Source organism: Amblyomma maculatum, chromosome 1 (assembly GCF_055883805.1).
Source record: "Amblyomma maculatum isolate TAMU_Amacu chromosome 1, ASM5588380v1, whole genome shotgun sequence".
In the NCBI taxonomy this organism is placed as follows: domain Eukaryota; kingdom Metazoa; phylum Arthropoda; class Arachnida; order Ixodida; family Ixodidae; genus Amblyomma; species Amblyomma maculatum.
The window spans coordinates 463,781,291-463,924,903 of record NC_139344.1 but is presented as its reverse complement, the minus strand read 5'-3'; the positions used below and the strand labels follow the sequence as shown (position 1 = coordinate 463,924,903).

General features: G+C 47.4%; 1 protein-coding gene, 13 non-coding genes and 5 pseudogenes across 14 annotated transcripts; all 19 read left to right on the top strand.

Annotated features, from left to right (window-relative positions):
* The first annotated feature begins 47,767 nt into the window (after positions 1-47,767).
* LOC146209845 (uncharacterized) lies at positions 47,768-48,982 on the top strand (annotated as a pseudogene).
* A 2,431-nt stretch (positions 48,983-51,413) lies between these two features.
* On the top strand, positions 51,414-52,631 carry LOC146209844 (uncharacterized; annotated as a pseudogene).
* Positions 52,632-57,519: 4,888 nt separating this feature from the next.
* On the top strand, positions 57,520-61,626 carry LOC146209843 (uncharacterized; annotated as a pseudogene).
* A 3,674-nt stretch (positions 61,627-65,300) lies between these two features.
* On the top strand, positions 65,301-65,372 carry TRNAM-CAU (transfer RNA methionine (anticodon CAU)). The gene has a single exon. It is a non-coding gene; the product is annotated as a tRNA-Met (tRNA).
* A 325-nt stretch (positions 65,373-65,697) lies between these two features.
* Positions 65,698-102,491, top strand: LOC146209835 (uncharacterized; annotated as a pseudogene).
* Positions 81,507-81,578, top strand: TRNAM-CAU (transfer RNA methionine (anticodon CAU)). The gene has a single exon. It is a non-coding gene; the product is annotated as a tRNA-Met (tRNA).
* On the top strand, positions 86,574-86,645 carry TRNAM-CAU (transfer RNA methionine (anticodon CAU)). The gene has a single exon. It is a non-coding gene; the product is annotated as a tRNA-Met (tRNA).
* Positions 94,725-94,796, top strand: TRNAM-CAU (transfer RNA methionine (anticodon CAU)). Its single transcript has one exon. It is a non-coding gene; the product is annotated as a tRNA-Met (tRNA).
* On the top strand, positions 100,235-100,306 carry TRNAM-CAU (transfer RNA methionine (anticodon CAU)). Its single transcript has one exon. It is a non-coding gene; the product is annotated as a tRNA-Met (tRNA).
* Positions 100,412-100,483, top strand: TRNAM-CAU (transfer RNA methionine (anticodon CAU)). The gene has a single exon. It is a non-coding gene; the product is annotated as a tRNA-Met (tRNA).
* Positions 100,590-100,661, top strand: TRNAM-CAU (transfer RNA methionine (anticodon CAU)). Its single transcript has one exon. It is a non-coding gene; the product is annotated as a tRNA-Met (tRNA).
* An 8,777-nt stretch (positions 102,492-111,268) lies between the features above and the next one.
* TRNAM-CAU (transfer RNA methionine (anticodon CAU)) lies at positions 111,269-111,340 on the top strand. The gene has a single exon. It is a non-coding gene; the product is annotated as a tRNA-Met (tRNA).
* Positions 111,341-111,470: 130 nt separating this feature from the next.
* On the top strand, positions 111,471-112,553 carry LOC146209833 (uncharacterized). Its single transcript, XM_084587460.1, has one exon. The coding sequence runs from the start codon at positions 111,520-111,522 to the stop codon at positions 112,465-112,467; it is 948 nt and encodes a 315-aa protein (XP_084443586.1). The 5' UTR covers positions 111,471-111,519; the 3' UTR covers positions 112,468-112,553.
* A 6-nt stretch (positions 112,554-112,559) lies between these two features.
* On the top strand, positions 112,560-112,631 carry TRNAM-CAU (transfer RNA methionine (anticodon CAU)). Its single transcript has one exon. It is a non-coding gene; the product is annotated as a tRNA-Met (tRNA).
* A 454-nt stretch (positions 112,632-113,085) lies between these two features.
* On the top strand, positions 113,086-113,157 carry TRNAM-CAU (transfer RNA methionine (anticodon CAU)). Its single transcript has one exon. It is a non-coding gene; the product is annotated as a tRNA-Met (tRNA).
* A 4,135-nt stretch (positions 113,158-117,292) lies between these two features.
* Positions 117,293-118,533, top strand: LOC146209830 (uncharacterized; annotated as a pseudogene).
* A 257-nt stretch (positions 118,534-118,790) lies between these two features.
* On the top strand, positions 118,791-118,862 carry TRNAM-CAU (transfer RNA methionine (anticodon CAU)). The gene has a single exon. It is a non-coding gene; the product is annotated as a tRNA-Met (tRNA).
* A 107-nt stretch (positions 118,863-118,969) lies between these two features.
* TRNAM-CAU (transfer RNA methionine (anticodon CAU)) lies at positions 118,970-119,041 on the top strand. Its single transcript has one exon. It is a non-coding gene; the product is annotated as a tRNA-Met (tRNA).
* A 20,695-nt stretch (positions 119,042-139,736) lies between these two features.
* On the top strand, positions 139,737-139,808 carry TRNAM-CAU (transfer RNA methionine (anticodon CAU)). Its single transcript has one exon. It is a non-coding gene; the product is annotated as a tRNA-Met (tRNA).
* Positions 139,809-143,613: the final 3,805 nt, after the last annotated feature.

Genomic DNA, 143,613 nt, shown 5'->3' with positions numbered 1-143,613 from the left:
TGTTGATGGTCAGATAGCCATGATGCAATTAAATTTGGTGAAAGCATTTGACCGTGTTTCTCACGAAATTCTTTCTTTTCCATTTTGGAGCATTCTAACCTTGGTGAAGTCATAGTGGAGGGTGTTAAAATGGTTATGCGAACTGCACAACCCGTATTATAGTGAATGGTGAACTGACTGACAGCATCGCAGTACCTTCATCGGTAATGCAGGGCTGCCCGCTCTCACCCCTGCTTTTTGCACTGTATTTAGAGCCACCTTTTTTGGCTATCATAGATAGCGATCGCATTTTAGGGTTCAAGCTACAATCAGCATACGTGAAAATACAGCATACGCAAAACTGGTCACTTTTGCGGTAAGCATCAGGCGGCCCAAAGCACACATAGCAGGGCCCGAGGCAGTAGACATCGTATGCGCGCTTTCTGATAAGCTGGCGGAGGGAGTGGATTGTTTGCTCTCCAGGTAGGATTGGGAACTGCTTTCGGAGATACAGTCGTTACGAGGCACTTGTTATGAATAAGGCCTGCCCTCTGTCTGAAGCAGTTAACGCGTCTATCACCATGGCGGAGCACAGCGCAAAGCTGAGCTCTACATCACACGAGGAGCAAGCGGCGGGGCCTGAGGCAGACAAACTAATGAGTGGTGAGCAGGGTGTGGCGACGGAACAGCCCTGTGAAGTAGATCTGGAAGAAAGCGAGAAGGAATATGTAATCTAGATCTAGGATGACGCGGACGCAGCCCTAAAACAGCGCCAGGTATTCAGATCCGACCAAGTATCAGACGAAACCTTAAAGAAAGCGTGGGCTGACGCAAAGGCAGGGAAGGCAGGCATGTTTGTTTCAGACGGCTTGTTGTATCACTGGGACTCGATCTCCGGTAGCAAAGTGAAGCAGCTTGTGCTCCCCCTTAGCAGGCGTGAAGAGGTACTCTGCCTTGCGCATGAGTCCCTTTGGGGAGGCCATTTGGGGCCACGGAAGGCAAAGACCACAATTAAGTACAGCTTTTTCTGGCCAGGCTTAGAAGGGGACGTAACGCGACACTGCAGGACATGTCACGGCTGTCAAGTCCGCTCAAACAGGCGAATTAAAGATAGGGTTCCCATCACACCTCTCACCAGACCCGGCCATCCGTTTCAGGTCGTAAATGTCGATATAATCGGGCCGCTCGATGTTCCGTCGAGCAGGGGTCATAGGTACGCTCTCTGCCTCGTTGACTTGTGCACGCGGTGGCCGGAGGTAGTCTGTTTGCGATCCCTAACCGCTAGGGCAACATGCGACGCCTTGCTTACGATTTTCAGCAGCACAGGCATACCTGAGGTAGTCTGTTCAGATCAGGGAACGAACTTCACGGCGCAGCTGACGCGTGAGATGTTAGCAAGACTGGGATGCCCACCGCGTTTTTCGACTCCTGAGCATCCGGAGAGCAACGGGACAGTGGAAAGGTGGAACCGCGTTTTGAAGAACATGTTGTTCCATGTTATTGAGAAAGAGCCCAAGAACTGGGATAGACTGGTCCCGTTCGTTCTCTGGGCGTACAGGGAAGCCCCCCATGACACTACAGGTGTGGCGCCGTTCCGGCTCTTATTCGGTAGAAACCCTATCGGACCGCTAGTAATTCTGCAGCGAACATGGACAGGCCAGCAACCCCTCCCGAACAGACTCAGGGAGGAACCCGCGAAGTATTTGCGACAGCTACGCGAGCAGCTAGAAGTCGCAGCAGAAGTAGCGGGTTTGACGGCAAGCGCACGTCAGGGAAGTTACGCGCAGGCGTATAACAGGCGCGCACGGAGCAAGACGTTTGTCGTCGGAGACCAGGTATTGCTCTTTGACACAGACCCTGGCAGTAAAATGGCCCCCAAATGGCTCGGTCCATTCGTCGTAACCGCGCAAGAGAGGCAGAACTCGTACAGAATCGACAAGGGAAAAAAGGCTACAGCGACATGCGAACAGGCTGCGACCCTACTACGCACGTGTCAGCCATGTCGGAGTAGTTTTCGGGGAAGACGAGGAGTTTGGTAAAATCGAGTACACCCCTCGGTCTGTGCCTGAGAGATGTGGTGGTTGTCTGATAGATGCGGAGAAACTCGCACACCTACCTACTCAGGACCGCCTCGAAATCTCGGAGGTGTTTGCCGCTTACGCTGATTTGTTCAGCCAAACGCCGGGAGTCGCACGAGTTGGGGCACATAAGATAGAGCTGCACGAAGGCCACCAGCTCGAACGCACTTTCCCATATCGCGTGCCGGGGTTATTAAGGAGTGAGGTGAGCCGCCAGGTAAACGAGTTGCTAGACCTCGGGCTGGTGTATCCGGTGGAAAGCGAGTGCGCCCATCCCGTTGTATGCGTGGGTAAGAAGGATGGATCGGTGCGCATGTGTGTTGACTATAGCGCTTTAAACGCAGCGACGCGCACGGATGCCTTTCCAATGTCACCCCCTAAAGAGCTCATCATGAGGGTTAGCCGCGCTAGGTATATCACTCTTATCGACTTGCGACGCGGATACTGGCAGGTGCCGGTAGCTCCGGAGAGCCAACATCTGACCGCCTTCGTAACTCACGAGGGACAATATGCTTGGCGCGTCATGCCGTTCGGGCTATAGAACGCCGCGGCCATTTTTCAGCGGATAATGAACACCCTCCTCTCGAAACATCAGGCTTATGCGGCAGCATACCTCGATGACATCGCCATTTTTACTTCCTCGTGGACTGAACACTTGCGGCACTTAGAAATAATTTTTGATTGGTCGCGCGACGCCAAGCTTAAAGTGAGCCGGGAAAAGTGTCAGGTCGCGCAGGCCCACATTAAGTACCTAGGACACATAGTGGGAGGCGGAACCCATGGGCCCGACCCAGAAAAGATATCGGCCATTCATGGGCTCGTGCCCTCCGCAACAAAGAGACAGCTACGGAGTCTGCTAGGCTTATGTGGTTACTACCGCGATTACGTTGAAGGATACGCAGAGGTGGCCGCACCACTCAAGTCTTTGACGAGGCGAGGTGTACCTAACACGATTCCGTGGAGCCAGGAAGCGCAAAACGCGCTCGACAGGCTCAAGTCAGTTCTGTGCGAAGCTGCATCGCTGAACACCCCCGACATTAAAAGGCCATATTGGCTGTTCACCGACGCGTCCGACGTTGCAGCGGGGGCTTGTTTGGCGCAGATGGGAGACGAGGGACGGGAAAGGCCGATAGCGTTTGCCAGCCACCGATTCACGCCAACGCAGACCCGCTGGTCTACGATCGAGAGGGAAGCATTCGCCATTATCTGGGCACTAAAGAAATTTGATCATTGGGTGTACGGGGCAGAAATTAACGTGGTGTCTGACCACAACTCCCTCTCCTATCTCACTACTAGTACGCCTCATGGGGCAAAACTCGCACGATGGGCGCTGGCCCTACAGCGCTACAATGTGACGGTGACCCACAGGAAAGGGTCAAGCAATGGTAACGCCGACGCGTTAACCTGTGTCCCCAATGTGACTTGGGGCGTAGAGCAAGCACACGCTTGAGCCATGGCCTTTCGGCGACGCGTGATTGTTCCCGCGTACCCTGTGCAATGTGTGATGTGAACGGTGGAGTGCGCGTGAACTTGGCGTGAGGACATCCAATTGCTCGCGCGCGGGGCTTTCACGAACACTGTCCGGTCCGCCGATGCGAATGTGTGATTTGTTTTGTGTTATACCCATCTTGTGTCGCGAGATTCATTTGGTGTTCCATTCACGTGCGAAGTGTCTTACATGTTTTGTTTTCTTCGCGGGTTATTGCGGCCTTTGTTGTATTAGGCTTAAATGACCGGATTCCAAGCTCATATACCCTCTTAGGAGGGACGTGTAAGGCCGCAGTGAAAAGGAACTCGCACGTGGAGTCGAGCTGGCGGTCGAACCTCCCACACGCCGAGGCCAAGGAGCGAGCGCTGTTGTTTTTTTTTCTCCTTTTCTCCCCTTTTCTTGGGCGCGGGCGCGCGGGCGCGCGGGAGGCTTGGTTTGTTTCGCCCCTTCGCCCCGAGGCGTCGCCAAGAAGCGAACGGCAGACGCATCCAATTATCGGCCGGGAACAACAGCAGCACGCTTCTGCGAACCACTTTACGACCAGCTCGTCCAGCGATGTCCCGCCGTGGCGCCAAGCATGAGTGCAGGGAGACGCCGTTAATGAAGCTTTTTGCACTGCCACAAGCGCTCACTAAATGTCCTGCAGAAGGCGACAATAGGCGCGACCCTTGACCCTCCCAAGTAGGCAATCAGCCCAGCGGCCTCCCGCTGTGTCGCGAGACATTGGGTCCGAGCGATGGCGACTGTACACTGCTCTGGGACAGTGCCCCCCCCCCCCCTTTCCTCGAACGGGACGGCGGGGTGGCCTAGTCTTCAGATCCCCCGCGGCGTTTCTTTCACAAAGGCGCCAGCTGCAAGGTCGCGCCGCAAACACGCTGAGGAGGAGAGGCAAAGGCAGGCGCCGTGTGAGAGGGTTTGGAGACCAGCGAGTGGAAAGAGTGTGTGTTTTGAATGTTGTATTTTTATTTGACGTAATTAAGGACCTGGGTCCGAGATTATTCCCAACCCACTGGGGTTGTGGCATTTTTTTTTAAATAATTTGATTGGCTGCTTCATTTTCGGGGCGGATCACCTAAGGTGACCGCCCTTGGGTCTTTGTTGATGCCTAGTATCAAAAAGCGGTCCTCGGAGCATGTTCGACAGTCAAGATTGAGGCTCCGTGCTTAGCACGTATTTACACCCCCTAGGCTTTAACCGAACGCTCGGTAGGAAAGTAAGGGCCTGTAAAGTGACTTCTCTGTGTGAGAGTCTTCATTTTCTTTTAATTTACAGTTGTCTGTGTGACTTGTTTCTGTAACTTTGCCTATGTATACTATTTTGCTTCTGTAAATACATATCTCCTCCTGACCATCATCAGATCATCGTCATCTGCTTCTCTACCTGCCGAAGACAGCTAAACATCACTGTAGCCCTGAGAAGGAATGTGTAATATGTTGCATTTCGCGCAGCGGGAAACGTGATGGTGTTGGTCACACATTACAAGGTTCTGTTTTAGGTCCGGTGTTATTTTTAATATACATAACGACATTGCTGAAGATATAGACTGTCATGTGGAAGTGCGGTTGTTCACAGATGATTGTCTCTTGTTTTGCCACGTAAGAACTGATGAGATCAAATGTTGCTGAATTATTCCTTCAAAAAAGTCTGATTGGTGTATGAAATAGGATATGCAAATCAACCGAATGAAATTTGTTGCGATGACCATACCCAGCAAGAAATGTCCCCTACTTTTTTACCTGTAATATTACAAAACATTCCAATCCAAAGGTGTAATAAATTAACGTACTTAGGCATCACAATTGCTGAAACTTTAAATTGGGGCGTACACATTGCTCAGATATGTGGTTCAGCTCAATGAAAACTTGGCTTCTTAAAATGTAAACTGAAACACTCAACACCTGATGTTAAACTTCAAGCATTTAAAAGTATGGTCCTACCTAAGTTAGAGTATGCAAGTATTATATGGGACCCACATTGCCAGTATCAGTTCATTAAACTCGAGAGGGTGCAAAGATTAGCCTTAAACTCTATATTTTCCGCTTCGCGGAAAACAGTCAGTCCCTGCTCTACACATCCAAGCTTAACTACCTGAACCAGTCAAATGTAGAAAAAATAGCGCGCCTCAAGTTTCTTTATATGCTCCATGAAAATAAGTTCAACTTAGACTTCACTCTGTATATCCGAACCTCAGGAAGATTATCAGCTCGTACTAATCACTCATTTGCCATCATGCCGTACAAATCTAGAATTGACCTGTTTAAGCACTCGTTCCTTCCGAAAACCATTGTTGAATTTAATAACCTGAACCCCCACATTTTTTATAACACCAGCTAAGCTGAGGCTTTCGAGTAAAAACTAGAATTGTATTTCTTGTAGTAATATTCGTGCCTTTCTTCTGTATTTTCTCTTTGTTTCCTACCCTGTGACAGCCTGTAAGGGCTTATAGTGTTGTAAATAAAAAATAAAATAAAAATAAATGTCAGTGTTGGCCAAGCAAGTGTAGCAAAATGAGGGGCTCGTAATTGCACACACAAGATTGGTTTGCTTCCTGGGGTTCTTGTGTCCCAAAGTGACTCAAGCTATGAGAGACATCGTAATGAAGGCCTACAGAAATTTCGACCATCTGGGGTTCTTTAGCATGCACTGACGTCGCACAACACACAGGCAGTAGGCAACAGTCAAATAACGAATCACCAAAAGCTTTGAGAGTATTCTGACATTTTGAAAGTATATATGCATAAAAATTGTATTCATCACTGCCATATGGACAACGAAATCATATGATGGCTGAAATGTAAATTATTACAAAGTAAAGCGTACTATGTGGGCATCCTCAACTATGACCTATATATGTAGCATACAGAACAATATCAGCTGAGCTGCTGTGTAATCTTATACTTTCGTGGGTACCATTACCGTTGAGCAGAGCATTACAGAAATGGAAAAAATATACTTACTTTATCAGAAGCGTAATTGATTAGAGTGGTGATTTCTAAATATTTCATCTATGCAATTAATAATCTGAAATTGTTTACCAAATTCATCTCCCTGTTAATGACTTGTTTTCAATGCATTTTTAGGTCACAATTTTTCTAGCTTTATTATATTACAAACACTAATTCATTATTAGTAATGATTTGCTTGAAGTTTATGTACAATTGAACTGTTTCTGTTTGTGTAAGCACCTTTAATTTGACACTATTTGCAAGTGGTACTCTCCCTCATAGGGGCAGACACAAGACAATTACCTAAAGGAATGTGAATGCAGTCTGAGAGGGAGCCATGCAAGAACGCCTTCATGCATAAAGACAACCAGTATAACAGGGTAGCAAATCGCTCTTACAATTCCATAATAATTAACAAATGATTGCTATACAGGTTGGACATAAACGTTGCCAATTTTTACGTGGGTATTCATTCTGATGAAGGAATTGATGATCAAAAGTATGACTTATACTCACACCACAGAAGTGAAGAAAAGCTCTTTAATCACAATACGCAAGGCAACATATTTCATTTCCATTAACATCGTCCTCACAAAAATGGTGCTTCATCAGGTGCTACCGTACATTGTATTGGGGCTTTGCTTTTTGGTTGCATTTTCGGGTATTAAATCAATTGTTTTTATGCAAGATGATGATACTACCCATGACTTCGTGTACTCTCGCTCTGCCTGTGCCATTACAGAAGACTGAAAACCGTCTCATCTTAATTTGTCGTTGGCTCAGGCTTTTTCAGATAGTAGGATCACAATATTTCACATGATAAATTACAATCCTTCAACATTCAACCCTTTAAAGGCTCATAATCTTTTTAAATTGCTGTAGTTCTTTTTTAGGTTATTGAGCAGGCTGAGGGCATGGAAATAGTGTGCACAACAGGCTATTTTGCTAAGATTCTGTATCGTGGTATATTGTTTGTGCACAATTCCTTGCGGTTGTGCTATGCCGCACTTCACTTCCAAATGGTCATCATTGAAATATTTGTGTAAAACACAAAAGGTTACAATTGAATGTAATTATTGCAATATGCCAAGTTCGAAAGTATTTTTTACAACACATGTGACTTTCCTGCTTACAGAAATTTAAATATTTCGGAAGAAAAATAACTCGATTGTTCTACAGGAGAACAAAATTGCATATGGTTCCTCAGGTCAGCTCTATATGTGCAGTGTCCTCACTTCTCTTGCATCAATCTTTGCTTTTGCTGTCAAGTGGAAGCCTCCAAAAAAGCCTCCAGGCATGAGGTTTCAAGTGCTGTCAATACCTTAATGATTACAGCAGGCAAAGGAGGTCATGGTCACAATACCCAGCAGCAATAAAGGGTTGTTGACATATTTATGCACTCTCCTTCGTATCTGATTTCATTAGGGACATTAAATATTTTTGCTGAAAGTATGCTCTTTGTCCTTGCTAATATCCGAACACTGATTCTTTAGCTGCATGTGCACTAACAGCTTGTATTGACAATGAATAACCTATTACTTGGAAGTAAAAAAAAAAAGGGGGGGGGGGGGCACATACTTACTAAATATTGTATGCAGAGAAATTGCTGTTTTGTATTTCACAATATGATGCATAGTGCATTGAATCTTTCAAATAGTACCTGTTTAACGTTTAGAGTATTTCAATACAATTTGTAATAAGTACACTAGTACAAAATTATATAAACATGCAACATTCCTAATTAGTAGTCGTAGTTTCGAAATGCTGACTGTTATTATTAAGACTCTTTGTGTTCTTTGAGTTCAGTCCAATGCATGTTTCTTTTTTCAGCCATTCTATGAACATGTTTGCCTATATCATTGGGCAAGTGCATGCAAAATGTTTTCAGCCAACTCACGAGAGGCACAGTGTGGTGGCGGGTTGCATTCTGTTGTTATGCTAGTTCATTCCTGTCTTATAAGGGCAGTGCCCAGAAAGCATTTGCATGCCTGTTGTTTATGTAGAGTTTTTTTTCGTGAATAATTTTTCTTCACTAATTTTATTTTGCAAAATGAAGTGTTTGCTTTATTAATTGCCTGGTTACCAGCCCCCATCATTTCTCATAACCAAGCCCTTGTGCTGTTGCTATGCTCAAAATTACATCATTCCCATCACAGCTTGCAGCCCAGCATCCTGTTGGTACTCATGTTGTCTGAGCACAGCACAGTGGCCCAGTTTACGGAACTTGGCTGTTAGATCCCGAGAACCCTACTTCGATTCTGGCCTTGGTGTCTGCGTTTAGATGGTGGCTAAACACAAAGCTGGCCGTGCACTGTGCAATCTCAGTGCATGTTATACCCCTGTCAAATGGACGGTGTCGATCCTCATTGAACTCTATCTGCATTCAACTCAATGCAGATCGAGGTTGTCACATGGCAACTTTCAAGTGCAATCGAACTCGATATTGCTTGACTTCAAGCTGCTTCCTTAAGCGCTCTTGAGACTTCAAGCACACTCGAAAGCGGTCATCGACACCCTGGTCATCAGTGAGCTCTAAAGCGCACACGATGAAAATTTCTCAATGCTCATTGAAAACGCCCGTGTAGCACTAGACGCTTCAATTCTTCTTGAAAACCTCAATGAAAATCGAAAGTGATTGTATGACAGAGGTATTAAAAAAAAATCCGCAGTAAGCTTGTGCACATCCCAACTATGGCATGCTTAAAACTTGACATGCTAAATCCTGTAGACAAAAACAATCATGCTCAAAACATATGGGCAGAGGATGTAGAGACAGCACTAAATGGGCGCTTGAATGAGGACATAGTCAGTTTGTTAATTTTAAGTAGATGACCGGCGGACCCGTCATCGGGAACTGTCGGCCATACGAGGACAGATGGAAGAAAAAATGATAGTGATATTGATTATTAGAGGTTATGACTTGTAATGACCCATATGTCTATAGACAACCTGTAATTGCAATTGATTATAAATGACTAAAATCACTTGTAATGACCAAATGTCTAACAGTGACTTGTTACGACTACGATTGAGTGCTTGGTATTTCTGCCAAGGGGCAACAATTCCTGTCATTGCCACCGCTCACTAAGAGTCGCTCAAGCACTTCATGTTTTATGTGTATTCGCTGTTATGTGAAAGCATGTGTATGCCCTGTTCACAAATGTGGAGCATCATTAAATCGCCTGACTGCTATTCCTATTTTTGAGGATATGTGCCACACAAAAAGTCCTGACCGTCAATCTTATTATTTTAATCTACATCAAGCAACACAGGTAATTAATAAACCCCTTGTTAGCTATCAAACTAGACTGTTTTCTGCAGTGCCACACGCCATACCGCAAATACTATTATGTCAAACGGTAAAAATACGGCCAGCAAAAGCGAAGATAATAGCAAGGTTGAGTCTTTACTGAATCTTCATACAGATAACATATCTGTACTAAAACGGGGTAAAAATGGTAGCACATCTGTGGCGCACATTGTAAAAATAAAGGAATTAAATAAAATGCTGCAATATCAGCCACTAGTAAAAACATGGTCTATGCGTGTCTCTTCCTGCCTTTTCCTCACATCAACCTCATAAAACTTTTCTTGCCAATTGTGCGTTAATTGCACTGTGAATGTTACTGCAATTCACGCCAATAGCAGACCAAATGCTTTGTGAACACAAACACGATCCAAGGACAAAAGTTTCCGCTCATCACTGGTCTTTTTTTTTTCTTTATTGCCTAATTTATTATCAGATTTTACACATATAGAGCATCATACACACAGAGAGAAGATTACGCGACAAATACACTACATTGGTTTAGACCACGCGATTTGGGCTGCGTGATCCATTACAAATCAGTCATTTGCAGCAACACTTCCATTCTCGGAAGCCACGCAGGCGCTTCGTCTTCGTGTACAGTACGGAGACAGTAAAATAGAGGCATGCTGAGAGCACAGCATTGCGTTAAAGCCACCGACGACCACAGACGTGACATAGGCGTGATCACGCGCACAACCTATCACTTCGCCACGAGACGTATGCACACGGCGCACAAGATGCTAGCGCGCACATATACGTCGAATGAAATTATACATCGCACCACGCGCGTTGGACGCGGAAGCTTTTCGGCCATCACCGGAGACGCACTTGGTCACAAGGACAATTTTATCGCACGTTATAGATTTTTTTTCTTTTCACTGAACGCTCACTGACTCACGATGTGCTTGGCTGCCTTACTGCGCCGCGAAAGGGGCCCAAATGCTTCGTGCGCTGGCAGCCGGGTGCCGGAAACCAAAACCAGTGATTTCAACAGTTGCAGAGAAATAGACTGCTGGGGAACGAATGCTGACAGAGGAAAAAACGAACTAGTGAGCGCACAGGCCAAACAGCAAAACACCCGACTGCAACCTTCGTTGCTCACTTCGGCTCGGCCCGTGTTCACCAGAGTGGCTTCCATGAACAGCCTCAGCAACCACGTTAGTCATTTTACCTCATGACACAATCTTAAGCCGCAAAAAAACAATGGCACGGATCTAGCACAACGCAAGAATGACAATGTTCTCAAAGCGGGGACGGGGCCAGCACGTCCCTGCTTTCCCCTATTTCGCTACTTAGGTACCTGTTGTCCTTGTGTCTTAACTAAGACGGCACTAGAGTCGTAATCTTGCAAGCGACTTATTCAAGTCAAGACGGAAGCCCAGTATTGGCTCTAGTCTTAGGCAGCCATGCTAGCGGCCTGTCCTTAAGACTCCAGGTAAGTCTGGACTTAGCTAAGACAGTCTTAAGATCGTTTGTGCAAGCGGGCCAGTTTTGAGGCGGTCTACCCTGCAGACGCGGCCGAAAATTTCAGTCGATACAAGGCAGGCGGGAAAACCGCCTCCATAGTTTCTTGTGCAAAGCGTCATTTTGGGCTAAAGGTATTGGGGTGTAGCGCGAGGGCAGACACCATTTTATAAGGCGTTTTTTTTTTCTTCTTTTCGATATGACGATCACAATAAGTGAAGCACTGCATGTAGCAACTATTGATGTGAGAGGCCTGGAAGGAAGAAGGCGACAGTGTCAGCTTAGTCGCCTTCTTCTAGATAACAATCTACATGTAGTCGCCGTGCAAGAATCGAAAATTGAGTCAAGTTGCTACCGACCGAATGACGTCCGCTTTCCGTACGCATTTTGATGCATGTGTCTGTCATTCTGTAGGTGCATCTGGTGTTTGTGTACTTTTTCTTCGCAGCAATCTTGGTATTATGGTACAGTCGATTTTCTCGTGTCAAAGCGGTCGTCTCCTTGTCGTTGATTTTTTGCACTGTGGACTGGATTTACGAGTTATTTGTGTGTATGCACCAAACGCAGAGACTGAGCGAAAATTATTTTTTGTAGGATTGGAGTCATACTTAAACAGTGAGAGGGTGTTAATCCTACTGGGCGATTTCAATTGCATCTGCCAAGCTGCCGATCGCGCCAAAAAGTCATTTGTTTGTGATAAAAGTGCTGATGTTTTGAATGTGATCGTCCATGGCCATGACTTAGAAGATATTGGAAGTTTATTTAATAATTGCACATATAAAGCAGTATACCCATTTTGAGGGCAACAGCCATGCTCGATTAGACAGATTGCATGTCGCAGCTGAACTTGTACCACTTTGCACCTTGTACGAAGTTAGACCTGTGGCTTTCAGTGATCATGCCGTAGTAATTGCAACCTGTGGTAGAAAACAAAGCAAAAATCGGTTTAAATGGCATTTATGGAAACTTAATAACAAGTTGTTGGAGGACGAGAGCTTTTTTACCGAAGCAGAGAAAGAATTAAATATATTACTTACAGCGAAATCATTGAGCTTCGCTGCAAAATGGGAGGATTTTAAGCAGGTGGTAAAAATTCGAGCGAGTGAAAAAAAGCACGAAACTAAGATACGCAGAGAAGCAAAAAAAAGCAGAGCTTCGTAAACAGCTCGAATTTATTACGTGTATAGAAAACGCCCAACCAGGCGCATGTTTTAATGAGATCAGGGGTGTCAAAGCCCAGCTTGAAAAATAGACGCAGATAAGTATAGTGCGGCAGTTATTCGGGCGCTGACGGAACAGCTGTGGCCGGAGGAAACACCATGCGTTATCAGACGAAAAACTATACGCGTGCCGAAAGGAAATACGAGAAATAAGAACTAGCACAGGTATTTCGGCGGACAATAATGTAATCAAGAACGCAATCTGTGATCATTTCGCAGATATGCTAGCTGGGTCAGTCGCGAAAAACTGCAAGGGGCTTTTACAGTCAATTCCTTCCGCTTATGACGAGACTTGAGGAAGTTAAACACAGCTTGAGTGGCCAATTTCCGTGAAATAAATTGAGGATGCAATAGATGCCCTGCCAGCAGGTAAAACCCCTGGTGCTGATGGACTGGGTGCAGCTGTCTACAAAGTGTTCAACCATGCAATAGCCCAGGCTCTGCTGAAGGTAGTTGTCGAAAGCTACGAGAAAAAACGTGTTCCGATGTCTTTCACAACATCCCACATAGTGCTTATTTCTAAAACCGATGTCCCTGATAAGCGCCTGTTGGTGGGGTCTTCTCGCCCGATAAGCCTCACCAACGTCGACTACAAAATTTTCATGAAGGCGCTAGCGAAAAGATTTCAGGATGTTATAACAACGCTCTTAGGCACGCGTCAAACATGCGGCATAAAAGGGCGAAATATCGCCACTAACATACACGTGGCACGACCCATACTAGAATGCTGCGACTGATTTGATGACCGAGTGGCGATGATACAACTAGACCTGGCGAAAGCCTTTTACCGCGTTTCTGAGGATATTCTGTTTGCCGTATTAGATCATGCAAATTTTGGCCGAATAATAATAGAGGACGTTAGAATGGCATACGAAAACTGTACCACACGGATTGTTGTGAATGCTGAAAGCCTCCAATTGCGATCTTCTGTCAGGCAGGGTTGTCCACTGTCGCCATTGTTATTCGCAGGCTACCTTGAACCGCTTTGCTTGGCCATCCGGAATAATGAATGCATAACGGTCTTCACGCTACAATCAGTGCATGTGAAAATCCTGGCTTATGCCGACGACATCGCCGTCTTTTGTGCAAATAGAGAAAGTATTTGTGAGCTGACGAATGTAGTACAGAAATTTTTGCAGCTGCACAGGTGCCCAGATAAACTGGGCAAAAAGCTGCGGTTTCTAGCATGGTAGCTTGGAGGTCACACCCGAACACTATTCTTAGATGCGCTGGTCAACCACTCCAGAATTATATCTTGGAGTGCCCCTTGATTCTTACCGGTACCCAGATCCGTACTGGCATGACCAAGCATCGAGGGCCAAGGAAGGCAGTTATCCATGTTCTCGCGTCCCATTATATGTAATCTGTTCCTTACTGCTAAAGTATGGCACGTGATGAATGTGCTGAGTGCTTCGAGGACAAACATACAAAAACTTCACCGTGTTTTTGCCGTTTTAATTTGGACGTCGACCTGGGACAGGACGAGCCGAACAAATTTGTTTCTCTCCGTACAAAAAGCAGGGCTCTGTCTGGTGCATTTATTTTTGTGACAAGTTGTCTCGCATTTCATGTACCTTCGTGACCAAAATGATGTCTTCCTCAGAACAGTAATCCAAGTTCGGCTTTTTCGACTCCTTCCTAATTTTCTTGTCAGTTCGTGTCTAAACGTAGGTGGTATAGTAAGAGGGTACTTGCGAGAAGTGGTGCTCGCGTACAGATTGCTGCATGTGCGGTTTTCCATGGAGTATTTGCGCAATGTTAAGCGAAAAAAATCGTATGCGGACATAGTGGACACAATGCTTCCTGTACCGATATACCGTTTGTCGCACTGTCCAGGCCCAGGAGATGATGTACTCAAGAGAGTTAAGAAGATGCCAATATCACCACCAGTAAAATCAGTTTTATTTAAACTGCACACTTGCATATTAACAGTGAAAACATGGATGCACGCTAAAAGCCTTTTCGTTCCTTGGTCAACAAACTGTTTCTTGTGTAACAGATCTGAGGCGATAGAACAAGTGTTTTTCGACTGTTGGGATGCATTTTTTTCTGGAATTTGCTTCAGAGAACTTTAAAAAAAGGGCTATCTCTAGATGCATATGGCATACAATATTTACCTTTTCGTAATACAGAGGAGTTTACCTTTGACACAAGAATGCTCCTGGGCCTCCATAGCTTGTGGAAAACCAGAATGCATTTTAATAATGCAGATAAAGTCAATCCTGTATGAGAACATTTCATACACAGTGTTGTGCGGTTCAGGGAAGTGCATATGACACTCCTCGAGCAGCCACAAAGGAATCATGTGCTTGACAGTTTGGTGAAACCGAAGAAGTTTAAACCTGCCGTGTCACGCGAAAGTGTGCTGGCGCGTTTTATATTTCATCGTCTTGTTTTGAATGTCTTTTACTCTGGTATTTGTACCAATTCATGCAATAAAGAAAAAAAAAGAAAAAAAACAGCAGAGTGGCGCAGTGGAAGCGTGCTGGCCCATAACCCAGAGGTCCGTAGATCGAAACCACGCTCTGCTATGTTTTATATTTTTTGTTACGAGCAGTTACGAGCACGTCAACCTGTAGCAGCTGTAATCGCTTTATTTTATGCACTGAAATACCTTTCACGTTTAACGAGGTGCTTGCCCAGCAGAGTGACGCAGTGGAAGCGTGCTGGGCCCATAAACCAGAGGTCCGTAACTCGAAAGCACGCTCTGCTATGTTTTATTTTTTCTTGTTGCGAGCAGTTACGAGCACGTCAACCTGTAGCAACTGTAATCGCTTTGTTTTCTGCATTCAAATACCTTTCACTTTTAACGAGAAGCTTGTCCAGCAGAGTGGCGCAGATTCTGCTTCCGGCCACGCCAGTGAACGGACGCAGGATGAAGGGCTCCTCAGGAGTGGCTTCAGCGGCCATGTCAGGCCGTGGTAACAGGACTGCTGAACAGGACAATACTTACCAAGTTGTTTTGCCGGCACTGCCAAGAGGTCGGTTTGTTTTGAATACCGTTTTTTTGCACGCTGATATCAGGGCCCGCCCGTACCGGGTGGAAGATTCCCGGGATTCGTTAGCACAGCACTCGCTAATCCCCGATGTTATCGCAATGGGGGCGTATCGGATGAGTCATGTCTGGGCCGTTACTTTTAAGGATACTGAAGCGATGACCAAGATTGTTAGTGTAGGTGAGCTGTGTGTGAAAAATGGTCGCCGCTTGGTGATTGACCCGGCCAACCAGGACGTGCAGCTGAAACTTCACTGGTTGCTACACAACGTGCCAGACGAGGATGTTCGTGCTGGCTTTTCGCCGTACGGAAAGTTAGTACGTGTCGGAAGGTACCCGGGAGCGCTGGCGTGCTAAAGGTACGTTAGAAAAGGGCTCTATACTAGACTCGTCACGCTGAAGTTGAAAGCTGGTGTGAAGGTGGACGACCTGCCGCATCAGTTGAACGTTAGCGGTGAGCTGGCGCTCGTTATTGTGCCAGGCAGACCCCCGTTGTGCCTACGCTGTCGGTCACATCCGCAGAGAGTGCCGGGTTCCTCGCTGCGGAACCTGTCGACGGTTCGGGCATGAAGACAGGCAGTGTGCAGGTAGCTACCGTTTTTGCCAAAAGTAACCAGGCTGCTCTGAAGGCTGGAGGAGTAAGCGCGCGGCCGTGTAGAGGCGTTGCGCTTGCTGTGGCTTATTGGTGCTCTTCAGCTCCGGGGGTACAACAGCTGACGTAACTTTGCACCCTCAGTCTCGCCCGTTGGATGATTAAAAACTAGGCGCGTTTGATGCGTGGGCTGCGATTTCACGTGTGCGAAGCTTGGCTGCGCCTAGCGAGGGCGCTCAGTATAGCGACGGGGCTATTCGCTCTTCTCGGCAATTGCCCTGAAGCAGATATTACGTCCCGTTACTCGCTACGTGCATATGTTCTGTAATTCGCTGCTGAAACGCATCAGCAGAATTGCGCTTTCCTGCGTGTTTAAGGCGCCTGTACATTAAAGAATGATAACGCACCTCGAAATTTCAATACGCTTTCTCCGAGGGGCCTTGCGTACAGCCACTATACGGGTCGTAACTTCAGTACAAAAATATGGGAAAGCGAGTGAACCCTTTCAAGCCACCTTATCTTTCTTTTAGGCTTGCAAAATTGTGTTAGCCCCTTGGGGTGGCTGCCTATAAATAAGTGCAATGATTGATTCTAACAAATTCTTGCATTTGCTTGGAGGTATGTTTTGGTTTAAGTAATGAACTATAATGAAACCTTCCTCACACTTAGCCATTATATGCACAGAATTGCTTTCTCGTTCGCGCAACCCTTATTTCAGAGCAACACTGTCTGGCAAACCTAGCACATATTCGTCCTAAAAACGAACAAGAGCTCACAGTGTCTGCTATCACCTGCTTTTCTCTTTTCCGCAGTAGCTGAGAAGAGCGAATAGCCCCGTCGCTATCCTGAGGGCCCTCGCTGGGCACAACCAGGCTTCGCAGGCGTTAAATCGCAGCCCGCACATCATACGTACGCGCCTAGTTTTTATCATCCAACGGAAGCGACTTAGGGTGCGATGTTACGTCAGCTGTTTTACCCTCGGAGCTGACGAGCGCCGATAAGTCACAGAGAGTGTAACGCCGCCACACGGCCGCGCGCTTGCTCCGCCAGCCTTCGGAGCAGCCTGGTTACTTTTGGCAAAGGCGGTACCTACGCTAGCATTGCCGGACCAGGGGCCAGCGAAGACTCGTCCGAGTTAACTATGGACGAGATAGATGCGGAGGAGACGGCTGACATTAGCGGTCAATGAGCGAAACAGGACGTGCATTCCATGACTGTTTTAACAAAGCATAAGGTGACGGTCCCCAGTCAAGAGAATGAAACTCTCGAAGCCTTGCACATTCCGTCACAGGATCATGAAGGTGCGTCAAAGGAAGCGTCAGAAGATTTAATCGATTTTTCTGACACTGAGGAGCATCTCAGTACTGAGCCTCCCTATACTGATGCCATGGAGGTTGGGTCGGAGACAGCGGCCTTATTTGCCGCAAAACGTCCGCCCGAGGACAGCGTCGAAGAGACGCAGCTGCCAGGTGGTGTTTGTGGTGAGCCGCCGCCAAAAAATGCGGGTATCCGAAGATCAACATTGAGACCGAAGCCGACCTTTTCGGCCGACACGCGGCAGGCGGCGAAACCGCCTCCGTAGTTTTTGTGGTGTCCTGAACGATTTGTGGGTCGGCTGCCTACCGACCAGCGTCAGGAACCTTCTGCAACCAAGCGGTGCATGTGTGAGAAAAAATGAAACACTGTGCTTGGACTTCGTTTGAATGCATCCCGACGTTCCGCAGGGAGGACATTACGTGCATACATACGCCGCTGTTCGTCAGAAGCGGAGGCCACGCAACCATGAAGGTAGGCACCATGCAGGTATGGGCGTCTCTTTCTAATACACGACTCTCAAGCTTAATTCGCCGTTACACGTAGCTACTTTGAATGTCAGAGGGCTGGGAGCGAGAAGGCGACAATGCCAGCTCAGTCACCTTCTTTTGGATAATGATTTAGATATAGCAGCTGTGCAAGAGTCAAAGATTGAGAGCCAAGAAAGCACTGACCGTATGGTGGCTTCTTTTCAAACAAACCTTTATGTGTGTGTATGCCATTCTGTTGGTGTAACAAGTGGATGCCTTTTATTTATGGCTGTGGCTAAAGGTACGTCGGACGGACCCGATCAATGGTCTTAAAGGTACTTCCGACGGACCCGGTGTTTTTCTTCGGGATACGACGGACGGATCTGGGAAATATTTTTCAGAGGTACGGCGGACGGACCCGATCGGTAGGGTTCTTCCGACGGACCCAACGCATTTTTCTCCGATATGGGCCTTGGGATCCGTCGGGAAAGCCGGACGGATCTGAGATCCCCAGATGTGGTTGTAGCAACAACATGGTTGCCATATGTAGCCAAATCGAAGTTTTTATGAGGTGTACGTGCGAGGTGCAAGAAATATGTACTACATACTGCATGCGTGAAATGTGAAATTACAAAGAGTAGTACAGTGGCAAGAATAGTGCCTAGAATGGGTGATATACTACGTGATGGCATGATGATAGGTTTACGTGAGTTGGACCGCGGCAGGGTGCGCAAGCGCATGTAATCGCAGTGTTGACGGCCAGCCCGCGGCCCGCTCATTTGTTCCTCGTTATCATGTGGATTAACGTCTACGACGGTCGTTATGTAGTTATGTAGTTTTGATTCTTCAAAGTTTGCTCACTTTCATCTGTGATGAGATGCGTCACGTAACGCATCGCTTTCTGCTCGCATTGAAGGTTGGTGCAAGTTCCACGTAGTACATATACAAGCGGCGCTGTAGAAGCTAGGTGCCGCCGGCGTGTCTCTATCCCAAGCATCGCGTCATTCGTGTTTGTTGGAGGTGTGGTTTGCGCTTTCCGTGAGATGCTGTGAGGTACGGATTACGTCCTACTAGAGTGGCTGTGTGAGACTACGAAGAGTGCTGTGATGAGTCCGCCGATGTCCGGACGGACATCAGTGAGTCCGTTTATGATCGGCGATGTTGCACGTGCATGTCAGTGTTTATTAGGTGCAGTGGTAATTTATTTACACGCGCTGTGCAAGAATCAGACGAAAATAAGTCATCGGCAATTTGTCAGCCTGCACTACAATGCTCAAAACTCGGAAAAGGGGAATGCACATGATGCAGTTTTCGCATGTTGGAGTGGACCGAAAAATAAGTGCCCAGCCCGCACCGCCGGGATGCGCATTACTACAGGTGAAATGGTTGGTTGGTTGGTGGGGTTTAACGTCCCAAAGCAACTCAGGCTATGAGAGACGCCGTAGTGGAGGACTCCGGAAATTTCGACCACCTGGGGTTCTTTAACGTGCACTGACGGTTCAGGTTTCTGTAAAATAGCTGCCTGGCACAGCACCTTCCTAAATGTTCAGGCTTTGTACTATTGTTGAAGGCCACTTTATCATCAATAAAGGAACGAATATGCTTTATGTGTTAATGACTAGTGCTTTTTCAACATATGTTCATTTTTTTTTCGTTTTGCCTTAGTTTCCTTTGTTTTTCATGCTAGACAAAAACAAATAGTACACTTTTAAACTTGTCAGTCCAAAGCTGAACATGAATATCTGCCTGCATGTGACAGCTTTAATGCTAGAAAGGTTGACGTGTATAGCATGTACGTAGACGCTGCGACATCTTAGTGGCACGTTCGGCTACTTGCCCCAAGGTCGTGATGTTTAATGCCAGTGATGGCAGTTGCACTTTGGTGCAGGTGAAATGCAAATGCTTCTGTTTCCTGCAAGATGTCAACGCAAAGTACAAAGCCCGGGCAGTCAAATTTGTCTGGAGCTCTCCACTACGGTATTTTTCATAGCTACATATGTCACTTTAGGATGTGAAACTCTACATGCCACAGGTAGGCTGCATTGTTTTTTAGATTTTGTTACCTCTCATCTATGTTTTGCAACATTTGGCTAATTTTAGTTCTCAAACAGTTGTTAAAGATGAAACCAAAGCAGTTCTTGGCATGGTTTCCTGCTTGGATTAATTTGCTAATTGCAGTTCTTTGAAACTTGCATCAATGCTGGACAGTTCAAATAGCAGGCAGTTGAATTACAGAAATGATGTGGATCGTGCATTTCAGTTCTGACAAATGGAAAGTAACGGTCCCCTCCTTGCATGCATAGGTGCCTTTAGACAAATACATACTCGGGTGTGTGATTGTGACGCATATCAAGAGTCAACAGAAGGCCATGTGGAGCCAGTGTGATATTCTTCATGAAGGCTAAAGTAAAATTGTACAACAGCTGTTGTACCATGCAGATTTCAAATATAACTTTGTAAGCTTGACTTAACAGCTCCTGCCATGTCGTGTGGCCTCGTGAGATTTGGCTCGTGGCACTTTTGGCTTGTGCACAGGGGTCATCTGTTAAATACTGGTTAACATGCATGAAAAATACATTTTCACACAAACTGGTGGCAAATGGTCAAGTGGTGCACTGCAGATTCTGAAATGTATACCCATATGCATGCAAGGATCGCATCATCACATAACATGATCAAGAGTTTTATCAGTACCTGTAGTTACATAGCATTTCAATGCCCATTAAAGGACCACCTCAGACAATGGTTGTTGTTACCACAAGACCTGTTCTAACAGCGTACTGACACCATTCCACTGAGCGATGGACATATGCATACCCTAGAGAGCTCATGATTGTGGACCTCATTTATTTCTATGACTTCCAAGTATTAAAAGGTGATGAAAAGAAATAACCAGGTTACCTTGACACAATGCTAAATTACAGAGGGTGAATATGCTGCATGAAGATACCAAGAAGCTTGTACAAAGAAAGGTGAGAGTGAAATGGCAGGATTTTTGAAACATTGAAATAAACTACAAACTATACTTGTCAAACCTGTCATTAAGGAATGGAAATCATGCAGTAATCAAAAACACAACATGGAGGCCATTTTAGGTCATCTTCACAAAACACATACCCACACCTCACACACAGCTTCATACTTATGAAAGAGGACAAACCAATATGCAAGGAGAGTGGAGATGAACTAACAATAAACCATATCTTACACGTGCGCCAGAGTCGAGAAAATAAGAGGAAACATTTTGTACAATTTTGCAAAAGATCCCTTTCCATCCCAGCATGATCCTAGGAGAGACGTGCAAATTTCCTGCATTTTTGGTTTCCTAAAATGTTCCTAAACAAGCTACATCCTAAAAAAACATTTTAGTCATTACACACAAAATAAATACATTAAACCTTGTTCTTGGTGCATGGCAGCATTAGTCGCTTATGCACCATAAAAATCAACACAATGCTGTAAGGTATACCTTAGTTAGCTATGTTGTATGAGACAAGCTTTCGGTCTGGTGTGGTCCTTATTCATGCGAAAGCGCTGTCATGAGGGTCTATGTCCCAGCGATCGGAAAGTGACCTATTCCAATACTTTTACAAACTGAAGGCGATTCTACAGATTTCTAAAGACTGGAGTGCTCAACTGTTTTATCAACGTCCGCCTGCTTTGACAGCCTGGAGGGAAACTGTTGAAGATAATACATTTTTGAGCATTTAACGCATTTCTGAAGGCGTTGCTTTCAATTACGGGGCCCACAAAAAGCAGCTGAATGTCAAACGCCGCCTAGGTAGGCTTTCTAGCAAGACAGCAGTGTAGCGTGGAAACTCGCTCCGCCGGTCCATCGCTGGCGCCGCTGACTTGACAGGCGAACTGTTCAAACTTATAGCTACTGACCACACCTGAAACACTGAATTGCGCATGATCAAGGCAGAATTTCTCTAACACTGAGCACTGGTAGCTATCGATTTCGCGCCCAATATTGTGAAAATCTGTCCTCTCTTCGATCATTGATACGTCCACGGTTGAACATTTATGCGCCTCGGGGTAGGCTAGCCTTTGGAACATGGATGCGTGGTTGTAGCAACGATCACTTGCATGGCGCACTCTGCAAAATTCCAAGAGTCAGCTTCGGCAACGAAATGTGCAGCGCACATTTCCTACCGCGTACCTAAGTCCGGCGATGCATGCATATCGATCCCGATCGTTTCAAAGCTGCGCGGCCGTTCAGTCGGGTCAGGCTAACTTCGAGCATGCGGGGATTTAAACTACATGTACGCAAAATTCAACGACAAGAAAAAGATCCAGGCTAAGCACTTTAGTCTAGTCTTCCCCTAAATACCAAATAACATTGCTGTTCACAGGGAATTCGGATCATTCGCGCTTCCGGCTTTCCGGTTGTGCACTCTTGCGGGGCGGTGCAGTAGGTCTTCGCCTCGACGAGTCGATGTGCAGCTCGCCGCAGTAGCAGCGCAGGCCTCTAGTAGATTCGGCAGGTCTTCTGCCACGGCTCTGAGGTAGAATTTAAACAAAGAATTTAGCTAGAAACATCCTGTTTCCACGGTCTGCATGTGAGGAACGAGCATAATGCCATTTCACATACATACTTTGGACTGCCGAATGTTCTGCACGGCGAGGTGTGTGTGTGTTGTGCCGACGCTAGATCTTCGGAGGTCTATGCAGGACCTAAGACAGCGTAAATGCAAGGAATAGCTCGCTCGCATTACGGGCAGATCGAGGTGATAGTTTAGTGCTAAGCGAAAGCTGTTCGTGAATGTGCGTATCTCGATGCCAGCTGGTAGAGCTGGTGCAGTGCGTAGCATCGCCTGCAGGTATGTGCGTGACAGCGATGCTTGCCGTACACAATCCTGAGTGAAGACCGTGATCTATTTTAGAACGGATGCACTCTTCGTAACACCTCATCGAGAGTCGCGGATAGCTGATATCCATTCACGCGTAGCAAGCGGAATGTGGCCGCGCTCGACGTGCATACAGCCATGAGCCTGTATATCGACGTCCGCCGTATCTTTACGAGAATCGAATGGATACGTCGGACGTACCTTTAGACACTTCGTTTATTTATACGTAAGACGCTGGGAGTAAGCGTAGAGTCTGTTTTTGTCTGTCCAAGTGGTCGACTTTTGGTTACTGATTTTACCTACTCTAACTTATGCTGGCGTGTTGTGCATGTGTATGCTCCCAATTCAGAATGCGAACGGGAATTGTTTTTTGAGTCTATTGAGTTGTGGTTGAAGGTCGACAAAATCTTGCTTGTACTCGGTGACTACAACTGTGTGTGCGCAGCTATGAACCGAGCGACGAAGTTTAAACCTCGAAGAGACAGAAGCTCCTAGTTGTTGAAAGCACTTGTGCATGAGTATGGCCTTGAGGATGTTGGCAATGTGTTCGCCACTGGAAACCAGCCAGAGTTCACGCACTTTCAGCGAGATAGCCATGCTAGATTGGACAGAGAGTATGCCTCGGTTGATCTTGTTTCCCTATGTACTTCATATGAGGTCAAACCTGTGTCTTTCAGCGATCATTGTCTCGTGAGTGCAGTGTTTGGTAGGAAAGGAAAGAAATCGCGCTTTAACTGATACCTATGAAAACTGAATGCCAAACTTCTTGCCGATGAAGAGTTCCTTACGGAAGTTAATACCGAGTTTGAAAATCGTCTTGCTATGCGACCAATATGTTTTGCAGCGGAATGGGACAGCTTCAAAGAGTGGGTCAAAGTGAAAGCCATAGAAAAGAGTAGTAAGGTGCGGAATAAAGAGAAAGAAAAAGAAAAACAACTGAATGAACAACTAATGTCTTTTTTTCAGCATGGAGAGTACTGTGCCAGGGAATTTCGCCAGTAAAATACGAGAGCCTAAAAGTGAGCTGGAAACACTCGACAGCGAAAGATAGACAGCGGCTATCATACGTGCAAGGGATGAAAAACTTTGGGCTGGAGAAGTGCCGACAAAACAAGCGCTAGCAGACGAGAAAAGATACGCCTGCCAGAAAAAAATTAGGAGTATAAGGTATGCCGGCCATATCACTGAAGATGCTAAAAATATTCAGCGTGCGGTAGCAGAGCACTTCGAAGAACTGTTTAGCGCCAAGCTTGAGACTGTAGGCGGCTTTTAAACAGATTTTCTAAGACTGATGTCTGCACTGGATGACGAAAGTAAAGAGCGCCTAGAAACACCGATAACGTTGCAGGAGATAGAATCTGCAATAGATGACCTGACACCTGGGAAATCCCCTGGGCTGGATGGTCTAAGCGCTGTCTTCTTTAAAACGTTTACCCGCACGCGACTCAGTTTATGTTTGATGTAATCAATGAAGCTTACGAACGTAATACGGTACCATTGACTTTCTCTACATTGCACATTGTTCTAATACCCAAGACAGAGAATCCGGAAAAACGACAGTTGTTGGGGTCATATCGACCGATTAGCCTCACCAATGCTGACTACAAGGTGTACATGAAGGTTTTAGCAAAAAGACTGCAAAGCGTAATAAAATAATTGGTTGGGTCTCATCAAACGTGCGGCATCAAGGGTCGATCCATTGCCACGAATGTGCATGTCACAAGAACCGTATTAGAATGTGTTGATGAACTCAGTGGTCAGATAGCCATGATGCAATTAAATTTGGTGAAAGCATTTGACCGTGTTTCTCACGAAATTCTTTCTTTTCCATTTTGGAGCATTCTAACCTTGGTGAAGTCATAGTGGAGGGTGTTAAAATGGTTATGCGAACTGCACAACCCGTATTATAGTGAATGGTGAACTGACTGACAGCATCGCAGTACCTTCATCGGTAAGGCAGGGCTGCCCGCTCTCACCCCTGCTTTTTGCACTGTATTTAGAGCCACCTTTTTTGGCTATCATAGATAGCGATCGCATTTTAGGGTTCAAGCTACAATCAGCATACGTGAAAATACTAGCATACACTGATGATATAGCAGTTTTTTGTGCAACCAGAAAGAGCATCTGTGAAGTCACGGGTGTCGTTCAAACATTTTGTGATCTAACCGCATGTAAGATCAATTGGGAGAAAAGCTCTGGGTTTTTGGTACGGTGATTGGGACGTGGCACCTGATTTCTTCTGTAAGCTGCGATGGACTGCTCTCCCAACGAGATATCTAGGCGTGCCTTTCGATTTAGATTGAGATCCCGACGTGCACTGGATGGAAGAAACTTCCAGAGTGAAAGAAAAAGCGGATGCTTGGCAAGGAAGGCAACCCTCAATGTTTTCGCGCGCTTCTATTTGCAATGTTTTTCTTATTTCGAGGCTGTGGTACCTCATCAATGTGTTGTGTGTCTCACGAACCTCCATCAAGAAAATGCACCGCGTTGTTGCTGTTTTTATTTGAGGATCCACATGGGAAAAAACCGCCCGGACAAAATTGTTTATTTCTGTTAAAAGTTGCGGGCTTGGCCTTGCACATTTGTTCTTGCGTCAAGTGGTTTCGCGATTTATATTCTTCCGTGATCAAAACGATATCTTTCTAAGAGCTGTGATGCAAGTGCGATTGCAGAGGCTGCTCCCTAATTGGATTGTGTCATGTGAAAACATGCCTGGTACTGTGACTGGCTACCTGCGCGAGATTGTTTCTTCGTGCAAGTTGCTGGAAGTACGGTTTTCTTTTATCTATACAATGTTCTCAGAAAAACGCTATGTAAAGATCTCATTGACGTGATGCTGCCGGTGCCTTTTTAGCGGGCATTAAACTGTGGAGGCCTAGGGCAGGACGTTTTGGAAAGAGGTAAGAAGATGCCCGTGAGGCCATCTGCTAAAACATTCTTTTCAAACTTCACTCTAATACGCTATCTGTTAAAACCTGGTTGAATGATAAAGGTATCTTTGTCCCATGGACAACAAATTGCCTGTTGTGCACAAAAAACGGAATCAATTGAGCATGTTTTCTTACAGTGTTGGGATGCTGTCTTTCTATGGGACGTCCTCCAAAGGACAATTAAAAAGGAATTTCCTTTAACTCCTTACGGTATCTGATTTCTACCAGTGCAGAACGATGATGCCCCACCTTATTATTTAATTACGCTGCTTGGCCTCCATAGTTTGTGGAAAACACGAATGCAGGAGCGTCACGCAGTTATAGATACACGATCTGCGCGTGAAAACTTTATTGAAAGTGCGGTGTATATACGCGAAACTTTCAGGATGCAGCAGGGGCCGGATTACGCACCGCTCTCAAAATCGCTCTCAAGTTTGAGAGCGTGACGTCAAAATGACGAGACTCAGACATGTGAAGTGCGACGACAACACCGCTTTAGCCAATTACAAGGAGGCTAGGGTGCTTAATAGCAAAGCCCCGCCCCGGTAACTTTTATTTGCACAATAAAAGGGCCGTGTGCAAACATTTTCCGTGAAAACGCTGTGAGTTCTATTTATCGTTCTATTTACCGAAGAAGCATTGTTTGAGGCTAAAAAACGGCTACTAAAAATAGAAGCATTTTTAGTATTACAAATAAATGTGCTCCTAGGTAACAATTTTCGCCGCGAGGGTCTGCTGACGACAGCGAGGCGTGAACATTGCAGCCCGCAAAGAAGCAGCTGATTTGCCGTCTAGTTGCTGCTTTTTACGCGTAGTTTAAAATCGAGGCCCTGTGCGGATGTCGTTAGTAGCCCGAAAAATCTGGCTAAAAACAGTGAAGGCTAAAAACCTGCAGTGAACAGCTTGGTGAAAGTGTTTGTCACGAAAATCGACTAAGTCGACTTGCTGAAGAGTGTTTTCCGTCAGTGCTTACCAGCGATGACAAGAGCGACGAGCGGGAGCCATGTGATCTAGTGTTTTGTTTCTTTGGAAAATACAAGAGGAAAATGAAGGCTACACTATTACTTCTGCCAACAGATGGAAGCTGGCAGTATCAGTAAAGTAGGTGGTAGCCGCTATGCAAGAGCTCGCGACTGCGGTGCGGGAAACGAGATCCGACGCACGACCCTCACCCACTGACTTCTCGTGCAAGAAACAGTGACTCGCTGCTGTGCTTCGCAACCAGTTGACTTCGGACACATTGGGCTCGGTTCATGATATTGCGATTGATGCTGCTGCTCCATTCTGTTCATGTTGAGTTGCTGATGTTGTTCAAACTGTGTAAGGTACAGAAACTGACGTTTATGCTCCGTTTTGGTTTGTTGAAGAGAAAGAAAACATTTTTTTTTCTTTTTACCGTCCCCGAGGCGAGAACGAGTTTTTTCTACCAGACCTCAGTTTAGAGGCGATAAAGGTAGCCCTGTGCAGGAATGTGTAATATGTTGCATTTCGCGCAGCGGGAAAAGTGATGGTGTTGGTCATACATTGTTGCAAGGCCTCTCTGACGGTGTCATAGTGCCTGTTCATTCTAGATGGTGTCCGCTCTGTCGGCAGGAAATGCAAGCGTATCATGCATGTGATGCCGCAGGCGAGCTGGAAATCGGCTCAATTTCCGCGATCGCACTATGAAAACTAGCTTTCAAGTGCCTTTATATCCATCAAGGAGTCTGTAGTGTTTCAAAATATGTTAATTTTATACACATTATGCATTCTCTTTCAATATTGTGTGAATTACGCACAAGCCTTTTCTATTAAAATATCAGTTTGAACAGAAGATGAATTTCATTGGTTATTGTTGAAAAGACTTCGAAAATGACAAGTAGCTGTTCAGAAGGTGTACCTATCACGCATTTATGACGCAGTTATTTTTTGGATGATTATAGTTCAGCTTCCTCTACTGTCTTCAAGCTGTTTAGCATTCTTCTTGACAGTGTTGCACCTTTTATTAGTGTAAAATAACCTTTCTTCACACATCGCCCCAGCAATGCATTTTTTATGCTTACAGTTATCCTACTGTCACTACGATTTTTGTCATTCAGCAGTCGTTCTGGACACTGGAGCCTAGTAAAGTACACTATTCTCCTAGCAGCTGCTACAGCACAGAGCAAGACGTCTAATAGTCTACCATCCAGCTGGCTTTGTTATATCTGATATATAAGCATTTTGTATACTGCACCATGAATGCAGTAACTATTTGTATAGGTATCTTCAATATCAAAAGGAATGGCTTCTTTGAGCCTAATAATTTATTCTCCAGTGTACATATTAATGTTGTATGGTCAACTTATATCAAGGTGCATGTTGCAGTAAAAGCACTCAAGTGAAATGTTGCTGCCAAGAAATAAGAGTTTCTACTGAATATAAGTGGCAGCAAAAAGATCTTTGTTGGTAGTATTTTCTGATTACTATCAGCATCATGAACATTTACTGCCTTGTCGTAATACTGCACGTTTCAGTTTAAGCATGTTTCCACCACAGTGGCCACAGCCAATTGTACCAGGCTGCAAGATGGTAGCAGAGAAGGGACCGCGAGCTGGGACTAGGATGGCTTGGCACTGGTGTAATCAGTCATGACTTCAGTGAGTAGTTGCCATCTCCTGCACAACAAAAATATGACATCTACTTAGTCCCACCTTTTGCTAATCTCAACAGCTTTTGAGCATGCTTTATCACTCAAATGAAGATCCATACTAAGTAGCCCACAGCCAAAATCGTAAACATTCGCAGGAATGCTGACAACGTGTGTCAATGCTGTTTAGGCAAGCATCATTGTAAGGACAGCCTTGTAACTTGGTAGTGATATAAATAATGTGCTATGATTACCTGCATAACAGAAGCACCCCGGTTTCCTAGGCAGTAAAGAAATTTAAACACTATAAATATTTGTCTCCTATTGCTTTGGCCATGATAACAACAAAATTTCACTGCAACGTGCATTCTTTGGCATACAGCCAGTCTCAGCATATTCAGGAAATGGATCTCTTGCCGAGGCCGAAATCTAAGTCAGTCTCTCCCTGCAAAGCTTGTTTTCCAAAAAAAGTAGAAAGAAAGGTCTTGTCATCAGAAAACACTCTCGGTCTTTGCTGAAATGAAAAGAAGGAGGAGTTTTTACGGCGCATTCACTTTCAAGTCGCGAATGTGCCGCAGGCAGAGAGCGTGACAAATGGCCCGAAACCTGTCATCGAGGAGCAAGGTGCGCTGGACAATCAATAGTCTCTTCATCCTGTACTTTACATATAAAGGGCAGGTATACAGAACCCTTTCGACAACTCTCGCTAGGTCATCTTGAAGACAACTGTTGAAAAGCAATGCACGAGTGGCAACGACACCTTTTGTTTGGAAAAAAAGCCTTGCAGAGAAGCCGACTTACAACAAGTGGTATAGCACACATAATGCATATAATCAAGATCGTTCGATGACCAACTCGAGTTTTTAGAGCTTAACCAGGAAAAAGGCGCAGGTGTTCAGCAGACCTTCGATCACCTTACGGTGCACCGGAGTACAGCTAGACGAACGCGTCATGGAGAAGGCGTTGGCCCCGCGGGGCAGCCAGGGTCACGAAATGCGCCTGGTCGCGTCGCAGATCTGAGATAAAGCAGGCACAATAAAAGATTACTATGACCTTCAGAACTCTTAGCCAAACACACGCAGTCAAAAACAAAATCTACTCACTATTGTGATGTTCACAACGTGCGTAGAACCCCTTGCATAGCGACTTGTTTCCGTATCTCCCCGCGGCGCCTTGACGGCAATTAGCGTTCCGCCCGATGGCTTCCGCTAGCGGCGCACTGTGTGATGCAAACGATGTAACATTCCCTACGTACGTTGGAAGCACAGTGTAATCGTGTTGGAAGCCTCCGGTAGCAAAAAAAAATGCGGTGCGCTTGCCGCCGCGGTGACGACGCACTCGCCCGCAAGCCGCCGTTAATCGATGTTCGTCGGCAATCGTCGCACAGTCACTACACTTTCTGATTGTTCCCGAGTTGAACAGAGTCGGAACAACTCGTCCGGCAAGTCAAACGCGTCTTCGTGCTTCCTTCTTCGCCGAGGATCGCCGATACAATGCCTCACAGCGGCGCATCGCAATGTACACGGCCGCCATTTTCACTCTCAAACGTTTGAGACTGCTTCTATCGTTCTCAAAAAAACGCTCTCAATTGGCGGCCGTATTTAGGTGCTCAACGTCATCGTTTCTTTTGTGTTCATGACGTCCCATGACGTCTACTGGTGACGCAAAAAAAGCAATATGGCCGCGGGTCAGAACTGACCACTAGGACATAGGCCTTTGAGAGCGATTTTGAGAGCGATCCGTTTGAGAGCGGTGCGTAATCCGGCCCCAGGATCCACCACTATGGCATTCTCTATTTGATGAGTTGGTGCACATGAAACGATTTTAGCTGCGTACGCGTTAGCTCAAGTGTAGTTGACGTGTTTTATCATGTGCATTTTTGTTTTCTGTTTCACGGCAGTAAAAAAAGAAAAAACCAGCAGAGTGGGGCAGTGGAAGCATGCCGGGCCCATAACCTAGAGGTCCGTGTATCGAAACCATGCTCTGCCATGTTTTATTTTTTTTTTGTTACGAGCAGTTACGAACACGTCAACCTGCAGCAGCTGTAATCGCTTTATTTTCTGCATTCAAATACTTTTCACTTCTAACGAGATGCTTGTCCAGCAGATTCTGCTTCCGGCCATGCCAGTGAACGGACGCAGGATGCACGGCTCCTCAGGAGCGGCTTCAGCGGCCATGTCAGGCCGCGGTGACAGGTGTTTTGCACCGGAGAATGAGTATGAAGTCATCCTGTCCAGCCTGCCAATAGGTGGCATTGTTATTTTTTAATGTTTTTCTTCACGCTGACGTCCGTACCCGACTATATCGTGTCGAGGGTTTTCGCGACGCATTGGCCGATCTTAAGCTACTCCCCAATGTAACCGCCTTGGGGGCGTATCAGATGAGCCACATTTGGGCTGTGACCTTCGACAATGCGGAAGCTGTCAAGAAGATTGTCACCGTTGGTGAACTGAAAGTGAAGGAGGGTCGTTGTTTGATTATTTACCCTGCAAACCAATACGTCAGAATGAAGCTGCACTGGTTGCTTCCAGGTGTGCCTGATTAAGATGTGCGAAAGGCTTTTTCCCCGTATGGGAAAGTGACTGACATTAAGGCCGAGCGCTGGCGTGTTTATGGAATGACCGGCTTTGTGGCTAAGCCCGTAGGCTGAGAGGAAGTCATTTTATCTGGTTGGAGGGATCATGCTGTCCGTCTAGAGTGCCACCCCCTCCGTTCCCGTTGTACCATCGGTCCTGCTGCCCTGGTGCCTGGCCTGCTGCCTGGTGTCCGGGGTCCCTGTTGCTGGCGGCCCGGTGTCCTGCCTCCTGGTTCTGCGAGGTCCTGCTGCTCGACGTCGTGCCCCGGCGCATGGCCTGCTGCCTGGTGTCCTGGGCCCCTGCACCTGGCGGAACCTCCCCCCTTCCTGAGGTCCAGCTGCCCGGATTCCTGCTGCCTGTGACCTGCGGTCCTTGGCCGGGTTTCCTGCCTGGCGCCGCGGTCCTGCGTTGATGGATCACCCACCTCCGAGCACTCGGCCTTCCAAGACCCAGTGCTTCACCTTCCAGTAGCTGGAGCCTGCTCCGGCAGACGACATCATTGATGCGCTCGAGGGTGTCGTCGGTGTCGGGGGGCTTCAGTACTTGCAGCACCTCGGCGGAGCTAAGTTCCTGGCTGCTGTTTCTTTGATCGCGCAAGCCCCCAAAGTTGTTGCCGCGGGTGCTGTGCTCGTCGGCAGTCATCATGTGCCGCTGGTGCAGCTTGCTGCTCCAGTGGTTTTTGTTACTGTTTTCAGGCTGCCGCCATGTGTCAGTGACGATGCCCTGACTGCAGCATTAACGCCATACGGAAAGGTGCGGGCCATCACTGAGCACGGCTTCAAAGGGAAGAGTCACGTACGCAACGGGTGCCGTCTAGTGAAACACGACATGGTGCGAGCCCCAGAAAACTTTCTCTCCGTCGCGGGCTATCGAGTTATGCTCGAATACCGCGGCATGAAGCGGGTATGCTCGGGATGCGGAGGAGAAGGCCACATGGGCGCCGCCTGCCAAGCGACCAAGTGCGGACGCTGCTCCGCGTACGGACACAGCACTGAGACCTGCAGTACTGGTTGCAAGCGGTGTTGTGGAGCGCATTCCACGTCGAATTGCGTCCTGCCACGCACATACGCTACGGCTGTAGCAGCGGCTTCTGCCGCGCTCCACAAAGGGCCAAGCGGTGCCGCTGCGTCTCCGCAAGAACAGTCTGATGGTGGCCACGAGTCTCGAGACTCCGAGCCTGATGACGATAAAGCTTCAGCGGTCACCATTGCTGCGGATGAGCATGGAGCCGCCGCCAACCTAGATTCCGAAGACGAAGAAGAGTCCCGCATACCGGAACTTCCATCCCTGGGGGAAGCTTTGTTCGAGTCGGATCTCACTGCTGCGCAACGGACACCATCCAAGACCTCCGAGGAGGTGTCCGAGTCCCTGACAGAAGACTCTCCGCTCCACACACCCATTAAATCGCAGGTGGGATCAGGCAGAGCCACGAGCGAAGAACGGCTTTTTCCTGGCTCGTTAGCGGCTGCGATGCCCCAGCGACCAACTAGGGGACTCCTTGCTGCGGCCAACACGGAAGATGCGCGGTGCAGAAGAGGACTTTTCAAAGCGGACTCTTTCTTCGGATAGCGGATCGGTCCCGTGCGGCTCGGCGCCGAAGAAAAAGCCCAAGAAGGTGAGCGGCAGCGAGGCAACCGAAATGGACGCTAGGCCCCCTGAGAATTAAGCACCATGGCGCCAAAAGGAGAGCGACAGGGCCGTAACGGTCCACATCCCTCCTTTCCAATCTTTAGTGGTCCCGGCGTCCACCCCAAGGCGCCATCAAGGGATCACCACCCCGGCCCGTCGACTCGGGCGGTACGGGGGACGAACGATGACGGTGTACCGGTTGGGACTGTGCCGGTGCGCGAGTGACTGTGTTTTTTCCGCAGCCGAGTGCACCGACCGGACACCCTTGCAGCCCAGCCGTTGGCACCGGTTGGCATCGTCGTCCTGCTGCCGCGGGGCCGCCAGCCGGGGCGTCCCATGGACCAGGGAGCCCTCCCGTCTGAGTGCCACTACTGCAATGCTGCGCCTTCATGGACGCTACCCGCCGCACCGTGCTGTGAGTCTGTCCGCATCGTTTGTCTTATAGTTTCTCGGTTTGGTTTCTTATTTGAGTTCATTCTATTTATTTGCCATGGCTTCCTTTAAGTTTCTTACTTTTAACGTGAGAGGGTTTCGCAACCCGGACAATCAGCGTGAAATTATTCATTTTGCGCGATTACACGGAATTCATGTTTTATTTTCACAGGAGTGCAATATACGTACTCCATCTGATGTATTATCCTTTCGTTCCCGTTTTCACATTGATGCATTCTTTTCGCTGATAGACTCATGGTGTTGTGGTGTAGGTGTTATTTTCGTATCTCGCGCGTTTCGCAATGGAGCGCATTAGACATACGGTCCTGACGGGTGTGTTATCGCAGTAGACATGTTCATAGAGGGGCGGACGACGCGATTCGTGAACGTGTATGCTCCGGTGATAAACGCACTGACCAACGAGTTCTTTAAATCCATCGCACCCCTTTTCCTGGATCGCACCCCTCACGTGTTGTTGGGAGATTACAACTGCGTCCTTGATTTCGGAGCGGGACATTAGAGGACCAGGTCAGGGCGCATCCTGTTGCCACGCAAAAGAGCTAAGGAAACTCGTGCGCCAGGTCCACCTCTCGGATGCGTGGGTGGAACTGCACGGAGAAGAATTTGTTGCCACTCGCACGAGCAGACGCGGCTCTAGCCGTATAGACAGAATCTACGTTTCTCCCTTGTCTGACGCCACTCCTGGTTTCCTGCGAAGTGTTGACTCTCCCGAAAGATATTTCCGGCCTGAGTGATCACGCACCTGTCATGGCCACATTGAGGTGTTCGGAAGGCCGCTCGGCATCCCAAATCTATGGCGTATGGACGCGTCGTTAATGTTGGACACCAAGAGCGCCAGCGACACCCAGGCGGAAGTATCCAGCTCCATTGCAAACATCAACCAGTTGTCACCTGAGGGATGGGATAGCCTGAAAACGGAATGGCGGGCAATCCTCGTTCGGGCAGGCAAGGCGAAAAGTGCGCGGCGCACCGCCGCACTGAACGATGTGCTAAGAAGAATGAGGATAATTCAAAGAGCCGACGAGATAACGTTCGCCATGCGAGAATACCTTGACATCTTGAGAACTAGATAGCATCGCATCCTGCAAGATGGGTATCAAGATACGCAAAGCAGGGATGTGTCGCTCACAGCCGAGTGCATGGCTGATGTGATGCACAGCCGAATAACGCACAGGCACGATGACCGAACGGCGCGGGTGGAGAGCGTAGACTTGTGCGATGGCACAGTGTCCGAGGATCCGGCCGTAATCGAGCAAGTCTTCCGCTAACACTTTGCCTCGCAATTTAAGTCGGACCTCCGAAGCGAAGCCGACGCGCAGACAGAAATCAAAACCTTCTGTGGAACTTTACCGGCACTGCCCGAGGCCGAGGGCGCGGTACTTTACGCACCAGCACCGTGTACGGAAGTGTTTGATGTCCTATGAGACATGACGCATTCATCCGTGTCTGGTCCGGACGGCATTATGGCGGCCTTCTACTGGAAGTTCTTTGACGTTCTCGGCGGCCTAATAACCAGTTTAGGGAATATGGTCATACGGGATGGAAGGAAACCTGCCTCCTTTACAGCAGGACGTATCATCTTGATCCCCAAAGAAGGAGCGTCGCTGTCATCTCCGGATGCTTGGAGGCCGATAACGTTACTGAACAGCGACTATACGTTGATTACCTCCCTGCTTGCCAGCGCCTCCGGCCACTTCTGGTAGACTTAATCTGCCCATACCAATCGTCGGCGTTACCGGGACGCTCCGTATTTGCAGTCCTCACGCTCACCCGTGACGTGTTTGCATACGCACAATAAAAAAGGGTGAGCGGAGTGTTAGTACCTTTTGATCAGGCTAATCAATTAAGGGGAAATGAGGGTGCTTATTATAATACATGAAGGAAAGAAGCCAACAGTCGGCGAGGCCAAGGAAAGCGTTGGGGATGGTACTTTGTCTTTTTTTTTGTTTACTTGGATAATCACAGAAATTCGTAATGTAATTTGTTTAGGGTAAAGATAATAAAACACAAAGTAGAAGAAAAAACAACGTGCCGATGGTGGGAACCGAACCCACGACCTCCGAATATCGCGTCCGGTGCTCTTCCAACTGAGCTACATCGGCCGCTGTCCCCGCTGCTACTTGCTTGGGTATTTATGTTGTCTGTAACCGAACCTTGAGAGTGTTCACCAGCGCCACCCTCAGCCATAGCGGCGGACGTGGAACGTCATTTGTTACCGCTATAGTGCTCTAGAAGATTGGGCAGTGTGTCGACCGCGCCACGAAATGCATGGGAGCGAGGGGCCGCTTTTGCGATGACGGAGGCGCCGCAGCGCAGAGGGCGCCACCAGCAACTGGTGTGTCAGCCGTCCGAGTGCCCGCGTATGCGCGCTGTGCGGCGGGGCGGATACCGCGCGGACTGTACGTTCTTGTTTGCTTGTGCGTCGTCTCGAGCTGTTCTCGACAAGATTTTACAAATATGTCGGTTAACGGTGCTCAGTACTGTTAGCAATCGCCTAATTTATTTTCCATTTTGGCCGTCGGCAACACCTCGGAGAAGTAACATGACAGGAGTTGGCTCCGAAAAAAACAGCTTGGAGAGGGCCGGCGTACGACTCGCACAGCACGCTCCACTCGCCGCACAGCTTGCTTTAGCATTCCTAAAGCACCTAATTCTCGTCCAGAAATGTAGTCGTTTTGAAAAGAGGGCAGTTTGGAGGCAGGATGTATGAAGAAGTGAAACATACAACACGTGCGTTCGAGCGCTGACTAAAACTGGTCACAGTAACCCCATTATCAAAACAGTCCAAAATGGTATATTCCGTTCTTTCCCTATGCCGACTATGCCGACTACAGTACGTCGCTGAAGCCACAAGAGAAGTCGGCATTCAGTTGGAATGAATTAAATGTGGACTACCCCGCATGGAGGTAGAGATGACCTAATTGTTCAAGAAAATGTTTCCATTCTAGGGTACGCAAGCCACCGGTAATATGCAAGTCATTGCCTCCAGAAAATCGCTCTAGTCCTGTTTTATGTACATACAAAAAAAAATGAATAGCTTTGAAAAAGAAATAACGATGGAAAATAGAGGACGCATAGGCTATCGGATGTACGCTTATTCGCTCCCGCTAGATCATCCTTCTGCGAAAGAGAGGTTGTGAGGCCGACATGGTTTCTCACCACGAACAAAAATAGCGCCATAGGTTCGAAGCTGGTCGCAATTTACTCAAAAATTTGGCTCGATGCACGGTCCTTTTCGACTGCTTTGCACTTCAGATTTTGCAAACTTCCTGTAAAATGTGAAGGTTCAAAAAGTTTACCTACTTGGAGCACCAGAAAAGCTCCCACTTGAAGCAATGAAATTTATAGTGCTTTTGCGGCTTCGCTCTTTGCGAAGTAAGCGAATCACGACAAGAGTTGCCAAAGGGAAAATAATTAAATTCCCTTGGAAGTATTTCACGTGTGATATCAACCTTGTTAACAATTATAGTCTGGTTAGTACTGCAAAAGAGCACCCGCGGCAAGTAGCCCGATTATATATAGTTCGGTAAGCAGTAGTTGCAAGTATATCCAGTCGATTACTCTTATTTCATACCAGACACTCAAAGAATAAACATGTATTATGTCCGCATTTTATTTCGGCATTATTTTATTTGCTTGCGTATTAGGTGTTCGTCATCTTTTTCGCATTTTTCCGCTTTCTCTCGGTGCGCGCCAAGAACTGCATCATACCTGCCAATTTGACGCGTAATTATCAGTGTTTTTATTTTTGTTTGTTTGCTTTGTACCATTTGATGCCAGTAAAGTGTCCGCACTCAAGTGCCCACTATGAAGGTATTACGTATGTGACAGGTTTAATTTTTGACATTTTATTTGAAGTAATGCCGTAGCTGTACTTGACGTTTTTTTTTTTCATCTAAACAGCTGGTTCACCCTTTGGTTAGTGGCACGCAAACAAATGTCCGCGATATATATGTAATTGTTAATCACGAACAAAGAATAAATGCTTGAGTCGCGTATACCTTGTTTATTTTTTTTTTTGCCGGTAAATACCACAGTGCTTTAAATTAGTACGGTAGTGAATAAATGTGTTTTGCTCGCACACTGTATTTGTAATTTATATAAGCGGTGATTAGGGCACATAAAGAACACCGATTAAAGAGATATATTACAGATTACTGACGATTTAAAATAAACGTTGTTATGTATTAATAAGCGCAAGCTGCAAAATGTAAGCAGGTGTTCGTAAATAAGGTTTGTAAAAAATAGGTGTAAAAATAAGTTTGTAAAAATAAGGAGGCCTTACGAAGCACAAGCTTTGATTTGCATGTACACAGTTTTTCTCCGCGTGTTAATAGCGCTCCTGGGCAGTAGCCTTTATTCCCTTACGGGAAAAACGAATGCAAAACACCACGCTTCGTTGCAAACATTAAGTACAAATTGCTCATCTGGACGATTTGTAACTGTCCGCAGGAAGAAATGTTGAGAGTTTCAGATAGTGATTCAAACATACCGCGCTGCTCCGAAGGACTACCCAAGCGTGCACAATGTCTCCAGATAGACGTAAAAGAACGGCAGGGATCAGTTTAAGCACTTGGAATAAGTCGCCTCTTTGTTAATTATCACACTAATTGCGTAGCGTCTGAAAATCGCTTCAAAGAGAACCGCACCCCTCCTCTGTACCCCCGCTATCCCGCGGCCGCTACGCGCCGAGCGGCGAACGTGGCACCCCTGTTGCACGTCGCGCCCTCTCGCGGGAGTAGGTTCTTGTCATCGCAAAAGCGGCCCGCTCTCCGGCGCCGGTCGTCACACTGCCCAATATTCTAGAGCACTATATTACCGCCAGCGTCACATAGAACGTGATCAAGAGCGAGGGCGAAAGCGGTGCTAGAACCCTCTTACGCTACCTATGGCTTCAAGACTGCCAGAACCGAGACCCCCGTAAGCTACAAGCAGATCAATTAAGGGGAAATGAGGGTGCTCATTATAATACATGAAGGAAAGAAGCCAACAGTCGGCGAGGCCAAGGAAAGCGTTGGGGATGGTACTTTGTATTTTTTTTTTGTTTACTTGGAGAATCACAGAAATTCGTAATGTAATCTGTTTAGGGGAAAGATAATTAAACACAAAGTAGAATAAAAAACAACGTGCCGATGGTGGGAACCGGACCCACGACCTCCGAATATCGCGTCCGGTGCTCTTCCAACTGAGCTACATCGGCCGCTGTCCCCGCTGCTACTTGCTTAGGTATTTATGTTGTCTGTAACCGAACCTTGAGAGTGTTCACCAGCGCCACCCTCAGCCATAGCGGCGGACGTGGAACGTCCTTTGTTACCGCCGGCGTCACATAGAACGTGATCAAGAGCGAGGGCGTAAGCGGTGCTAGAACCCTCTTACGCTACCTATGGTTTCAAGACTGCCAGAACCGAGACCCCCGTGAGCTACAAGCAGATCAATTAAGGGGAAATGAGGGTGCTCATTATAATACAAGAAGGAAAGAAGCCAACAGTCGGCGAGGCCAAGGAAAGCGTTGGGGATGGTACTTTGTCTTTTTTTTTTTGTTTACTTGGATAATCACAGAAATTCGTAATGTAATCTGTTTAGGGGAAAGATAATTAAACACAAAGTAGAAGACAAAACAACGTGCCGATGGTGGGAACCGAACCCACGACCTCCGAATATCGCGTCCGGTGCTCTTCCAACTGAGCTACATCGGCCGCTGTCCCCGCTGCTACTTGCTTAGGTATTTATGTTGTCTGTAACCGAACCTTGAGAGTGTTCACCAGCGCCACCCTCAGCCATTGCGGCGGACGTGGAACGTCCTTTGTTACCGCCAGCGTCACATAGAACGTGATCAAGAGCGAGGGCGAAAGCGGTGCTAGAACCCTCTTACGCTACCTATGCCTTCAAGACTGCCAGAACCGAGACCCCCGTAAGCTACAAGCAGATCAATTAAGGGGAAATGAGGGTGCTCATTATAATACATGAAAGAAAGAAGCCAACAGTCGGCGAGGCCAAGGAAAGCGTTGGGGATGGTACTTTGTCTTTTTTTTGTTTACTTGGATCATCACAGAAATTCGTAATGTAATCTGTTTAGGGGAAAGATAATTAAACACAAAGTAGAAGAAATACAACGTGCCGATGGGGGGAACCGAACCCACGACCTCCGAATATGTAACCGAACCTTGAGAGTGTTCGGTTACAGAGGTTCTCAAGGTTCGGTTTCAGACAACATAAATACCCAAGCAAGTAGCAGCGGGGACAGTGGCCGATGTAGCTCAGTTGGAAGAGCACCGGACGCGATATTCGGAGGTCGTGGGTTCGGTTCCCACCATCGGCACGTTGTTTTTTCTTCTACTTTGTGTTTAATTATCTTTACCCTAAACAGATTACATTACGAATTTCTGTGATTGTCCAAGTAAACAAAAAAAAAGACAAAGTACCATCCCCAACGCTTTCCTTGGCCTCGCCGACTGTTGGCTTCTTTCCTTCATTGATCAGGCTAAGGCATTCGATAGGGTCGACCACCCGTATTTATATGACGTCTTAAGGTGCTATGGTTTTCCGAAGAATTCATTGGGACCATGAAGCTCCTGTACGAAGATGTGTCAAGTGATATGATATTGAACAGAGAAGCGCTCCCCAAATTCGCTGTCACCCGAGGTGTGCGACAGGGTTGCCCATTGTCACCGGCACTGTTTGTCCTGTCGCTGGACCCACTGCTGCGGCGCGTCGTCAGCGAGCGTCGCATCAGCGGCTTTCCGGAGATAGGACAGGACGAGGTTAAGATAATGGCATACGCAGACGATATCTCCTTGTTTGTGCGTGACGGGCAAAGCCTACAGAGTTTCCTAGCAGTTTTCAGGGACTATGCATCGCTCTCAGGAGCGAAACTGAACGTGGGAAAAAGTCACGCCCTCCGCTTTGGCGGTTTCCAAGAGGCGCTCCTAGAACCGATCCCCTTGGAAGAGGCCGTTAGAGTACTAGGAGTCCTCTTTCAAGAAGGAAGTGTATCTCCAACTACTTGGAGCCTGGCGATTGATAAAACCAACAGAGTACTCTCAAACGCAGCGCGTTTTGACTTGTCTACGGCCGCCAAAATAGCAGTTATCAAGAACAGCGCGCTTGCCTTCGCGCTTTACGAAGCAAGGGTGGCAGTGATGCCAAGACGCACGCCAGGGAGACTCGCCTTCCTAGTAGGCACCTTCCTCTGTGTAGGACAGACGGCCCTTTTGCTTAAAAGTGCTTTACAATGAAAACATAAGAGGTTTCCGGCTAATGACATCCGAAGTGAAAGTGCTTGCATATGCTGATGATATTGCTATCATTTGTGAAGATAAAGTGTCAAGGAGGATCTTGATGATGCCACTTCATACTGTCGATACACCGGCATTGTTATAAACTGGAACAAGTGCTCAGGCTTCTGGCATGACATATGGGAAAGCTCGCCGTCCTTATTTTACAATGTTCAATGGTAAGATATGCCTACAAAGTACCTTGGCATGCCACTTCAGCACTACAGGGAGACGACGCAGTATTGGCAAGCTGAAATCGAGCAAGTACGCTCGAAAACAAAAAATGGGGCAGCAGAGACTTTTCTATTTTTGCTCGCTCAACAGTGTGCAATATTTTCCTTGTCGCAAAAATATGGTATGTGCTCCAGGCGCTGTTCATGATTAGAATGTGTGTTCAAAAGCTGCACAGAGTGTTAGCTTAGTTTGTGTGGGGTTCAACGTGGGAACACACGAGCCGCACGAACTTGTTTCGCTCAGTGTGCAGTGGGGGTTTGGGCCTTCTACATTTGTTCTTAAGGCAAATTGTGTCGAGGTTTACCTTTTTGCGCGACCAAAAGGATTGCTTTCTTCGTACTATGATCCAAGTTCGGCTTCAAAATGTTCTACCCGAATTCGTGGTTTGTTCCTATATGACACATGAAAGTAGTGTGCAGGGATATCTGCGCGAGGTCTTTGGAGCATTTCAGATATTGAAAGTACGATTCTCTATACCTCAGTAAAGTAAAACGGAGGAAGTTGTATGCGGACCTTATCTATATCATGTTACCAGTGCCCATTTACCGATCACTCTACGGTGAGGACCAGCGTGGTGACATCCTTAAGAGGGTGCAAATGATGGCCGTGCGGCATTCGGTATAAGCTTTCTTTTTCACTTACACTGTGGCACACTGCCAGTTAAACCCTCGTTAGTGGAAAAGGGGCGTTTTGTCCCGCGGACCACGGACTGCTTATTATGCCATAAGCCTGAAACTGTAGATCACATATTCTTTGATTGTTGGGATGCGGTATTCTTGTGGGATATCCTGCAGAGAACATTAAAGAAAAATCTTCCTGTAACGGTACGGTATACGTTTTTACCGATCCACAGCGAAGATGGTGTGCCATATGACTTGTTCATGAAAATGTTCGCCGGCTAGATAGTACTTTGTTGAGAGTGTTGTATACCTCAGAGAAATCTACAAGGAGAACGCTGAGAAGCCAGAATGGTACGCTCTGTTATATGAACTTGTTGACCTCAAGCGCTTTTAATGTACGAGTGCTGTCTTCCTTAAGATAGCGCCTTTTATTATCTGTACTTGTTTTCCTGCCGAGTCGGCAATAAAAAAAAACAGCAGAGTTCCGCAGTGGAAGCGCGCTGGGGCCCATAACCCAGAGGGCCGTCGATAGAAAGCACGCTCTGCTATGTTTTATTCGTTTTTTTTTTGTTACGAGCAGTTACGAGCACGTCAACCGGTAGGAGCTGTAATCGCTTTATTTTCTGCAATCAAATACCTCTCACTTCTAACGAGATGCTTGTCCAGCAGAGTGGCGCAGTGGAAGCGTCCTGGGACCATAACCCACAGGGCCGTGGATCGAAACCACGCTCCGCTATGTTTTATTTTTTTTTGTTACGAGCAGTTACGAGCACGTCAACCGGTAGCAGCTGTAATCGCTTTATTTTCTGCAATCAAATACCTCTCACTTCTAACGAGATGCTTGTCCAGCATAGTGGCGCAGTGGAAGCGTGCTGGGCCCATAAACCAGAGGTCCGTGGATCGAAACCACGCTCTGCTATGTTTTATTTATTTTTTTTTTGTTACGAGCAGTTTCGAGCACGTCAACCGGTAGCAGCTGTAATCGCTTTATTTTCTGCAATCAATTACCTCTCACTTCTAACGAGATGCTTGTCCAGCAGAGTGGCGCAGTGGAAGCATTCTACTTCCGGCCACCGGCGTGTACGGACGCAGAATCATGAGCTCCGGCGGAGCGGCGATTGCGGCACAGGCTGGCCGCGGTAACAGGCTTAACGCAAACGATGATAAGGAATATCAGCTCATTTTGCCGCATCTGCCCACCGGACTGTGTTGTTTTCAACAGTTTTTTTGCACGGCGACGTACGAGTGCGACCCTCCAGGGTTGAAGATTTCCGCGACGCCCTGGCCAAGACTGATACGCTCCCAGACGTGGTGGCCTTGGGGGCTTACCAAATAAACCATGCCTGGGCGGTGACTTTGAGCAGCACTGAAGCAACCAAGCGGATGGTAGCCTTCAAGGAGCTTCAAATGAAGGGTCGACGGTGCATCATCATTGACCCGGAGGATCAACAGGTGAAGCTACGGCTCCACTGGATGTTGCATGGCGTGGCGGATGAGGATATCCGAACTGCTTTAGCGGCTTTCGGTGAGGTGACCGAAGTGACCCGTGAGCGGTGGCGAGTCCAGGGCGTGCACGAAAAGAGCTCTACAACGCGAACCGTGCTCCTGAAGTTGAAGCGAGCGCGGGATTAAGATAGATGACCTGCCTCACCAGATAAGAGTAGCAGGGGAGTTGGCCCTTGTTGTGGTGCCTGGGCGGCCAATGCAGTGCCTGCGCTGCCGCGGGACCGGTCATGTGCGCCGGGAATGTAAGATTCCGCGTTGCTCGATATGTAAGCGTTTTGGCCACGCCGAGGAAGATTGCGTGCGAACGTATGCAGTGGCTACTGCACCAACAGCGAGGGCGGACATGACTGAGCACCAAATGGATGTAGCAGAAACAGAAGAGGCCGCAAAAGGGCTCGGAGAAGCTGAAAAGCTAGCAGCAACGACAGGCATGTTAGTGCCCCCGTGGGGCGGTGACGAGACACTCAGTAGGCCAGACAAGGAAGTCACGCTACCGAACAACGGACCGTCAGAAGAAGAAAGGGTGAGCGATGTCGAGAGCTCAAAAACTGAACTTCCGGAGTCTGCGGGCCGACAGGAAACCCTTGAAAAGAGCAGCGGCCGAGCGACCAACGTCCAAGGCCCTGCGAAGTGTGCCCACGACGAGAGCACAAGTGAGACAAGCAAGGCAGAGGCAGCTAGCAACGACGAGCCGCCGATAAAAACGCCAATAGGGAGGAGGGCGACCTTCAAACCAAGACCGAATGTCTCGGCGGACAGGAGAGCTGCCGAAAAGCCGCCCCTGTCACAAGGTCTGGCAGTCCAACCTCATGGCTCTGGCGTCAACGAAAGCGTCTAGCGCCATGCTAGACGTGAAAGGTAAGCACCATGCTCTTGGCGTCTTTTCACTCTAAGAAAATGGCTTATGAACTGTCACTAAAGATTGCGACCCTTAACGTGAGAAGTCTAGCAGCAAAAAGGAAGCAGAGCCAAGTCCTGCGCCTTTTAAATGAAAATGACATCGATATACTTGGAGTTCAAGAGACAAAAGTCGAGGGTGAACAAGAGACCGAGAGCATGGTGCAACGTTTCACGTCGCGGTTTTACGCAGTTGTCAGCCATGCAGTCGGTACTTCTGCTGGATGCGTCCTGTTTGTGAAGAAGTTGCCTGGTCTTGTAGTGCAGTCGCATGCTTCTTTTCCGTCGGGTCGGGGTGTGGTCCTCGATTTTAGTTTTTGCTCGGCTGAGTGGCGTGCTGTTTGTATATATGCACCTACGGTAGTTGATGAGAGGGCTGCTTTGTTTGATTTTGTTGAAAGGTATTTAAACACGGATAAGCAACTTGTCTTTCTGGAAGATTTCAATTGTGTACTGAGCTTCGGGGACAAAACTAGCCATCGTACATTTAGGGATCGTAGCACAGAGGTACTTTCGCGCTTGATTGACGAGTTTGCACTGGAAGACGTTGCAGAGTGTCTCACGAGCGAGCGACGGGTTCATTATACTCATTTTCAGGATGCTAGCCACGCCCGCCTTGACAGGATTTATGTGTCCGCAAAACTGGCCCCAAAATGCCAGGATTATTGTTTTGGCGGTAACGTACTCAGATCACTGCATATTTCAGTGTACAATTGGAACAAGAAAGGGAGGTAGCGGTTTTAATTCGGAATTGTGGAAGTTAAATAATAAACTGCTGAATGAGGAGCAATTCACCAGACTAGTAGAAGAAGAAATTGGTAAGATTTGTCAGGAGGACACCCACGAACTGGGTCAAGAATGGAAACTGTGTAAGCAACAAATTAAAATCAAAGCTATAGAAAAAGCCAGCTGCATACGGTTTCAAGAAAAACAAAATGAAATGCATTTAAGATCTTTGCTAGGTAAATTGTTAGCCATGGAGTGTAACACGCCAGGGTTATACGGACGACGTTAGAAAAAGAAAACAAAGACTTCAACTGAATTACGAAGACCGTTATCGCGGAGCACTGGTGCGTGCGAGAGCGGAAAAATTGGCCATGGATGAGACACCGACAAAAAGATGGTTGGGAATAGAAAAAGCAATTTCAAGGCAAAATCACGTGGCAGAGGTAGATTGGGCAGGACGCACAGAAACCAATAACGAAGGAATCGCGAAAGCTTTCCGGAAGTATTATGTAGAGCTATTTTCGTCCCGAGAGGTTAATTTGGACCGTTTTAAAGAATCCTTTCTTGACGCGATGCCAAAAATTGATCACGAACAAGAAGAAAGACTGCAGCGGCCAATAAGCGAAAAAGAAGTGCAGCAGGCAATAGAAAATTTAAACCCAGGGAAATCACCCGGGCCTGATGGCCCGAGTGCGGCTTTTTATAAGCGTTCAAGGAACAGCTATCTCCTTTGTTGTGTCCCTTATTTAATGAAGCGTATGAACTGAAGGCACTGCCTGCGTCTTTCGGATCGTCGCACACAGTACTTATTCCGAAAACTGACCAACCAGATAAGCTTAGGCAGTTGTCGTCTTACAGGCCCATTGCTCTGACAAACGTTGATTACAAGATTTATATAAAGGTGCTTGCTGGCAGACTACAAACGGTTATATGCGAGCTAGTGGGCCCTTACCAAACGTGCGGTATCAAAGGGCGATCCATCTTTCAGAACATTCACAAAGCGAGAAGTGTGCTCGAAAGCTGCGATGCAACTCATGCATGTGTTGCGTTACTGCAGTTGGACTTGGAGAAAGCTTTTAATTCTGTGGCACATACTATTCTGTTCAGTATATTAGACTATGTTAATGTCGGCTCTGTTATTCGAGAGGGAGTGGTCTGACGTACCGTAACTGCACTACGAGATTAATTGTCAATAAGTCACTGGGGGCCCCCATCAACGTACGACGTTCGGTGCGCCAAGGTTGTGCCCTCAGCCCTCTTTTGTTCGGCATTTATATTGAAACATTGTTTAAGCATCCTACAAAACAATGACATTGATGGTTTTCGACTGCAGGCGTCAGAAGTCAAACTGCTGGCTTACGCAGACGACGTTGCGGTTTTTTGTGTGAATAAGGAGAGTATAAAGAGGACAGTGGATGTGGTAAAACATTTTAGCAAAGTCACAGGGAGTAAAGTTAACTGGTGTAAGTGCCTGGGATTTTGGCACGGAGAATGGCAGCTGACCCCCGACACTTTCGCTAATGTGTCGTGGGTTACAACGCCTGCAAAGTACTAGGGTGTGCCCTTGGAATTTTACAAGGAAAGCGAGCCATACTGGCTAGATCAGGTCAGAGAAACCCGTGAAAAAGCGGAGAAACGGAAAAGCGCTCAATTATCAATATTTGCAAGAGCCGCAGTTTGCAACCTGTATTAATTATTTATTTATGGTACGTAATGCAAGTGTTGCATCGCTCCCGTGTAAATGTGCAAAAATTGCATCGAGTTTTTGCGGTGTTTGTTTGGGCCTCGAGTTGGGAGAGGTGCAGTCGGACAAATTTGTTCCGGCAGGTGAAGCATGGGGGGCCCTGTCTGGCTCATTTGTTTGTGCGACAGACTGTCAACCGGTTTATGTTTTTTAGGGATGCCAGTGATCCATTCCTGCGCACAGTGTGTCAACAAAGACTTGGTCGAGCGTTGCCTGATTTCGTAGTTTATACTCAATGTATGCCGGGCTCTCTTTTTGGATTCTTTAGGGAAATTGTTGTGAGCGTGAATTTCTTAAGCGCACGTTTTTCGAAAGAGTATTTAAGTAATGTTAACAGGAGAACATTATACAAGGATGTTTGTGAAGTGGTGTTCCCGGTGCCCTTGTACCGAGCTTTATACTATGGAGGCACAGGAAGTAATGTATTAAAACGCGTAAAGAAAATGCAAGTTGCTACGGGAGCTAAAACGTTTTTCTTTATGCTACATACCGGTACTTTGAGTGTAAAATCATTTATGGAGGAAAAGGGTATTTTCCTACCGTGGGGGGCCCAATCTCTCATCTGCAAACAGCCAGAGACAATAGATCACGTGTTTTTGCATTGCTGGGAGGGGGTATATTTGTGGGATGTTCTGCAAAGGACAATAAAAAAGCAGTTGCCACTTGATTCCCATGGCATTAGGTATTTGCCATTGGATAACCACGATGATATGCCGTTAGACCAGGTTATGTTAATGTGCCTCCACAGTATATGGCGCGCACGAATGGCTGGTTATCACTGCGATCCAGATGCACGGCCAGCCCGCATGTATTTCCGTGAAAGTGTGCAGCGATGGCTCGACGCGCCTAAATTGCAACCATGTGCTCCTGAGTGGCTGTCAAAGCTGGAACCTTTGACGGTGCTCAAGGAATTTTACCATGACAATGCCTGCCCCTCAGTGGGAAATAGGCAACGCGAACTAGCTTTGTGTACATATATTATTCCTTTGTTCCTGTTGTTTTGAGTTCCAGTGCGGTGTACTTGTGTCAAAGTCGGGCAATAAAGAAAAAAAAAGTGGCGCAGTGGAAGCGTGCTGGGCCCATAACCCACAGGGCCGTGGATCAAAACCACGCTCTGCTATGTTTTACTTATTTTTTTTTGTTACGAGCAGTTACGAGCACGTCAACCGGTAGCAGCTGTAATCGCTTTATTTTCTCCAATCAAATACCTCTCAGTTCTTACGAGATGCTTGTCCAGCACAGTGGCGCAGTGGATGAAGCGGAAACTCTTTTTTAATGGTTCCTTGTAAAACATCCCAACGGCATCAGATTTTTGGCCATTCAAAATGAGGATGGTTTCCCGTTGGACCAAGTAATGCTCTGGGGCCTCCATAGTATATGGCGCTCCAGGATGGCGGGTTATTGCTGCGACCCAGACGCGCGACCGGCCCGCATGTACTTTAAGGAGAATGTACACAGATTCGTGCAAGTGGTGAGATCACAGTCATGTCCCGATTGGCTACCCAGGATGGAAAATTTGAGCCTGCTCAATGAATTTTAAACAAGACAAGGCCTGTCAAGCAGCTCTGGCAGGTTGCTGGTGTCAAGATTGAATGAAGTTTTTTTTTGTTGTTGTTGTGTGTGCAGTGTTTGTCAAAGTATGGCGATAAAGAAAAAAAAAAGAGTGGCGCAGTGGAAGCGTGCTGGGCCCATAACCCAGAGGTCCGTGGTTCGAAACCACGCTCTGCTATGTTTTACTTATTTTTTTTTTCGTTACGAGCACGTCAACCGGTAGCAGCTGCAATCGCTTTATTTTCTGCAATCGAATACCTCTCACTTCTAACGAGATGCTTGTCCAGCAGAGTGGCGCAGTGGAGATTCCACTTCCGGACGCGCTAGCGAACGGACGTGTTCAGCATGAGCTCCGTAGGAGCGGCTTCAGCGGCCCACCAGGGCCGCGGTAACAGGATGTTTGACTCTGATGAATCGGAATACCAAGTTCTCCTGCCTCAGCTACCAACAGGGCGAGTTGTTTTGAATACCATTTTTTTTGCATGCCGATGTGCGGGCAAGGCCATACCGAGTAGAAAACTTCCTTGATGCATTGGCGAGCCTGGGCTTGCTGTCTGAAGTTATCGCCCTGGGGGCGTACCAGATGAGTCATGTAGGGGCAGTGACCTTCAGAAATGAAGACGGTGTGAAAAGACTCTTGTCTAGGAAGGAGGTGATGGTGAAAGAACGACGCTGCCTTGTGGTAGATCCTGCCAATCAAGCACTGCACATAAAATTACATTGGATGCTTCCCAACGTGCCGGACGATGACATACGAGCGGCGTTTTTGCCGTATGGCAAAGTGACGGAAGTGTCCCGGGAACGGTGGCGTGTTCAAGGCGTGCACGACAAAGCATCCTCGACCCGCCTGGTGACTATTATTTTGAAGACAGGTGTGACGGAGGACGACCTACCACATCAGCTCTGTATTGCAGGTGAACTTTCTCTGGTTGTGGTGCCGGGCAGGGCCCCGTTATGCCTGCGCTGTCGCAATACGGGCCACATCCGACGCGAGTGTCGTGTTCCGCGCTGCGCTCTTTGTCATCGTTATGGACACGAAGAGGAACAGTGCGTGAAGACGTACGCTTCTGTAACACATAAAGTGGCAAAGGATGATGTCACCGACCTGCTCATGGACGAAGCAGACGTCGAGGAAACCTCTAAAGGAGCAGGACCGAATAATGAAGATGCGAAGCCTCAAGAGCAAAAGTCTGGAGTACAGCACGAAGCTAAGCCCAGTAATTCTCCAGCTGCCCCGACTTCTAAACTGGAGCCGCCTTCAACACACACTGAGAGCGATGAAGGATCTTCAGCTTCAAAAGGCAATGAAATTGAGGCAAGCGATGATGGCGCAATGGATTCAAACGAGCAAGGCACAACTGGTACTGTCACGAAAAGGACTCATGAAGAGGCGGATATCCAGGATGGACAGCAAGGCCAACCGGCTAATGATGAACCCCCGGCAAAAGCAACGGGGGGACGTCGGGCGTCATTACGCCCAAAACCGAACATCCCGCCGGACCGAAGGCCGGCGGCGACGCCCACTTAGTGTACAGAATCGGTGCCGTCGAAGGCGCCTAACCGCTCCCGAGTCAAAATGGAAGGATTCAAGGGAACTTCGAGATGCACCTTCAAGGTACAGTTGAGGACTTTGCCGGATGTTCTTTGTTCGTACCATTTCTTGAGTTTTTACTACACGCACGATGTGGTTGTGGCAGTCATGTGTGTAATGACATCACACAATTCTATAAGCATGCTTTAAAATGGCGAACAACTGCAATTACTCGATAAATGTAGCAAAAAATAATGTCAGGGGCCTGTCAACGAGGCGAAGGCAATATCAGCTTAGCCGCCTATGCATGGAAAAAGCGCTTGACTTAATTGCGGTACAAGAGACAAAGGTGGAAAAGCAAGAGCAGACCGATCGTATGGTGTTGCCTTTTAAAACAAATTACAACATCTGTGTATGTCATGCCGTCGGAAAATCTGCTGGCTGTGTTGTGTCGATACGTAAAAGTGTTGGAATTATAGAGGAAATGATTACTGTCTCTGAAACGGGACGCCTTATCGTCTTGGATTTTTCGCTAGCTGAAAAAGGGTGGCGCTTGATTTGTGTCTATGCTCCCAACAGTGTATGTGAGCGATGTCATTTTTTTGAAGACCTTAAGCAATATATGCAATGTGACAGGTACGTTATTTTGCTTGGATATTTTAACTGTGTTTGTTGTGCCGAAGATCGGTCTAAACTGGTATATACAAGTGACCGAAGCGCTGACTTGCTCCTATCCTTAGTGGCTGACTATAATATGGAAGATCTAGGTCGCACTATAACGATCGGTGGGCGGCCACAATTCACGCACACCCAGCGAAATAGTCAAGCAAGGCTTGACAGAGTTTACGTATAGCTTCCGTTGGTGCCACACTGCAATAGTTATACGGTTATACCTTTTTCATTCTCCGATCATTGCCTTGCGAGTTTCACCATTGGCAATAAGCCAAAGCAGCAGCGATTCAACTGGAACCTGTGGAAGTTCAACGCTAAACTACTCGATGATGAAGTTTTTGTTAACGGAGTCAAGGAAAAACTGGGGTGGCTAATGAATAATGAGCCAGAAAATTACGGATTTGCCTGGGAAGAATTTAAAACTGAACTCAAAATGGCTGCGATTGAAAGAGGGAGCATCAAGCGTCGAAATTAAATGAAGAAAGAAAAAGAACTTCAATGCAAGCTGGAATTTTTGGTAAGCACAGTGAGTTCCGAACCGGAAAAAGTGGCAGCCGAAATAAGAAGAACGAAAAGTGAACTGGAGGTTATAGACAACGAAAAATACAGGGCAGCTCTGATTCGAGCGCGGAGCGAACGCTTATGGCTTGGGGAAGCACCAAATAAACGATCTCTAAGCGACGAGAAAAGGCATGCATCAAAAAACGAAATCAGACAGATCCGCTATCAAAACGAGGTGACGGGTGAACAATAATTGATAGAGCAAGCTTTCGTGGATTATTATAGCGAGTTATTTAGCAACGTTACCCGAGTCAGTGACGATTTCATGACGGAGTTTATGTCCGATATGCCAAAGATGGAAGATGACGACAAAGAACGCCTGGAGGAAGCGATAAGCATGCGCGAAATTGAGACTGCTATCGAGGAAATGCCTGCAGGCAAGTCACCGGGACCAGACGGACTTGGAGCCGCATTTTACAAGGCTTTCGCCAATGAGCTGGCATATATACTGCACCGCGTGTTCAATGAGGCCTATAATAAAAGTCAGGTGCCACCGTCCTTTAGAGCAGCCCATATCGTTCTGATCCCAAAAACGAATGACCGTGACAAGCTACTGTCAGTAACATCGTACAGGCCTATCAGCCTTACAAATACTGATTACAAAGTATTCATAAAGGTACTGGCGAAGAGGGTGCAAAGCGTGATTAAACAGCTTGTCGGGCCGCATCAGACGTGCTGTATCAAAGGGCGAACAATCCTTACCAATACGCACATTGCCAGAAATGTGTTAGAGTGCTGCGATGACATGGAAGGTCAAGTTGCTATGCTGCAATTCGACTTGGCGAAAGCATTTGATAGGGTTCCACATGAGCTTCTGTTCAGCATATTAAGGCATGTGAATGTTGGTTGCACTATTTTAGATGGCGTAATTATGGCCTACAAAGATTGTGCAGCACAGCTCATAATAAATAAATCTCTTACAGAGAGAGTGCCTATACGATCTTCTGTAAGACAAGGATGCCCACTGTCACCCCTATTGTTTGCTATTTATGTTGAACCTTTTTGTTTAGCAGTGATTCGTCAAACAGCCATAACAGGTTTTAAGATACACTCTACAGAGGTAAAATGACTGGCGTACGCTGACGACATAGCCGTATTCTGTCAAGATCGCCAGAGTGTGTTAGAGGCCGTCAATCTTGCTAAGAAGTTCTGTAAGCTCACTGGTTCAGAGTTAAACTGGGAAAAAAGTGTTGGTATATGGCATGGCAACTGGGGCATTAAGCTAGATAGGTTTGCATGTATGAATTGGATAACCACACCAACGACGTATCTTGGTGTACCACTCGAGCACTATCAGAATCCCGCAGAGTACTGGAGTGAGGCAACGGATAGAATGAGGGAGAAGATGGGAAATTGGCAGGGTCGTGACCTTTCAATGTTTGCGCGTGCTACTGTGTGCAATTTGTTTTTGATAGCTAAAGTATGGTACGTGCTGCAGGTGCTGTGTATGAGCCGTGCCAATGTACAGAAAATGCACCGAGTTTTTGCTGTATTTATATGGGGCTCAGCTTGGGAGAGAGTCAGCCGCACTAATCTTTTCCGCTCAGTCCGCGATGGAGGTTGGGCCTATCTCATTTGTTTATTAGGCAGATTGAGTCACGTTTCTTTTTTCTACGGGAACAAAGGAACAGCTTTTTGCGCACAGTTATGCAAGTTCGACTCGCGAGAGCGCTGCCTGAATTCATTGTTACAACCAGTGATATAAGGTGCCGTCGCGTGACTGGCTACTTTCATGAAGTTGTGGTTTCTTTCCGTATGCTGCATGCTCGGTTCTCATTGAATTACCTGTGTTCTGTTACAAAAAAGAAATTGTATGCTGACTTGCTGGAAAGCCTACTACCAGCTCCATTGTACAGAGTAATTTACTGTGAATGCCCAGGAAGGGATGTGTTGAAGAGGGTCAAAAGAATGCCAGTTAGACCTCAGATTAAATCCTTCTTTTTTAAGTTACACACGAACACCCTCCCCGTAAAAGCATGGCTACACCAGAAGGGCATATCCGTTCCGTGGACAATTAATTGTCTATTGTACAAAAAAGCGGAAACAATTGAACGCGTTTTCATCGAGTGCTGGGACCCTATCTTCCATTGGGACATATTGCAACGAACTCTAAAGAAACAGCTGCCCATTACACCCTACGGCATCCGGTTTCTCCCTATGACATGCTTATGCTCCTAGGCCTACACAGTCTGTGGCAAACAAGAATGGCAGTGCGTCACGCAGATCCAAATGTTCTCTCTGTACGCGAAAATTTCATTCAGAGTATGGTATACACGAGAGAAGTGTATCAGGCATTACCCGAACCTCCTGAGTGGATCGATGTATTTGATGAGTTAGTGTGCCTGAAGAAATTTTAATTTTTCTCGCCAGCTGAAGAGAGGTTGGCGTGTTTTATCTCTTGTAAACTGTGCACTGTCCGGCAATAAAGAAAAAAAAAGTGGCGCAGTGGAAGCGTGCTGGGCCCATAACCCAGAGGTCCGTGGATCGAAACCACGCTCTGCTATGTTTTACTTATATTTTATTTGTTACGAGCAGTTACGAGCACGTCAAACGGTAGCAGCTGTAATCGCTTTATTTTCTGCAATCAAATACCTCTCACTTCTAACGAGATGCTTGTCCAGCAGAGTGGCTCAGTGGTCTCCCTCCCAAGCTTTCCAGGATTTTCTCTCGCCGGTACTGGAAAAAGTGTATAATGAAGCATATAAGCTTAATGTGCTGCCGCCGTCCTTTGCATCTTCTCATACTGTGCTAATTCCCAAAACGGAGGACCGAGGTCAATTACGCAGTGTTACCTCTTACCGGCCGATTAGTTTAACAAATGTCGACTATAAAATTTTTATGAAAATACTAGCTAAAAGACTGCAAACAGTTATTAAAGATATTGTTGGAGGCCACCAAACATGCGGTAAGAAAGACAGGTTGTAGTGGTTATTTATTGTATGTACAAAAGGAAAGAAAAGATGTTTGCCAGCCCCGGTATCTGCTATCTTATATCTGAAGCACCTGAACTGGGGCGGCGGAAATAAAGGGATAGCGAGGAGAAGGTAGAGGAAATCAAAGAGGTGAGTGATAGGGAGAAAGAAAAGAGTAGGTAAAAATAAAAGAAATATATACACTATGGTACAGTATAGAGTAGTTTGCATGAGGCCCACCCGCAAATGTCTTAGGTCACTGAGTACTCGGCACGTCGGGCGGGCCTCCGCAATAGCTCCACGTTCAGGCAACTGTTCACTACGCACGCACTTGCACACTGTACAAAACACTGACGGCTGTCGTGGGCGATCAGCCGTTATTGTGGGAAATAGCACACGTGGAGCGTTCAGTCCCAGCGCGCACTATCTGGCGAGGTGAAATAGGCGGGTCATCAAGCCCGCCTGTTCGATGTACTCACACAAGCTCACGTGAGCTCGCTCGCGGGCGCGCGCACAGCCCGGCGGCCACAGGAGCACAGCTACGCTGTCCGGGATTACCCCCTGCGCTCTGTAAGCCGCCAGCAACTCACGTCGTGGTTCGGCTAGCGCGGTGCAGCGCAGTAGAAGATGTTCGAGAGTTTCTACCTCGCCACAGCCGTCACACACGTCACTATTGGCAAGTCCGTGGCGCATCCGTCGTTCCCCAGGCCACACACATCCAATGCGTGCACGGAGGATCATTGCGCGTTGCAGCCGAGTCAGCGAGCGGCCGCTGACACTGTGAATGCGCTCACCTCTTGCGATGCGTGGGTCGGGGTGCTGCGTCCGGAGGTGATCGTCGATTACCGCACGCACATCCTCCAAAGCGAGTTGCTCGTCGCTAGGAGGGAGTTCATGTGCTGCGGTCGCGAGCTCGTCGGCACGTTCGTTGCCCTCTATGCCGCAGTGCCCGGGGATCCACTGTGCCCGTATAGCACAGCCACGCTCCGCCAAGTGCTTGAGACGTGCGCGAATCTGGCACAGCAGCGGAGTTCCCCGGCCGGTGGTTCGAAGGCGGCTTAGGGCAGCGCGGGACTCACATAGCACGGCACACCTGGGTGGCGGCGGAGTCAGTTCAAGCAGTAGATCCAGGCCTAGGCGTAGGCCCAGCAGCTCCGCCGTGGTGGAAGAACCCAGGTATGACAGGTGCAGCTGTCTGTGCAGTTGCAGGGCGGGGATGGTAGCCGCCGCTGCTAGCGAGCAACTGTCTCTGGCCACGGAGCCGTCGGTGTAAACGAGGAGGTGATGTTGGAGTTCCTCGTAGATGACGGCTCTGGTCAGCTGCTGCACTGCACAGGGCGGTGTGGTGCGTTTCCCCGCGATTCCGACAATCTCTCGCTGAACCTCCGTAGCAGCGGGCCAGGGCGAGAAGAGGTCGTAGGGGGGCGTTGCATTGGTGAGCTGCTCGTACTCGAGCAGCGCCGCTCCCATGCGCGAGTGGCGATGATGTCGCAACCGATGTAATAGCGGGCCGCCGTCCTTTGCGCGCTGTAGGCGATCGATGTGTCGGAGCGCCCGCCGCGTGGCCTGAAGTTGTAAAGGCCACGCACCTGCCTCGGCCAAAGTAGCTGCGCATTGAGAGTTCTGAGGAAGGCCGAGGCAAATGCGGAGCGCCTTGCGATGCTCGACCTCTAGCTTCTTCCAGCATGGTTTGCGCAGTGTGACGAGCGGTAGCGCGTAGAGTATTGCCCCCAGAGCCGCGGAGTTGTACAGCCGTAACGCTGCTTGCTGGGAGATGCCCTGGCCTCGAGCTGTGAGCCTGTGTACGGCGGCGGTGGTTCTCTTCATCTGCAGGCAGGCCTTGATCGCCGCGGGTCGGAAGGAAAGGCGCTGGTCTATGTCCAACCCCAGGTACCGCACCGAACATCGCCACGGCAAGAGGGTCCCGTCCAGTGTGAGCGGCGGTGGTCGTTTGCGCGAGCTCGGAACACAGGCCATTGCGACGGATTTGTCCGCGCTGAGCGAGAGACCTAGGCCACGCAAACAGTCGCTCACCGCCGTCAGAGCTGCCTGCAGGCACGCGCGCACCCGTGCTGTCTCGCCCGGCGGTCCCAGGCACCACAGAGCAATGTCATCTGCGTATATGGAGATGTACACATGATGCCGGCAGCCTGCAGGCAGGCAGCCCGGCACCACCGACATCGCCACATTGAACAGAAAAGGTGACAGGACAGAGCCCTGCGGCACGCCTAGCCCGACCGGGCGAGGCGCCGAGAGAGCACCCCCCCACGCGAACGCGCATGGAGCGCGCCTGGAAAAAGCTCCGAATGTATTGTAGCAAGCGTCCGCCCACGCCAGCCCTCTCAAGCGTCGCGACAATGGGAGCGCGGCAGACGCTATCAAACGGTAAGAAAGACAGATCCATTTTTACGAACATTCACATCGCGAGGGCCATTCTTGAATATTGCGATGCTGGTGGACTTGGAGTAGCAATGCTCCAAATATATCTTGAAAAGGCTTTTGATTGAGTGCCCCACGACTTGCTTTTGTGTATATTAGACTATGTCAAGGTCGGATGCGTCATCAGAGAAGGAGTGGCTATGGCTTACAGTGCTTGTACAACTAGGCTAATTGTGAACAAATCTGTCAGTGACAGTATTGCTGTCCAACGCTCAGTTCGTCAAGGTTGCCCCTTTCACCTCTTCTCGTTTGTATCTATCTTGAACCTTTATGTTTAAGCATTATCAAGCATGAGAAAATGCGGGGCTTCAAGCTGCATCAAGCAGAAGTGAAGCTTTTGGCTTATGCCGATGATGTCGCGATGCTTTGTGTAGACTACGAAAGCATCGTAGAAGTTGTGAAAACTGTAAAAGGTTTTTGCGCTGTAAGCGGCAGTGCTGTTAACTGGGGCAAGTGCCTGGGCTTCTGGCACGGTGACTGGCCAGCGACCCCAGGCATTTTTGCTAACATGAAATTTGTTACCAACCCTGTCAGCTACCTTGGTGCCCCTCTTGAATCGTATTGGGACAGTGACCGATACTGGTAAAACCAAGTCGGTAAATTGAAAGATAGAGTGGACAAATGGAATGGATGGCAGTGGTCGGTGTTTTCTAAGGCCACGATTTGTAATTTGTTTTTAGTGACAAAAGTTTGGTATGTGCTTCAAGTGTTATATTGTTCAAGAGCTAATGTCCAAAAGATGCATCCTATCTTTGCCGTCTTTATGTGGGGGTCTTCGTGGGAACGGACAAGTCGGACAAATCTCTTACGCCGGGTGAAGGACGGCGGGCTTGGTTTGGCACATCTGTTTCTGCGCCAGTTAGTCAATCGTTTCATGTTTTTGAGGAATGTGAAAAATCCATTTCTTCGTACGGTCTGTCAGTTACGCCTGGGTCAAGCTCTCCCGGGATTTGTCGTTTCTTCTGACCGCATGTCAGGAGGTGTCCACGGGTATCTAAAATAGTGGTCTTGGCGTACAGGTTCTTGATGGTGCGGTTTACTTTAGACTATTTGTGGAGTGTAAACAGGAAAAAACTGTATAAAGACTTGTGCGATGTGGTGCTTCCAGAACCGTTGTATAGAGCTGTGTACTCGTCCACAGGGGGCAAAAATGTTCTTAAAAGAGTGAAAAAGATGATGGTGCCGGCAGGGGTGAACACGTTCTTTTTTAAGCTGCACACTGGAACATTGGAGGTAAAGAAATGGAAGGAACAGAAAGGGCTTTTTGTACCCTGGGGTGTCCACTGCATAATATGCAGAAACGAGGAGACGACTGAACACGTGTTTCTCGAATGCTGGGATGCCGTATTTTTATGGGACGTGCTCCAGAGGACGCTTAAAAAGGAACTACCCATAAGCCCACATGGTAGCCGATTCTTGCCAGTAGAATTGCGAACAGTGATACACCGTTGGATCTTTTGATGCTCCTGGCTCTCCACAGCATATGGAAAAGCAGAATGGCTGTAGAGCACGGTGACGTCGATGCACGTTCAGCGAGACAGCTCTTTAGAGGGAGCATACGGGCATATGTGGACGAACAGAAAGCTTTAAAACTAGAGCCAGAATGGTTAGTTAGTTTTGAAGGGTTGTCACATATGAGGGATTTTTAATCCGACAACTTCAGCTAAGGAAGGCTGAAGCTTTAAATCAATGCTTGATCTTTTATTTTGTCATGTTATTGATGTCACATGTGTCTTTTTTTCTGTACGTCCTCGGTCAGGAAATAAAGAAAACAAAAGAGTGGCGCAGTGGAAGCGTGCTGGGCCCATAACCCAGAGGTCCGTGGATCGAAACCACGCACTGCTATGTTTTATTCATTTTTTTTTGTTACGAGCAGTTACGAGCACGTCAACCGGTAGCAGCTGTAATCGCTTTATTTTCTGCAATCAAATACATCTCACTTCTAACGAGATGCTTGTCCAGCAGAGTGGCGCAGTGATTCTGCTTCCGGCCACGCCAGTGAACGGACGCAGGATGCAGGGCTCCTCAAGAGCGGCTTCAGCGGCCATGTCAGGCCGCGGTAACAGGACTGCTGAACAGGATGGTACTTATCAAGTTGTTTTGCCTGATTGCCAACAGGTCGGTTTGTTTTGAATACGGTTTTTTTGCACGCCGAAATCAGGGCCCGCCCTTACCGGGTGGAAGATTTCCGCGACGCGTTGGCACAGCATTCGCTGATCCCCGATGTTGTTGCGATGGGGGCGTATCGGATGTGCCACGTCTGGGCTGTCACTCTCAAGGATTCTGAAGCGGTGACTAAGCTTGTTAGTGTAGGCGAGTTGTGTGTGAAAAACGGTCGCTGCTTGGTAATTGACCCGGCGAACCAGGACGTGTGGCTGAAACTTCACTGGCTGCTACACAACGTGCGAGACGAAGATGTTCGTGCTGCCTTTACGCCGTATGGAAAGGTGTTAGAAGTTACAAGAGAGCGCTGGCGTGTGAAAGGTATGGTAGAAAAAGGCTCATCTACTAGACTTGTCACTCCTAAGTTGAAAGCTGGCGTGAAGCTGGATGACCTGCCACATCAGTTGAACGTTAGCGGTGAGCTGGCGCTCGTTGTTGTGCCAGGCAGACCTCCCTTGTGCCTACGCTGTCGGAGCACGGGTCACATCCGCAAAAAGTGCCGGGTTCCTCGGTGCGGAACCTGTCGGCGGTTCGGTCATGAAGACAGGCAGTGTGCACGTAATATCGGGGACATAAGTGCCCAGGACGCGGCTTCGCCGGCCGGAGCGCGAAAAACTGCATCGTTGCGCCAGCTAGTGGAGTTCACCTGGTTCGAGATCAAGGAGGAGCGCATGTGCACCCTAGCTAGCACGTAAGCATGTACTGACGGTGCATTCACTTGAGTTGCTCTTCACCAATGAGGCGGCCGCCAGATGCCGCATTATGGGCATCGCTGTGTTCGTTTGCTACACGTGCTGCTGGCCAGAATGACAAGACACTTGTCATGTCGTTCGTCAAAGGGACGCAATATTTTCTTGAACAAACCTGCATTGAATGAATTGCTGTTTTTATTCTTATTGTTTCCAACGGCGACTCTCTTCGCAGACAACCGAAAATTAGTTTTATGGAATGAGAAAGTGGTACACGCCCCCTTTGAAACCCTTATCGGTATTTAATAGCGCAAGATTTAAACCCACGAAATGTGCCGGTCAAGAGACATTGGTAGCGAAAGCTTTTTCAAGACAGTCACTGCTTCTCAGAGATGGCCCCTCCTATTCCAATTGAAGAGAGGAAATTAATTGTGCGCTACTTTGTTGAAGGTGTGCCTCAAAAAGAGATCGCTCGGCTCACTGGCCATTCGAAGTGGGCAGTGACTCGTATTACAAAGGCGTTCCGTGATGAGCAGGGGCGACTTACCGACGCTCCCCGTTCTGGACGGCCAAGGGCAACTGTCGACGAGACAGATCTTATAGCGGGTGCCGCAGTCGCCGATCCATTTATGAGCGCCAAAAGCATCAAGAAGGAGCTATCCTTGGATATCTCTTGCAAGACCATCAAAAGGAGACTGCATGAGTGCGGGCTTAACTATGTCGCTGCCCAGAAGCCCGTTCTCAGGGAAGCACAGCCACAGGCAAGGCTTCACTTCGCACGTACACATGAGCAGTGGAGTTCTGCCGACTGGTTCGAGGTCATCTTCGCAGATGAGTCTACCTTTTCGACAAGGTGGGACCAGAAGCGGCGCGTTTGGCGCCCCATGAATTGCAGGTATGATTTACAGTCCTTTGCATTACTGTCACATAGAACGGAAAAAAATTATCTGCCATTCATGGTACCAGAAGCATTGTGGAGCTTTCTCAGTTCCTTTAGTTTTTGTGAAGCTTTATCTATTCATTCGCTACAGAAACTCGCTTTAAATTCATTCATACGCAAAATTGGCCTGTTACTGCATAACTATGCTGCTCTATAAGCACAAAAAGACGAACAATCATATTTACGCCTTTAGATCAATGAAAATATTAGCTATTATAACCCACGAAAAAAAAAAAACTCGAACTTTGCTCAGTTTTCCCACTCTCGCCTATCAAAAAGGGGATTACGCGCAAAAATACATGGACAAAAGAAGTAACTCCTTTGAGGCGCACTAACCCACTTTTTGCAGGATGAATGTCCACCACCTAGTACAGATTACTGCTCCCACTTCACCGTTTTCTTCTTCTCCTTCATGCAGGTACTTGCCAGAGTACACTCAAATTGTCCTCTCTAGTGGGCGCTGTGCTGTTGCTGTTTGGGGAGTCATAAGCAAGGAAGGAGTGGGGCCACTTGTAAGAATAAGTAGTCACTTCGATGCAGACGCCTACTGCGAGATCATAACAACCACACTTGTGCCGTATGTTCTTGACGGTCCGTTTCAAACGGGTGCTATCTGCTGCAGCAAGATCGCAGCCCAGTGCACACTGCCCGAAAAGTGAGCGCAACGCTTGAAAGTCACAGCATACCCGTGCTGGAGTGGCCACATAATTGCGCCAACATGAACCCAATTGAAAACGTTTGGGGCATCCTCAAAAGGAACTTGCTGTCAAAAAACCTCGGTGGCGCCACAGCAGACGGATTATGGAATGCAATACAGCACGAGTGGGAAACGCTGCGTGAGCATCCCAAATGCATAATCCGCCTTTACGAGTCAATGCCTCGCAGACTGAAACAAGTCATTGCTGTGGGGGGAAAATTTCAAGGTATTAAACCAAAGCCACGGTACTTTCTATGGCTATGCTGAGCATGCCAAGACACTTTTGTTATTAGGCGAATAAAAAGTTTTATCGCCCCTGACTGAATTTTTTCCTCATATCTAAGGCATTAATTAAATATATTTTTCTCAGTCGGAAGTAAACGTGATGGTAACATCATAGTTACCAAGGAAAAGATAGAATTTTCAAGACATTGGCTTCCAAACTCACTGCTTTTTAAAATTGAAAACAAAGCATCAGACAAAAAATCACCTAACTGAAGCTCAGTAATTTCTATACAACCGTTGCGCCCAGTTAACGACAATCATTGAGAATCTGAGTGTTTTTTACTCACGAAATATAGAGCCGACGCTCGTATGAAGCTTTAACTTCCCAGAACAGGGAAGAAAACCACTGTTGCAAACAATAATAAAAACAGCCTGCCTATCAATGCACGTTTCTTCAAGAGCATGCGTCCAAATGGCAAACGACATATGACTAGTGCCTTGTCATTCTAGCGCAGCAGAACGTGTAGCAGACGATCACAGCGATGCACATATTGCGGCATCTGGCGGAGGGCTCCTGGCTGAAGAGCAACTTGCGTGGAGGCATCGTCAGTACATGCTTACGTGCTAGCTAGGGCGCGCATGCGCTCCTCCTTCATTTCGAACCAAGTGAACTGCCACTAGATGGCGCAACGATGCAGTTTTTCGCTCTCCGGCCGGTGGAGCCGTGCTCTGGGCACTTCTGTCCCCGATAGTACCTACGCAAGCATTGCCGGACCTGGGACCAGCGAGGACACGTCCGAGTTGATAATGGATGAGGTGGATGCGGAGGAGGCGGCCGACATTAGAGGACAGTCAACGAAACAGGACGCGTCTTCCATGACGGTTTTAACTAAGCATAAGGTAACGGTCTCAAGTGAAAAGAATGAAACTCGGCACGTCTCGCACGTTCCATCGCAGGGCCAACAGGACCACGAAAGCGCGTCAAAGGAAGCGTCAGAAGACGTAATCAAGTTTTCTGACGCTGAGGAGCATCTGAGTACTGAGCCTCCTTGCACTGATGCCATAGAAGTTGGGCCGGAGACAGCGGCTTTAATTGCCTCAAAACGTCCACACCAGGAAAGCTTCGAGGAGACAGATGCCAGGCGGCGTTTGTGGTGAGCCGCCGCCGAAAACTGCGGGCATCCGAAGATCGACTTTGAGACCGAAGCCGAACTTCTCTGCCGACACGCGGCAGGCGGGGAAACCGCCTCCGTAGGTTTTGTGGAGTCCTGAACGATTTGTGGGTCGGCTGCCTACCGACCAGCGTTAGGAACATTCTGCAACCAAGCGAGGCGTGTGTGAAAAAAAAAATGAAAAACGGTGCTTGGACTTCGTTTGAATGCAGCCCGACGTTCTGCAGGGAGGACAATACGTGCACATATATGCCGCTCTTCTTCAGAAGCGGAGGCCACGCAACCATGAAGGTAGGCACCATGCGGGTACGGGCGTCCCTTTCTAACACATGACTCTCAAGCTTAATTCGGCGTTACACGTAGCTACTTTGAATGTCAGAGGGCTAGGAGCGAGGAGGCGACAATGCCAGCTCAGTCGCCTCCTTGTGGATAATGATATAGATATAGCAGCTGTGCAAGAGTCAAAGATTGAGAGCCAAGAAAGCACTGACCATATGGTGGCTTCTTTTCAAACAAACTTTTATGTGTGTGTATGCCATTCTGTTGGTGTATCGGGTGGATGCCTTTTATTTATATGTAACACACTGGGAGTAAGTGTAGAGTTCGTTTTTGCCTGTCCAAGTGGTCGGCTTTTGGTTACTGATTTTACCTATTGTAATTTATGATGGCGTGTTGTGTGTGTGTATGCTCCAAATTCAGAATGCGAACGTGAATTGTTTTTTAAGTCTATTGAATTGTGGTTGAAGGTCGACAAAATCTTGCTTGTACTTGCACTCTTGCTTGTACTTGCAATCTTGCTTGCACAACTGTGTGTGCGCAGCTGTGGACCGAGCGGCGAAGTGTAAACCTCGAAGAGACAGAAGCTCCAAGCAGTTGAATGCACTTGTGCATGAATACGGCCTTGAGCATGTTGGTAGTGTGTTCTCCACTGGAAACCAACCAGAGTTCACGCACTTTCAGCGAGATAGCCATGCTAGATTGGACAGGGTGTATGCCTCGGTTGATCTTGTTTCCCTATGTACTGCATATGAGGTCAAACCTGTGTCTTTCAGCGATCATTGTCTCGTGAGTGCAGTGTTCGGTAGGGCAGGAAAGAAATCGCGCTTTAACTGGTACCTATGGAAACTGAATGCCAATCTTCTCGCCGATGAAGAGTTCCTTACGGAAGTTAAGACCGAGTTTGAAGATCGTCTGGCTATGCGACCAGTAAGTTTTGCAGCGGAATGGGACAGCTTCAAAGAGTGGGTCAAATTGAAATCCATAGAAAAGAGCAGTAAGGTGCGGCATAAAGAGGAAAAAAAAGAAAAAGAACTGAATGAACAACTTCAGTTTTTTTTTTAGCATGGAAAGTACGGTGCCAGGGCATTTCGCCAGTAAAATACGAGAGATTAAAAGTGAGCTGGAAACAATCGACCGCGAAAGATACAAAGCGGCTGTCATACGTGCAAGGGCTGAAAAACTTTGGGCAGGAGAAGTGCCGACAAAACGAGCCCTAGCAGACGAAAAAAGATACGCCTGCCAGAAAGAACTAAGGAGTATAAGGTATGCCGGCCATATCACTGAAGATGCTAAAGATATTCAGCGTGCGGTAGCAGAGCACTTCGAAGAACTGCTTAGCGCTAAGCTTGAGACTGTAGGCGGCTTTCAAACAGATTTTCTAAGACTGATGCCTGCACTGGATGACGAAAGTAAAGCGCGCCTAGAAACACCGATAACGTTGCAGGAGATAGAATCTGCAATAGATGACCTGACACCTGGGAAAGCACCTGGGCCGGATGGTCTAAGCGCTGCCTTCTTTAAAACTTTTCAGCAGTATGCGGCTCAGTTTATGCTCGATGTAATCACTGAAGCTTATGAACGTAATACTGTTCCATTGTCCTTCGCTACATCGCACATTGTGCTAATACAAAAGAGAGATGATACAGAGAAACGACTGTTGGTGGGGTCATATGGACCGATTAGCCTCACCAATGTTGACTACAAGGTGTATATGAAGGTTTTAGCAAAAAGACTGCAAAGCGTAATAAAAAACTGGTTGGGTCTCATCAAACGTGCGGCATCAAGGGTCGATCCATTGCCACGAATATACATGTCGCAAGAACCGTACTAGAATGTGTTGATGCACTCGGTGGTCAGATAGCCATAATGCAGTTAGATTTGGCGAAAGCCTTTGACCGTGTTTCTCACGAAATTCTTTTTTCCATTTTGGAGCATTCTAACCTTGGAAAAGTCATAGTGGAGGGTGTTAAAATGGCTTACGCGAACTGCACGACCCGTATTATAGTGAATGGTGAACTGACTGACAGCATCGCAGTACGTTCATCGGTAAGGCAGGGCTGCCCGCTCTCATTCCTGCTTTTTGCACTGTATTTAGAGCCACTTTGCTTGGCTATCATTGATAGCGATCGCATTTTAGGGTTCAAGCTGCAATCAGCACACGAAATGCTAGCATATGCTGATGACATAGCAGTGTTTTGTGCAACTAGAAAGAGCATCTGTGAAGTTACGGGTGTCGTCCAAAAATTTTGTGATCAGACCGGATGTAAGATCAATTGGGAGAAAAGCTCTGGCTTTTGGCACGGTGATTGGGATGTGGCACCTGATTTCTTCTGTAAGCTGCGATGGTCTGCTCTCCCAACGCGATATCTAGGCGTGCCTTTAGATTGTTATCGAGATCCCAACGTGCACTGGATGGAAGAAACATCCAGAGCGAAAGAAAAAGCGTATGCGTGGCAAAGAAGGCAACTCTCAATGTTTTCGCGCTTCTATTTGCAATGTTTTTCTTATTTCGAGGCTGTGGTACCTCATCAATGTGTTCTGTGTCTCACGAACTTCGATTCAGAAAATGCACCGCGTTTTTGCTGTTTTTATTTGGGCATCCACATGGGAAAAAACCACCCGGACTAATTTGTTTATTTCTGTTAAAGGGGCGGGCTTGGTCTTGCCTATTTTTTCTTGCGTCAAGTAGTTTCGCGATTTATATTCCTGCGTGATCAAAACGATACCTTTCTAAGAAGTGTGATGGAAGTGCGATTGAAGAGGCTGCTCCCTGAATGGATTGTGTCATGTGAAAGCATGCCTGGTACTGTGACTGGCTACCTGCGCGAGGTTGTTTTTTCGTGCAAGTTGCTGGAAGTGCAGTTTTCTTTTGATTACCTTTTCAATGTTCCCAGAAAAAAACTGTATAAAGATCTCATTGACGTGATGCTGCCGGTGCCTTTTTACCGGGCATTACACTGTGGAGGCCCAGGGCAGGACGTTTTGAAAAGAGTCAAGAAGATGCCCACGAGGCCATCTGGTAAAACGTTCCTTTTCAAACTTCATTCTAATACGCTCCCTGTTAAAGCCTGGCTGAATGAAAAAGGTATCTTCGTCCCATGGACAACAAATTGCCTGTTGTGCAAAAAACCGGAGACAATTGAACACGTCTTCTTACAGTGTTGGGATGCTGTCTTTCTATGGAACGTCCTCCAAAGGAATATTAAAAAGGAACTTCCCCTAACTCCGTACGGTATCAGATTCCTACCAGTGCAGAACGATGATGCACCTTATGATTTAATTATGCTTCTTGGCCTCCATAGTTTGTGAAAAACACGAATGCAGGTGCGACATGCAGATATAGAGACACGATCTGCGCGTGAAAACTTTATTGAAAGTGCGGTGCATATACGCGAAACTTTCAGGATGCAGCAGGATCCACCACAATGGCAATGTCTATTTGATGAGTTGGTGCACCTGAAAAGATTTTAGCCGCGCACGCGTTAGCTCAAGTGTAGTTGACGTGTTTTAGCATGTGTATTTTGTTTTTGTGTTTCACGGCAATAAAGAAAAAAAGATGCTTGTCCAGCAGAGTGGCGCAGTGGAAGCGTGCTGGGCCCATAACCCAGAGGTCCGTGGATCGAAACCACGCTCTGCTATGTTTTACTTATTTTTTTTTTGTTACGAGCACGTAAACCGGTAGCAGCTGTAATCGCTTTATTTTCTGCAATCAAATACCTCTCACTTCTAACGAGATGCTTGTCCAGCAGAGTGGCGAAGTGGAAGCGTGCTGGGCCCATAACCCAGAGGTCCGTGGATCGAAACCACGCTCTGCTATGTTTTACTTATTTTTTTTTGTTACGAGCAGGTCAACCGGTAGCAGCTGTAATCGCTTTATTTTCTGCAATCAAATACCTCTCACTTCTAACGAGATGCTTGTCCAGCAGAGTGGCGCAGTTTTTTTCCACTTCCGGCCACCGAGCGTGACGGACGTGATTATCATGGGCTCCCAAGGAGCGGATTCAGCGGCCCAGCTGGGCCGTGGTATCAGGAGCACGGAAAGGCCTGCCAAGGATTATGAACTGGTTCTACCGCATCTGCCTACAGGTTCGAGTGTTTTGCACAGTGTTTTTTTGCACGGCGACATAAAAGCCAGGCCGTACCGGGTGGAGCACTTTCGAGACTCCCTCGCTCGTCTTTCGCTGCTGCCGGAAGTGGTTGCCCTCGGGGCATATCAAATGAATCATGTGTGGGCGGTAACGTTTAAAGGTGAAGAGGCGGAAGCGAAGATTCTGCAAGCCGAATGTTTTGAAGTGAAGGAGCACCGCTGCGTGGTCATTGACCCCTGTAACCAAGGCATCAGGTTGAAACTTTTCTGGCTGCTTCACGGCGTGCAGACGATGATGTGCGAGCGGCGTTGGCGGCTTTTGTAAAAGTTACGGAAATATCCAAAGACAAGTGGAAAGTGCAAGGCTGTGTCGATAAGGCTTCAACGACTCGAACGGTCACGCTGAAGCTCAAAGTGGGTGTTATCATCGAGGACCTGCCGCATCAGCTTCGGGTCGCCGAGAACGTCGCACTTGGCCACGTCCCAGGCAGAGCCCCGCTTTGCCTCCGGTGCCGCGGGAAAGGTCATATACGGCGTGAGTGTCGTGTGCCGCGCTGCGGGCTGTGTCGTCGCTACGGCCATGAAGAGTCCCAGTATGTGCGCACGTATGCCAACGTTGCAGGCCCCGTGCCGAGTGGAGTGGCAGGCGAGCACTTGATGGACGCAGTGGACGCCGAGGAAACTAGCAGTGGAATCACTGAAGATGCAGAGCAGAAAGAAGAATCCTCTGAGAAGACCCCTGCCCTTAAAGAACACTGTGAGTCAGATGTGATTGTTCCGTTGCCGAATGTTGCTGGGACCGAGACACCCACGAAAGAAGACGGCAATGCCAGTGCTGCAAGCCCAGCTTCGGCTACGCAACACAGTGATGAACAGGGGGACACTGAAGCTGAGATGCCAGCTGCTTCTACCTTGCCTGTGAAGCGTGTGCACGAAGACAGTGTCAACGAGGGATCAACCCAAGGAGGAGCGGAAAACGGACAGCCTCCACTGAAGGCGGCCCCCCTTCGCCGGGCGTCCTTCAAGCCAAGGCCAAACGTGCCCCCAGACAGGAGAACTGTGTCACCTGCGCCTCCGCCATAGCGGGGGTACCCTTTTCGGTCGAGACGTCACAAGCCCGATCCATGATCGGGAGCAACGCTTGGAACGACGGACAGACTCGCCAAAACGGAAGAATGGTCATCCCATGCAGCAGTTAAACCGCAATGCTGTCTTTCTGCTGAAGAGATGTGAGTGAAATGTTTCGCGATGTATAATTTCTTGAGATGGCGACCTATTTATCCACTAGCTTGCGCGTAGCCACGCTAAATGTGAGGGGGCTGTCAACGCGTCGGAGACAACAGCAGGTGAACCGCCTTCTGCTGGAAAATGAAATTGATGTGCTAGCAGTTCAAGAGATCAAAATTGAAAGCGAACAACAAACAGATAAAATGGCTGAAATATATCATTCTAGATATAATGTTTGTGTTTGTCATGCGGTTGGAAGATCGGGGGGATGTGTCATCTTCATTCGAAATTGCATAGTGTGTGCAGTCTGTGTTCTCGTGTGAGAGTGGTCGGCTTTTGATATGTGATTTCAGTTTTTCTGAATTGGACTGGATAGTGATCTGCGTTTATGCACCGACTAGAACGTTTGAGCGGGAAGAGTTTTTTCACTATATGAAATCCTTGCTAATACATGAGAGACGTGTTCTCCTGCTTGGAGACTTCAACTGTGTCTGTAGACCGGAAGATAGAACAACAGACCGTGTCCTTCGTGACAAGAGTGCAGAGTTACTTATTGACATTGTTAATGAAGCAGAGCTTGAAGATGCTGGCTGTATAATGACGCATGAAGGCCAAGCAAAGTTCACGCACTTTCAAGGTAGCTGTCATGCAAGGTTGGACCGAATATATGTTCCCATTGATTGTGTGCCCTTGTGCTTGGAATATCAAACACTTCCCATGAGCTTTAGTGACCACTCCCTCGTAATGATTACTCTAGGCATGAAAAGTAAGGCAACAAGGTTCAACTGGGAGCTATGGAAATTTAATGAAAAACTGCTGTTGGATGGAGAATTTACCACTAAAGTTAAAGAATATATTGTCACGTACACGGTGACTAAGGATACCAATGATAGCAGGGGGTAGCCCAGACACAAGAACACAGCAGCACAGACGCAAACGTGTAAGCGACACTTTGTCGTCCTCTTCAACTTCGTCCTCCTTTTTCACCTCAGTCATGCGCCACCTGGCAACGCTAGGTGGCATTACCCCCTCCCTCCGGAAAAAAATGAGAAGGGCCGGTAAAAATGGTGTGAAAAGCAAGAGAGTGGTCACAGCGGGTGGCCATACGCTATCGGTGGTAGTACGGCTTCAGTCGCACAATGTGCACAATGTCCGAGCTGTGCTTTCGACGTTTTGGTTGTGTGGCACCGTCTGGGATAACTTCATAACTAAGGTCACTCACACGGCGCAACACTTTGTACGGCCCGAAGTAGCGGGAAAGGAGTTTCTCTGACAAGCCTGGACGGCGAACTGGTGTCCATACCCAGACTTGATCTCCGGGCTTGTAGTCAACCTGGCGGTGCCGGAGGTTGTAACGGTGCGCGTCAGTGGTCTGCTGCTGCCCAATGTGCACACGGGCGAGCTGGCGGGCTTCCTCAGCGCGGATGGCATATTGCTGGGCATCTGAGGATAGCTGGTCATCATCTGGGCACGGGAGCATGGAATCGAGCATGCTCTGAACTTCGCGTCCGTAAACAAGTCGAAATGGTGTGAAGCGCGTTGTCTCTTGTAAGGCTGTATTATACGCAAATGTAACGTACGGCAGCACCTCGTCCCAGGTCTTGTGCTGCACATCGACGTACATTGCCAACATGTCCGCAATCGTCTTGTTCAATCTTTCTGTAAGGCCATTGCTTTGTGGATGGTACGCTGTGGTTTTGCGATGGGTCGTGCAACTCAGCTCAAATATGCGGTCGATCAGCTGTGATGTGAAAGCTGTCCCTCTGTCGGTAATGACGTAGGAAGGGGCGCCATGCCGCAAGACTATGTTGTGCATGAAAAACTCTGCTACTTCGGAAGCTGTGGCATGAGGGATTGCCTTTGTCTCAGCGTATCGAGTCAGGTAGTCAGTAGCGACTACTATCCATTTGTTTCCGGCCTGCGACAAAGGGAAAGGGCCAAGGAGATCCATTCCAATTTGGTCGAACGGAATGCGGGGTACTTTAACGGGCTTGAGAAATCCGGCAGGCTTCTGGGGCGGTGTTTTACGGCGCTGGCATTCGCGACAGCTTCGTACATAGCGTTTCACTGCTGCGGAAAGTCCTGGCCAGTAATACATGTTGCGGACGCGAGCAAGCGTCCGTGAGTAACCCAAATGACCAGACGTTGGTTCATCATGGCAAGCAAGGAGAATATCCTCACGGAGCTCGCATGGCACTACCAGAAGGTGAGTTCTGTCTTGGCTCTGGGAGTTTCTTTTATACAATACGCCTTGCCGTATGCAGAAGGAACCAAGGTGCCGAGATAGGTGTCGAGGCAGAATCGTATCACGCCCTTCCAGATAATCGATGAGTGGAAGGATGTCTGGATCAGCTCTTTGTCGATCCCTGAGCTCAGATGCGCTGAGGGCTCCTAGAAAACCGCTATCGTCATCGGCTGTAGTATCGCCAGTGTCAACGGGTGCTCGTGACAGCGTGTCGGCGTCTTCGTGTTTGCGGCCGGACTTGTAAACAATGGTTATGTCAAACTCCTGAAGACGTAAACTCCAGCGTGCAAGTCGTCCAGATGGGTCTCGCAGATTTGCCAGCCAGCACAAACAATGATGGTCGGTGACGACTTTAAATGGCCGGCCGTAAAGATAGGGACGAAACTTCATAGTAGCCCATACGACCGCCAGGCATTCCTTTTCTGAGGTGGAATAGTTCATTTCGGCACGAGAGAGAGTGCGGCTGGCATAGGCTATTACTCGCTCAAACCCGTCTTGATGCTGAACAAGGACCGCGCCAAGACCGATACTACTGGCGTCAGTGTGTATCTCAGTGTCAGCCGCTTCATCGAAGTGCGCCAGAACAGGGGATGTTTGAAGGCGCTCACGAAGCAAAGAGAAGGCCATCTGCTGCTCAGAGTTCCACACAAAGGAGGTGTCCTTCCTTGTAAGGCGCGTCAGAGGTTCTGCGATCTGAGAAAAGTCCGCAATGAAACGCCGATAATATGCGCACAGGCCGAGGAAGCGCTGAACAGCCTTCTTATTAGCTGGAACGGGAAATCGTGCGACGGCAGCAGTCTTATCGGGATCCGGGCGCACCCCATCAGCGCTTACAACATGGCCGAGGAACTTGAGTTCTGTATACCCGAAGTGGCATTTCTGGGGCTTCAGCGTGAGATCAGCAGAACGGAGGGCTTCCAGGACAGCTCGAAGGCGTTCGAGGTGTTGATCAAATGTTTCGGAAAAAACAACTACATCGTCCAAGTACACAAGACAGATCTGCCACTTGAGGCCAGTGAGGACGGTGTCCATCATCCTTTGGAATGTAGCTGGGGCAGAGCACAATCCAAATGGAAGTACTTTGAATTCATATAGGCCATCTGGAGTGACAAATGCGGTTTTTTCTCGGTCTCTTTCGTCTACTTCGATTTGCCAATAGCCGCTTTTTAAATCAATAGATGAAAAATACTTCGCACGACGCAATCTGTCCAGTGAGTCATCGATGCGCGGCAACGGGTATACATCTTTCTTTGTCACATTATTCAATTTTCGATAGTCGACGCAAAATCGAAGAGTGCCGTCTTTCTTTTTGACAAGGACAACTGGTGAAGACCACGGACTTTGTGAAGGCTGCACAACACCATCATCCAGCATCTCCTGAACTTGCGTCTGGATCACTTCTCGTTCTTTGGCAGACACACGATAAGGCTGCTGTCGTATTGGGCGAGCGTCGTCATAAGTAATGATGCGATGCTGTGTAATGGGCGTTTGACGAACCTTCGAGGAAGAAGCAAAGCAGTGCTTGAAGTCTAGCAGCAGTTGCTCTAAAGCCCGCCGTTTCTCCTTTGACAAGTGACAGTTAATGTCGATGTTGTCAAGAGATGGCTCGTTAGTTTCTACTGCCGTGGATGCAAAACAGACCGGATCGTGCGCAACATGGTCAGCAAAAGCGATAGCAGTCCCCGGGAACAAGTGTCGGTACTCATTAGAAAAATTTGTGACAAGGAGTGCAGCCCGGCCATTGTGAAACGACAATAAACTTCGAGGAGCGCAAATGCCATGAGCAAGCAGGAGTGTATGGTTCGCCTCCGCTACAGCATCACCGGTACGGAAATCGTCACAGGTAACTTCCACAAGAGCACTGCTTCGCGGCGGCAGCGAGACGCTCTCAGCGGAAACACGAAGTGCGTTATTGCAAGGACTGCTACTATCTTGTTCGGTAGACTGTCCCATCGAAAACGTGACGAGTCTATTTCGCAGGTCGATAACTGCTCCGTACTCCCGCAGAAAGTCAATGCCGAGGATAAGGTCACGGGAGCAGTCACTTAAAACAACGCAACTAACGACGAACGTACGTCCGTTAATCTGAATGCGAGCCGTGCACATCCCCTTTGGAGTAACTATATGACCGCCGGCGGTTCGAAGGCACACACCTGGCCAAGCAGTGAGCACCTTCTTCAAAACAGTCGCCATGCGACCACTCAAAATTGAATAATCGGCACCGGTGTCCACTAAAGCATTGACCGTAGTGCGACCGTCTAAAATAACCGGAAGGTCCAGAGAAACGCTTTTTGCTTCCCTAGGTGACGGTACCAGCAGCTCGCGGTCGGATCGAAGCGGCGGCGACGGGAGGTCTTCAACGCAGCGACTACCAGCGGCCTCGCCCCCGAAGGTCGCTGTTTTCAGTTTTCCCGACCAGGGCTAGACGAGCGGCCTTGGTCCTCTCGCGAGGAACCGTGAGTGAACGAGGAGGAGCGCCTTGGCGAAGGGGAGCGGGGCTGACGCTGCGAACGAGATGAACGCTGCTCCGCCAGGTACTCCTCAATAACTCGGGGCCGTTGACCAAACCGGGGAGGAGGCGAGTCGATGCGGAAGCCGTGGAGACCGAGGCGTCGATACGGACAATCCCGGTAGAGATGTCCTGGTTCACCGCAGTGGAAGCAAAGCGGACGGCGGTCAGGCGTGCGCCAAATGTCGGCTTTGCGTCGGGGCAGCGGGCGATTGTCGAAGTTCTGCACTGGCTGCACCGAGGGCAGCGGAACTGTAGGTGACGCGAGAATGGGCGGTGGTGAAGGGGGAGCCTGACTCTGCAGAACTTCCGCATATGTGGGACGATTGTCGGTCCCCGACAGCAATGGCGGGCTCGAAACTACAGGCGAAAGAGGGCTCTTGAGTGCCTGCCGCACCTCCTCCCGCACTATAGCAGAAACGGAAGATGGCGATTGCTGCAGAGGGCTCCAGAACTTGCTTAGTTCTTCGCGCACGACGCTGCGAATCAGTTCGCGCAATGCATCGGGATGCCGCTCTGAAGATGCAAATGATTCCGCGGTTGTGCGTGTATGAAAAGGTCGGTCATAAGCCACGGCACGTTGGTGTAGCACCTTTTCCATTGTGGTGGCCTCCGCAAGGAATCCGTTTACAGTCGAGGGTGGGTTTCGCACAAGGCCTGCGAACAACTGCTCTTTCAAACCCTGCATCAAGTGCCTGACCTTTTTGTCCTCGGACATGGCGGGATCGGCTCGCCTGAAGAGGCGCGTCATGTCCTCGACGTATGCTTGGACACTCTCATTCGGCCTTTGGATGCGAGAGTGAATGGCACGTTCTGCATGCTCGCGACGATCTGCGCTAGTGTAAGCCTCGAGCAGTTGACGACGGAATTCCCGCCACGAAGTTAAAGCTTGCTCTCGGTTCTCGTACCAGATACGGGCGCCGTCCTCAAGGCTGAAGTAGACGTTCCTTAGTTTGGCAGCATCGTCCCACTGGTTGAATGCCGCGACACGTTCAAACTGAAGGAACCAATCCTCCACATCCTCAAAGAGGTCCCCATGGAAAGTCTTCGGTACCCGAGGGGCCTGCAAGGTGTAGTTACAGGCCGGTGCGAGGCCCGTCACCTGCTGCGCAGGAGCACTAGATGTCATGGCGGCGGGTGCTGGCTGAAACTCCGGAGACAGTCCCTGGAGCCGTCGACTGGAGCGATGCACGGGGGTGTCCAATGGTACAGGGCTGGCGCGACGTCTTGTAGATGGAGATTCTTGCATAGGCGATCGTTTTACCCAGCACCTCCACCAGAATGTCACGTACACGGTGACTAAGGATACCAATGATAGCAGGGGGTAGCCCAGACACAAGAACACAGCAGCACAGACGCAAACGTGTAAGCGACACTTTGTCGTCCTCTTCAACTTCGTCCTCCTTTTTCACCTCAGTCATGCGCCACCTGGCAACGCTAGGTGGCAATATTAAGCATATGTTACAAAATGACTCTAATTTTATACAAGCATGGGAGCAGTTTAAGTGCGATATAAAGATAGCTGCTATTGACCGAGCATGCACTTTGCGACGTAAAGAAAGAGAACAAAAAAAAGATCTTCGTAGCACACTTGAATACATGCTTAGCATGGAGAGCGTTAAGCCTGGCTTGTTCGCCCAAGATATAAAAAAGATAAAAACCAAACTTGAGGTGATAGACGAAGAGAAGTATCGCGGTGCGGTGATAAGGGCACGCAGGAAAAATTGTGGCTCGGAGAGACGCCCACGAAAAGGGCACTTAGTGAGGAAAAAAAGGTACGCCATGTCAAAAGAGATAACAGAAATCTGCTATCAGAACGTAGTTACCTCGAAAAAAAAAAAACGATTGAACGGGCGTTTGTAGAATTTTACAGCGAATTGTTTAGCCTGAAAACACCGGACATTGAACGCTTCAGAAAAGACTTTCTGTCGCTGATGCCAAGAGTAGAAGACGAAGTGGCGCAGACACTTGAAGCAAGTATTACTTCCGAGGAAATTGAGGCCGTTATCGGGGAATTAAATTCCAATAAGTCACCCGGACCAGATGGTCTTGGTGCTGCCATATACAAGGCTTTTCCAATTGAAATGGCTGTTTTACTAGAAAGAGTTATTAGTGAATGCTACGAAAAGAACGTACCTCCTCCGTCTTTTCGAATGTCACACGTTGTACTAATCCCGAAAACAGATGACCCAGTTAAGCTTCAGTCTGTAGCGTCTTACCGTCCTATAAGTCTAACGAATGTTGACTATAAAATTTACATGAAAGTATTAGGGCGACGACTCCAACGTGTAATTACTTCTCTTGTAGGCCCACATCAGACATGCGGTATAAAAGGAAGGACCATTTTTACTAACATACACGCAGCAAGGAGTGTACTCGAATGTTGTGACGCGATGCATGACCACGTAGCCATGATGCAATTAGACCTGCACAAAGCATTTGATAAAGTGGTACATGAAATTTTGTTCTCTGTTTTAGAGCATGTCAATGCTGGTTCCGTGATTACAAAGGGCGTGAAAATGGTTTACGAGTGCTGTTCAGCGAGACTGGTCGTGAATAAGCATTTAACCGATCGTATACTTGTTCAGTCGTCAGTAAGGCAGGGCTGTCCTCTGTCTCCCCTTTTGTTTGCGCTTTATCTGGAGCCTTTCTGTTTAAGATTGCTTACAAGGCCAAATATACACGGTTATAGATTTTTTCAAAGTGAAGTTCGGGTTTTGGCATACGCGGACGATATTGCGGTTTTTTGTACTGACCATGAGAGCGTGCAAGAAGTTGTAAAAGAAGCCACTGCTTTTTGCACTGCAAGTGGAAGTGAAATTAGTTGGGCAAAGTGTTTAGGATTTTAGCAGGGAAACTGGCAATACGCGCCTGAACTGTTCTCCAGTATGCAATGGACAATAACGCAAGGCAATTACCTTGGTGTGCCACTAAAGCATTACCGTGAAAGCAAGGAATGTTGGGCCGGTGAAGTTGAGCAAGTGAAGACCCAAACAAACAAATGGGGAGGACATAACTTTTCTATGCTCGCAAGAGCTACTGTTTGCAATATGTTCCTAGTTGCAAAAATTTTTTACATGCTGCAAGTGTTATCTATGTCAAGAATCTCTGTTCAAAAACTGCATAGGGTATTTGCCACGTTTGTGTGGGCTTCAACATGGGAGCGTACCAGTCGATGCAATCTGTTTCATACGGTGCATAACGGTGGACTGGGATTGTCACATTTATACTTAAAACAGATTGTAACTAGGTTCTTTTTTTTGCGCGAACAAAGCGATGTTTTTCTTAGAACGGTATTCCAAGTGCGATTGCGTGATTCACTGCCGGAATATGTAGTTTCGACTATGTCTACAGCGACAATGGCTCTAAGTGCTTTTCTTCGCGAAGTTGTCGCGTCCTTCCAAATAGTGAAGGCGAGATTTTCAAATGAGTATATGTGTACTGTTACGCGAAAACGGCTGTACAAAGATTTATTGGAAACCTTTTTACCTGTGCCTCTTTATCGCTCTGTATATGCTTTGTGTCCGGAGCGGGACGTGTTGAAAAGAGTGAACAGAATGCCCATCAGATCGTCCACTAAATCTTTCTTTTTTCAATTGCATACCGGCACTCTTCCGGTGAAGCCATGGCTGGAAAGCAAAGGCCTTTTTGTGCCTTGGTCTGCTGACTGTTTAATTTGCAAAAAGCTGGAATCCATAGAGCATATTTTCCTTGATTGTCACGATGCAGATTTTGTGGGACGTGCTACAGCGTACTATTAAAAAGGACTTACCAATAACGCCGTTTGGCATACGCTACCTTCCATGCGCCCAGCCAGGAGAAGTGCCCAGTGATCTATTGTTGGTCTTGTGTATGCACAGCGTATGGAGAACGCGGATGGATGTTCGCCATGAGCATGTTGTCGTACACCCAGCCCATCAGTATTTTGTTGAAAGTGTAATGTACACACGTGATGTTTTCTGAGGGCAACCTGAACCCCCGGAATGGCTGCCAGTCTTGGACAAGCTCATGTCACCTAATCCATTCTATCACAAGAAACCTGTTAGAAAGTGACTTGTGTTTTTAATTCCATGCGACTTTTCATCGTTCTTTGTAGTTGCCAAGTCGGTAATAAAGAAAAAAAAAAGCAGAGTGGCGCAGTGGAAGCGTGCTGGGCACATAACCCAGAGGTCCGTGGATCGAAACCACGCTCTGATATGTTTTATTTTTTTTTTTTTTGTTACGAGCAGTTACGAGCACGTCAACCGGTAGCAGCTGTAATCGCTTTATTTTTTTTTCAATCAAATACCTCTCACTTCTAACGAGATGCTTGTCCAGCAGAGTGGCGTAGTGGAAGCGGGCTGGGCCCATAACCCAGAGGTACGTGGATCGAAACCACGCTCTGCTATGTTTTACTTATTTTTTTTTTTGTTACAAGCACGTCAACCGGTAGCAGCTGTAATCGCTTTATTTTCTGCAATCAAATACCTCTCACTTCTAACGAGATGCTTGTCCAGCAGAGTGGCGCAGTGGAAGCGTGCTGGGCCCATAACCCAGAGGTCCGTCGATCGAAACTACGCTCTGCTATGTTTTACTTATTTTTTTTTTGTTACGAGCACGTCAACCGGTAGCAGCTGTAATCGCTTTATTTTCTGCAATCAAATACCTCTCACTTCTAACGAGATGCTTGTCCAGCAGAGTGGCGCAGTGATTCTGCTTCCGGCCACCGTAGTGAACGGTCGCTTAATCATGTGCTCCAGCGGAGCGGCGATAGCGGCCCTTTCCAGCCGCGGAAACAGGCTTGACGACATGGACGATAGGGAGTATCAGATTATTCTGCCAACTTTGCCCACCGGACGCGTTGTTTTTAACACGCTTTTTTTGCACGGCGATGTGCGAGTCAGGCCATACAGGGTCGAGGATTTCCGCGACGCCCTGCTCAAGGCTGGTGCGCTCCCCGACGTTGTGGCGTTGGGGGCGTATCAGATCAACCATGTTTCGGCGGTCACGTTAAGCAGCACAGAAGCAACGAAGAAATTGGCGGCTTTCAAGGAACTCGAAGTTAAGGGACGCCGTTGCCTTATTATCGATCCCGAAGACCAACAGGTGAAGCTGCGACTTTACTGGATGTTGCACGGTGTGGCATACGACGACATCCGGACGGCTTTTGCTGCGTTTGGGAATGTGACCGAGGTGACCCGGGAAAGGTGGAGAGTTCAAGGAGTCAAGGAGAAGGGGTCCACCACGAGGACTGTGCTCCTGAAATTGAAACCTGGCATTAAGGTCGACGACTTACCTCACCAGCTGCGAGTTGCCGGAGAGCTAGCCCTTGTCGTAGTGCCTGGGCGAGCGATGCAGTGCCGGCGCTGCCGCGGTACCGGTCACGTTCGACGTGAATGTAAGGTACCGCGTTGTCCAAAGTGTAGACGCTACGGACATGACGAGGCTGCCTGTGTGCTTTCGTACGCTTCGGCCGTGGGACATGGAACTGCGGAACGGTCGGCGGAGCTCACCATGGACGTGGTCGAGGCGGAGGAGGCGGCGAAGGGTGCCGGAGAGGTGCGAACGCAGACACGGGAGACTGATTCGTCGGTGGACTCGGCAGAAAGCGGCAATGCTGCGAGGGATGTGGGGAGAGCGGACTCTGCACCTGAGCCCCCTAGCAATGAGGAAGGCACGTCACTTGAGCCGGCAAACGGTATGGAACAGGATAATGGGGAGGAGCACTCGGACACCAGCGGTGTTTGTAAGCCAGGCGTCCCAGCCCCAGCCAAGCGATCCCACACACAGTCCGAACCCGAGGGTAACCAGGCGTCAGCCCCCAGCGTCGACGAGCCACCAGCAAAAACAGGGCAATCCCGGCGGTCCACGCTACGTCCGCGGCCAAACATATCATCAGAGAGACGGGCAGCGGATAAAGTGCTCCCGCTGCCGGGTCAGCCGCTCACATCGGACGGGGATGGATCCAACGACGGCGTCTAGCAACCCGCTAGACGGGAAAGGTAAGCACCATGCTTTCGGTCTCTTCACCCTTGATGAAAAAGGCGCCCGAAACCACCTTAAGAGTAGCCGTTAAATGTCAGGGGATTGGCAGGCAAAAAGAAGCAGAGCCAGGTGCACCGGCTCTTAACTGACCACGATATTGACGTGCTTGCCGTGCAAGAAACCAAGGCTGACGGGGAGGAAGAGACCGGGAGCATGGTGCGACGTTTCACGGCTAGATTTTACGCCATTGTTAGCCACGCAGTTGGGACATCGGCCGGGTGTGTATTGTTTGTGAAAAAGCTGCCTGGTCTGGTTGTAAAGGGCTACTCCTCATGCTCTTCTGGACGGTGTGTAGTGGCTGATTGTGTATACAGCGGTGTTGAGTGGCGCATTATTTGTGTGTACGCTCCTAACTGTGTGCAGGAAAGAACAGTGTTTTTCGAGAATGTTATGCAGCAGTTAATTACGGAAAGGCAGGTAGTATTGCTGGGCGATTTTAACTGTGTACTGAATGCTCGAGACAAAACCAGCACACGCGGATTCAGAGACAAGAGCACTTTAATGTTATGCCAGTTAACAAGCGAATGGAGGATGTGGCTGATTGCTTGGAAGGACCGCGTGCCGTTCAGTACACGCACTTCCAAGGTTCTAGCCACGCGCGTCTGGACAGAATTTACGCGTCGCTGGATTTGATTCATTCATGCAATGAATACCGAGCTGTGCCTATGACATTCACGGATCACTGTTTGGTGCAATGCTTATTCGGCACCAAAAAACGAAGCAATGCATTTAGCTGGGAGTTATGGAAATTGAACAATAAATTGCTTAATGATGATGCCTTTAGACGCGTGGTATTGAATGAATTGATTAAAGTGAGGCCAGGGACTTTGCTCGAAATCTGGAAACAGTGGGAGTTGTGCAAGGAACAGATTAAAATTAAAGCCATTGACAGATCCAGTTCCCTGCTGTACGAGAAGAAAATTACAGAAACCCAGCTGAAGGCTTTGCTCGCAACACTACACGAACAGGAATGTAAGGCACCCGGCAGATGGATAGAGGATATTCGAAAAATAAAAGAACAGATTAACCTGATAGAAGAAGACAGATACCGTGGAGCGTTAGTGCGTGCAAGAGCGGAAAATTGGGCCATGGGCGAGACGCCATCGAAAAGGCCACTGGGAATTGAAAAGGCTCATGCCGAGAAAAACCGCATTGATAAGATCGAATGGGGCGGCGTGCTATCGCCGGACGACGATCATATCAGGCATGGTTTCTTCCAATATTATCAGGAACTGTTCAGCAAAAATGTGGTCGACATGAAAGCTTTCAAACGAAAGCTTCTTGCAGCTATGCCGCGACTAGACGAGGATAAGAAGGAAAGGTTGGAGATGCCAATCACAGAAATCTAGGTAGAAAAAGCGATCGATGGTTTAAATATGGGAAAGTCGCCTGGGCCAGACGGCCTAAGTGCGGCTTTTTTTTTATAAAGAATTTAAGAACGAAGTAGTTCCAATATTGACAGCGGTCTTCCATGAAGCCTATGCAGTGAATAGATTGCCGCAATCTTTCGGGCTATCTCATACTATTATTATTCCCAAGACAAATGACGAGGAAAATCTGAAGCAAGTCACAGCATATAGGCCAATTGCTTTGACAAACGTAGATTACAAAATATTGATGAAAGTGTTAGCTAGAAGATTGCAGTCAGTTATTACAAATATTGTTGGTCCTCACCAAACGTGTGGTATAAAGGGGAGGTAAATTATGACAAATATACACACGGCAAGATCGGTGCTCGAGTGTAGTGAACTAATTGATAAATGTGTAGCCATCCTCCAACTGGACCTCGAAAAGGCTTTCGACTGTGTAGCCCACGAAATATTGCTGTGTATTCTGGATCACGTGAGCCTAGGTTCAGTAATCAGAGAGGGCGTGGCCATGGCGTACCGTGGATGCACTACTAGATTAATCATTAGCAAGAGTCTGGGGGCCCCCATTCAGGTGCAACGCTCGGTACGCCAGGGCTGCCCCCTCAGCCCACTTTTGTTTGCCATCTACATAGAGACACTATGTGTGAACATTATCCAAAACGAGGCAATTAAAGGTTTTAAGTTGCAGGCAGCTGAAGTCAAGTTGCTCGCATACGTGGATGGCCTAGCGGTCTGTGCTGTGAATCAGCCTAGTATACGCGAGGCAGTGCTGTGTGTCGACAGTTTCAGGAAAGCAACCGGAAGCAAAGTGAACTGGTCAAAGTGTCAGGGATTTTGGCATGGCAATTGGCCATCGACCCCAGAGTTTTTTGCAAATGTGCCCTGGGTAACAACCCCCACAAAATACTTAGGAGTTCCATTAAACAGCTACAGAGACAGTGATGCATACTGGAAAGGACAACTGAACGAAATACAGGAAAAAGCAGATAGATGGAAGGGGGCATATTTATCAATTTTTGCAAGAGCTACGGTGTGCAATGTATCCTTTTTAAGCAAACTCTGGTATGTCATGCAAGTGTTGCACTGTTCCCGGGTAAATGTACAGAAGATACATCGTATTCTAGCTGTGTTTGTTTGGTCATCGAGCTGGGAACGGTGCAAGCGGACGAACTTGTTTCGAAGTGTGAAAGACGGTGGTCTCGGGCTGGGACATCTATTTCTCCGCCAGCTTTTCAACAGGTTTTTCTTCTTCCGAGATGTTAGTGTGTGCCAACTAAGAACTGTGTGCCAACTAAGATTGAACCGTGATTTGCCTGATTTTGTTGTGGGTACCAAGAGCTTACCAGGGAGAATCTTCGGTTATTTTAGAGAAGTGGCTGACAGCGTGAAATTTCTTACAGCGCGTTTTTCGACAGAATTCTTAAGTGAAGTGAAGCGGAAAAAGCTATACGGTGACCTGTGTGATGTTGTTTTTCCAGTGCCAGTGTACAGAGCCATGTACAATGGAGGCAACGGTGGGGACGTTTTGAAAAGAGTTAAAAGAATGAAAGTGCAGCCAGGAATAAAAACTTTCTTCTTCAAATTACATACAGAAACACTACCAGTTAAAAAGTTCTTAGAGGGAAAAGGTTTATTTTTACCATGGGGTACGCATTGCCTAATATGCAAAGTGCCCGAAACAATTGATCATGTATTTCTTCACTGTTGGGAGGGGGTGTATCTTTGGGATGTTTTACAAAGAACCATTAAAAAAGAGTTTCCGCTTCATCCGTACGGCATCACATTTTTGGCCATTCAAAATGAGGATGGTTTCCCGTTGGACCAAGTAATGCTCTGGGGCCTCCATAGTATATGGCGCTCCAGGATGGCGGGTTATTACTGCGACCCAGACGCGCGACCGGCCCGCATGTACTTTAAGGAGAATGTGCACAGATTCGTGCAAGTGGTGAAATCACAATCATTTAACCCCGATTGGCTACCGAGGATGGGAAATTTGAACCTGCTCAAAGAATTTTAAACAAGACAAGGCCTGTCAAGCAGCTCTGGCAGGTTGCTGGTGTCAAGATTGAATGAAGTTTTTTTGTGTGTGTGTGCAGTGTTTGTCAAAGTATGGCAATAAAGAAAAAAAAAGCAGAGTGGCGCAGTTGAAGCGTGCTCGGCCCATGACCCAGAGGTCCCTGGATAGAAACCACGCTCTGCTATGTTTTACTTATTTTTTTTTTTTTGTTTCGAGCACGTCAACCGGTAGCAGCTGTAATCGCTTTATTTTCTGCAATGAAATACCTCTCACTTCTGACGAGATGCTTGTCCAGCAGAGTGGCGCAGTGGAAGCGTGCTGGGCCCATAACCCAGAGGTCCGTGGATCGAAACCACGCTCTGCTATGTTTTACTTATTTCTTTTTTGTTACGAGCACGTCAACCGGTAGCAGCTGTAATCGCTTTATTTTCTGCAATCAAATACCTCTTACTTCTAACGAGAAGCTTGTCCAGCAGAGTGGCGCAGTCTTTCTACTTCCGGCCACCGGCGTGTACGGACGCAGAATCATGAGCTCCGGCGGAGCGGCGATTGCGGCCCAGGCTGGCCGAGGTAACAGGCTTAACGCAAACGATGATAAGGAATATCGGCTCATTTTGCCGCATCTGCCCACCGGACGTGTTGTTTTCAACGCAGGTTTTTTGCACGGCGACGTACGAGTGCGACCCTTTAGGGTTGAAGATTTTCGGGACACCCTGGCCAAGACTGGTACGCTCCCAGACGTGGTGGCCTTGGGGGCTTACTAAATAAACCATGTCTGGGCGGTGACTTTGAGCAGCACTGAAGCAACCAAGCGGCTGGTAGCCTTCAAGGAGCTTCAAGTGAAAGGTCGACGGTGCATCATCATTGACCCGGAGGATCAACAGGTGAAGCTACGGCTCCACTGGATATTGCATGGCGTGGCGGATGAGGATATCCGAACTGCTTTTGCGGCTTTCGATGAGGTGACCGAAGTGACCCGTGAGTGGTGGCGAGTCCAGGGCGTTCACGAAAAGGGCTCCACAACGCGAACCGTGCTCCTGAAGTTGAAGCCCGGGATGAAGATAGACGACTTGCCTAACCAGATAAGAGTAGCAGGGGAGTTGGCCCTTGTTGTGGTGCCTGGGCGGCCAATGCAGTGCCTGCGCTGCCGCTAGACCGGTCATGTGCGCCGGGAATGTAAGATTCCGCGTTGCTCGATATGTAAACGTTTTGGCCACGCCGAGGAAGATTGCGTGCGAACGTATGCAGTGGCTACTGCACCAACAGCGAGGGCGGACATGACTGAGCACCAAATGGATATGACAGAGACAGAAGAGGCCGCAAAAGGGGTCGGAGAAGCTGAAAAGCTAGCAGCAACGACAGGCATGTTAGTGCCCCCGGTAAGGCGGTGACGAGATACTCAGTAGGCCAGACAAGGAAGTCACACTACCGAACAACGGACCGTCAGAGGAAGAAAGGGTGAGTGATGACGAGAGCTCAAAAACTGAACTTTCGGAGTCTGCGGGCCGACAGGAAACCCTTGAAAAGAGCAGCGGCCGAGTGACCAACGTCCAAGGCCCTGCGAAGCGTGCCCACGACGAGCGCACAAGTGAGACAAGCAAGGCAGAGGCAGCTAGCAACGACGAGCCGCCGATAAAAACGCCAATAGGGAGGAGGGCGACCTTCAAACCAAGACCGAATGTCTCGGCGGACAGGAGAGCTGCCGAAAAGCCGCCCCTGTCACAAGGTCTGCAAGTCCAACCTGATGGCTCTGGCGTCAACGAAAGCCTCCAGCGCCATGCTAGACGTGAAAGGTAAGCACCATGCTCTTGGCCTCTTTTCACCTTAAGGAAATGGCTTATGAACTGTTACTAAAGATTGCGACCCTTAACGTGAGAGGTGTAGCAGCGAAAAGGAAGAAGAGCCAAGTCCTGCGCCTTTTAAATGAAAATGACTCGATATACTTGGAGTTCAAGAGACAAAAGTCGAGGGTGAACAAGAGACCGAGAGCATGGTGCAACATTTGACGTCGCGGTTTTACGCAGTTGTCAGCCATGCAGTCGGTACTTCTGCTGGATGCGTCCTGTTTGTGAAGAAGTTGCCGGGTCTTGTAGTGCAGTCGCATGCTTCTTTTCCGTCGGGTCGTGGTGTGGTCCTCGATTTTAATTTTTGCTCGGCTGAGTGGCGTGCTGTTTGTATATATGCACCTACGGTAGTTGATGAGAGGGCTGCTTTGTTTGATTTTGTTGAAGGGTATTTAAACACGGATAAGCAAATTGTCTTTCTGGGAGATTTCAATTGTGTACTGAGCTCCGGGGACAAAACTAGCCATCGTACATTTATGGATCGTAGCACAGCGGTACTTTCGCGCTTGGTGGACGAGTTTGCACTGGAAGACGTTGCAGAGTGTCTCACGAGCGAGCGACGGGTTCAGTATACTCATTTTGAGGGTGCTAGCCACGCCCGCCTTGACAGGATTTATGTGTCCGCCGAACTGGCCCCAAAATGCCAGGATTATTATGTTGTGGCGGTAACGTACTCAGATCACTGCATGGTTCAGTGTACAATTGGAAGAAGAAAGGGAGGTAGCGGTTTTAATTGGGAATTGTGGAAGTTAAATAATAAACTGCTGAATGAGGAGCAATTCACCAGACTAGTAGAAGAAGAAATTGGTAAGATTTGTCAGGAGGACACCCACGAACTGGGTCAAGAATGGGAACTGTGTAAGCAACAAATTAAAATCAAAGCTATAGAAAAAGCCAGCTGCATACGGTTTCAAGAAAAACAAAATGAAATGCATTTAAGATCTTTGCTAGGTAAATTGTTAGCCATGGAGTGTAACACGCCAGGGTTATACGGACGACGTTAGAAAAATAAAACAAAGACTTCAACTGAATGACGAAGACCGTAATCGCGGAGCACTGGTGCGTGCGAGAGCGGAAAAATTGACCATGGATGAGACGCCGATAAAAAGGTCGTTGGGAATAGAAAAAGCAATTGCAAGGCGAAATCACGTGGCAGAGGTAGATTGGGCAGGACGCACAGAAACCGATAACGAAGGAATCGCGAAAGATTTCCGGGAGTATTATGTAGAGCTATTGTCGTCCCGAGAGGTTAATTTGGACCGTTTTAAAGAATCCTTTCTTGACGCGATGCCAAAAATTGATGACGAACAAAAAGAAAGACTGGAGCGGCCAATAAGCGAAAAAGAAGTGCAGCAGGCAATAGAAAATTTAAACCCAGGGAAATCACCCGGGCCTGATGGCCTGAGTGCGGCTTTTTATAAAGCGTTCAAGGAACAGCTATCTCCTTTGTTGTGTGCCTTATTTAATGAAGCGTATGAACTGAAGGCACTGCCTGCGTCTTTCGGATCGTCGCACACAGTACTTATTCCGAAAACTGACCAACCAGATAAGCTTAGGCAGTTGTCGTCTTACAGGCCCATTGCTCTGACAAACGTTGATTACAAGATTTATATGAAGGTGCTTGCTGGCAGACTACAAACGGTTATATGCGAACTAGTGGGCCCTCACCAAACGTGCGGTATCAAAGGGCGATCTATCTTTCAGAACATTCACAAAGCGAGAAGTATGCTCGAATGCTGCGATGCAACTCATGCATGTGTTGTGTTACTGCAGTTGGACTTGGAGAAAGCTTTTAATTGTGTGGCACATACTATTCTGTTCAGTATATTAGACTATGTTAATGTCGGCTCTGTTATTCGAGAGGGAGTGGCCTTGGCGTACCGTAAATGCACTACGAGATTAATTGTCAATAAGTCACTGGGGGCCCCCATCAACGTACGACGATCGGTGCGCCAAGGTTGCCCCCTCAGCCCTCTTTTGGTCGGCATTTATATTGAAACATTGTGTTTAAGCATCCTACAAAACAATGACATTGATGGTTTTCGACTGCAGGAGTCAGAAGTCAAATTGCTGGCTTACACAGACGACGTTGCGATTTTTTGTGTGAATAAGGAGAGTATAAAGAGGATAGTGGATGTGGTAAAACATTTTAGCAAAGTCACAGGGAGTAAAGTTAACTGGGGTAAGTGCCTGGGATTTTGGCACGGAGAATGGCAGCTTACCCCCGACACTTTCGCTAATGTGTCGTGGGTTACAACGCCTGCAATGTACTTGGGTGTGCCCTTGGAATTTTACAAGGAAAGCGAGCCATACTGGCTAGATCAGGTCAGAGAAACCCGTGAAAAAGCGGAGAAATGGAAAAGCGCTCAATTATCAATATTTGCAAGAGCCGCAGTTTGCAACCTGTTTTTAATTAGTAAGTTATGGTATGTAATGCAAGTGTTGCATTGCTCCCGTGTATATGTGCAAAAATTGCATCGAGTTTTTGCTTGTGTTTGTTTGGGCCTCGAGTTGGGAGAGGTGCACTCGGACAAATTTGTTCCGGCAGGTGAAGCATGGGGGTCTTGGTCTGGGTCATTTGTTTGTGCGACAGATTGTCAACCGGTTTATGTTTTTTAGGGATGCCAGTGATCCATTCCTGCGCACAGTGTGTCAACAAAGACTTGGTCGAGCGTTGCCTGATTTCGTAGTTTATACTCAGTGTATGCCGGGCTCTGTTTTTGGATTCTTTAGGGAAATTGTTGTGAGCGTGAAATTCTTAAACGTTTTTCGAAAGACTATTTAAGTAATTTTAACAGGAGAACATTATACTAGGATGTTTGTGAAGTGGTGTTCCCGGTGCCCTTGTACCGAGCTTTATACTATGGAGGCACGGGAAGTAATGTATTAAAACGCGTAAAGGAAATGCAAGTTGCTACGGGAGATAAAACGTTTTTCTTTATGCTACATACCGGTACTTTGAGTGTAAAATCATTTATGGAGGAAAAGGGTATTTTCCTACCGTGGAGGGCCCAATGTCTCATCTTCAAACAGCCAGAGACAATAGATCACGTGTTTTTGCATTGCTGGGAGGGGGTATATTTGTGGGATGTTCTGCAAAGGACAATAAAAAAGCAGTTGCCACTTCATTCCCATGGCATTAGGTATTTGGCATTGGATAACCACGATGATATGCCGTTAGACCAGGTTATGTTATTGTGCCTCCACAGTATATGGCGCGCACGAATGGCTGGTTATCACTGCGATCCAGATGCACGGCCAGCCCGCATGTATTTCCGTGAAAGTGTGCAGCGATAGCTCGACGTGCTTAAATTGCAACCATGTGCTCCTGAGTGGCTGTCAAGGCTGGAACCTTTGACGGTGCTCAAGGAATTTTAACATGACAATGCCTGCCCCTCAGTGGGGGATAGGCAACGCGAACTAGCTTTGTGTACATATATTATTCCTTTGTTCCTGTTGTTTTGAGTTCCAGTGCGGTGTAATTGTGTCAAAGTCAGGCAATAAAGAAAAAAAAAAAGCAGAGTGGCGCAGCGGAAGCGTGCTGGGCCCATAACCCAGAGGTCCGTGGATCGAAACCACGCTCTGCTATGTTTTACTTTTTTTTGTTTTTGTTACGAGCACGTCAACCGGTAGCAGCTGTAATCGCTTTATTTTCTGCAATCAAATACCTCTCACTTCTAACGAGATGCTTGTCCAGCAAAGTGGCGCAGATTGCGACGGAAAGATACAAGGGGGCCCTAATAAGATCTAGGACTCGAAGGTTTCTTGACGAGCAACCTTCACGTCGGGCCCTCAGTGATGAAAGAGAGAATGCTCTTACGAAGGAAATATTGGAAATTCAGTATGGTGGTTGCACATATAGTGATGCTCCTAGTATTCTTGCTGCTTTCTATGATTATTATCGAAAGCTGTTCGGCAGTTGTAAAGATCCAAATCAGGGTTTCGATTATAATTCCTTACTTGAGAACTTTCCTCGACTAGACGATGAGAAATGTGCTGTAGTAGAGGGACCCATCACTTTGGAAGAAATTAAATCAGCCATTTCAGACCTTCAGAACCAGAAATCTCCTGGCCCAGATGGTATTACTAGCGAATTTTATAAAACATTTTCGCCTTGCCTACCGCCTGTTTTGATGGAAGTATTCTAAGCATCTTATGATGTGGGTTTCCTGCCTCCCACTTTCTATTCAGGCCACACAATATTAATTCCCGAAAGCAAAGATACTAATCGGTTGAAAACTGTTGAAGGATATCGTCCAATTTCCCTCTGTAATGTTGATTACAAAATTTTTGCCAAGGTCCTTTGTTCTCGTTTGCAGCTGATTATCATGGACTTGATAGGTTCGCATCAGGTGTGTGGTATCAGAGGGCGCAGTATTCAACCACACATCCATATTGCACGTTCAGTGATCGAGACAGTATCAGATGAGACAGGCCAAGTAGCTCTGATTCAAATTGACCTGGTGAAGGCGTTTGATAAAGTTCAGCACAATTTCTTGTTTGCGGTCTTGGAGAATACAAACATTGGTGACGTTTTGCTAAAAGGCATAAGGCTGTGCTATATGAACTCGTACACAAGACTATTTGTTAATTTGGAGCTAACGAAACCAATACCACTGGAATCATCTGCTCGTCAAGGATGTCCACTGTCTCCACTGTTGTTTGGCTTATATCTGGAACCCCTCTGTCTCGGTATAATTAACAGTGCAGCCATCCGTGGTTTCTCTCTGGCTCAATGTGAAGTTAAGATTTTAGCTTACGCGGACGATATCGCCCTCTTTTGTTCTGACAAAAAGAGTGTACTTGAGGCTTTACACTTGACTGAACAGTTCTGCGATGTATCAGGCGCTGCCCTTAATTTAGATAAATCCAAAGGTTTTTGGTTGGGACACTGGGGCACTAGACCAAGCCAGTTTGGAGGCATATGCTGGGACTTGTGTCCTCTTCAGTACCTAGGGGTTCCGCTGCACCAAGTTCGTAACAGCGCAGCCTACTGGGATTCACAAATCGTACCTATGCGGCGACAAACGCAGGCTTGGATGGGTAGGGAACTCTCAGTGTTTGCTAGGGCACAGGTATGTAACATATTTTTGTCCGCAAAGCTTGCGTATGTCCTTCAAGTCCTGCATTGTGCGAGGAGCAAAGTACAAGTTATACACAGAATATTTGCAACATTTGTGTGGCGCTCTCAATAGGAGCCCATGCGGCGTGACAACTTGTTTCTTCCCTTAGAGTCTGGTGGAGTGGGCCTTGTTCACTTGTTTGTGCATCAACTTGTCTCCCGTTTTTTCTTTTTGAAATCGGCAAACCATCCGTTTCTTGTAACTGTGCTCATTAGGCGCCTTAGTCCACATTTGCCTTACTTATTCGCACCAACTGGGCAGGCTCGTGAGGGGCGTTTATGGGGAATCCTTAAGGAGGTTGCTGACACTTTCAATTTTCTCACTGTGCGTTTCTCTGTAGATTACCTGTATAGCCTCTCGAGAAAGCAGATGACCCAGGCTCTCACTGAGTCTTTGTTCCCTACACCGTTGTATCGGCAGCCTTATCTGGGGTTTTTGGACACCACTGTTCTAAAGCGTGTTAGGCAAATGTGTAATCAGGCAGCTGCAAAAACGTTCTTTTTCAAATTACATACAGCGACGTTGCCTGTCAAGACATTTCTTCACAATAAGGAGATGTTTGTGCCCTGGTCGGTAAATTGTCGTCTCTGTAACGTGCCTGAGACAATTGATCATTGCTTTATTCTGTGCCGTGATGCTATGTTCTTTTGGGACATACTACAAAGAACTCTTAAAAAGGACATTGAAATTACGCCTTATACAATTAGATTTTTGCCTCCTGACAAAAACTCTCTCGTGCCTTACGAACTATTTGTGTTGATGGGACTGTTCAGCCTTTGGAAAAGCCGCATGATCGACAGGCATGCAGAGCCACCAAGATCGTCGAAATCCGTGTTTCGGGAGCAGTGTGCTTTGGTGAGAAGTGTATATGCTGCAGGTGAAGAACCTCCAAACTGGATGCCGTATCTAGACGCATGTGTATGTCTCCCAGACGTTTGATGTTCTGATGATTGTGCATTGTCGGGTGAGGATATGACGGGCTCGTATTAAGCAGCCTGGTAACTTTAGACATGGACATGTTTAAGTGGAGTTGTTCCTTTTTACGGAAGTTTTTCCATGCAATAAAGAAAAAAAAAAGCAGAGTGGCGCAGTGGAAGCGTGCTGGGCCCATAACCCAGAGGTCCGTGGATCGAAAGCACGCTCTGATATGTTTTACTTATTTTTTTTTGTTACGAGCACGTCAACCGGTAGCAGCTGTAATCGCTTTATTTTCTGCAATCAAATACCTATCACTTCTAACGAGATGATTGTCCACCAGAGTGGCGCAGTGGAAGCGTGCTGGGCCCATAACCCAGAGGTCCGTGGATCGAAACCAAGCTCTGATATGTTTTACTTATTTTTTTTTTGTTACGAGCACGTCAACCGGTAGCAGCTGTAATCGCTTTATTTTCTGCAATCAAATACCTATCACTTCTAACGAGATGATTGTCCACCAGAGTGGCGCAGTCATTCTACTTCCGGCCACCGAGCGTGACGGACGTGTTCATCATGGGCTCCCAAGGAGCGGATTCAGCGGCCCAGCTGGGCCGTGGTATCAGGAGTACGGAAAGGCCTGCCAAGGATTATGAACTGGTTCTGCCGCATCTGCCTACAGGTTCGAGTGTTTTACATACTGTTTTTTTGCATGGCGACATAAAAGCCAGGCCGTACCGGGTGGAGCACTTTCGAGACTCCCTCGCTCGTCTTTCACTGCTGCCGGAAGTGGTTGCCCTCGGGGCATATCAGATGAATCATGTGTGGGCTGTAACGTTTAAAGGGGAAGAGGCGAAAGCGAAGATTTTGCAAGCCGAAGCTTTTGAAGTGAAGGAGCACCGATGCGTGGTCATTGACCCCTGCAACCAAGGCATCAGGCTAAAACTTTTCTGGCTGCTTCACGGCGTGCACGACGATGATGTGCGAGCGGCGTTGGCGGCTTTTGGAAAAGTCACCGAAATATCAAGAGAAAAGTGGAAGGTGCAAGGGTGTGTCGACAAGGCTTCAACGACACGAACGGTCACGCTGAAGCTAAAAGTGGGCGTGACCATTGAGGACCTGCCGCATCAGCTTCGGGTCGCCGAGGACGTCGCACTCGTCCACGTGCCAGGCAGAGCCCCGCTTTGCCTTCGGTGCCGGGGGAAAGGACATATACGGCGTGATTGTCGTGTGCCGCGCTGCGGGCTGTGTCGTCGCTACGGCCATGACGAGTCGCAGTGTGTGCGCACGTATGCCAACGTTGCAGGCCCCGTGCCGTGTGAAGTGGCAGGCGAGCACTTGATGGACGCAGTGGACGCCGAGGAAGCTAGCAGTGGAATCACTGAGGATGCAGAGCAGAAAGAACAATCCTCTGAGAAGACCCCTGCTCTGAAAGAACACCGTGAATCAGATTTGATAGTTCCGTTGTCAAATGTTACTGAGACCGAGACACCCACGAAAGAAGACGGCAATGCCAGTGCTGCAAGCCCAGCTTTGGCTACGCAACACAGTGAGGAACAGGGGAACACTGAAGCTGAGATGCCAGCTGCTTCTACCTTGCCTGTGAAGCGGGTGCATGAAGACAGTGTCAACGAGGAATCAACCCAAGGAGGAGCGGAAAGCGGACAGCCTCCACTGAAGGCGGCCCCCCTTCGCCGGGCGTCCTTCAAGCCAAGGCCAAACGTTCCCCCAGACCGGAGAACTGTGTCACCTGTGCCTCCGCCATAGCGGGGGTACCCTTTCCGGTCGAGACGTTGCAAGCCCGGTCCATGATCGGGAGCAGCGCTTGGAACGACGGACGGACTCGCCAAAAAGGAAGAATGGTCATCCCGTGCAACAGATCAACCGCAATGCTGTCTTTCTGCAAAAGCGATGTGAGTGATATATGTTTCGCGATTTATAATTTCTTGAGATGGCGACCAATTTATCCACTAGCTTACGCGTAGCCACGCTAAATGTGAGGGGGCTGTCAACGCGTCGGAGACAACTGCAGCTGAACCGCATTCTGCTGGAAAATGAAATTGATGTGCTAGCAGTTCAAGAGAGCAAAATGGAAAGCGAACAACAAACAGATAAAATGGCTGAAATATATCGTTCTAGATATAGTGTTTGCGTTTGTCATGCGGTTGGAAGATCGGGGGGATGTGTCATTTTCATTCGAAATTGTATACAGTGCGTACAGTCTGTGTTCTCGTGTGAGAGTGGTCGGCTTTTGATATGTGATTTCAGTTTTTCTGGATTGGACTGGAGAGTGATCTGTGTTTATGCGCCTACTAGAACGTCTGAGCGCGAAGAGTTTTTTCACTATATGGAATCCTTCCTAATACATGAGAGGCGTGTTCTCCTGCTTGGAGACTTCAACTGTGTCTGTAGACCGGAAGATAGAACAACAGACCGTGTCCTTCGTGACAAAAGTGCAGAGTTACTTATTGACATTGATAATGAGGCAGAGCTTGAAGATGCTGGCTGTATACTGACGCATGAAGGTCAAGCATTGTTCACGCACTTTCAAGGTAGCTGTCATGCAAGGTTGGACCGAATATATGTTCCTATTGATTGTGTGCCCTTGTGCTCGGAATATCAAACACTTCCCATGAGCTTTAGTGACCATTCCCTCGTAATGATTACTCTAGGCATGAAAAGTAAGGCAACAAAGTTCAATTGGGAGCTATGGAAATTTAATGAAAAGCTGCTGCTGGATGAAGAGTTTACCACTAAAGTGAAAGAATATATTACGCATCTGTTGCAAAATGACTCTAATTTTATACAAGCATGGGAGCAGTTTAAGTGCGATATAAAGATAGCTGCTATTGACCGAGCATGCACTCTCCGACGTAAAGAAAGAGAACAAGAAAAAGAACTTCGTAGCACACTTGAATACATGCTTAGCATGGAGAGCGTTAAGCCTGGCTTGTTCGCCCAAGATATAAAAAAGATAAAAACCAAACTTGAGGTGATAGACGAAGAGAAGTATCGCGGTGCGGTGATAAGGGCACGCAGCGAAAAATTGTGGCTCGGAGAGACGCCCACAAAAAGGGCACTTAGTGATGAAAAACGGTACGCAGTGTCAAAAGAGATAAAAGAAATCTGCTATCAGAACGTAGTTACCTCGGAAAAGAAAACGATTGAACGGGCGTTTGTAGAATTTTACAGGGAATTGTTTAGCCTGAAAACACCGGACATCGAAAGCTTCAGAAAAGACTTTCTGTCGCTGATGCCAAGAGTGGAAGACGAAGTTGCGCAGACACTTGAAGCAAGTATTACTTCCGAGGAAATTGAGGCCGTTATCGGGGAATTAAATTCCAATAAGTCACCCGGACCAGATGGTCTTGGTGCTGCCATATACAAGGCCTTTCCCAATGAAATGGCTGTTTTACTGGAAAGAGTAATTAGTGAATGCTACGAAAAGAACGTACCTCCTCCGTCTTTTCGAATGTCACACGTTGTACTAATCCCGAAAACAGATGACCCAGTTAAGCTTCAGTCTGTAGCGTCTTACCGTCCTATAAGTCTAACGAATGTTGACTATAAAATTTACATGAAAGTATTAGGGCGAAGACTCCAAAGTGTAATTACTTCTCTTGTAGGCCCACATCAGACATGCGGTATAAAATGAAGGACCATTTTTACTAACATACACGCAGCAAGGAGTGTACTCGAATGTTGTGACGCGATGCATGACCACGTAGCCATGATGCAATTAGACCTCCGCAAAGCATTTGATAAAGTGGTACATGAAATTTTTTTCTCTGTTTTAGAGTATGTCAATGCTGGTTCCATGATTACAAATGGCGTGAAAATGGTTTACGAGTGCTGTTCAGCGAGACTGGTCGTGAATAAGCATTTAACCGATCGTATACCTGTCCAGTCGTCAGTAAGGCAGGGCTGTCCTCTGTCTCCCCTTTTGTTTGCGCTTTATCTGGAGCCTTTCTGTTTAAGATTACTTGCAAGGCCAAACATACGCGGTTATAGATTTTTTCAAAGTGAAGTTCGGGTTTTGGCATACGCGGACGATATTGCGGTTTTTTGTACTGACCATGAGAGCGTGCAAGAAGTTGTAAAAGAAGCCACTGCTTTTTGCACTGCAAGTGGAAGTGAAATTAGTTGGGCAAAGTGTTTAGGATTTTGGCACGGAAACTGGCAATACGCGCCTGAACTGTTCTCCAGTATGCAATGGACAACAACGCCAGGCAATTACCTTGGTGTGCCACTAAAGCATTACCGTGAAAGCAACGAATGTTGGGCCGGGGAAGTTGAGCAAGTGAAAACCCAAACAAACAAATGGGGAGGACATAACTTTTCTATGTTCGCAAGAGCTACCGTTTGCAATATGTTCCTAGTTGCAAAACTTTTTTACATGCTGCAAGTGTCATCTATGTCAAGAATCTCTGTTCAAAAACTGCATAGGGTATTTGCCACGTTTGTGTGGGCTTCAACATGGGAGCGTACCAGTCGATGCAATCTTTTTCATACGGTGCATAACGGTGGACTGGGATTGTCCCATTTATACTTAAAGCAGATTGTAACCAGGTTCTTTTTTTTGCGCGAACAAAGCGATGTTTTTCTTAGAACGGTAATCCAAGTGCGATTGCGTGATTCACTGCCGGAATATGTAGTTTCGACTATGTCTACAGGGACAGTGGCTCTAAGTGCTTTTCTTCGCGAAGTTGTCGCGTCCTTCCAAATAGTGAAGGCGAGATTTTCAAATGAGTATATGTGTACTGTTACGCGAAAAAGGCTGTACAAATATTTATTGGAAACCTTTTTACCTGTGCCTCTTTATCGCGCTGTATATGCTTTGGGTCCGGAGCGGGACGTGTTGAAGAGAGTGAAAAGAATGCCCATCAGATCGTCCGCTAAATCTTTCTTTTTTCAATTGCATACCGGCACTCTTCCGGTGAAGCCATGGCTGGAAAGCAAAGGCCTTTTCGTGCCTTGGTCTGCTGACTGTTTAATTTGCAAAAAGCTGGAAACCATAGAGCATATTTTCCTTGATTGTCACGATGCGGTTTTTTTGTGGGACGTGCTGCAGCGCACTATTAAAAAGGACTTACCAATAACGCCGTTTGGCATACGCTACCTTCCATGCGCCCAGCCAGGAGAAGTGCCCAGTGATTTATTGATGGTCTTGTGTATGCACAGCATATGGAGAACGCGGATGGATGTTCGGCATGAGCATGTTGTCGTACACCCAGCCCATCAATACTTTGTTGAAAGTGTAATGTACACGCGTGATGTTTTCGGAGGGCAATCTGAACCCCCGGATTGGCTGCCAGTCTTGGACAAGCTCATGTCACCTAATCCATTTTATCACAAGAAACCTGTAAGAAAGTGACTTGTGTTTTTAATTCCATGCGACTTTTCATCGTTCTTTGTAGTTGCCAAGTCGGTAATAAAGAAAAAAAAAAAAAAAAAAACCAGAGTGGCGCAGTGGAAGCGTGCTGGGCCCATAACCCAGAGGTCCGTGGATCGAAACCACGCTCTGCTATGTTTTACTTATTTTTTTTTGTTACGAGCACGTCAACCGGTAGCAGCTGTAATCGCTTTATTTTCTGCAATCAAATACCTCTCACTTCTAACGAGATGCTTGTCCAGCAGAGTGGCGCAGTGGAAGCGTGCTGGGCCCATAACCCAGAGGTCCGTGGATCGAAACCACGCTCTGCTATGTTTTACTTATTTTTTTTTTTTGTTACGAGCACGTCAACCGGTAGCAGCTGTAATCGCTTTATTTTCAGCAATGAAATACCTCTCACTTCTAACGAGATGCTTGTCGAGCAGAGTGGCGCAGTGGAGGATTCTGCTTCCGGCCACGCCAGTGAACGGACGCAGGATGCACGGCTCCTCAGGAGCGGCTTCAGCGGCCATGTCAGGCCGCGGTAACAGGACTGCTGAACAGGACAACACTTACCAGGTCGTTTTGCCTGCACTTCCAACCGGTCGGTTTGTTTTGAATACCGTTTTTTTGCACGCCGATATCAGGGCCCGCCCGTACCGGGTGGAAGATTTCCGGGATGCTTTAGCACAACACTCGCTAATCCCCGATGTTATCGCTATGGGGGCGTATCGGATGAGCCACGTCTGGGCCGTCACTCTCAAGGATACTGAAGCCGTCAACAAGATTGTCAGTGTAGGTGAGCTGTCTGTGAAAAACGGTCGCTGTTTGGTGATTGACCCGGCGAACCAGGACGTGCGACTCAAGCTTCACTGGCTACTACACAACGTGCCAGATGAAGATGTTCGTGCTGCATTTGCGCCTTACGGAAAGGTGTCGGAAGTTTCCCGGGAGCGTTGGCGTGTTAAAGGTATGCTAGAAAAGGGCTCTACAGCTAGACTCGTAACGCTGAAGCTGAAAGCTGGCATGAAGCTCGACGACCTGCCGCATCAGTTGAATGTTAGCGGCGAGCTCGCGCTCGTCATCGTGCCAGGCAGACCCCCGTTGTGCCTACGCTGCCGGGGTACGGGTCACATCCGCAAAGAGTGCCGGGTTCCTCGCTGCGGAACTTGTCGACGGTTCGGGCATGAAGACAGCCAGTGTGCACGAACCTACGCTAGCATTGCCGGACCTGGGACCAGCGAAGACTCGTCCGAGTTAATTATGGAGGAGGAGGCTGCTGACATTAGAGGCCAGTCAACGAAACAGGACGCGCCTTCCATGACGGTTTTAACAAAGAATAAGGTGACGGTCTCAAATGAAATGAATGAAACTCGGCATGTCTTGAACGTACCATCCCAGGACCATGAAAGCGCATCAAAGGAAGTGTCAGAAGACGTAGCCAAATTTTCCGACGCTGAGGATCATCTCAGTACTGAGCCTTCCTTTACTGATGCCATGGAGGTTGGGCCGGAGACAGCAGCCTCAATTGCCGCGAAACGTCCGCATGAGGAAAGCGTGGAGGAGACTCAGCTGCCAGGCGGTGTTTGTGGTGAGCCGCCGCCGAAAACTTCTGGCATCCGAAGAGCCACGTTAAGACCGAAGCCGAACTTCTCGGCCGACACGCGGCAGGCGGGGAAACCGCCTCCGTAGTTTTTGTGGTGCCCTGAACGATTTGTGGGTCGGCTGCCTACCGACCAGCGTCAGGAACCTTCTGCAACCAAGTGGTGCGTGTGTGAGCAAAAATGAAACAATGTGCTTGGACTTCGTTTGAATGCATCCCGACATTCTGCTGGGAGGACATTACATGCATACATACGCCGCTGTTCGTCAGAAGCAGAAGCCATGCAACCATGAAGGTAGGCACCATGCGGGTACGGGCGTCTCTCTCTAATACATGACTCTCAAGCTTAATTCGCCGGTACATGTAGCTACTTTGAATGTCAGAGGACTGGGAGCGAGAAGGCGACAATGCCAACTCAGTCGCCTCCTTTTGGATAATGATATATATATAGCAGCTGTGCAAGAGTCAAAGATTGAGAGCCAAGAAAGCACTGACCGTATGGTGGCTTCTTTTCAAACAAACTTTTATGTGTGTGTATGCCATTCTGTTGGTGTATCGGGTGGATGCCTTTTATTTATACGCAACACGCTGGAGTAAGCGTAGAGTCCGTTTTTGCCTGTCCAAGCGGTCGGCTTTTGGTTACCGATTTTACCTACTCTAATTTATGCTGGCGTGTTGTGTGTGTGTATGCTCCCAATTCAGGATGTGAGCGTGAATTGTTTTTTGAGTCTATTGAGGTGTGGCTGAAGACTGACAAAATCTTGCTTGTACTTGGTGACTACAACTGTGTGTGCGCAGCTGTGGACCGAGCGGCGAAGTGTAAACCTCGAAGAGACAGAAGCTCCGAGCTGTTGAATGCACTTGTGCATGAGTATGGCCTTGAGGATGTTGGTAGTGTGTTCTCCACTGGAAACCAGCCAGAGTTCACGCACTTTCAGCGTGACAGCCATGCTAGATTGGACAGGGTGTATGCCTCGGTAGATCTTGTTTCCCTATGTACTGCATATGAGGTCAAACCTGTGTCTTTCAGCGATCATTGTCTCGTGAGTGCAGTGTTTGGTCGCAAAGGAAAGAAATCGCGCTTTAACTGGTACCTATGGAAAATGAATGCCAAACTTCTTGCCGATGAAGAGTTCCTTACGGAAGTTAAGACCGAGTTTGAAAATCGTCTTGCTATGCGACCAGTAAGTTTTGCAGAGGAATGGGACAGCTTCAAAGAGTGGGTCAAATTGAAATCCATAGAAAAGAGCAGTAAGGTGCGGCATAAAGAGAAAGAAAAAGAACTGAATGAACAACTCCAGTTTTTTTTGAGCATGGAAAGTTCAGTGCCAGGGCATTTCGCCAGTAAAATACGAGAGATAAAAAGTGAGTTGGAAACAATCGACAGCGAAAGATACACAGCGGCTGTCATACGTGCAAGGGCTGAAAAACTTTGGGCTGGAGAAGTTCCGACAAAACGAGCGCTAGCAGACGAGAAAAGATACGCCTGCTAGAAAGAAATAAGGAGTATAAGGTATGCCGGCCATATCACAGAAGACGCTAAAGATATTCAGCGTGCGGTAGCAGAGCACTTCGAAGAACTGCTTAGCGCTAAGCCTCAGACTGTAGGCGGCTTTCAAACAGATTTTCTGAGACTGATGCCTGCACTGGATGACGAAAGTAAAGCGCGCCTAGAAACACCGATAACGTTGCAGGAGATAGTATCTGCAATAGATGACCTGACAACTGGGAAGGCCCCTGGGCCGGATGGCCTAAGCGCTGCCTTCTTTAAAACGTTTCAGCAGTATGCGGCTCAGTTTTTGCTCTGTGTAATCACTGAAGCTTATGAACGTAATACTGTCCCATTGTCTTTCTCTACATCGCACATTGTTCTAATACCCAAGACAGATGATCCGGAGAAACGTCTGTTGGTGGGGTCATATCGACCGATTAGCCTCACCAATGTTGACTACAAGGTGTACATGAAGGTTTTAGCAAAACGACTGCAAAGCGTAATAAAGAAATTGGTTGGGTCTCATCAAACGTGCGGCATCAAGGGTCGATCCATTGCCACGAATATACATGTCGCAAGAACCGTACTAGAATGTGTTGATGCACTCGGTGGTCAGATAGCCATGATGCAGTTAGATTTGGCGAAAGCCTTTGACCGTGTTTCTCACGAAATTCTGTTTTCCATTTTGGAGCATTCTAACCTTGGTGACGTCATAGTGGAGGGTGTTAAAATGGCGTATGCGAACTGCACGACCCGTATTATAGTGAATGGTGAACTGACTGACAGCATCGCAGTACGTTCATCGGTAAGGCAGGGCTGCCCACTCTCACCCCTGCTGTTTGCACTGTATTTAGAGCCACTTTGCTTGGCTATCATTGATAGCGATCGCATTTTAGGGTTCAAGCTGCAATCAGCACACGTGAAAATGCTAGCATATGCCGATGACATAGCAGTGTTTTGTGCAACTAGAAAGAGCATTTGTGAAGCCACGAGTGTCGTCCAAACATTTTGTGATCAAACGGGATGTAAGATCAATTGGGAGAAAAGCTCTGGGTTTTGGCACGGTGATTGGGACGTGACACCTGATTTCTTCTGTAAGCTGCGATGGTCTGCTCTCCCAACACGATATCTAGGCGTGCCTTTAGAATGTTATCAAGGTCCCAACGTGCACTGGATGGAAGAAACATCCAGAGCGAAAGAAAAAGCGGATGCCTGGCAAGGAAGGCAACTCTCAATATTTTCGCGCGCTTCTATTTGCAATGTTTTTCTTATTTCGAGGCTGTGGTACCTCATGAATGTGTTGTGTGTCTCACGAACCTCAATTCAGAAAATGCACCGCGTTTTTGCTGTTTTTATTTGGGCATACACATGGGAAAAAACCGCCCGGACGAATTTGTTTATTTCTGTTAAAAGGGGCGGGCTTGGCCTTGCACATCTGTTCTTGCGTCAGGTGGTTTCGCGGTTTATATTCCTCCGTGATCAAAAAGATACCTTTTTAAGAACCGTGATGCAAGTGCGATTACAGAGGCTGCTCCCTGAATGGATTGTGTCATGTGAAAACATGCCTGGTACTGTGACTGGCTACCTGCGCGAGGTTGTTTTTTCGTGCAAGTTGCTTGAAGTGCGGTTTTCTTTTGATTACCTTTACAACGTTCCTAGAAAAAAACTGTATAAAGATCTCATTGACGTGATGCTGCCGGTGCCTTTTTACCGGGCATTACACTGTGGAGGCCCAGGGCAGGACGTTTTGAAAAGAGTTAAGAAGATGCCCGTGAGGCCATCAGCTAAAACATTCCTTTTCAAACTTCACTCTAATACGCTCCCTGTTAAAACCTGGCTGAATGAAAAAGGTATCTTCGTCCCATGGACAACAAATTGCCTGTTGTGCAAAAAACCGGAAACAATTGAACACGTTTTCTTACAGTGTTGGGATGCTGTATTTCTATGGGACGTCCTCCAAAGGACAATTAAAAAGGAGCTTCCATTAACTCCTTACGGTATAAGATTTCTACCAGTGCAGAACGATGATGCACCTTATGATTTAATTATGCTTCTTGGCCTCCATAGTTTGTGGAAAACACGAATGCAGGTGCGTCATGCAGATATAGATACACGATCTTCGCGTGAAAACTTTATTGAAAGTGCTGTTTATATACGTGAAACTTTCATGAAGCAGCAGGATCCGCCACAATGGCATTGTCTCTTTGATGAGTTAGTGCACTTGAAAAGATTTTAGCCACTTACGCGTTAGCTCAAGTGTAGTTGACGTTTTTTATCATGTGTATTTTTGTTTTGTGTTTCACGGCAATAAAGAAAAAAAAAAGAGTGGCGCAGTGGAAGCGTGCTGGGCCCATAACCCAGAGGTCCGTGGATCGAAACCACGCTCTGCTATGTTTTACTTATTTTTTTTTTTTGTTACGAGCACGTCAACCGGTAGCAGCTGTAATCGCTTTATTTTCTGCAATCAAATATATCTCACTTCTAACGTGATGCTTGTCCAGCAGAGTGGCGCAGTGGAAGCGTGCTGGGCCCATAACCCAGAGGTCCGTGGATTGAAACCACGCTCTGCTATGTTTTACTTATTTTTTTTTGTTACGAGCACGTCAACCGGTAGCAGCTGTAATCGCTTTATTTTCTGCAATCAAATACCTCTCACTTCTAACGAGATGCTTGTCCAGCAGAGTGGCGCAGTGGAAGCGTGCTGGGCCCATAACCCAGAGGTCCGTGGATCGAAACCACGCTCTGCTATGTTTTACTTATTTTTTTTTGTTACGAGCACGTCAACCGGTAGCAGCTGTAATCGCTTTATTTTCTGCAATCAAATACCTCTCACTTCTAACGAGATGCTTGTCCAGCAGAGTGGCGCAGTGGAAGCGTGCTGGGCCCATAACCCAGAGGTCCGTGGATCGAAACCACGCTCTGCTATGTTTTACTTATTTTTTTTTTGTTACGAGCACGTCAACCGGTAGCAGCTGTAATCGCTTTATTTTCTGCAATCAAATACCTCTCACTTCTAACGAGATGCTTGTCCAGCAGAGTGGCGCAGTGGAAGCGTGCTGGGCCCATAACCCAGAGGTCCGTGGATCGAAACCACGCTCTGCTATGTTTTACTTATTTTTTTTTTGTTACGAGCACGTCAACCGGTAGCAGCTGTAATCGCTTTATTTTCTGCAATCAAATACCTCTCACTTCTAACGAGATGCTTGTCCAGCAGAGTGGCGGGGGATTCCACTTCCGGCCACCGAGCGTGACGGACGTGTTATCATGAGCTCCGGTGGAGCGGTGTCAGCGGCCCGAGAGGGCCGCGGAAACAGGGCCGGTTTGCACGATAAAGTCCGAGCTAAGTCCAGACTTGAATGGTGTCTTTAGAAAGACCGAGCTTATTTAAGACGGCTCGTGTTCCGAACGTCGAACGCTTCGGGTTCATGTTCACCAGAGTGGCTTCCCAGAACGGCCTCAGCAACCACTTGGGGCATTTTTCCTCGTAACACAATTTTAAGCAGCAAAAGCAATGGCACGGATTTTACACAACGCAAAATTGACGGAATGTGTACATCTTACAGCAGGGACAGTGCCAGCGCATCCCTGTATTTCCCTAATTTCTCTACTTAGACACCTGGCGTCCTTGTGTCTTAACCAAGACAGCACTAGAGTCGTAATCATACAAGCGACTTATTCAAGTCAGGACTAAAGCCCAGTCTTGACTCCAGTCTTAAGCGTCCATGCTAGTGGCCTATTCTTTAGACTCCAGTTAAGTCTGGACTTAGCTAAGACAGTCGTAAGATTGTTTTGTGCAAGCGGGCCCAGGTTTTTTGCTGGTGATGCCCAGGATTATCAAGTTGTGCTGCCGCAATTGCCAACAGGTGCGTGCGTTTTGAATACCGTCTTTCTTCATGGCGATTTGAAAGCCAGGCCTTTTCGTGTGGAAGATTTTCGCGACACGCTGGTCCGTCTCGGAATGCTCCCTGAGGTGCTAGCTTTGGGGGCGTTCCAGATGAACGATGTGTGGGCGGTCACCTTTAACAGCCTAGAAGCGACAAGGAAAATTTTGGAAGCTAGCGAGGTTCAAGTGAAAGGAAAACGGTGCCTTGTCATCGACCCGGCTAACCAGGATGTGCGGCTGAAGCCCTACTGGGTGCTTCATAACGTCCCTGACGAAGATATTCGTGTGGCACTAGCCCCATACGGCAAAGTAACTGACCTCTCTCGGGAGTGCTGGCGCGTTCAGGGTATGGCAGACAAAGGTTCCTCTACCCGCACTGTAGGCCTCAAGATAAAGCCCGGTGTTACACTGGAGGACTTGCCTCACCAAATACGCATTTCTGGAAGTACGGCACTACTAGTCGCACCGGGGCGCCCGCCGTTATGTCTGAGATGCAATAGCCGAGGGCACATCAGGAGGGAGTGTAAAGTGCCTCGCTGTGCCATGTGCAAGCGATACGGCCATGAAGAAGCTATGTGCTCTAATGTGGCAGGTATCAGAGCGGGCAACGAAGTTCAGGCAGAACATCTCATGGACCAAGTGGACGCAGAGGAAGCAGCTGGTGGAGGGAGCGTGCCACCTACAGCAGACAAGGATGCCGCACTTGCTCCTGAAACAGAAGGACCAGGTAACGCGCAAACAAAGAGTATATCGGAAGCTTCTCCTGCGACGGAAAACGCTGCGGACGAGAATGGTGGAAATAGGAGCGAAGCTACTTGTGCATCGCCTGGGAAAACTCAGGAAAAAGACGCCGTGATGCCAACCATGCCAACAGCAATGAAACGACTTCACGCCGAAAGCAGCAACGATTTGCACGGCAAAGGACACGAAGCCAACGAGGAGCCACCAGTGAAAGCTCTGCCCAACCGAAGGCCGTCTTTGAGAGTGGCACCCAAAATTCCGCCCGAGCCGAGACCCGAGCGGAAACCGTCGGTGATGCCACCGACGTGATCCTCAGCCAAGTGAGTGTCGGAGCCGCCAACGAGGGTACGATGGCTACGGCAGGGACAGCTTCTCGCGGCGATTTAATAAGCGCCGTGTCTATGAACTGTAGGCTGCAAAAGACTGTGCAAGGTGGAGAAAATGAGATTTCGATCGGGGGCTCCAAAGTCGAAGGTAACACCATGCGGTTCGGGAGCTCCTTGAGAAAAAAAATGGCAGTGAACATAGAAACAAGTGTGCATGTGGCCACGCTGAATGTGCGCGGCTTGTCTACTCGGAGAAGGCAGTGTCAACTAAGTCGGCTTTTCATGGAAAACAACCTCGACGTCATTGCTATTCAAGAGACAAAAGTTGAAAGTGAGGAAGCAACAAACCGCATGGTGGAACCTTTCAGAGCACATTATATTGTGTGCATTTCGCACGCTACTGGCACAGCGGGTGGCTGTGGCCTTTTTGTTAAAAAGTCCTTGGAAGCAACCATTGAAAGTGTTTATACTTGTGGCAGTGGCCGTCTAATAGTGTGTGAATTTATAATGCAAAGTAACAAGTTTAGAGTCATTTGTTTATACGCTCCAAATAAGGAGGGTGAACGCAAAATGTTTTTCGAGTCAGTTGAGCGCCACCTAAACACAGATGAAATGATCGTCGTAATGATGGGTGATTTTAATTGTGTATGCCGATGCGAAGACCGAACTAGGCAGGCGCCTGTTCGAGATGCGAGTTCGTTGTTTTTGAACGAGCTGGTTGACGACCGCGGACTAGAAGATGTAGGGTTATTTATGTCGAATCCAACATCACAATGGTTTACCCATCACCAGCGAGGCAGCCTCGCCAGACTGGATCGAATTTATGTATCTGCAACAGTAGTACCTGTGTGCACCGAGTATGGTGTTAAAAACGTTTCTTTCAGTGACCACAGTTTGGTCATGGTGATGCTGGGTCCGAGAAAACCGCCCAAATTCAACTGGGATCTGTGGAAATTCAACGCACAGATTCTCGATGATGAATCATTTGTTAAAAAAAAATTCAAAGAAAAATTGACGACTTGCTTGTTCGTAGACAGGAAAGCTACAGTGAGGCATGGGAACTGTTTAAACAAGAGGCGAAAATGATTGCGATCGAAAGTTCCGGTGTAATGAGTAAAAACAAAAGGAAGAAAAAAAATGAACTGCGTACTAAGTTGGATTTTTATTTAAGCGCCGAAGCATCGTCGCCAGGCCGATTCAGTAAGGAAGTCAAGGAAGTAAAGAGCGAATTCGAAATAATCGACGTAGACAGATACAGGGGAGCGGTAATCCGTGCGCGCGCAGAAACTCTGTACATGGGTGAAGCTCCAACAAAACGGTCCTTATCAGACGAAAGAAGTTATGCTACGCGCAACGAAATAAGAGCGATAACGTTCGGGGACAAGGTTGTGCGAGATAACCAGGCGATACAACGCGCTTTTGTCGATTATTACTGTGAATTACTTGGTCGGGAGCAACAACTGGAAGAAGGGTTTGAAACGCATTTCTTAAGGCTCATGCCGCAAATAGATGATGAGATGAAAGCAAGTTTAGAAGCGCCAATTATCGTTACAGAAGTAGTGTGTGCAATAGACGAATTAAACTCAGGCAAAGCGCCGGGACCTGACGGGTTCGGCGCCGAGTTTTATAAAGCGTTTAAAGACGAGTTCGCTATAGTCCTACACCACGTAATAGAAGAAGCATACAGCATAAGGCAATTGCCTCCGTCTTTTAGGCACAGTCATATGGTGCTGTTTCCCAAATCGGACGATCCTACTACGCTGTTGTCAGTACGAGCATACCGACCGATAACGCTTGCAAATACAGACTATAAGATCTTTGCGAAAATAGTAGGCAAAAGACTCCAACGCGCAATACAGACGTTGGTAGGGACACACCAAACGTGTGGTATCAGGGGGCGTTCTATTCAAACAAACATCCACGTGACTAGAACTATCCTAGAGTGTTGTGATGCGTACTGTGAGAGGGTAGCAATGATACAGTTAGACTTAGAGAAAGCGTTCGATAAAGTCGCTCACAAAATCCTGTTCAGTATCTTGCAACATGTGAACGTCGGGAAGGTACTAATAGAAGGAATTAAGTTATGCTATACTAACATGTTCACCAGGATTGTAGTCAATAAGGCATTAACCACTCCATTTCAAGTAAAATCATCTGTTAAGCAAGGGTGTCCCTTGTCGCCTTTACTATTTGCCTTGTTTTTGGAGCCCTTTTGTTTAAGCATTATAACCAACAAGCTATCACCGGTTATCGATTTTCCTCAAGTGAAGTTAAACTTTTAGCATACGCGGACGACATAGCTGTATTCTGCACTGATGAGACCAGTATCACTAACGCGGTAAGCGCAGCAACAAAGTTCTGCAGGATGACGGGAAGCAGCATTAACTGGGAAAAATCTATAGGAATCTGGCATGGGGAATGGGGTCCCACGCGAGTACGTTTTGAAAACATGAAATGGTCACGCTCGCCAACGAAGTATCTCGGTGTACCCCTACAACACTATAAAGACACGTCGGAATATTGGAAACTGGAAGCAGAGCAGCTCAAAGAAAAAACCGCGAAGTTTGGTGGGCGGGACCTATCCATCTTCGCGAGGTCAACTGTCTGTAACCTGTTTCTCATAGCGAGAATTTGGTATGTTCTGCAAGTCATGTGTGCATCGAGGGGAGCATACAAAAGCTACATAGGGTGTTCGCAGTATTTATATGGAGGTCGACATGGGAGCGCACAAGCCGCACGAACCTTTTTCGTACAGTAAAAGGGGGCGGGCTGGTTTTGGCTCACTTGTTCTTGAAACAAGTGGTTTCGAGGTTTTTGTTCGTGCGAGACCAAGGGGATGCCTTTTTAAGGACTGTGATTCAAACCCGACTGTGTGATCATGTGCCATCTTTTGTTGTGTCTTCAACTCGTGTTAAGGGATCAAGTGTGCGCGGATTTCTTCGAGCGGTTATTGGGTCCTTTCAATTTCTCCAAGCACGCTTTTCAGTAAAATACCTGGGTGACGTAACCCGAAGGCAATTGTAAAAGGATGTTGTTGATGTATGCATGCCACAGCCAATGTATCGCTTGATGTATCCAAAAGGTAAAGGTGAAGATGTATTGAAGAGAGTAAAGCGGATGCCAGTTCGACCTTCGGTAAAAAGCTTCTTTTTTCAAGTACACACTGCAACTCTACCAGTGAAACCATGGCTCGAGCAGAAAGGTATTTTTGTTCCGCGGACAGTAAACTGTTTCCATTGTTGAAGACCAGAGACAATTGATCATATTTTTCTTGAGTGTTCTGATGCTGTTTTTCTGTGGGACATACTACAACGCACTTTAAAAAAGGACTTACCGCTAACACCATATGGCATCCGCTTTCTCCCTACATCAAACGATGGAGGGGTGCCGCATGATATGATAATGTTACTATGCATGCACGGCATATGGCGCACTCGGATGGCGGTACATCATGCAGATCTAAACCCCAGGCCCGCCAGAGAGTACTTTATGGAAAGTGTACTGTACATTCCTGAAGTATGTAAATCGAGAACAGACCCACCAGAATGGTTGCCGGTGTTAGATGACCTTGTTAACTTGAAGCGTTTTTAAACACATGTGCTAGCCAAAGGTTGGCAGGCGCTTTTAACTACGATTGTGTGTATATGTAAACATGTATTGTATTGGCCGCAGATCAGGCAATAAAGAAAAAAAACACAGCAGAGTGGCGCAGTGGATCATTCTACTTCCGGATACCGTAGTGAACGGTGGCAGAATCATGTGCTCCAGCGGAGCGGCGATAGCGGCCATTTCCAGCCGCGGAAACAGGCTTGAGGACATGGATGATAGCGAATATCAGATTATTCTGCCAACTTTGCCCACCGGACGCGTTGTTTTTAACACGCTTTTTTGCACGGCGATGTGCGAGTCAGGCCATACAGGGTCGAGGATTTCCGCGACGCCCTTGCCAACGCTGGTGCGCTCCCCGACGTTGTGGCGTTGGGGGCGTATCAGATCAACCATGTTTGGGCGGTCACGTTAAGCAGCACAGAAGCAACGAAGAAACTGGCGGCTTTCAAGGAGCTCGAAGTTAAGGGACGCCGTTGCCTCATTATCGATCCCGAGGACCAACAGGTGAAGCTGCGACTTCACTGGATGTTGTACGGTGTGGCAGACGACGACATACGGACGGCTTTTGCGGCTTTTGGGAAGGTGACCGAGGTGACCCGGGAGAGGTGGAGAGTTCAAGGCGTCAGGGAGAAGGGGTCCACCACGAGGACTGTGCTCCTGAAATTGAAACCCGGGATTAAGGTCGATGACTTACCTCACCAGCTGCGAGTGGCCGGAGAGCTGGCCCTTGTCGTGGTGCCTGGGCGAGCGATGCAGTGCCTGCGCTGCCGTGGTACCGGTCACGTTCGACGAGAATGTAAGGTGCCGCGTTGTCCTAAGTGTAGACGCTACGGTCATGACGAGGCAGCCTGTGTGCTTTCGTACGCTTCGGTAGCGGGACATGGAACTGCGGAACGGTCGGCGGAGCTCACCATGGACGTGGTCGAGGCGGAGGAGGCGGCGAAGGGTGCCGGAGAGGTGCGAACGCAGACACGGGAGACGGATTCGTCGGTGGACTCGGCAGAAAGCGGCAATGCTGCGAGGGATGTTGGGAGAGCGGACTCTGCACCTCAGCTCCCTAGCAATGAGGAAGGCCCGTCACTTGAGCCTTCAAACGGCATGGAACAGGATAATGGGGAGGAGCACTCAGACACCAGCGGTGTTCGTAAGCCAGGCGTCCCAGCCCCAGCCAAGCGATCCCACACACAGTCCGAACCCGAAGGTATCCAGGCGTCAGCCCCCAGCGTCGACGAGCCACCAGCAAAAACGGGGCAATCCCGGCGGTCCACGCTACGTCCGCGGCCAAACATTTCATCAGAGAGACGGGTAGCGGATAAAGTGCCCCTGCTGCCGGGTCAGCCGCTCGCACCGGACGGGGATGGATCAAACGACGGCGTCTAGCAACGCGCTAGACGGGAAAGGTAAGCACCATGCTTTCGGTCTCTTCACCCTTGATGAAAATGGCGCCCGAAACCACCTTAAGAGTAGCCACGTTAAATGTCAGGGGATTGGCAGGCAAAAAGAAGCAGAGCCAGATGCATCGGCTCTTAATTGACCACGATATTGACGTGCTTGCCGTGCAAGAAACTAAGGTTGACGGGGAGGAAGAGACCAGAGCATGGTGCGACGTTTCACGGCTAGATTTTACGCCATTGTTAGCCACGCAGTTGGGACATCGGCCGGGTGTGTATTGTTTGTCAAAAAGCTGCCTGGTCTGGTTGTAAAGGGCTACTCCTCATGCTCTTCTGGACGGTGTGTAGTGGCTGATTGTGTATACAGCGGTGTTGAGTGGCGCATTATTTGTGTGTACGCTCCTAACTGTGTGGAGGAAAGAACAGTGTTTTTCGAGAATGTTATGCAGCAGTTAAGTACGGAAAGGCAGGTAGTATTGCTGGGCGATTTTAACTGTGTACTGAATGCTCGAGACAAAACCAGCACACGCGGATTCAGAGACAAGAGCACTGAAATGTTATGCCAGTTAACAAGCGAATGGAATATGGAGGATGTGGCTGATTGCTTGGAAGGACCGCGTGCCGTTCAGTACACGCACTTCCAAGGTTCTAGCCACGCGCGTCTGGACAGAATTTACGCGTCGCTGGATTTGATTCCTTTATGCAATGAATACCGAGTTGTGCCTATGACATTCACGGATCACTGTTTGGTGCAATGCTTATTCGGCACCAAAAAACGAAGCAATGCATTTAGCTGGGAGTTATGGAAATTTAACAATAAATTGCTTAATGATGATGCCTTTAGACGCGTGGTATTGAATGAATTGATTAAAGTGAGGCCAGGGACTTTGCTCGAAATCTCGAAACAGTGGGAGTTGTGCAAGGAACAGATTAAAATTAAAGCCATTGACAGATCAAGTTGCCTGGTGTACGAGAAGAAAATTACAGAAACCCAGCTTAAGGCTTTGCTTGCAAAACTACACGAACAGGAATGTAAGGCACCCGGCAGATGGATAGAGGATATTCGAAAAATAAAAGAACAGATTAACTTGATAGAAGAAGACAGATACCAAGGAGCGTTAGTGCGTGCAAGAGCGGAAAAATTGGCCATGGATGAGACGCCGACAAAAAGATCGTTGGGAATAGAAAAAGCAAATGCAAGGCGAAATCACGTGGCAGAGGTAGATTGGGCAGGACGCACAGAAACCGATAACGAAGGAATCGCGAAAGCTTTCCGGGAGTATTATGAAGATCTATTTTCTTCCCGAGAGGTTTATTTGGACCGTTTTAAAGAATCCTTTCTTGACGTGATGCCAAAAATTGACGAGGAACAAAAAGAAAGACTGGAGCGGCCAATAAGCGAAAAAGAAGTGCAGCAGGCAATAGAAAATTTAAACCCAGGGAAATCACCCGGGCCTGATGGCCTGAGTGCGGCTTTTTATAAAGCGTTCAAGGAACAGCTATCTCCTTTGTTGTGTGCCTTATTTAATGAAGCGTATGAACTGAAGGCACTGCCTGCGTCTTTCGGATCGTCGCACACAGTACTTATTCCGAAAACTGACCAACCAGATAAGCTTAGGCAGTTGTCGTCTTACAGGCCCATTGCTCTGACAAACGTTGATTACAAGATTTATATGAAGGTGCTTGCTGGCAGACTACAAACGGTTATATGCGAACTAGTGGGCCCTCACCAAACGTGCGGTATCAAAGGGCGATCTATCTTTCAGAACATTCACAAAGCGAGAAGTGTGCTCGAATGCTGCGATGCAACTCATGCATGTGTTGCGTTACTGCAGTTGGACTTGGAGAAAGCTTTTGATTGTGTGGCGCATACTATTCTGTTCAGTATATTAGACTATGTTAATGTCGGCTCTGTTATTCGAGAGGGAGTGGCCTTGGCGTACCGTAACTGCACTACGAGATTAATTGTCAATAAGTCACTGGGGGCCCCCATCAACGTACGACGTTCAGTGCGCCAAGGTTGCCCCCTCAGCCCTCTTTTGTTCGGCATTTATATTGAAAGTTTGTGTTTAAGCATCCTACAAAACAATGACATTGATGGTTTTCGACTGCAGGAGTCAGAAGTCAAATTGCTGGCTTACGCAGATGACGTTGCGGTATTTTGTGTGAATAAAGAGAGTATAAAGAGGACAGTGGATGTGGTAAAACATTTTAGCAAAGTCACAGGGAGTAAAGTTAACTGGGGTAAGTGCCTGGGATTTTGGCACGGAGAATGGCAGCTGACCCCCGACACTTTTTGCTAATGTATCGTGGGTTACAACGCCTGCAAAGTACTTGGGTGTGCCCTTGAAATTTTACAAGGAAAGCGAGCCATACTGGCTAGAGCAGGTCTAAGAAACCCGTGAAAAAGCGGAGAAATGGAAAAGCGCTCAATTATCAATATTTGCAAGAGCCGCAGTTTGCAACCTGTTTTTAATTAGTAAGCTATGGTATGTTATGCAAGTGTTGCATTGCTCCCGTGTAAATGTGCAAAAATTGCATCGAGTTTTTGCGGTGTTTGTTTGGGCCTCGAGTTGGGAGAGGTGCAGTCGGACAAATTTGTTCCGGCAGGTGAAGCATGGGGGGCTTGGTCTGGGTCATTTGTTTGTGCGACAGATTGTCAACAGGTTTATGTTTTTTAGGGATGCCAGCGATCCATTCCTGCGCACAGTGTGTCAACAAAGACTTGGTCGAGCTTTGCCTGATTTCGTAGTTTATACTCAAAGTATGTTGGGTTCTCTTTTTGGATTCTTTAGGGAAATTGTTTTGAGCGCAAAATTCTTAAGCGCACGGTTTTCGAAAGAGTATTTAAGTAATGTTAACAGGAGAACATTATACAAGGATGTTTGTGAAGTGGTCTTCCCGGTGCCCTTGTACCGAGCATTATACTATGGAGGCACCGGAAGTAATGTATTAAAACGCGTAAAGAAAATGCAAGTTGCTCCGGGAGCTAAAACGTTTTTCTTTATGCTACATACCGGTACTTTGAGTGTAAAATCATTTATGGAGGAAAAGGGTATGTTCCTACCGTGGGGGGCCCAATGTCTCATCTGCAAACAGCCAGAGACAATAGATCACGTGTTTTTGCATTGCTGGGAGGGGGTATATTTGTGGGATGTTCTGCAAAGGACAATAAAAAAACAGTTGCCACTTGATTCCCATGGCATTAGGTATTTGCCATTGGATAACCACGATGATATGCCGTTAGACCAGGTTATGTTAATGTGCCTCCACAGTATATGGCGCGCACGAATGGCTGGTTATCACTGCGATCCAGATGCACGGCCAGCCCGCATGTATTTCCGTGAAAGTGTGCAGCGATGGCTCGACGTGCTTAAATTGAAACCATGTGCTCCTGAGTGGCTGTCAAAGCTGGAACCCTTGACGGTGCTCAAGGAATTTTAACATGACAATGCCTGCCCCTCAGTGGGTGTTAGGCAACGCTAACTACCTTAGTGTACATATATTATTCCTTTGTTCATGATGTTTTGAGTTCCAATGCAGTGTATTTGTGTCAAAGCCAGGCAATAAAGAAAAAAAAAAGAGTGGCGCAGTGGAAGCGTGCTGGGCCCATAACCCAGAGGTCCGTGGATCGAAACCACGCTCTGCTATGTTTTACTTATTTTTTTTTTTTTTGTTACGAGCACGTCAACCGGTAGCAGCTGTAATCGCTTTATTTTCTGCAATCAAATACCTCTCACTTCTAACGAGATGCTTGTCCAGCAGAGTGGCGCAGTGGAAGCGTGCTGGGCCCATAACCCAGAGGTCCGTGGATCGAAACCACGCTCTGCTATGTTTTACTTATTTTTTTTTTTGTTACGAGCACGTCAACCGGTAGCAGCTGTAATCGCTTTATTTTCTGCAATCAAATACCTCTCACTTCTAACGAGATGCTTGTCCAGCAGAGTGGCGCAGTGGTTCGCGCGGGCTAGCATCTGTAATGTTTTCTTGCTTTCCAAAATATGGTATATAATGAATGTCTTATCTATGTCACGGGTCCATGTACAAAAAGTGCATCGCATTTTTTCTGTGTTTATTTGGTCCTCCACATGGGAAAGAATGAGCCGCACAAATTTGTTTCGGCCTGTTAGATACGGAGGCCTTGGTCTCGTTCATTTGTTTTTACGCCAGATAGTATCTCGGTTTCTATATCTTCGAGACCAGCAAGACCCGTTTTTGCGAACTGTTTTACAAATAAGAATGTGCAATATGCTACCACAATTCATTGTCACGTCATTTTTAGATCCCTGTAACACGGTCTCTGGTTACTTACGTGAGGTTGTTCTTGCATTCAGAATGCTGAGTGTCCGATTTTCAATGGAATATCTTTCTTCAGTTTCAAGGCGCAAACTGTATACAGACCTTATAGACATTATGCTACCTGTGCCTGTGCATCGTTCTGTATACTATGGAGGCCCAGGACAGGACGTCTTGAAGAGAGTAAAGAGGATGCCAGTTAAGCCTATGACAAAGTCGTTTTTCTTCAAATTACATACCGGGACACTTCCAGTCAAAGTTTGGCTGGAAAAAAAAGGAATATTTGTCCCGTGGACAACCAATTGCCTCCTCTGCAAGAAACCCGAAACAGTTGAGCATGTCTTTATAGACTGCTGGGACCCGATATTTCATTGGGATGTTCTTCAAAGAACAATAAAAAAAGAACTCCCAATAGATCCCTACGGTATACGCTTCCTGCCAATTGAAAATCAAGAAACCCCATACGATATGATAATGCTGCTTAGCCTCCATAGTATATGGAAGACTAGAATGCAAGTGCGTCATGCGGACGTCAATACGCGACCTGTTAGAGAAAATTTCGTGGAGAGCGTGGCGTATATCCGAGATGTGTACAAAAGCGAGCCTGATCCACCGGAATGGATGAATATACTTGACCAGTTGGTTGGCATCAAGCAATTTTAAATCACATGTGTCAGCCGAAGGATTGGCGACTCTTTTATCATTGATTTTGTGTTTTGTACTTGTCATAAGCCTGGTAATAAAGAAAAAAAAAAAGCAGAGTGGCGCAGTGGAAGCGTTCTGGGCCCATAACCCAGAGGTCCGTGGATCGAAACCACGCTCTGCTATGTTTTACTTATTTTTTTTGTTACGAGCACGTCAACCGGTAGCAGCTGTAATCGCTTTATTTTCTGCAATCAAATACCTCTCACTTCTAACGAGATGCTTGTCCCGCAGAGTGGCGCATTGGAAGCGTGCTGGGCCCATAACCCAGAGGTCCGTGGATCGAAACCACGCTCTGCTATGTTTTATTTATTTTTTTTTGTTACGAGCACGTCAACCGGTAGCAGCTGTAATCGCTTTATTTTCTGCAATCAAATACCTCTCACTTCTAACGAGATGCTTGTCCAGCAGAGTGGCGCAGTGGAAGCGTGCTGGGCCCATAGAGGTCCGTGGATCGAAACCACGCTCTGCTATGTTTTACTTTTTTTTTTTTTGTTACGAGCACGTCAACCGGTAGCAGCTGTAATCGCTTTATTTTCTGCAATCAAATACCTCTCACTCTTTACGAGATGCTTGTCCAGCAGAGTGGCGCAGTGGAAGCGTGCTGGGCCCATAACCCAGAGGTCCGTGGATCGAAACCACGCTCTGCTATGTTTTACTTATTTTTTTTTTGTTACGAGCACGTCAACCGGTAGCAGCTGTAATCGCTTTATTTTCTGTAATCAAATACCTCTCACTTCTAACGAGATGCTTGTCCAGAAGAGTGGCGCAGTGGAAGCGTGCTGGGCCCATAACCCAGAGGACCGTGGATCGAAACCACGCTCTGCTATGTTTTACTTATTTTTTTTTTTGTTACGAGCACGTCAACCGGTAGCAGCTGTAATCGCTTTATTTTCTGCAATCAAATACCTCTCACTTCTAACGAGATGCTTGTCCAGTAGAGTGGCGCAGTGGAAGCGTGCTGGACCCATAACTCAGAGGTCCGTGGATCGAAACCAAGCTGTGCATGTTTTACTTATTTTTTTTTTGTTACGAGCACGTCAACCGGTAGCAGCTGTAATCGCTTTATTTTCTGCAATCAAATACCTCTCATTTCTAACGACATGCTTGTCCAGCAGAAGGGCGCAGTGTAGAGATTCTGCTTCCGGCCACGCCAGTGAACGGACGCAGGATGCAGGGCTCCTCAGGAGCGGCTTCAGCGGCCATGTCAGGCCGCGGTATCAGGACTGCTGAACAGGACAACACTTACCAGGTCGTTTTGCCTGCACTTCCAACAGGTCGGTTTGTTTTGAATACCGTTTTTTTGCACGCCCATATCAGGGCCCGCCCGTACCGGGTGGAAGATTTCCGGGACGCTTTAGCACAACACTCGCTAATCCCCGATGTTATCGCTATGGGGGCGTATCGAATGAGCCACGTCTGGGCCGTCACTCTCAAGGATACTGAAGCCGTCAACAAGATTGTCAGTGTAGGTGAGCTGTCTGTGAAAAACTCTCGCTGCTTGGTGATTGACCCGGCGAACCAGGACGTGCGACTCAAACTTCACTGGCTTCTACACAACGTGCCAGACGAAGATGTTCGTGCTGCATTTTCGCCGTACGGAAAGGTGTCAGAAGTTTCTCGGGAGCGATGCCGTGTTAAAGGTATGCTAGAAAAGGGCTCTACAACTAGACTCGTCACGCTGAAGCTGAAAGCTGGCATGAAACTCGACGACCTGCCGCATCAGTTGAATGTTAGCGGTGAGCTCGCGCTCGTCATTATGCCAGGCAGACCCCCGTTGTGCATACGCTGCCGGGGTACGGGTCACATCCGCAAAGAGTGCCGGGTTCCTCGCTGCGGAACATGTCGACGGTTCGGGCATGAAGACAGCCAATGTGCACGAACCTACGCTAGCATTGCCGGACCTGGGACCAGCGAAGACTCGTCCGAGTTAATTATGGACGAGGCGGATGCGGAGGAGGCTGCTGACATTAGAGGTCAGTCAACGAAACAGGACGCGCTTTCAATGACGGTTTTAACAAAGAATAATGTGACGGTCTCAAATGAAAAGAATGAAACTCGGCATGTCTTGAAACTTCCATCCCAGGACCATGAAAGCGCGTCAAAGGAAGCGTCAGAAGACGTAACCAAATTTTCCGACGCTGAGGATCATCTCAGTACTGAGCCTTCCTGTACTGATGCCATGGAGGTTGGGCCGGAGACAGCAGCCTTAATTGCCGCGAAACGTCCGCATGAGGAAAGCGTCGAGGAGACTCAGCTGCCAGGCGGTGTTTGTGGTGAGCCGCCGCCGAAAACTTCTGGCATCCGAAGAGCCACGTTAAGACCGAAGCCGAACTTCTCGGCCGACACGCGGCAGGCAGGGAAACCGCCTCCGTAGGTTTTGTAATGTTCTGAACGATTTGTGTCTCGGCTGCCTACCGACCAGCGTCAGGAACATTCTGCAACCCAGCGGTGCGTGTGTGAGCAAAAATGACAGACGGTGCTTGGACTTCATTTGTATGCAGCCCAACGTTCTGCTGGGAGGACAATACATGCACACATATGCCACTGTTCTTGAGAAGCGGAGGCCACGCAATCATTAAGGTAGGCACCATGCGGGTACGGGCGTCTCTCGCTAATACATGACTCTCAAGCTTAATTCGCCGTTACACGTAGCTACTTTGAATGTCAGAGGGCTGGGAGCGAGAAGGCGACAATGCCAGCTCTGTCGCCTCCTTTTAGATAATGATATAGATGTAACAGCTGTGCAAGAGTCAAAAGATTGAGAGCCAAGAAAGCACTGACCGTATGGTGGCTTCTTTTCAAACAAACTTTTATGTTTGTGTATGCCATTCTGTTGTTGTATCGGGTGGATGCCTTTTATTTATACGTAACACGCTGGGAGTAAGCGTAGAGTCCGTTTTTGCCTGTCCAAGTGGTCGGCTTTTGGTTATTGATTTTACCTACTGTAATTTATGCTGGCGTGTGTTGTGTGTATATGCTCCCAATTCAGAACGCGAACGTGAATTGTTTTTTGAGTCTATTGAATCGTGGTTGAAGGTCGACAAAATCTTGCTTGTACTTGGTGACTACAACTGTGTGTGCGCAGCTGTGGACCGAGCGGCGAAGTGTAAACCTCGAAGAGACAGAAGCTCCGCGCAGTTGAACGCACTTGTGCATGAATACGGCCTTGAGGATGTTGGTAGTGTGTTCTCCACTGGAAACCAACCAGAGTTCACGCACACTCAGCAAGATAGCCATGCTAGATTGGACAGGGTGTATGCCTGGGTTGATCTTGTTTCCCTATGTACTGCATATGAGGTCAAACCTGTGTCTTTCAGCGATCATTGTCTTGTGAGAGCAGTGTTCGGCAGGGCAGGAAAGAAATCGCGCTTTAACTGGTACCTATGGAAACTGAATGCCAAACTTCTCGCCGATGAAGAGTTCCTTACGGAAGTTAAGACGGAGTTTGAAAGTCGTCTGGCTATGCGACCAGTAAGTTTTGCAGCGGAATGGGACAGCTTCAAAGAGTGGGTCAAATTGAAATCCATAGAAAAGAGCTGTAAGGTGCGGCATAAAGAGAAAGAAAAAGAAAAAAAACTGAATGAACAACTTCAGTTTTTTTTAGCATGGAAAGTACGGTGCCAGGGCATTTCGCCAGTAAAATACGAGAGATTAAAAGTGAGCTGGAAACAATCGACAGCAAAAGATACAAAGCGGCTGTCATACGTGCAAGAGCTGAAAAACTTTGGGCTGGAGAAGTGCCGACAAAACGAGCGCTAGCTGACGAAAAAAGATACGCCTGCCAGAAAAATATAAGGAGTATAAGGCATGCCGGCCATATCGCTGAAGATGCTAAACATCTTCGACAGAAGCGTGCGGTAACAGAGCACTTCGAAGAACTGCTTAGCGCTAAGCTTGAGACTGTAGGCGGCTTTCAAACAGATTTTCTAAGACTGCTGCCTGCACTGGATGACGAAAGTAAAGCGCGCTTAGAAACACCGATAACCTTGCAGGAGATAGAATCTGCAATAGATGACCTGACACCTGGGAAAGCCCCTGGCCCGAATGGTCTGAGCGCTGCCTTCTTTAAAACTTTTCAGCAATATGCGGCTCAGTTTCTGCTCGATGTAATCATTGAAGCTTATGAACGTAATACTGTTCAATTGTCTCTCTCTACATCTCACATTGTGCTAATACCCAAGACAATGATCCGGAGAAACGACTGTTGAGGGGTCATATCGACCGATTAGCCTCACCAATGTTGACTACAAGGTGTACATGAAGGTTTTAGCAAAAAGACTGCAAAGCGTAATAAAAAAACTGGTTGGGTCTCATCAAACGTGCGGCATCAAGGGTCGATCCATTGCCACGAATATACATGTCGCAAGAACCGTACTAGAATGTGTTGATGCACTCGGTGGTCAGATAGCCATGATGCAGTTAGATTTGGCGAAAGCCTTTGACCGTGTTTCTCACGAAATTCTGTTTTCCATTTTGGAGCATTCTAACCTTGGTGACGTCATAGTGGAGGGTGTTAAAATGGCGTATGCGAACTGCACGACCCGTATTATAGTGAATGGTGAACTGACTGACAGCATCGCAGTACGTTCATCGGTAAGGCAGGGCTGCCCGCTCTCACCCCTGCTTTTTGCACTGTATTTAGAGCCACTTTGCTTGGCTATCGTTGATAGCGATCGCATTTTAGGGTTCAAGCTGCAATCAGCACACGTAAAAATGCTAGCATATGCTGATGACATAGCAGTGTTTTTTGCAACCAGAAAGAGCATCTGTGAAGTCACGAGTGTCGTCCAAACATTTTGTGATCAAACCGGATGTAAGATCAATTGGGAGAAAAGCTCTGGGTTTTGGCACGGTGATTGGGACGTGGCACCTGACTTCTTCTGTAAGCTGCGATGGTCTGCTCTCCCAACGCGATATCTAGGCGTGCCTTTAGATTGTTATCGAGATCCCAACGTGCACTGGATGGAAGAAACATCCAGATCGAAAGAAAAAGCGGATGCGTGGCAAGGAAGGCAACTCTCAATGTTTTCGCGCGCTTCTATTTGCAATGTTTTTCTTATTTCGAGGCTGTGGTACCTCATCAATGTGTTGTGTGTCTCACGAACCTCAATTCAGAAAATGCACCGCGTTTTTGCTGTTTTTATTTGGGCATCCACATGGGAAAAAACCACCCGGACGAATTTGTTTATTTCTGTTAAAAGGGGCAGGCTTGGCCTTGCCCATTTGTTCTTGCGTCAAGTGGTTTCGCGATTTATATACCTCCGTGATCGAAAAGATACCTTTCTGAGAACTGTGATGCAAGTGCGATTGCAGAGGCTGCTCCCTGAATGGATTGTGTCATGTGATAACATTCCTGGTACTATGACTGGCTACCTGCGCGAGGTTGTTTTTTCGTGAGAGTGGCTGGAAGTGCGGTTTTCTTTTGATTACCTTTACAATCTTCCCAGAAAAAAACTGTATAAGGATCTCATTGACGCGATGCTGCCTGTGCCTTTTTACCGGGCATTACACTGTGGAGGCCCAGGGCAGGACGTTTTGAAAAGAGTCAAGAAGATGCCCGTGAGGCCATCTGGTAAAACGTTCCTTTTCAAACTTCACTCTAATACGCTCCCTGTTAAATCCTGGCTTAATGAAAAAGGTATCTTCGTCCCATGGACAACAAATTCCCTGTTGTGCAAAAAACCGGAGACAATTGAACAAGTTTTCTTACAGTGTTGGGACGCTGTCTTCCTATGGGACGTCCTCCAAAGGACATTTAAAAAGGAACTTCCCCTAACTCCGTATGGTATCAGATTCCTACCAGTGCAGAACGATGATGCACCTTATGATTTAATTATGCTTCTTGGCCTCCATAGTTTGCGGAAAACACGAATGCAGGTGCGACATGCAGATATAGAGACACGATCTGCGCGTGAAAACTTTATTGAAAGTGCGGTGCATATACGCGACACTTTCAGGATGCAGCAGGATCCACCACAATGGCAATGTCTATTTGATGAGTTGGTGCACCTGAAAAGATTTTAGCCGCGTACGCGTTAGCTCAAGTGTAGTTGACGTGTTTTATCATGCGTATTTTGTTTTTGTGTTTCACGGCAATAAAGAAAAAAAAAGTGGCGCAGTGGAAGCGTGCTGGGCCCATAACCCAGAGGTCCGTGGATCGAAACCACGCTCTGCTATGTTTTACTTATTTTTTTTTGTTACGAGCACGTAAACCGGTAGCAGCTGTAATCGCTTTATTTTCTGCAATCAAATTCCTCTCACTTCTAACGAGATGCTTGTCCAGCAGAGTGGCGCAGTGGAAGCGTGCTGGGCCCATAACCCAGAGGTCCGTGGATCGAAACCACGCTCTGCTATGTTTTACTTATTTTTTTTTTTGTTACGAGCACGTCAACCGGTAGCAGCTGTAATCGCTTTATTCTCTGCAATCAAATACCTCTCACTTCTAACGAGATGCTTGTGCAGCAGAGTGGCGCAGTGGAAGCGTGCTGGGCCCATAACCCAGAGGTCCGTGGATCGAAACCACGCTCTGCTATGTTTTACTTATTTTTTTTTTGTTACGAGCAGGTCAACCGGTAGCAGCTGTAATCGCTTTATTTTCTGCAATCAAATACCTCTCACTTCTAACGAGATGCTTGTCCAGCAGAGTGGCGCAGAGGATTCCACTTCCGGCCATCGAGCGTCACGGACGTGCTATCATGTGCTCCGTTGGGGCGGCGTTAGCGGCTCAGCCGAGCCGCGGAAACAGGATTGCTGTTCATGATAACGAGGAATACGAAGTAATGCTGCCCCACCTACCTACAGGTCGTATCGTTTTGAACACAGTATTTTTGCACGACGACGTTCGGGCGCGGCCGTATAGGGTCGAGGACTACAGGGATGCCCTTGCCCGTTTTGATTTGCTCCCTGAGGTTGTAGCCCTGGGAGCATTCCAAATGAATCACGTGTGGGCTTTTACGTTTAGGAGTTCTGAGGCCATGCAGAAAGTTCTCGCGGCTGAAAGCATTACCGTCAAGGAACGTCGGTGCATCATTATCGGCCCCAACAAGCAGGAAGTACGAGTCAAGGTGCACTGGGTTCTTCATTATGTGATTGACGAGGATGTGCGGGTGGCCTTCCGACCATATGGTGAAGTGACGGAAACGTCAAAAGAGAAGTGGCGTGTTCAAGGCGTCACCGAAAAGGGGTCCACAACTAGAATGTTGAGCCTAAAACTGAACACAGGTGTCAAGCTGAAGACATTCCCCACCAAATCCGTATTGCAGGTGAGCCAGCTCTTTTAGTAGTCGCAGGGAGGCCCCCCTTTGCCTGCGATGTCAAGGGAAAGGCCACATTCGTCGCGGCTGTCGAGTGCCTAGGTGCTCGCGTTGTCGGCGATTTGGGCATGATGAGAGCCAGTGTGTTCCCACGTACAGTCGAGCGCGATTTGAAGGTTATCGCGCGAGCGTCGACCTTTAACATGAACAGCGCCATGGCCCAGAATTCTCTGCCGAGGCGAGGGAGGTATTAGGCCAGCTTCCCTCACTCTTTTTGCTGTTCCTTCAGCAGCCGTCACTCCCTGCAGGGGCATCACTTTCTTTTTTTTATCTTTTGGTTCTGCGAACAGGCAGTGACCGTTGTGCGCACGACGTATTCTTCGGTATTATCTGAAATCTTTATCGCAACAAATAGAAAGCGTACAATAGAGAGAAAGGGCGGTGAGTTTGTCGCGGGGGTGATGGTTGTTGTATGAAACAGCGAACGAGGGAGAGAAGAGTGCGAAATGATAATTTTTCTTCTTCCAAACCCGGCCGCCAGGTGCCTGGAGTGCTAGGCTTGTCGACGCTCGCGCGATAACATTCAAATCGCGCTCGACTGTGCGCCAGCATGACGGGCCCGGCAAGGAACAGTGAGCTGGCGGAACATGTCATGGATGAGGTGGAGGCTGGGGAAGCGTCAAAGGAAGCAGGGGTTTTACCATCTGCTGCTGCAAAAGACCTGCAACCTCCAAGCAGTGAGCACATTGTGGCGACGACGGCCTCGCAGCATGAACTGCCTCAACTCGAACAGGAGCAGAAGAAAAATCAAGAGAAGACGCCTTCTGTAGAAATGGAAGATACCTCAAGGAACGAAGCAAGCACCCTACAAAATGTAAAAGATGCAGCTATGAAAGACACCGCTGTTTCGGCCACAAAACGCTCTCATCTTCAAGCGGTACAAGGCGACCAGCTAAGTGACGGTGCCGCAGTGGAGGAGCCGCCCACCAAAGCGACACCGACGCGGCGACCGCCATTTAAACCAAGGCCAACTATTCCGCCTGATAGAAGAACAGCAGAAGCGACGCCGAAATAGCGCTGCTTCTGTGGTAACTTTGTCCTTTTCGGATGCCGGAGCAACGTGCGCGACACACTTGACTACGCATGGAGGACGACCCAGAAGCGCATCGAGCCTCTAGTAAAGGCTGGCACAGCGTGGACACAAGTGTTAATCCGATGAGCACGGAAACCGCTGCCGCGACATGGTGCCCTGAGGTGAGCACTGCACGATTTGTGTGTTCCTCCACAGATAAGGGAATAATAATTCATATGCCATTGCGCATAGCGACGTTGAATGCCAGGGGGCTGGCAGCAATCAAGCGTGAGCGTCAAGTCAGCCGAATTTTCCTAGAAAATGATTTGGACATTATCGATTTGCAAGAAACCAAAATTGACAGTGAGGAACATACAGATCGAATGGTTGCCAATTTTCGGTCGCGATACAATGTGTGTATATGTCATGCTGTTGGAAGGTCGGGTGGTTGCGCCTTATTTTTGAGAAACAGTCTGGGCATTGTGGAGGAAAATGTCGTAGCATCCGAAGAAGGCCGGTTACTGGTTGTTGACTTTGTACTGACTGGTAGCGCTTGGCGTGTTATATGTGTGTACGCACCTAACAATCAGACTGAGCGTGTTGCTTTTTTTGAGAAGGTTGAAGTGTTCCTAAATTGCGCGAAAAGTGTTATTCTTATGGGTGACTTCAACTGTGTCTGCTTAACAGAAGATCGAGTGCCCAAGTCCCCGATTCGCGATCAGAGCGCTCGGTTGCTGAACTCACTAATTCAAGACTATAATATGGAAGATCTTGGCAGTGTACGGTACCAAGGCTCACATCCCGGTTTTACGCATTTCCAACGCGGCAGTAATGCGAGACTAGACAGAGTGTACGCTAGCTTGCAACTTGTCACAGCATGTGAAAAATACGATCTAAAGCACCTCTCGTTCAGCGATCACAGTCTTGTGATGGTTACGTTTGGTAACAAGCCCAAAAAGTCACGGTTTAGTTGGGACCTCTGGAAGCTTAACGTAAAACTTCTAGAGGATGAAGAATTCATTGAGCGAATTAAAGAAGAGATAGCTAAAATGCCCTCGACTAGCTCATGGAGCTACGCAGCAAAGTGGGAGACATTTAAGAACGACGTCAAGGTGATCGCGATAGAACGAGGAACAATACTTCATCAAAGATGTCGAAAAATGGAGAAAGAATTGAAGTGCAATTTGGATTTCATAATGTGTATGGAAACAGCAGCGCCTGGCATGTACGTAAACAAAATCCGAGAATTAAAGAACCAGTTAGAAGCTCTGGAGACAGACAAGTACAGAGCGGCAGTGATAAGAGCACGGGCCGAATAGTTGTGGGCAGGTGAAGCACCGAACAAACGTGCGTTGTGCGATGAAAGGCGGTATGCAACGCAGAAAGAAATCCGGCAGATTCGGTACCGCAATGAGATTACCAGCGACAGGAAGGAAATTGAGCAGGCCTTTGTGGAATATTATACAGAAATGGCAGGGAATAAAAGAACGAGGTGCGAACTGCGTGATGAATTTTTATCGCTAGTGCCCAGATTAGATGAGCACACTGTTGCTCGCCTAGAACAACCTATCAGCATTGGTGAAGTTGAAAGCGCAATTGACGAGCTAGTCCTTGGCAAGACGCCAGGGCCCGATGGCCTCGGGACCGCTTTTTGTAAGACTTTTCGAGATGAAATTAGCCCAGCTTTACATGCGGTGATCACGGAAGCGTACAAAGAAAAACAAATGCCGTTGTCGTTTCGTACTGGTCACGTAGTGCTAATGCCCAAAACGGATGACCAAAGGAAACTGCAGTCGGTAGGGTCTTATCGCCCGATTACGCTGACCAATACCGACTACAAGATATTCATGAAGGTTCTGGCCAAGCGCCTGCAAAGTGTGATCATGCAACTCGTTGGAGCGCACCAAACCTGCGGAATAAAAGGACGCAGTATATGCACAAATGTTCATGTTGCGCGTAGTATTCTGGAATGTTGTGATGACTTTGCTGGTCGAGTAGCAATGATCCAACTCGACCTGTCAAAGGCATTCGATCGGGTATCGCATGTAGTTCTGTACAGCGTGCTCGAACATGCAAATGTAGGATGTGTTATTCTTGATGGCCTAAAAATGGTTTATGATAATTGCACCTTTCGAATCATTGTTAACAAAAGCTTAAGGTCTATTCACACTTGCGACTAGATGCGGTCGCGCGACTATCAGTCGCGCGACCAGAGGAGAGGAGCTCGCCACTACCGGTGTTCACACTTGCGACTGTCGCCTTCTCGTTCTGTTCTCGTTCCGAACGAGAACCACCGGGAACGACGCCGTTCGCGCGCTTTTTCCGTCTGCTTCGACGCGAAACGCTTGTGCCACCCTTGCACTCGTCCAGCATACTTTCAATTTTGCCCGTAAAGCATCATGTTTGAATATTCAAGTGAAGAGGAGGAGGACGTCGTCGCCGTTTTGATGTGCGCTGCGGCCGCGCGAGCAGTTGCAGCGCGCTCGGCGCAGAAACAACGACGACGGCGTCGGTGGGGGGTCCGTCCGTGCCTACGATCGCGAGAGGTGGCCGGGCACGCAAGCCGCCTTCTACCGGAGCTAAGGACTCATGACGAGGAGTATTTCAGAGGGTAAGTTTTCATTTCAAGCCCAAGTTCCAATTTATTAAGTGCGCGCGAAACCTCTTTCTTTCTTTCTTTTTTTTTTGCACTTCGCAGATTCCTCCGTATGCCACCGCGGACCTTTGACACACTCCTGAACCTGGTACAAAGCGCAATCACTGTGCAGAATACCAGATTCAGGAGTGCGATATCAGCACCAGACCGCTTGGCAATGACCCTCAGGTAAGCCGCGTTGTTCTGAAAATGGAAAATTTTCACATATCAGTCAAATATTTACTATTACATTCTATAGTAACAGCTGGTACTTTAGTTATGACCATGTCATAACTGAATGCTGGCTGAATTTTATTTCAACAGCTCATGCTGCATATAGCAACGAATGAGCATATTTTTCTGTATGGACAATTTAATGTAATTTTTGCGGAGAGGTTATATACGAGGATCATATCTTTGGTGTACAAGTGAACATCACAGTTAATATATGTAGATGTTGTTCAGCTTTTCTTTTTTTTTATTCCTTTTGCAGGTTCCTGGCCACAGGTCAGAGCCTGAGGGAATTGTCGTATAATTTCTTAATCGGAAGATTAACAGCAAGCTGCTTGGCTTCAAATGTCTGCCAGGCACTTTGGGATATTCTCAAACCGCTCTATGTCACCCATCCACAAGTAGCAGACGGATGGCTAAAGGTAGGTAAACTTTATCTTTTAGCCAAATTTCTTGCTGCTCTGCTCTAATAACACAGATTGTTAGTGCACATGGCTTTTCCGCAATGCTTCACAGGAATAATGTGTTAGTAGTGACCAATGTAATTCAGTTTGACTTATAGAAGTACACCATTGAAACTTATTCTGCAGATTGCAGCAGACTTCGAAGAAAGGTGGCAAATGCCACACTGTGTCGGTGCTATCGATGGAATGCACATCACCATCGAGTGCCCACCGAACTCTGGCAGCGCAGATTACAACTACAAAGGCTTTTTCAGCAAATCTCTTCTTGCTGTCTGTGATGCCCATTATAGGTGAGACTGTCGTCATCATCAACCAGACTATACCCACTGCAGGGCGAAGGCCTCTCCCATATTCCTCCAATTAGCCCGGTCGTGTGTTAGCTGCATCCACTTGACCCCTGAAAGTTCTTAACCTCGTCCACCCATCTGACTTTCTGCTGCCCCCTGCTACGCTTTCTTTTGTTTTCTATGAAAATTTGGCAGCATCAGCTAAATAACACTGGTTTAATAACCTGAAGAACCATCACAGGCTTTCATGGTTGCAAACCATCAAATAGTGTTAATATAAGGCACTTGGTCGATCTTGATACTGTGCAAAGGGCAACAGTTCATGCAAGCTTTTGAACTTCACTTCATGCTGAAAATTAAACACTACACAAGCGCAACAACATAATATTATTGTAAAATCCACTTACCGGTTGAAACTAAATCTACAGTTATCACAGACATCCACTGCTGCTCTGTGTGCGCTAAATTTGAAACTATGTACATTTTTTTGTGCAGGTTCCTGTATGTCGAAATGGGACACAGTGGAAGCGAGTCAGACGGAGGAATTTTTTCCGCGTCTACATTAAAGAGCAAAGTTTCTCGGGGCGAGTGGGGCTCCCCAGCGGCAACACCTATTGGCACCGAGGGCCCACTGCCTTACTTCTTTGTTGGGGACGAGGCATTCCCATTGAAAGAATTTATGATGAGGCCATATCCAAGAAGAGGTAGAGGACTTCTATATTTGACTTCACTCTTTGTTCCTGCCAATGATAGAGCACTTTTTCTATCATTGTTATCTGCATGTGCCATAATCCTAATCCTAATTTTTTTTTGCTTCTCCGGGCATTGTCTTTCTGGTGTGAACGTTTGTCATATGTTACGACTACAAGTAAGCAGAACAGTGCCAGTGTAAAGCATAAAAACTATTGTGCAATGCCGCAAAGCTATCTTTGCACCATATTTTCTTCACCTACTTAGACGGTGTTTGGTTTGGTGATATCGGCAAATAAACATGCTTTTATAAACCGGATAGAAATTGCATTACTGAAATGCCTTTCACATGCATGTAGTAGCACGAGTACCAACGCACTTGTAGTTTTAATTTTTATACATTGAGCAATATGAGCCTGAGACAGTACTCTGCTTTGTGCTTGGTTTGGTGATATCGGCAAATAAACATGCTATTATAAACCGGATAGAATTTGCATTACTGAAATGCCTTTCACATGCATGTAGTAGCACGAGTACCAACGCACTTGTAGTTTTAATTTTTATACATTGAGCAATATGAGCCTGAGACAGTACTCTGCTTTGTGCTTGAAACTTTCTAGCTTCACCAGAGGCTCAGGGCCATGCTTTCTGAGAAGTTTAGTAGGATGCTAGGTATTATAGTGGACTGCATGCAAATAAGAATTGCACAATGTTTTTCTGATTTATATGTCATGTTCTTGTCTTCAGCCTTGCACGAAACTGCATCCCAGTCTGGGTCATCTGGCTATGAGCGGCGTGTATTTAATTATCGGCTGAGCCGGGCACGCCGCATCATAGAAAACGCGTTTGGCATCCTGGCACAGCGGTGGCGGATTCTGCGCCGACCCTTTAAGGCTAAGACTATTAACATCAACAGGAACGTTGGTGCTTGCATTGTGCTGCACAACTACCTGCTTAAAGAGTCCGCAGAATCCTCCTCCATTTACTGTCCGCCAGGCTCTGCCGACGCTGAAGACTGGGAAGGGCGTCTCTTGCCTGGGAGCTGGAGAGATGATGCCGCCAGCTCCGTGTTCGCTACACAGCGACTCACAGGCTCTAATGCCACGCGGTAAGTGGTTTGTAATTCAACTATTTGTACTGATCTGTGCAATGTATACACCACCGAAGCAGGAACATACTTGCCTGTATGCTACATGAAGTAAGTGGTGTGGATAATCACAATTATAGATCTACTAAACTCTTAATTGGCCCTAATGTCTTTCAAAAAATGGAAAAGGAAAAAAGTAAGAACACAGTACACTGAAAGGTTGAGGAAAACCCGTTTCAGAAACCTTCTCTGTAATGCTGTAATGGTGTATAGTCCTCTGCAGTCGTGTACAGTCCCAGAATATTAACACCTTGGCTTTATGTGACATGCAGTCAGGTGACTTATATTGGTAATGGAATAAAACTTGACAGTGCAATTGCTTTACAGGTATGCAAATAAAGTGCGTGACCACCTTACGCACTACTTCGTCACAGCTGGTGAGGTGCCATGGCAACGTGCAATGATCACTGGCAATCGAGAGTAGAAAAAGGTGGGTTCAATACTGGTGAAGTTTATTTTATACCAAGAGAACTTGCAAGATATGTTCTCTTGCATGTTCAGCAACTCAAATCATGAAGTCTTTTCAACAATACTTACACAAGTGCAGTAAAAGTATCTATAAATAACAGGCTAGTAACATAAACGATGACAGGTCAGGGATTGCACAGAAGTTTGTATAAGTAGAATTCCCTCAAGGACGTGCAACCGAAATACCTAAGAAAGTAAAAAAATGAACAGCCATTGCTATAAGTCAGTGGTAGAGAACTGGATGTGAGATTCGGAAGTTGTGGGTTCAGATCCCATGAGCTGCATGTAGATTTTTCTTTTACTGTAAAAACAATGACCTGTACGATTTCATTATTATTTCACTTATCAAAAATAAAAATCCCTTATGGTTTCCTTGGTGTCAAGTAGCTGTTGGCTTCTTTCATGTCTCATAATGAGCCACCTGTTTTCCCTATATTTGTTTGCTGTTTGCATATTTGAAAGTATTGCACAATGTCATCAAGTATAAAAATGAAATAGGAACAATGTCTACCAGAAAAAAAGATGCCTTAAACGTGAACAGGATATGCAGTATTAAATACCACGTTAAATGCAATGGATAACCTATTATTGATGCAGTAATAACGCAAATTGTGCCAAGATTAGAAAATTTACACTCTATAGCAGTCATAAGCAAACAGAAATGCAATGAGATATTAAGTTAATAAAGAGGTAGTAGCACAGGTACTGACGATGTCATAGATTGCACAAAAGTTGCATAAGTAATAAGCCATTTGTACACTATATCACTTGCATATTTCAAAGTATCACAATTTCTTGAAATATAAAAATGGAATAGAAACAATGTCTACCAGAAAAAAAGATGCCTTAAACGTGAACAAGATATGCAGTATTGAATACCAGGTGTCGTGGCTTGTAGATTCAGATCCCACCGTTGGTCACCAGTTGTCGTGACGCTGGGGCTGCGTCGACCCGGCCTTCACTTGGTAGCGTGCAGAGACTCGGGGTTGAAGTAGGATTGAATCTTCGAAGTTGGTGAAATATGTACAAGCAGGTTTAATGGCACTTTGAGAAACTTATTTACAAGATTATTTACACGAAAAAGAAGGGTACATCAGCAAAATGGCAAGCGTTAAGAGTTCATAGCGAGAAGCGACTGGATGAGCCGTTTACCCAGAACTCAGAGCGACATTTCGTGCTCTGCAGCGTCCTTAAAACCCCCTATGTCCAGCCCCTCTCTGAAGATGCTGACCAACCAAATCCAGGGCACGCCCCTCAGATATCGGCATCCAATCGAACACATCACTGCACTGATGGTCTGAAGCACTGACTGGCCCGGCATTGTTTCGTTGAGCCTGGTCACTTGTTGGCGGGAAAAGCTTGGGAACGGCGAGGAGGTACATTTCTATTCTTCAGCCAAGAATCGATAGGCAGCTGGTTCCGGCAAGTGGATTTACTTCCCAGAAACCCAAGTGCACGTGGGCGCCGCATACGCTCCCAGCATTGTCCGTTTTCGACAATTGCAAATCTTTCCTGCATTCCCGGGAAATCATTTAATGGCCGTATGCGTCATGCTCCTTTCTTGTCCTGCACGTCAGCGGACTTGTCACTCTGTCGTCTCCTTTGTACAGTAGGCATAGCGCTTCTCGACGGGAAGGGTGAACAATTGAACGAAAACACTTCCGGCTATTTCCCGCAGGGGGACGTTTCTTTGTGTTTTTCCAGACGTTCTCTTGACAGGGTCAATTTGGCATTTGCAGGGTGTCCACAAAGCAAAACAGGCTTACAAAACAGGATTCCTGGAAACAGGCTCACTTAGAGCCATTGGACCATCACCACATATCCACAGCACTTATTCATGCCCACAGGCGAACAATAGAGCGCGCCAATGCGGATGCACGGTCGTAACAGCCTCCTCCCCCGCCAGAAGAGTCTCGGAGGGCAGCAGTCGCAGCTGCTGCATGAAGAGACGACTTAATGGCCTGCACGTGAACGCTTGAAGCTCGCTGTTGCTTGTCGCGTTGTCTTGATTGTTGTAGGCCAAATTGCTCGAGCTGTCTGAAACTCAACCACATGTCTAAACAAGCACTCGGCTCCCGTCTGAAGAGACCAGGTTAAAAGAAAACTGCCATTGTTGTTCGAGAAAAGCCCACTCTCAAGACGTTCAGGACCCACGTATGCCTCGAAAACCAAACGTGCTGCTTTACATAGTCACATATATTCAAGCGCACGAAAAAAAAAAAAAATACCTGATTATCAATTTGGATACATGGTGAGGAACATCTCGGACCGCTTAGAAAGAGCGGCTAAGCGCGTCCGCATTCCCATTTAACTTCCCCTTTTTGTATCTTATTTCAAAATTGTACTGCTGTAAAATCAAGCTCCACCTAAGAAGGCGACTGTTCTTCGATGTCGCAGTTTGCAGCCAAGCCAGGGGACAATGGTCCGTCTCTACGGTGAATTTGGCCCCTCCAAGATAGCACTGCAATTTTTGAATGGCCCATACAATGCAAGCGCACTCTTTCTCTGACGCGCAATAAGCTCTCTCTCTAGAACTCAGTTTTCTGCTCAGGTAGAGCACGGGATGCTCATTACCGTCGTCATCTCTCTGGCAGAGAACAGCACCTAGCCCTCGATCACTGGCATCACACTGGACTGTGAATTCTCGGTCATAGTCTGGAGCTCGCAATACCGGACGGCTAATCAGCACAGCCTTCAGGTTTACGAAGGAGGCTTCCTTTTGTTCGTCCCAGACTACATTTGTCGGTTCTGTCTTGCGGAGAGCGTCGGTCAGAGGGCTAGCCAAAGCTGAATAGTTAGGGATGTAGTGATTGTAGTACCCAGTCAGACCTAGGAATGCTCGAATTTCCGTCTTCGTGCTCGGCCGCGGATAGTCTGCTACCGCAGAAATCTTAATCTCGCTGGGTTTCCTGAAACCCTGACCTACATTGTGACCCAAGTAGTCCACGGTCGCCCTTGCCAGGCAACATTTCTCGGCATTTACGGTTAGTCCAGCTTGACGCAAAAGGCTCAGTACAGCTCTTAGATGTACCATATGGTCCGCCCATGAGTCGGAAAAAACCGCTATGTCGTCCAAATAAGGCACCGCGAATGTTTCACACCCTTTTAAAACCCTATCCATGAGTCGGGAAAAACAAAATGGAGCATTTTTGAGCCCGAAACTCATCATTGTTGGCTGGTAGCTGCCCGTCGGAGTGACGAAAGCCGCGTATCTGCTGGCGCGTTCAGTGAGCGGTACTTGCCAGTATCCTCGAGTAAGGTCCAGCGTAGTCACATATGCCGCTCTACTGACCTGTTCTACTCTCTCCTCAATATTCGGATTAGGATACACTTGATCCCTGGTGAGAGAATTTAGCTTTCGGTAGTCTACCACAGGCCTAGGGTCTTTACCTGGAGCTTCTACTAAGATCATAGGCGAAGCATAATCGCTTTCCGAGGGTTTTATTACTGCCAATTCCAGCATGCGAGTTACTTCCCTATCCAGAATTTCTCTTTGCCTTGGAGAGAATCGGTAGCACCTTGATCGCACTGGCACGTCTGAAGTCAGCTCAATATCGTGCTCAGTCAAATCAGTCCTGCCTGGCCTGTCCACGAAGCAGGCCTCAAACTCTGTTATTATTTCGCCCAGATCGGACAGCTGGGATTTCTTTAGTTCTCCTCTCTGCTCCGTCTTTTTGAGAAGCTCCTGAGCGTTGCTTCCTTTTCCGCTGAGGCAAATCAAGTTGTCCCCCATCTCCTCGGGAAGGTTTAACGTTAGATTTACCACGGCTTCCCTCTGCACATAAGGCTTCATAGCTAAGTCCTCTCGGGTTCCACTTAAAAGTCTCGCGAGATTATTAGACACTGGCGGCAAGAGGTCATTCTCAAGAACGTCCTCATTCCGCGTCTCATCAAGCTCACTTTCAAGTTGACTTATCTGAGATGCCTCGCTCTGAAACTTTTCTGACCCGCTATTTTCCGCATTTACCACTGTTTTAACTGCCGTTTCCTCCGCTGTTGATTTTTCTGAAATGAGCAGTGTAGCTAGTTCTCGCGCCTTTGAACGTGTTAAGGCCTGCACATCTCTGTCTCCGAAAATCAGAAGGCAAGCTTTGACCTTCTCGTAGTTGTCCGCGTCCTCCTTGTTTAGCCGCGCGACAACCTCCGCTGCCTCGCAGGGCAGAACCGTCAATAATCTCTGAGACCACGTGTCTCGCTGGAAGGACAGTTCTTTGCAAGTTCGCTCAAAGTTACCCAGATACAGACCGATATCCCCTGATATCACATATGGCTGCATGTACTTTGGCATCTTGAAATCTGCCTCCTTGTTGAGAAGAGGTACCGCTAGCTGGGGACAATTGCCCGACCTCTTGCTCAACTCTACTTCTAATTTCCGGAGCTCAATTTCTAGCTCCCGTTTTTTTGCTTCTCTCTCAATTTCACGCTCCCGCCTCTTTTCCTCTTTTTCTCGCTCTTTCTGCTGTATGAGCTGCTCCTCCTTTTTTTGTTCGATGAGGTTCCATGCTTCACTGAGCTCCTCATCATCGGCTCCCAAATCAGTGATTGCCTTTAAAATCAAGGTTTTTCGTGCCAAACCACTCATATCAATTCCCAATTCCTCACACAATAGCAACAGGTCCGGTTTCTGCAGCTTTTGTAGGTCCATGATCGCTCCGAGTGTCGGCTACCTCCAAAACAACAGTGCAAACTACCAAACCTAAAGGCGTTTCAACACTTTTTACCAGTTCTAAAATCTAACCCTGTTCTAGAACCTGGTCCGCATCAGAAGAAAAGCCAAGCACTCACCCACACATGCGATCGATGTTCCGAGCTGCTCTCTTGTTGGCCGATTGTTGCTCCTGCTTGTTGCTTGAGATGCCACCTCCGATCACAAGATGTTGTTACTTGTAGATTCTGATCCACCTCGAATCACCAGATGTTGTAGCTTGTAGATCCAGATCCCACCTCGAATCACCAGATGTTGTAGCTTGTAGATCCAGATCCCAACGCTGGTCACCAGTTGCCGTGGCTTGTAGATTCAGATCCCACCGTTGGTCACCAGTTGTCGTGACGCTGGGGCTACGTCGACCCGGCCTTCACTTGGTAGCGTGCAGAGACTCGGGGTTGAAGTAGGATTGAATCTTCGAAGTTGGTGAAATATGTACAAGCAGGTTTAATGGCACTTTGAGAAACTTATTTACAAGATTATTTACACGAAAAAGAAGGGTACATCAGCAAAATGGCAAGCGTTAAGAGTTCATAGCGAGAAGCGACTGGATGAGCCGTTTACCCAGGGCTCAGAGCGACATTTCGTGCTCTGCAGCGTCCTTAAAACCCCCTATGTCCAGCCCCTCTCTGAAGATGCTGACCAACCAAATCCAGGGCACGCCCCTCAGATATCGGCATCCAATCGAACACATCACTGCACTGATGGTCTGAAGCACTGACTGGCCCGGCATTGTTTCGTTGAGCCTGGTCACTTGTTGGCGGGAAAAGCTTGGGAACGGCGAGGAGGTACATTTCTATTCTTCAGCCAAGAATCGATAGGCAGCTGGTTCCGGCAAGTGGATTTACTTCTCAGAAACCCAAGTGCACGTGGGCGCCGCATACGCTCCCAGCATTGTCCGTTTTCGACAATTGCAAATCTTTCCTGCATTCCCGGGAAATCATTTAATGGCCGTATGCGTCATGCTCCTTTCTTGTCCTGCACGTCAGCGGACTTGTCACTCTGTCGTCTCCTTTGTACAGTAGGCATAGCGCTTCTCGACGGGAAGGGTGAACAATTGAACGAAAACACTTCCGGCTATTTCCCGCAGGGGGACGTTTCTTTGTGTTTTTCCAGACGTTCTCTTGACAGGGTCAATTTGGCATTTGCAGGGTGTCCACAAAGCAAAACAGGCTTACAAAACAGGATTCCTGGAAACAGGCTCACTTAGAGCCATTGGACCATCACCACATATCCACAGCACTTATTCATGCCCACAGGCGAACAATAGAGCGCGCCAATGCGGATGCACGGTCGTAACACAGGTTAAATGGAATGGATAACCTATTATTAATTCATTAATAACGCAAGTTGTGACAAGATAAGAAAATTTACACTCTATAGCCGTCATAAGCAATCAGAAATGCATTGAGATATTAAGTTAATAAAGAGGTAGCAGCACAGGCACTGACGATGTCATAGATTGCACAAAATTTGCATAAGTAATAGGCCATTTCTACACTATATCACTTGCATATTTCAAAGTATCACATAATTTCTTCAAATATAAAAATGAAATAGAAACAATGTCTACCAGAAAAAAGATGCCCCGCCGGGGTTGTACAGTGGTAAGACGCCCGACTACTGTGCCGGAGTTCCCGGGATCGAATCCCGGCCACGGCGGCTGCGTTTCGATGGAGGCGAAACGAAGTGGCGTCCGTGTGCTGTGCGATGTCAGCTCACGTTAAAGATCCCCAGGTGGTCGAAATTTCCGCAGTCCTCCACTACGGCGTCTCTCATAGCCTGAGTTGCTTTGGGACGTTAAACCCCCCAAACCAAACCAAACCAAAAAAGATGCCTTAAACGTGAACAGGACAAGCAGTATTAAATACCATGTTATAAATGCAGTGGATAAGCTATTATGGATGAAATAGTAACACAAGTTATGACTGAAGGTAATTTGCACTTCATAGCAATTATAAGTAATTACAAATGCAATGAGATACTCTGTTAATAAGGAGGTGGTAACACAGGTACTGATGATCAGTCGTAGATTTCACACAGTTTGTATAAGGAAAAAGCTATTTGTACTCTATATCACTTGCATATTTCAGGTAGAATGAGAGGAAGAAGATGGTTTACACGGTATGAAGGAGCACTGAACAATGGTAAATGGGGTACGCTTCAGTTCTCAGGTCGAGCCAACGTTTCGACAAGTGGACTTGTCTTCGTCAGGGCCCAGGCGAAGGCAAGTCCACTTGTCGAAACGTTGAGTTGACTTGCAAATTGAGGCGTACCCCATTTACCCTTGTTTAGTGCTCCTTCATATTGCCTATTTCAAAGTATCAAATGACCTCCTAGAATATAAAAATTGAATAGGAATAGGTCTTGGATATTCTTATCACATGCTACAAACAGTAGAAGACACAATATGGGACCAGCTTAGGCACTGCTTTGAATGCAAAACCAGTCTAAAATGGTTGCAATTCTCTGCTTCTTTTGGTCATCCTGACCAGCAGACAGGACCGACCAACTAAGTGGGGCATTGTGCATGATTTTTGACTGGTTTTGTATTGAGAGCGGTACGTAACATGGCCCCTGGACTAGACAGCCTATTCAAAAATAAGGGTCTCGGACTGCTACTACAGCCTCATATACTGTGGTTTCAATCTGGTGCATGAGATGTTGGCCTATGTGCACAGGCAAATTGCGCAATCGGGCTTCAAGGCGCAAGCAAAAAAATGAAATAGAATCTTTTTTTTTCCATCCGGTGCTCTCTGATTTGCGCAATGTGGTCCATGCATGCCTCAACAATCACTTCCTGGCTGCTGCCCTCTCCTGCATTTCTGCAAACCAGGCATTTCACATTAGTGCACACTGTTAGGCAGTTGGTTAAACACTCAAGGTAAATTTAGCACAAAGCTGACCAAGCAAGAAAGTCTGCACAGACAAAGCACAGGCATATAAGTGATAAAACCAACTCGCTTTTACCCTTACACATTATTTTGACATTCAGTTGTTCGAAAATGTGATGCAACGAACAAAGATTGGAAATACTCACTTAGAATTTCTTCCTTTTTTTTTGTGACACCCGTGCCCTGTAATGAATTGCAGAGTTTGCAGCATCAAATAAAAGGATTTATCTTCTGCCATCTGTTCAGCTAATTTGACTGGGCAGCCACACACATACCGTTTTGCAGGTGGTGCTTCAGGTGCTGCCGCCGGTGGTGCTGCCATTTCAGTCTCTTCTGGAATGTATCTGCAAGTTCATTATAACAAGGACACTTACGCTACATGCAACCTATATGAAAAACGAACCTAGCTTTGAAATAGTAGTAATATGCCAGAATATTTAAACTTTTCCTTACTCTTGTCCGCAGGCTTCTCCCCCTGCATCGGAGTGCGACGATGCCTCACTGAATACCTGCAGTGCCATGAAACTGCAATGCCACAACGAAAACTAAATCAACCCTAACTGTTCCTGTGTTTTTCTCATGCGGTGCACCTCATAACAATGTATGGTGACAGTAACTGTGTTCAGAGAACAAACTTCTGAAAAACTGTTTTTGTCAAACTCCCTACAATGTTCACTGCATTTCGTTGCTGCTCGTTGTGGTTATTAAGGTGGGGATTGAGCGGTTCTTCATTCTATTTGTTCATCTCTTTCGGCCGGCATTGTGCTTCATGTTATAGTATACCCTCTCCATTTGCCATGTTTGTTGTAAATTTGTGTACTGCAACACCTTAAAGATCGTTGCTGTCGAGACAGCTTATCACTGTTGCATACTCTGTCATTTTCCAATTCTTAACTATTTTGCTTTGTTTGTCACATGTTCATATAAGGCATATGTATTCCTCCAATTGTACCCCTGCAATATGCCCTTGAGGTGTAGCAGGTACTTGTATATATGTAAAAAGAGTGCATGTATGAAGCTGGTGCCAGGCTGCAATATCTGCTTTGTTTTGTCTGCGGTGGGAGGCGAAGTGGGGTGGGGAATGGTGTTGCCTGTGTGTATTGACAGCATTTTATTGTGATGGTATTCATAGGGGTGACATCCTCCTGCTAAGACTAGAGACAGACTCAGCGGTTGGCGAATTCAATAGCTGCCTCTTGTGCCATCTTGCTTGAGCAAGTGTGTATGGTGCCTTGTATTGTATTTGTTTGTGGCCGCTATACTCACAGTTTTAGATCTGTCTGGGCAGCTTTTAGCTTCTGTGTAAATGACATCTGGATTTTTGTCACAGTCCAATTTCTGCGCCTTCCTTAACCCAGGCTTGCCTCTTTCCCGCATTCTGTTCAGAGTTCATGTTTCTTGGTGTTGGTGCTGACTGATTTTTCCACTGAGGTCATAGGACCTGGGCCAATTATAGTGGTATGAAGGTGTTCGATTGTTCGATGGTCGATAGCAGTTTGTGAAGTGCTCTGCCAGTGCACGGGTTTCCTAGCCTGACTCAGTTGCATGAGGTTGTACCTTAAATATTCACTCACTTTTCACCGCCCTCTTCAACTCTATAGGTGACGCTGAAAACAAGACAAAAGCACATGTATTACACGCACCTGCCCAAAGAAACTAGTCTCTCTCAACAGGATGGGACAGATTCACTTTTTTAATCAATGAGTGTTGCTACTTGTAAAGTACACATTTGTGTAAAGCAGCAGATTATTCTGGTGATGCATGGTTTCTTACCTCGTGTCACCATCTGCACTGCAGAGGATGCTGAAAAAAAAATATATGCATGTATGTTTAAGCTTATTGTACCCATGCATAAAAGTGCCCCTGGGTAAAGCAGATTAATGATGAGATAAAATAATTATGTCTAACTGCACACAATTTTTGTGTAAATCTCCTTATTCGACCACGGTTAGCAGTAAAATACGGTCAATAGCAATTGAGACCTGAGGAGACACCTGTGACTATCTCAGCGGAAACATTTTTACTGTGCAGGGCACAGTTATTAGCAGTACTAATATGCAGCAAGCATAGAACTAAAAGCACTGAATGCACAGTTTGATTGCACCTAACTAGCCTCCCCATGATGATACTGGTACTATTACACTGTTAATGAATCCCTGGGGCCTTCATGCTGTTCATTTAATAAACTTCTATATTGTTAAACTCATTAAACACAATAGACTTTTTTTTTTCCCGCATACATTCATGAAACTGTATCCATTATTATGGTCAGGGCATAGCTCGCACAATGCTGGCATGTTAAACTCACAGTTCAGGCTGCGGTGCATCCTCCATGAGCTCAACCATGGCATCAAAATGGGGCCATTTGATGGTGGGTGTATCGGCAGCCCCAGCGCCACTCTTCTGTTTTTCCTGAATTAATTGTTTTTTTCTCATGTATATGTCCTTCAGGTTTTTAAATTTTTTTTCTACTTGGATCCCTGTAGGAGGAGAAAAGGTTGTCCATGAAAGCTTGCACGAGGCAAAATAACCTTGCTGCAAAGAATGCTGTGTGTTCAGCCTGTTTTACCTGATAGCTATGTTTTGCGCAAATTTGTGAGATTTTCTCAAAACGAATTTTTTTAAACATTACACTAATTGGAATAATATGTGTGCATGCTTGCTTAAAACTCGGTTGCGCAATACGCGCTGGCGCCACAAAAAGAGATCGGTTTATTACCAATACATATCCCGGCTTCTCTAGACAAACACGAGCATCAAGAGATATATATATAAAAAAGGATCACCGTTTATATTTACACACGAGCTCGTGTGGGTAGATGCCTGCAAAAGCATTCATGCTGTTGCTGTTGTCCAAATAACATGATGCAAAGAAATTTTTTGAAGTGCTTTCACGTATTAAAAAAAAAGAATGTGATTGGAGGGATAGAGGAAAGGAAACAAAAAGGAAAATAAATGAAATATGAAATGAAAAGTTGTTCGAAGTATTGACACCGTCCATTCGTCATCGTCGTTCTCCTGGAAATACGAGAACGCGGCATGCGCGCCGGCTCGCCTGAAAAAGTTGGTGTCTGGCAAGCACTCCGCTTTTAGGCTGCTACCGACATCCGCTAATGATGACATCTTATTGATAAAGCCCCTGGAAAAACTATTTGAGCGCTATCAACGCCTCAGGTTCACCTGGTTCAGTACGTCAGGCACAGTTGGGAGTAGGAGAGCTGCTGGGCGACGACAGCGAACGTCGGTAGCAGCCGCTTGCCAGACACTTCAGCTTTTTCAGGCGAGCCCGTGCGCATGCCGCGCTCTCGTGCTTCCAGGAGAACGCCGACTACGAATAGATTGTGCCAATCACCGTAGTGTCAATATAAAGCTTAACGAGCAGTTGAATTCTTTCCGTTCTCCAGAATGTTGCGCCTGAGTGAAAAACCCATTTCTCAAAAGTTCGTGGTACTTACCGGATAGCCCGAATAACTTGCCGATCTCCTCCCAGGCCATATCTTTCATCTCCCTGGCTTTAAACTCCGGGTGCCGTTTATTGAAGATAAGCGGGTATTCCTTACCTGCGTTAAGAAGATGCTCGACCGAGTACTCCATCTTTCTCGTCTTCCCGCCAATTTCCAATTTGCCGCCGGCGATGACAGCCGGATTAGCGCAAGCATGACCTACTTCCGGGACCTCGCTGATTGGTGGAATGGTTTTCGACTAGTAGTCGCGCGACTGAAAATCAGAGCAGTGCAATCGGCCCGCGGCAGTCGCTTTTCGACCGATGCGACCATTTGCGACTGTCGCTTTTCGACCAAAACGGTCGCGCGACCGCTGCTAGTCGCAAGTGTGAACGGGCCTTTAAGCGAAACGGTCCCCGTGCAGTCTTCAGTAAGACAAGGTTGTCCACTCTCTCCTTTACTTTTCGCTCTGTACTTGGAGCCATTTTGTCTTAAACTGATCAACTCCGAACTAATTAACGGTGTTCGTATTGAGTCGTCCCAGGTGAAAGTTCTTGCCTATGCGGATGATATTGCGGTGTTTTGTAGCGACCGAAAAAGTGTTCAAGAAGCAATTTTCGTTGCCAAAAAATTTTGTGAACAGACAGGCGCTGAGATTAACTGGGACAAAAGTGTCGCCTTCTGGCACGGAAATTGGGAAATTGCGCCGAGGTCTTTTAGAAACCTCCAGTTGACAACCGTTCCATCGAAGGAGTGCCACTGCAATATTATAACAGGAGCGACGATTACTGGAATGACGTGATGCCCGAAGTGAAGGAGAAAGCAGGGGCATTTCAAGGTAAAGAATTATCCATGTTTGCGAGGACATCCGTTTGCAATATTTTTCTAATCTCCAAATTGTGGTATGTTTTGCAGTTTCTTTCTATGTCACGCATATATGTGCAAAAAATGCACAGAGTGTTTGCTGTATTCATTTGGGCGTCAAACTGGGAAAGGACAAAACGAACCAATTTATTTCGATCAGTTCGAGATGGTGGTGTCGGTCTCTCACATTTGTTGCTTTGGCAACTCGTCTCCCGTTTTATGTTTTTCAGGGATCAAAGTGAGCCCTTCTTACGTTCAATGATGCAAGTGCGCCTCGCAAATGCCCTTCCAGATTTTATTGTGTCTACTGCAGGGTGGCCAATATGCGGGTTGAAGAGATATTTAAAGGAGATTGTTGACTCTGTCTATATACTGAAGGTTCGATTCTCGATAGAATCTCTAAGTCTGGTGAACAAGAAAAAATTGTATAGTGACTTAATAGATTTCATGATGCCAGTTCCCTTGTACCGAATGATAAACAATGGAGGCCGAGGGCAAGATGTTTTACAAAGAGTTAAAAAGATGCCGATCAAAGCAAGTACGAAGTCGTTCTTTTTCAAACTGCACACTAGTACACTTCCCGTTAAGACCTGGCTAGCTGACAAATGAATATTTGTACCCTGGACCCCAAACTGTTTATTATGTAAAAAGCCTGAAAACATCGAGCACGTGTTCATTGAATGCTGGGACCCGGTATTTTATTGGGATATTCTCCAACGTACCATAAAGAAGGATTTGCCCATAACACCAATAGGAATACGCTATCTATCAACAGACAATGATCACACAGGTATTCCCTACGACATGCTAATGCTGCTCGGCCTCCATTGTTTATGGAAGACACGAATGGCAGTCAGGAATGCAGATGTCAATGTGCTGTCGGTCAGAGAAAACTTGTGTGCTATGTACGTGAAGTTTATCGGGCGCAGGTTGAGCCATCTTCATGGCTGAATGTTTTGGATGAACTGATCCAGTTCAGGAGATATTGATGTATCACTTCAGCCAAAGCAGGCTCAAGTGTTTTTTTTATTACAATGTATTTCATTTGTCTCAATAACCAGGTAAATAAAAAAAAGCAGAGTGGCGCAGTGGAAGCGTGCTGGGCCCATAACCCAGAGGTCCGTGGATCGAAACCACGCTCTGCTATGTTTTACTTATTTTTTTTTTGTTACGTATGCAGTGGCCACTGCACCGACAGCGAGGGCATCCATGACGGAGCACCAAATGGATGTCGCAGAGACAGAAGAGGCCGCAAAGAGGTCGGAGAAGCTGAAAAGCTAACAGCAACGACAGGCATGTTAGTGCCCCCGGGGGGCGGTGACGAGATACTCAGTAGGCCAGACAAGGAAGTCACGCTACCGAACAACGGACCGTCAGAGGAAGAAAGTGTGAGCGATGCCGAGAGCTCAAAAACTGAACTTCCGGAGTCTGCGGGCCGACAGGAAACCCTTGAAAAGAGCAGCGGCCGAGCGACCAACGTCCAAGGCCCTGCGAAGCGTGCCCACGACGAGAGCACAAGTCAGACAAGCAAGGCAGAGGCAGCTAGCAACGACGAGCCGCCGATAAAAACGCCAATAGGGAGGAGGGCGACCTTCAAACCAAGACCGAATGTCTCGGCGGACAGGAGAGCTGCCGAAAAGCCGCCCCTGTCACAAGGTCTACCAGTCCAACCTCATGGCTCTGGCGTCAACGAAAGCGTCTAGCGCCATGCTAGACGTGAGAGGTAAGCACCATGCTCTTGGCCTCTTTTCACTCTAAGAAAATGGCTTATGAACTGTCACTAAAGATTGCGACCATTAACGTGAGAGGTCTAGGAGCGAAAAGGAAGCAGAGCCAAGTCCTGCGCCTTTTAAATGAAAATGATATCGATATACTTGGAGTTCAAGAGACAAAAGTCGAGGGTGAACAAGAGACCGAGAGCATGGTGCAACGTTTCACGTCGCGGTTTTACGCAGTTGTCAGCCATGCAGTCGGTACTTTTGCTGGATGCGTCCTGTTTGTGAAGAAGTTGCCGGGTCTTGTAGTGCAGTCGCATGCTTCTTTTCCGTCGGGTCGGGGCGCGGTCCTTGATTTTAGTTTTTGCTCCGCTGAGTGGCGTGCTGTTTGTATATATGCACCTACGGTAGTTGATGAGAGGGCTGCTTTGTTTGATTTTGTTGAAGAGTATTTAAACACGGATAAGCAACTTGTCTTACTGGGAGATTTCAATTGTGTACTGAGGTCCGGTGACAAAACTAGCCTTCGTAGATTTAGGGATCGTAGCACAGAGGTACTTTCGCGCTTGATTGACGAGTTTGCACTGGAAGACGTTGCAGAGTGTCTCACGAGCGAGCGACGGGTTCAGTATACGCATTTTCAGGGTGCTAGCCACGCCCGCCTTGACAGAATTTATGTGGCCGCAGAACTGGCTCCAAAATGCCAGGATTATCATGTTTTGGCGGTAACGTACTCAGATCACTGCATGGTTCAGTGTAAAATTGGACCAAGAAAGGGAGGTAGCGGTTTTAATTGGGAATTGTGGAAGTTAAATAGTAAACTGCTGAATGACGAGCAATTCACCAGACTAGTAGAAGAAGAAATTGGTAATATTTGTCAGGAGGACACCCACGAACTGGGTCAAGAATGGGAACTGTGTAAGCAACAAATTATAATCAAAGCTATAGAAAAGGCCAGCTGCATACGGTTTCAAGAAAAACAAAATGAAATGCATTTAAGATCTTTGCTAGATAAATTGTTAGCCCTGGAGTGTAACACGCCAGGGTTATACATGGACGACGTCAGAAAAATAAAACAAAGACTTCAACTGAATGACGAAGACCGTTATCGCGGAGCACTGGTGCGTGCGAGAGCGGAAAAATTGGCCATGGATGAGACGCCGACAAAAAGATCGTTGGGAACAGAAAAAGCAAATGCAAGGCGAAATCACGTGGCAGAGGTAGATTGGGCAGGACGCACAGAAACCGATAACGAAGGAATCGCGAAAGCTTTCCGGGAGTGTTATGAAGAGCTATTTTCGTCCCGAGAGGTTAATTTGGACCGTTTTAAAGAATCCTTTCTTGACGCGATGCCAAAAATTGATGACGAACAAAAAGAAAGACTGGAGCGGCCAATAAGCGAAAAAGAAGTGCAGCAGGCAATAGAAAATTTAAACCCTGGGAAATCACCCGGGCCTGATGGCCTGAGTGCGGCTTTTTATAAAGCGTTCAAGCAACAGCTATCTCCTTTGTTGTGTGCCTTATTTAATGAAGCGTATGAGCTGAAGGCACTGCCTGCGTCGTTCGGATCGTCGCACACAGTACTTATTCCGAAAACTGACCAACCAGATAAGCTTATGCAGTTGTCGTCTTACAGGCCCATTGCTCTGACAAACGTTGATTACAAGATTTATATGAAGGTGCTTGCTGGCAGACTACAAACGGTTATATGCGAACTAGTGGGCCCTCACCAAACGTGCGGTATCAAAGGGCGATCTATCGTTCAGAACATTCACAAAGCGAGAAGTGTGCTCGAATGCTGCGATGCAACTCATGCGTGTGTTGCTTTACTGCAGTTGGACTTGGAGAAAGCTTTTGATTGTGTGGCGCATGCTATTCTGTTCAGTATATTAGACCATGTTAATGTCGGCTCTGTTATTCGAGAGGGAGTGGCCTTGGCGTACCGTAACTGCACTACGAGATTAATTGTCAATAAGTCACTGGGGGCCCCCATCAACGTACGACGGTCGGTGAACCAAGGTTGCCCCCTCAGCCCTCTTTTGTTCGGCATTTATATTGAAACATTGTTTTTAAGCATCCTACAAAACAATGACACTGATGGTTTTCGACTGCAGGAGTCAGAAGTCAAATTGCTGGCTTACGCAGCCGACGTTGCGGTTTTTTGTGTGAATAAGGAGAGTATAAAGAGGACAGTGGATGTGGTAAAACATTTTAGCAAAGTCACAGGGAGTAATGTTAACTGGGGTAAGTGCCTGGGATTTTGGCACGGAGAATGGCAGCTGACCCCCGACACTTTCGCTAATGTGTCGTGGGTTACAACGCCTGCAAAGTACTTGGGTGTGCCCTTGGAATTTTACAAGGAAAGCGAGCCATACTGGCTAGAGCAGGTCAGAGAAACCCGTGAAAAAGCGGAGAAATGGAAAAGCGCTCAATAATCAATATTTGCAAGAGCCGCAGTTTGTAACCTGTTTTTAATTAGTCAGTTATGGTATGTAATGCAAGTGTTGCATTGCTCCCGTGTAAATGTGCAAAAATTGCATCGAGTTTTTGCGGTGTTTGTTTGGGCCTCGAGTTGGGAGAGGTGCAGTCGGACAAATTTGTTCCGGCTGGTGAAGCATGGGGGGCTTGGTCTGGGTCATTTGTTTGTGCGACAGATTGTGAACCGGTTTATGTTTTTTAGGGATGCCAGTGATCCATTCCTGCGCACAGTGTGTCAACAAAGACTTGGTCGAGCGTTGCCTGATTTCGTAGTTTATACGCAATGTATGCCGGGATCTCTTTTTGGATTCTTTAGGGAAATTGTTTTGAGCGTGAAATTCTTAAGCGCACGTTTTTCGAAAGAGTATTTAAGTAATGTTAACAGGAGAACATTATACAAGGATGTTTGTGAAGTGGTGTTCCCGGTGCCCTTGTACCGAGCTTTATACTATGGAGGCACAGGAAGTAATGTATTAAAACGCGTAAAGAAAATGCAAGTTGCTACGGCAGCTAAAACTTTTTTCTTTATGCTACATACCGGTACTTTGAGTGTAAAATCATTTATGGAGGAAAAGGGTATTTTCCTACCGTGGGGGGCCCAATGTCTCATCTGCAAACAGCCAGAGACAATGGATCACTTGTTTTTGCATTGCTGGGAGGGGGTATATTTGTGGGATGTTCTGCAAAGGACAATTAAAAAACAGTTGCCACTTGATTCCCATGCCATTAGGTATTTGCCATTGGAAAACCACGATGAT

Bases quoted from the DNA above. Each gene is read 5' to 3' on its own strand.
- LOC146209833 (XM_084587460.1), top strand. From the start codon at position 111,520: ATGAATGTCTTATCTATGTCACGGGTCCATGTACAAAAAGTGCATCGC.